The 110,910-nt window shown below is 44.0% G+C and overlaps 2 protein-coding genes across 9 annotated transcripts in view; both read left to right on the forward strand.

The window, feature by feature from the left end:
* Positions 1-20,492: 20,492 nt before the first annotated feature.
* Positions 20,493-93,163, forward strand: VAV1 (vav guanine nucleotide exchange factor 1). Its single transcript, XM_044443703.1, has 27 exons — positions 20,493-20,803; positions 37,057-37,173; positions 47,507-47,565; positions 49,884-49,949; positions 50,461-50,569; positions 52,376-52,468; positions 53,348-53,416; positions 60,697-60,800; positions 61,877-61,976; positions 63,475-63,570; positions 64,070-64,138; positions 67,068-67,154; positions 70,912-70,997; positions 72,232-72,364; positions 72,599-72,708; positions 73,475-73,576; positions 74,199-74,296; positions 75,490-75,512; positions 77,279-77,324; positions 78,071-78,207; positions 79,604-79,669; positions 80,601-80,632; positions 81,231-81,347; positions 82,606-82,693; positions 84,991-85,105; positions 90,569-90,720; positions 92,915-93,163. The coding sequence occupies exons 1-27, from the start codon at positions 20,600-20,602 to the stop codon at positions 92,966-92,968; spliced, it is 2,532 nt and encodes an 843-aa protein (XP_044299638.1). The 5' UTR covers positions 20,493-20,599; the 3' UTR covers positions 92,969-93,163.
* A 16,962-nt stretch (positions 93,164-110,125) lies between these two features.
* The window catches only part of SMARCA4 (SWI/SNF related, matrix associated, actin dependent regulator of chromatin, subfamily a, member 4), a 115,374-nt gene continuing 114,589 nt past the window's right edge, over positions 110,126-110,910 (forward strand). For all 8 annotated transcript variants that reach the window (XM_044443644.1, XM_044443643.1, XM_044443646.1 and 5 more), the window contains exon 1: positions 110,126-110,181. The gene's annotated coding sequence lies outside the window, so the exon portion shown is untranslated. The remainder of the gene's footprint in view (positions 110,182-110,910) is intronic.

The following is a 110,910-nucleotide window of genomic DNA, read 5'->3' on the forward strand; positions in this document are numbered from 1 at the left end:
TTTGGATCTGGACAGACTATGGAAGTGGGCAGGAGACAACAGGATGGCGTTCAATGTGGATAAGTGCAAGGTCTTGCACTTGGGGCATAGGAATAGCTGTCATAAGTACAGGTTAGGTGACAAGTGGCTTGAGAGCAGCACTTATGAAAGGGACCTCGGGGTGCTGGTTGACTGCAGGCTAAACATGAGTCAGCAGTGTGATGCGGTGGTCAAGAGGGTGAATGCCACCCTTGGTTGCATAGCCAGAAGCGTGGCTTCTAGATCAAGAGAGATATTACTACCACTCTATACTACTCTGGTGCACCCGCAACTGGAGTATTGGGCTCAGTTTTGGGCCCCTCATTACAGAAAGGATATAGCCAGGTTAGAGTCAGTGCAGCGTAGGGTCACGAGGTTGGTGGCCGGTTTGCAGGGGATGCCGTATGAGGCGAGACTGAGGGAACTGGGTCTCTTCAGCCTGGAGAAGAGGAGACTCAGAGGGGATATGTTGGCGACATACAGGTATGTGAGGGGGTGTCACACGGAGGTGGGTAGAGACCTGTTCTCCCCTGCAGAGGAGGGCAGGATGCGCTCCAATGGAGCAAAGCTCAGGGAACCAAGGTTCCATTTGGATGCCAGGAAGCACTTCCTGACAGTCAGGACCCCGACGGTGTGGAATGGGCTTCCATGAGAGGTTATTGAGGCCCCATCTGTGAGGGTGTTCAAAGATAGGCTGGACAGGCACATGGTAGGCATGTCATGAGCGGAGCCGGCTGGTGCCGGAGGTCAGACTAGATGGCCCAGGAGGCCACTTCTGACTTGCTCTGTTTCTATGTTTCTATGGTTGATGGTATCGAAAGCCGCTGAGAGGTCCAGGAGAACCAACAGGGATGCACTCCCCCTGTCCCTCTCCCTGCACAGGTCATTATATAGGGGGACTAAGGCAGATTCAGTACCATAACCAGGTCTGAAGCCAGACTGAAATAGTTCTTCTGACCTGATGCAATATCTTCATTCTATCCTAGATGGAGTTGCATTCAGCTTGTGAAGGAGCAAGCTTGTCGCTTGGGGTTCTCCTGGGACCACCACTAGCACTTGAAGCTCAGGCCCAGTGTGCCTTCTGTGAACTTCATCTGATAGCCCAGAAACCCCTATCTGCTCAGAGATAACCTGAATTCAGTAGTCTATAATCTGGTAACCTCCAAGTGGGATTATTGCAATGTGTTCTACATGGGGTTACAGCCTGTGCAGAATGCAACAGTCAAACTAATAACAAGGACCAGAAGGTCAGAGCATATAATACCAATTCTGACCTACCTGCATGGGCTGTCTGAATGTATCCAAGCCCAGGTGGAAGTGTTTTCAGCCTAACCTACCTCTTAAGGCTGTTGTGAGGACAATAAGGGGAAGAGGAGGATCACATCAGCTGGTTTAGGTTCCCTGGAGGAAAAGAAGTGGGATTATAAATATAACGAATACATAATCTGAAGGCAAAGCTACAGAACATGTATATTTTGTAATTCTGGTTTCTAGAGAATTCATCCATTTAGGAGGGAGTAGAACCACATTCCAGCTCCTAACATATCCTTCAACTCTTTAGGTACTTTAGATTAAGTTAGACTTAGCATTAACTCTGCTTTCATTCTTTGTAGAAATAAGGAAAAGGCAAAACATCAAGTTTTTGTGGCTGCAAGCAGTTGCATTTAGATTCTTCAAGCAAAAGAATTTGAAATTTGGCCAAAGTAACAAACATCCTGAGATCCTGTGGAGACAACTCCAGCTGGGAGTCTCTGGCTGACAAAACTGCAATTTTTGAAGAAGCATGACCTCTTGTGGATGCATTTGGTAAGAAAAATGGCAGAGAGGAAGTTTGGGTAAAAAGAAAGACCCCAGTTCTGAGGTTATACACTGATTTTAACAGAAAGTTAAGCTCTTTCAAATTTCACTTGTACTACAAGGTCACATTTCAGTCTCTGGCAAAGTATCTCAGAAGGCCACTCTTTTTCTGCTCGTGATAATCCAAGACACACGAGATGAATGTCACGGGTAAAACATCCACTGGAACGCCTTTCATTTTCAAAGCACCACAGCAAGTATTTCCACATGCAATTGTTGCTTTGTAATCACATCTGAATGAAACAGTACAGTATCCTCTGTATTTATAACATGACCCATGACACCTACCAGCGTTGGGATTGCAAGAGAATAGGAAGCACATTTGTGTTTAGAACACTGGCACAAGCCACATAGTGCTGCAGTTGCAGAGGTGGGCAGGTGTGCTGCCGTTTCATGTTGCTCTGCAAAAGAGAAAAAGAGTGCAGTGAATGCATGTACCCTGTGTAAGGATACAGTTGGGAAAATAAAAAGATAATATGCTTATTCACAGCTACACCCGCCCCACTCCATCATTAACAAGGTCTAGAAAAAAATCTGGAATATTGAGGGGAAAATAGTATCAACTGAGATCAGTTTGTAATGCTCCATGACAAGACTGAGGACACAAGTTCCACTGTATAATGCTTATAGTGTGCATATATACAGGCACATGTAGCATACTAAACAAATCAAGAATACATTAACTCATTATAGCAATGGAAAAAGCAGCCACCTTTTCAGTCACAATATGAATGTCAGCTGAAAAATAAGATACATAAAACAAATTGTGTTTACCAGTCAATTGAGATGACATAGGTGTAATCAGTTCTCTCCTAATATCCTGCTGTATGATGATATGATATGATATGATATGATATGATATGATATGATATGATATGGAAGGCAGAAATGTGTTGGCGAGTGCATTGTGTGCTGTGTGGAGTGAGCAAGGCATTGCAATACCTAGATAAAGCACTAGTACAGTTCCCCCCAGAACAGAGTATATGTCCTATTTGGGATAGGATATATGTGGGTCTCCAGCACAGTGCCCACAGGCTCGGCTTCTGGCATCTTTTGGGCTCCTGCTCACACTGAGTTTTATTTTGTTTTAAGAGTGTTTAAATTATCATTGTCTAATTAGCAGACTGGCATGTGGTAAAACAAGGGGCTGCCTACCAGCACCATCTTTATTCGGGTTCAAAATGGCACTTTTGTGTATTCTTCCATAGTCCCCAACAATATATCTGAAATCTTGAGGCTATGGGTATGGGTATATATAAAGATAAGCCAAAAATGGAAATGCAGCTTGGGATCTACAGTTGCTGTAGACCTACAGCCATTTATTTTTTACAGTTATCACAAGATTAGCTGGGAAAGCTCCTGATGGAATCCTGCAACCTGCCAACGCCAAATGGTCAGTTGGTTCAGATTAATCTTTGAATAGTTTCCTTCCCCTCAATTTCCTCTTTCCTGACTCAGTTCCCTATTGCCACCCTTTTCTCCGGTGATTACATCTTCAGTTCCCCTACCTTCCAGATGGAGAGATCCTAGCAGTAGCACCCACAAGACACTGCATAGCTATTCCAGCCTTTTTTTTTCCTTAGCAGGTTTGCTGCAGTACAGGAGAAAAAAAGAAGTGGTGGTGGGAAAACATGAGAGGGTTAAAAGTGGAAGGTGACAGTTTTGGATCCATACTCCTTCACTAAAATTCTGCAAATAGAGCAGGATGATGCAGATAAGAGCCTCATTGGAAGCACCCAGTAGATTTTGATCTACTGTTAGGCCTCTGGGTGATATGCAATATATCAGCACATGTTTCTGGCACCAAAGGTTTAACAAGAATGACGGTGCAACAGCTTTTTGCTGTCTAAACTAGGCTGCTGAGGCAAAGGAAAAAGAAGGTGAAAGGAATCTGAACTGCACCCCTTCACTGAAGAACCTAGCTCTTGACAGACATTCAGATATGAATAACCAGCAAAATGGAATTCTTGTGAATGAAGCAGATGAAGCAGAAGCCTGAAATCTGCTCACCTATGGCCTTCTCCAGGAGGGGGGCCCATCAAGGGTGTCCTATGTTGGGGAAATCCAAATAAATCTTTATAGAGAAAGATTGCTTAGATGTACCTTTGTGATATAAAATCAAACCTGCAGTGTTCCTGCTCCTCTTGCCCAGAAAGAAACAGAATTCCAAGCCAGACTCCTGTTTGAACCCTGAAGTGTTATTAATCATCTGTCCCTTTAAGAGACTGAGGCTCTCTGCTCACCTTAGGTGGCTGCTACATTTAGTTGCAAAGTTAATCCTCTGCCTAATGTGGCTCCTGAGGAAAGCTACTTGATGTTCATTCTTCTGCTAGCAGCTGCAGAACTGCTTTGACTGGTTTTGATTGTCATGTTATAATCAGAGTTGATGACATGTTCAAGCTCACACCCAAAACCTGTAAGGATTCATGTGCATTTCTGGTTATCATGCCAATATTCTGTAATCACTGATATTTGCACTATTGTGTTATATCCCCTCTGCAAATTTCTCACATTGTTTTTACTATGAATACATTATGTACCTATTATTTGTTCATCATCTACCCTGCTCCTGTGTATGTGACTCAAAATCTATAAAACACTCTGTATATGTTCTGAAATTTTTTAGTTGGTGGGCCTACCTCTACTCAACCACTTTGTTTGTGAAGGCTTGTCTCTGCAGAAGGGTTTCCTGGGTTCTCTCACCAATAAAACTGCTGAGGTTAATAACATAGATGTTTCCCTGTGGATCTGAGTGTACATTCTTGCAGGCTGCTAAACTAGGATTCCTTGACACCTGCTGAAGGGGCCACAAAACTCAAGCAGGCACCAGCCTACTCTACATGTTTGGTTCAACTATTTTGCTCTTGGACTTCCTGCCTTATAACTTTTTATATTTCATGACACTTCTGCCTCATCCTCAAGCTACCCCCCCCCACCCACAAGGTCCTCTGTGAAATTTTAATCACAGCCAGGATGATGTTTTCCCTTACTTTACACAAAGAGGAAGGCAAACATTCCAAAAGTTTCATTCCCTGAGCTGTTGGAATACTCAAATTGCAAGCCAATCATATCATCAGAGGTTCTACACAATAAACATGTTTTCCCACTAGGTGGCAAAGTGCAGCAGGGCTATGTTTGATTCTATGTGGTTTACAAGTACTTCTACTGCTGCTTTGCACCAAGGGGTTACTGTTCCAGACACGGTTGTGTAGCACCCATGGTGACTTTCCACCTGGACCTCAGAGCCACAATCCAGGGCCATGCAGCTGCCACCCTTCACACACTTACACAATCCCCAAGAGAATGAATAGCTGGTGATGAAAGCAATGGCAGACAGGTCCAGCATCACCACCTGGACATACCAGGGCCTACATTTTTAAACATTTTATAAATGAACATTTAAAATGTACATTTGGTTAGCGATACTTATTATTTTTCTTTAGGAGCCAATAATGCTATCAGCCCCCACTCCACCGCTCATTGTAGGACTCCAAGTTAAAGCATCCCTCAGGGAGGGCTGTCCAGGTGTATCTTGAATGCCTCCAGTGTAGCAACCTCCCTAGGTCACTGCTTCCATTGCTGTACTGCTCTAACAGTGAGGAAACTTTTCCCAAGCTAGAATCTGGCAGTGTTGGGGACTTGAGCGACTCACTCCCAAACTTGACTCAGACTAAACTTGAGAGCAATAACCAAGTGATTTGACTCAAGATTTCTATTGTCTTTACAACCAAGTCATTTTTGGCACTAGGAGGGTGGTGAGAGGGAGGGACAAGGGGGCATGGTGGGGGGTTGCAATACAGGTAGTCCCTGGGATGTGCACTTAGAAACGTATGGACTTATATGGATAACTCTAAACCTTATATGAATACATGGTATCTGTAACGAAAAGCTTTCTTTATCTGTAACAATTATGCTTTCTAGGGAACCATGTGACATGTTTGACCATATGTCATCAGTGGGTCTGTAGGTTCGTAGATATAGTAATGACTTTTGTAAAGACAGAGATTGCTTAATGATACTTGTTAGAAAAGGCTTGCTGCTCAGAATGATTTCTGCATGCTGTAACTGCAGAAGGCATCTGTTCACAGACTGTTTTCTGTGACCCCACAACCCTGGCAATGTTCAGGCTCTGGAAGCAAAGGGTTCTGGGGACCATCAGCAACAAGTAATCTTTAGATGTAGGACAAGGCACGCACTCCTGAGCTATAGACTGATACATCTGAAAAGGGGGCTTTTTCATAAACTCTCCTTAACGTCATCCAGAAAGGGGATAGGTGCAGTTAGAGTTAATGTTTGAATCAATTTTTAGCTTGGAAATACTCTGACATGTGCAGTTGTTAACCTATAGACTAGAATCTTAGAATTGTAGAATAGAAGAGTTGGAAGGGGCCATGAAGGCCATCGAGTCCAACCCCCTGCTGTGGCAGGACACCAATTTACACCATTCCACTCAAATAGCTGTCCAGTTTCTCCTTGAATGTCTCTAGTGTGGGAGAGCCCACTACCTCTCTAGGCAGCTGGTTCCACTGTCCTATTGCTCTGACAGTGGGGAAGCTTTTCCTGATATCTGACCTGAATCTGGGTTGTCAGAGCTTGACTTGATTTTTCCATGTCCTACACTCTGGTATCAGCAAGAAGAGATCTTGACCTTCCTCTTTGTGACAGCCTTTGAGGGGCTTATAGAGTGATACCGTGTCCCCCATTCAGACTAGGCGGTGGAAAGACCCTGACACGCACAGTGAAAGCTAATTGTTAACCTGCAGACTATAAGAGACCATACCCAACCCTTTGCTTTCTGTTAGCTCCGCTTTTGGGCATGAGCCTACGCTGCTGACCTATCTTGCATGCAGAGTAAAAGATTCAGATCTCATTTGTGATAGGTATGAAAGGATGATTTGAAACAAGGGAGTAAAAGCTTTAAAAGGGTAGCAAAGAAAATTGCTTAGTCCAAAGGTGGGGAGGGGCCAAAATCAGATACCACAAGGTGTGGGGAAGCAGGCACGTAGGCAGGGGAGGGCCAAATACTTCCTGATTGTTTAATTGACAAGCTGGGCAGAACAAAATGAGCCTATTGTAGCCCACTGGGGGCAGGGCTGGATTGGGAAGAAGGGCTGGTGTTGGGGCAGTGCGGAGTAGGTGGGCGGAAAGAGTGTACCCTCTCAGTACCCAGCCAATTAGGGGAAAGGAGGAGGGCCTGAGCGGCCGGGCGCAGGGGTTCAAAAAGCCTGTGTGAGCATGTGCTCAGGTGAACAGAACAATGGAAAGGAAACCATTCCCTTCTGTTCCCTTTGTTGCAATAAAGTTTTAAAAAGAAGTCTCTGCCTGCCTGGGATATTTTTCTCTTCCAAAGGATAGGAAAGAGCGTTATCTAACATTTGGGCGTTGCTTCCCTTTTTCTCTGACCATTGAGACCCTCCAGGAAAAAGACCAAAGCCATTTGTGCAACATATTCATGGCACGTGTACCGAAGCCAGTGTGTTTCGGGTTTTGTGTAGGGTGTCAGGAATGAAGAAGAAGCACAGCAAAACAGTTTCTGAAAAAGGCAGAAGCAGAAGTGTCTAGAGACTTCTCCCTGCTCTGTGATTCTTTTTGTTTTAAAGCTTGAAATCCTGTTCTCATTCATAACTTCCTAACCCACGAGGTAGCAGTAAGCCTAACATTAAGGAATGGTGATAGAGATGCACCTGGTGCTGGCGAGTGGGGTTTGATCGTGCTGCTGGGCAGGGTGGCGGTGGGGGTTACCACCAAAGTAGCTCTCTTGAAGGAGGCCTCAGGGGTTGTTTGTACAGCCATTTCTTTTTCTTATGACAAATGGCCTTGTAGCAGCTGAGGGCGGCCGGGTTACAAGGGCAAATGCTAAACTGGAACTAGATCAGTATTAGCATGCACATACCGCAGATGGAGAAATCATGCTGAATTGACAGTGCGCGCACACAAGCACTCAGAGAGAGAGAGAGAGAGAGAGAGAGAGAGAGAGAGAGAGAGAGAGAGAGAACCAGAACTCGTCTGAGTAGAATTGGCAGGCCTGATCCCCTCCAACATGGCCAGGAGGCCTGCAAATATTGTCCAATTAAAAGAAAGAAAGAAAGAAAGAAAGAAAGAAAGAAAGAAAGAAAGAAAGTTCGGAACATTTTCTCTGTTGTGTTTTAGATTTGGTTTTGCTTGGAACAGTGGCATTATTCCTATGGTTTATGTAGCAAAGCAGCTCAAATATATCCCCGAAAATGAACAAACAAAAAGAACAAACAACATAAAGTACTTTAAAGTGCTCAAAATGCTTCATATTCCTAATCTTGTTATAATGTATGCAAGAATGATAGTAAGCTGTCTTAACTCTGTAAGACAGAAAAAGAATGATTAAAACTGTTTTAAGAATTATTTCTTTTATTTTTTACAATACTGCATACCTACACACAGTTTTTTTCTCTCTTCAGTACCTGTAATTACTTAATTATGACTGTATTATTATCATTATTACAATGTTGTATTGCAGTTAACTCCTTCATGGATCACTGCCTTGTTGTGGCGAAGGGGCTTGCGTAGCTCAATGAAGCTATGAGCTATGCCATGCAGGGCCACCCAAGACGGACAAGTCATAGCAGAGAGCTCTGACAAAAAGTGATCCACTGGAGAAGGAAATGGCAACCCACTCCAGTCTCCCTGCCATGAAAACCCCATGGACAGTACCAAAAGGTAAAAAGATATGACGCCGGAAGACGAGCCCCTCAGGTCGGAAGGTGTCCAATATGCTACTGGGAAGAGCAGAGAGCTAGTACTAGTAGTGCGAGAAAGAATGAAGCGACTGGGTCAAAGCCGAAAGGACACTCAGTTGCTGATGTATCTGGTGGTGAAAGGAAAGTCCGATGCTGTAAAGATCTATACTCCATAGGAACCTGCAATGTAAGATCCATGAATCAAGGCAAGCTGGATGTGGTCAAACAAAAGATGACAAGACTGAACATCGACATCTTATTTGTTTTTCGGCGCCAGGCAAAGACCTTTTTATTTAAGCAACATTTTAAATGTTAATACTACTGAATTTTATCTGGCCAGGGCGGCTTATTTTATATTGTGTGTTTTAAATTATTATGATTATTTTATATGTATATTTTAACTTATTGGTTTTATTTTGTAAGCCGCCCCGAGGCTTCGGCGAATGGGGCGGCATAAAAATGTTTTAATAAATAAATAAATAAAATAATAAATCTTAGGAATCAGTGAACTAAAATGGACAGGAATGGGTGAATTTAATTCAGATGACCATCAGGTATACTACTCCGGGCAAGAATCCTTCAGAAGAAATGGAGTAGCCTTCATAGTCAAGAAAAGAGTAGGAAAAGCAGTACTGGGATATAATCTCCAAAATGACAGAATGATCTCAATTCGAATCCAAGGCAAACCATTCAACATCACAATACTCCAAGTCTATGCCCCAACCACTGGTGCTGAAGAGGCTGAAGTTGACCAATTCTATGAAGGCCTACAACACCTTCTAGAATTAACACCAAAAAATGATGTCCTTATCATCATGGGGGATTGGAATGCTAAAGTAGGAAGCCAAAAGATATCCGGAATAACAGGCAAGTTTGGCCTTGGAGTACAAAATGAAGCAGGGCACAGGCTGGGAGAATTTTGTCGAGAGAATATGATGGTCATAGCAAACACGCTTTTCCAACAACCCAAGAAACGACTCTACACATGGACATCACCAGACGGTCAACACAAAAATCAGATTGACTACGTGCTCTGCAGCCAAAGATGGAGAAGCTCTATACAGTCAGTAAAAACTAGACCAGGAACTGACTGTGGCTCAGATCATGAGCTTCTTGTTGCAAAATTTAGGCTTAAATTGAAGAAAGTAGGGAAAAGCAATAGGCCACTCAGGTATGACCTAAATCAATCCCTGATGAATATACAGTAGAGGTGACAAATAGGTTCAGGGAATTAGATCTGATGGACAGAGAGGCTGAAGAACTATGGATGGAGGTTCGCAACATTGTACAAGAGGTAGCAACTAAAACCATCCCAAAGAAAAAGAAATGCAAGAAAGCAAAATGGCTGTCTGAGGAAGCTTTACAAATAGCTGAGGAAAGAAGGGAAGCGAAAGGCAAGGGAGAAAGAGAAACATACACCCAATTGAATGCAGAATTCCAGAGAATAGCTAGAAGAGATAAGAATGCCTTCTTAAATGAACAGTGCAAAGAAATAGAAGAAAACAATAGAATAGAGAGGACCAGAGATCTCTTCAAGAAAATTGGAGATATGAAGGGAACGTTTCATGCAAAGATGAGCATGATAAAGGACCAAAATGGCAGGGACCTAACACAGGCAGAAGAGATTAAGAAGAGGTGGCAAGATTACACAGAAGAACTATACAAGAAAAAGCTTAATGCCTCTGATAACCACGATGGGGTGGTCACTGACCTCGAGCCGGACATCCTGGAATGTGAAGTCAACTGGGCCTTAGGAAGTCTGAGCAACAACAAAGCTAGTGGAGGTGACAGTATTCCAGCTGGGCTATTCAAAATCCTACAAGACAATGGAGTTAAAGTGCTACACTCAATATGCCAGCAAATTTGGAAAACTCAACAGTGGCCACAGGATTGGAAAAGTCAGTTTACATTCCGATCCCAAAGAAGGGCAATGCCAAAGAATGTTCAAACTACCACACCATTGCACTCATTTCACATGCTAGCAAAGTGATGCTCAAAATCCTACAAGCTAGGCTCCAGCAGTATGTGGACCGAGAACTACCAGAAGTACAGGCAGGATTTCGAAGAGGCAGAGGATCTAGAGATCAAGTTGCCAACATACGCTGGATTATGGAGAAAGCTAGGGAGTTCCAGAAAAACATCTACTTCTGCTTCATTGACTATGCTAACGCCTTTGATTGTGTGGATCACAACAAATTGTGGCAAGTTCTTAAAGAGATGGGAGTACCAGACCATCTTATTTGTCTCTTGAGAAACCTTTATGTGGGTCATGAAGCAACAGTGAGAACTGGACTAGGAACCACTGATTGGTTCCTGGTTCATCCTTGTTGCTCTCTTCTGAAGCCTTTCCAGTTTGTCTGCATCTTTCTTAAACTGTGGTGTCCAGAATTGAACACAATACTCAGGACAAGGTCTAATCAGTGCTGAGTAAAGAGGAACTAGTACTTTACATGATTTGGAAGTGATACTTCTATTGATGGAGCCAAAAATAGCATTTGTCTTTTTTGCTGCTACATCACATTCTTCACTCATTTTCAGCTTGTGATCTACAACAAGACCCTTCTCACCTGCGGTACAATTGAGCCAAGTATTCTCCAAGCTGTAACGATGCACTTGGCTTCTTTTTCCTAAGTGCAGAACTAGGCATTTATCCCTGTGAAATGTTATTCTGGTATTTTTGGCCTGTGCATTGACATAGAAAGATTGCATTGATTTTTTTTAAATCTTCCAAGTTATTCTCAATTTTGTATCATGGTGTTTGCAGGCTGACTGCTTTATGATCTGCTCCAGAAATTTCCCAGGGATTGTTGCTGGACAGGTTGATCTGTAGTTCCCACATTTCTCCTTTTTTCCCCTTCTTGAAGATAGGGACAACTCTACCCTTCTTCTAGTCATTTGGCATTCAGCTATCTGCCATGATTCACAAAGGTAATAGACAGTGGCTCTAAGAGTTCTTCTGCCAGTTCCTTTATGATTCTGGGATGCAGTTCATTGGACCCTGGAAAGCAGAATTCTTTTGAAGTAATTAGGTGTTCCTTGAACATTTACCTGTCAAGCTCAAGCTGCAAACCTGCCCCTTTAGCTTATACTTCACTTGCTGGAAAGGTAACAGATCCTCTATTGGAAGAAGACTGAGCCAAAGTAGGAATTGAGCGTGTCTGCCTTTTCTTTGCTATTTTTTATTTTGCCACCCTCATTGAGAAGCTGAACAGCCATTTCTTTCCTTTGTCTTTTATTGTGCAAATATGTTGTAAGCCGCCCCGAGGCTTCGGCGAATGGGGCGGCATAAAAATGTTTTAATAAATAAATAAATAAATAAATAAATAAATAAATAAATATCTGAAAGCGTTTTGTTGTTGCTTTTCACTTTCCCCACTAATTTCAGCTTATTCTAAGCTTTAGCCTTCCTGATGTCATCCCTGCAATTCCATGCTGCCTGCCTGAGCACTTCTTTTGTAGCCTAGGTTTCCTCCCACCTCCAATACATGTCTTTTTTTCAGGTCATCTCTAAACTGTTTGTCAAGCCACATTGTTTTTTCTTCTGCCTTTTTTTCTTGTTGGAATTGTTTCTAATTGTGCTTTTAGAATTTCTCTTTTTTAAAAAATGACACTCATCTTGGACTCCTTTTCTCATTAATTTGCCATAAGATTTATCATTGCCTTGCTTTTATTAAAATCAGCTTTCCTAAAATTCAGAGTATGTGTTTGGTAACATATGGCTTTTGCTTCCTATAGAATCAGGAATTTAAGTATGGTCACTTTCTCGCAGAATTCTTGTAATTGCTACTTTATCCAGTAGAACCAGTTGATCTTTCTGTAGGAAGAAGATATCAGAAACACAAATTGGGAATTCCTTGTGGGGAGCCATGTTTGGCAGAATTTTTCTCTTAACAGATATTGGGGAAACTAAAGTCCCCCATTACTATTGTATTATGCCTCCTTGCAATATTGCCAATTTGCTTTTCAAAAGTTTCATCCTTGTTTTCTTGACTGAGTGGTTAGTATTACATGCACCATGTTCCTTTTATTTTTGCTCCATTTATTTTCATCCAGTTGCTCTCAAGCACTTCCTCCTCTATTTCTGTGCAGAGATAGGTACCTTTAATATATAATGTGCCTCTGACTCCCTTTTTGCTCTTTCTGTTCTTCTTGAACAAGTTATATTCTTCAATTGCTGAATTCCAAGCATGGCAATCATCCCACCAAATTTCAGTTATACCTATCAGGTCGTATTTATCAAGTATTAACAGTTCATGCTGTTTGTTTCCCATACTCTGAGCATTAGTCTGTAAGCATCAAAGATCACGTGCTCACTTTCATCCTACATTTTTTGGAAGAGCTGCCTTAAAAACAATTATTTTTAGGCTGTTGGCATATTGTAAACACAGTTTTTGTAGGGAGCTGGTGGTTGCCATGGTGTGTGCCTGGGGACAACAACCCCCTTCCTTCATGCTACCAAGGTTTCTCCACACAAGGCATTTATTGTGCATCTATGATTATTAACAGTAGTTTGCAGGTGCTTTACACAATGCCATCATCCTATGCAGCCTCTCCCCTGCTTTCCAACCATTTATGTTGCTTTTTTAAAGCAAGGAATGTGTATCATTAGCAGCAAATGGCAGAATGTAGCAGAACAAGAAGCTTGCTTATTTTCACTATTCCTTCATACCATAGCATCATCTGTAGTTGTGGTTGTACACAACCTGTGAGCAAGGAGTGTCTTACAGTGGTACCTTGGCTCACAAACTTAATCCGTTCCAGGACTCTGGCCGTGACCCAAATTGGTTGTGACCCAAGTTAAATTTCCCAATAAGGTTCAATGTAAATATGGTTAATCCGTTCTGTAACCATTTTTTAAATCAGAAAAATATGAAGCAAATTGACAACAACAAAGATCGCGGCCATCCGCCCCCCCCCCACAACCCAAGCATAAACGCGGCCATCTCCCCGCCCCCTGCCCCCAGCACGACCGAGATCATGCCTGTCAACACTGTATGTGCCTGGCATTCCTGCAGGCGCCCGTCATCCCGGCGCACTGGCAGGTGGGGGGGGAGAGATGGGCGTGATTGCGAGCGCACTGGGGGAGGGAGAGATGGGCACAAACGGTGCACTGGGGGTGGGGAGATGGCCGTGATCGCAGTTCGGAATCCCAGGTGGAATCCCAGCCATCTCCCCTGTGGCTCTGCTTTGCTGCTCCCGTCTTTCCTGCAGCAGCGCGCCTCTGATCAGGCACCCCTTCCCTGCACGAAAGCAACTGGGATCGTGGCCATCTCCCCACTTGGGGGGGTGGGAATGGCTGCGATCTTGGTCACCACCCAAAGTGGTGTTTGTGACCCAAGTCAAAATTTTTCTGAGATGTTTGTTCGTGACCCAATTTGTTCGTGAACCAAGGCGTTCGTGAGCCGAGGTACCATTGTATTTCTGATCTGTATAAGCAACCTCAGAAGTCTTTTTGGCTAAAGGGCAGGATAAAATTCCACAAATACCTCTTCAGAACCAATTATGCATTCTGGGAATCCTGATTCTGCAGCTTTCTTATCCAAGACTTGATTTCTTTCTAAATCTAGAATTCCTTCTTCCCAATCCTGATGTCCTCCATACTACAAACTGTTTTGCCTCCTTTCCTTGAAATATGAGTTCAAGATCTATCTCTACCAAGTAAGGTTAGGCCACTCCGCCTATGTGGTTCATTGCCAATATAAATTGTGCAGTGATGAATAAAAAATCAACAGTGTGAACTTATCCTGCTTTCTTTTATTGTGTTTAATGAGGTTTGTCTCATTAAACAAGCTTCATTAAACACAATGATGTTTCTGTTTAAGCTTAGTGCCCAGGAGCCATTTCTAAGTTCAAATCTGGCTTCACCCATTGTTTTAGGTTTATCTTAAAAACGCCAGGGCCAGTGTGAGGTGCCCTCAGGCTGCGTGGCTGAGTCACTGCCCACTCAAGTGAGGTTTGGCAGGCAAGTGGGGAGACCCTGCTTGCTGTTACTGGCTGATGTCTTAGGAATTCCAACCAGGGGGCCACATGCTGGACTGCCTTGTTGGAAATGTGGCCCCTGACTGGGCATACATATGGAATCTATACACAATGATATGTAGATTCTATCCATAAATCCGTATACCACACCATTGATGAGATTGTTTCTGAGCAGCAGCAGGAATGTCTTCCCCAGTAACACTCCTCTGGGTACAAGCACTGCTGATAACATCCAGCTTAACCAGCCCTGTAAATATACCCACAAAAGTTACTCATCTAGGAAACTTTTACTAGCTCGCTGGAGGCTGGCAAAGGAGCCACACTTCTCTGCTGGGCACAGAGGCGTGGGTTTGCCTCTTCTAACAGCCCACTTAGTTTCTATGCTGCACACAGAAGAAAGATGGAGCAGTTCATCCCTCCTCTGCCAGCCAGCATGGAATTTCGTGCTGTGTTGCTGCATAAATACTACAAGGCCGGTCCAAATTTAAATAGATGGGTGGTGTGTACAGAAGAGGAACTAACTTTCTTGTGAATTATGTTAGTAACTACTGCAGTTTGAATGATATGCCTGACTAGAGTTAAATGCTCAAGCTATTTAGTGCTAGATAAGCAAATATTAATGTTATCATTATGCCCTTCAGCACTATGGAAAGAGGCAAGAAAAATTCATAGTCCTTTTCATCCTCATTGTAATCCTTCATCCATCCACAGCATGCCTTTTTCCTCTCCCCATATGCTTACTCTCTAAATTATTCTTGATAACTTTTCCCTCTACCTACTCATCATTCCCTATTAGACGTTTTGTTTATTCTCCTCTGAGGTCTTTCCTCTCTAGAAGCACACTCTCAGACTCACATGTGCATCCTTCATAGATGCTCAGTCCATGAAATCCCACAGAGAAGCCATTTTAATTTGCTTTGCACCCCCCCCCCATTTTAAACAACTGCATAGACCATCACCATTAATATTTGTTTATGCTCTTCATATGTTTTAGATATGGGCAGTACTTTTTTTGTAAAAAAAAAAAAAAGGTGCTGGAACTCACATCCTGGGGTCACACTTTTACACAATGGTCGCCGTGCATGACCACACCACCGATCCCAAGCTGAGCAGTGCCCTCACAATCAGCACCGACACACAAGCAGCCCGCAGGCACTATGTTAATGATTTTTGCTGCAGACCTGCTATGCCCAACAGGACGATTCACAATCACTTGGAAAAATCCGGCAAAAAAAGGTGCCGGAACGCTGTTCTGGTGCGTTCTATGACAAAAAAAGCCCTGGATATGGGGGGGGGGGAATTCTGTCCCCAAAATCCAAACTATATCCCATTAATCTTGAGAGGAAGATGTGTCCTCAGGGCCCAAAATGCTGAATAAGAACAAGGGATACAAAAAGAGGAAGTGCCATGAAAGGAATTGCCACAGAAGGCAGTACTGCAGACATGCTGTCTGTCAGAGCTTCCACCTTCTCAGAGTTGCTTCCTGCTTCATGTGGAAACTGGGTTGACCAGGTATTCTGCTGACATTTATTGCAGAAACTATATAAAACACACAGGCTTTGGGCAGGTGCAGGTGTGTCCTGATCCTCCAGTTTCTCAGACAGCTTTACTGGGAGGCTCAGAATGGGCAAAACAGGGTATTTCCTTGTGTATTTCAGCTACTCTGCCAAAGTTTATATACCAGGAAAAGCAGCAAAGGAACAGCTCCTTTGGTAGAGCTAAGGATAATTTGTACATGATGCTTTTAACCTGTCACATTACTGAGGCTTCTACTTTGAAATTCTTCGATTCTTAGGCACCATTTCTTTTCCTGGGTTTTCTCTGCCTTTCTGTGTGTCCCACGATCTAAGCAGTAGGCAGCACTGTGATGTAGCAGAATTGTGCAAACACAATACATGAGGGTTTCACTCCACCAGAATAATACCAGACTTTGCTCAGTCTTTAAAAAAAAGTCAAAGGAGTGACTTCAAAGAATAGGCGAGGCCCAGGAGGAGGAGGAGATCGTGCAAAATGCCTGCAAACCATCAGGAGGAATTGTGAAAGTATGGTAAAGACCTGGTGAAAATGGGCTCTGATCTCACTGCTGCAACAAAACTGAAAGTATGTGCAGCTATTAACAACCTGCTGTAGAGAAACGCTGTGACAGGCGGATTGCAGGCTAGGCAGGCCTGGCTATGACTGGGAGGGTTGAGCCTGAGCTGGCATAGCCCATATGTCGCATCGGCATTCATACCCTGTGTGTGAATTCATGGGCGGGAGAAGGGATGGACAGGGGCTGGGCTGGCTTCCCATTTCCCCTCTGGCCAGTTCCGCCCTGGAAGCGACCTGTGTAATATGCTACCAAGACTCTCCCGGGTTGCTTTGGGCAAATGAGACTGTTACAACTGATGAAGACTTAAGGCAGTATATGCCATCCAAATCCTTAAAGCTTACAATTATAGCTGAATTGCAACTTCAAAATATAATATGCTTATGTTGCTGATATATATTAAGGGGAAGGAAGAATGTGGCCCAGCAGCTCAAAATCCAGGCCAGACTGCAATGAAAAATTAACACTATATTTACAGAGTTCTGGTCAAACTGTAATGGCTGGTAACTTATTCCATTCATGTGCTGCTGGCCAGGGAATTTATTAAGAAACATGGAAAGCAAACCAGCCTGAAATTCCCCGGTTCCTTGCCTGCAAACCAACACATGTCAACAACAACTACGTAGAAATGCAGACTTCAAAGCACAGAAGAATTTGCTCAGCTAATGGAAATCCAGCCGAAGGAACCATTTGTTTTCTGAGTTTTCAGTTATACTAGCCACATATTTACAGATTTTTCTTCATAATATACTGACACACTGACTGTGGTCACACAATATGATAAGCAATTTGATGAGGTTATCATGGGTCACAGTTTTCCCCCCCATGTTCTACCTAATCAATGATCAAGCGGTGTCTGTTATCATGGTTTCCATCTTTCCTACTCAGTCCTCCTGCTGTTGGCACATATCCCTTCAGCCACCATGCCTGAAATTCAATCACAAGCTGCATCAATCCCTGCCTACATTCTGCCTCTTTCTAATTATGTCTATTATTAGGCACAGATGGGTAGTAGAGACTGGATGATTCATAGAGTGGTTGTTCTTTCCAGGAGACTGTGCTGGTTGCATACCAAAGCTGCAGAAACCTGGGTTCAGACAACATAACAAGCTATGGTGGTATGAAGAAACCATAGAATAAATTGTTGGGTGGATTCACATGATATAAGGAACCATAGTGAAATCTTTTCCTTGTGGGTGGGTTTGTTGCATTATCCAGACCCAGTTCTAGAATTCCAGAATGGTAGGATTTCTTTTCTGAAACCATGCGGAAAATCAACCAGGTTGACTCTAAGGCTTCACTGTGGCCTCTCCAGTCATCCAGACCTGGGATCACCATTTTTTCATTGTTGGTATGGAAACACTATAGAGTTTCCTGGCAAGAACAGCTGCAGAAATGGATGCTTCTAATCTTCAATCTCTTCTGCCCTCAGCTTCCTAGCAACAGGCACATCATTTCTTGTTTAATTCCAGGTGCGCAGGTTAGCTCTGAAGGGGGAAGGCAGAACCCACCTCAGGGCTGCAGTGGACAGATTGGGGGGGGGGGGGAGCACTGCAGCCCACAGGCAAGAATACGGAAAGGGGAGGGATTTACTCATGGGGGCTGCAGGGATGTGTGGTGAGCACAGAAACTCCACTGCCTGCAGTTGGGCAATAATCTACATGCCATGGCAACAGCACAGGATTATCTTCCATGTTATGGGAACCCAGCTGTTGTTTCCTATCATGGTTTCTAAAGACCAGACTTACCATAGTGACATACCATGACTGACCAACAATGGTAAAAAACCTACCACTGCTTGTCATGTTGTCTGAACCCAACTACTGAGTCCGTAAAGTTGCACATTTTAAATTTTGGATTTTTCCCCTAGTTCTGGACTCATAGTCACAAACACAGATTTGAATACTCACAACACATATTGTATATTTATTCCATTAATTTATATAGTAGCTTATATGGTATGATACAAAGTACTAATAAAATGTAATATAATTAAAACATAATCACATTAATTACAACACATTAGTTCAAAAATATATTGGAAACAAATTAGCTAGACAGCTAATTATAAATAAACATAAAATTATAAATAATTATAAATAAAAAAGAAATAAACAGACCCTATCAATTAAAACCTAGTTTTGCAATAAACAGTTTAACAGCCAAGAGCCTGCATGAATAAATATGTCTTGGATGCTGGAGGACAATAAAGAGAGCTTTGCCCTCCTTGGCACAGAGTTCCCAAGCCTGAACCCCATCCCTGGGGTTTCCCACAAAACGTGCCTCCAACAAGAGAAAATCTTCTCCTAAGAATCTTGAAATCCAGGCAGTTTCATAAAGGACATGGGAGCTTTCAAATGGCCTAGACCAAAGTCATCAAGGGCTTTAGAGGTTATTAACACAGGTTGAATTGTGCAGGGAAACAGACTGGTGGCCAGTAGCTGTGGTAACAAGGGAATCACATGATCTCTCTAACTGGTCTCAGTCAGCTGGATGGCTGCAGCATTCTGGACCTGCTGAAATTTCTGGTTGCTTTTCAAAGGCCTATGCCATGTCCACTATGCCATTTAGCCAACCCTAAAGCATACAAAGAAATGTGTCTTCTTATTAAAAATCTGAACATGTAAGGCTTACATGCCAGAATATTTAGCCAGGCTAAATTAGTAAACTTGTATGATGAAACTGCCAGCTCCTTAAATGTGCATTTGGTTGGGCTGGGACTTTTCTGTGGCTGCATCCAGACTATGGACTTCCTTGCCTATTTACTTTATCTTTCTTGACCGCTCTAGACCTTCAATAATTACTGAAGACATCTTTGCTCCAGTGTGCTTCTGGCTTGCTGAGCTACGAGTAAATTGTTGTAATGCAGTTCAATGGTCTGATCTAATGTTTTACAGTTTTATGATTTTGCTGACATTGATTTTGTCTGTAAAGTGACTGATTGATTGATATACCACCAATCTTCCAAGAAATGGCACCCAAGCTTGATGTTGTAAGCATTAATGTTCTATTACAATTTCACTGGAAGGGTGGGGCATCCCTTAAGCATAATATTCTTATGTTTCTAATGTCTTAGAATTGTGTTAAAGTAGGAAGAAGACAAGTTTACTTACTATTTCACTAAGTAGGCCTCATCACCATGTTTGAGTAGCTATGAAATGGTTTCAGCATCTTAGTCCATGACTTCATCTGGAGCACATAAGGATCATGGGACTTGTAAGCCAAAATATTCAGAAGACCACAAGTTGCCTACCCCAGTGAATAATGGAACTCCATCCTACAAGAGCTCTGCCTGGCATACCTTCTGTCTGGAGAGCAATGGGGATACAGCTATTTGTAGGCTTTTCAGAAATGTATTGATTTGGAATTCAGCTACTTCATTTCATTTTTAAGCCTCTTTAAAGGCAGGACAAAGGTATTTAAGTAAACATGTTAAGTAACGGTAACATGCCCCTGAGCAGCTCAAAACGTCAGCCTAGCAAAAGCTGCCCCAGTCTCCAGAATGTTTATAGAAATCTGTGCCCTGCAAACAGAAACAGACTGAGGTATTTTGGCTCCTCATACTGTACTCAGCCTGTTGAATAGCAGGGCTGGCCATGCTTGCAAACAGCTCTGCCTCCTGCTACTGCTAGGCACTTAACGTTAGAAACAGGTGCTATTTCCACCTTGCTTCTTGGCAAAGAACTTAGCAACTGCTTCTCAAAGAGTGTGAGCTGTTTCCTGCCTTTTTGTTTTAATCTGGCACCTCCTCTTCAGGGGTGGGGTGAAGAAGTTCCCCAGCCCCCACACCAGCCCTTTTCTTTGTGGTCTGATGTCAGTTGCAAAAGAGGAAGCTGTCGCCCGGCGCTGTATTTCCCAGCCATGAGGAAGGGTGCTGCTTGGGGTAGCAGAAAGTGACTCTTCCAACAGCCAGAACAGTGACTTGGGCTGGAACGTGGTGGAAATGGAGCTGTGGAAGCAGTGTGCCCACTGGCTTATTCAGTGCCGAGTGCTACCCACAAACCATAGAGTGACCTTGGAGGGTGCCCAGGTCTGCGACTTGGCCCAGGCCTTGCGTGATGGTGTCCTCCTCTGTCAGCTTCTGAACAACCTCATTCCTCATGCTGTCAACTTACGGGAGATCAATTTGCGCCCTCAGATGTCCCAGGTGAGTGAAGAGGCCGCTAGGTGGGAGAGTATGTGTCTAAACAGCTGCTCGTAAGTGGTTAATGGCCTTCATTGTGGCGGGGCGGGGGAGTACAGTTTTACCAGAAACTCTTTTATGGAGATGAGGAAACCATGTAAATCACTCAGGGGATTCATAGCTCCTGTAGAATAAAAGGGTGGTGGTGGGGAGAACTTGGGATTCTGCTAACATGGCCACAAGGATAGTAGAGTGGGGAGAGTCAGGTGTCAAGAAGAACCCAGGTAGCAAAAATAAGTGAATAACGGACTGACAGCAAGGGAATCCAAGTGGAAGATAAGACGCACTATGGTGATTGTGCGGTTGATATGTGTGAACTATGATAGCGGGGAAAGAGCACGAGGTTTTGTAGCACTCCAGGCAGATTGCATGCGGGAACATGCAATCTGCTCCATCTGTACGTGTGGGGTTGCGTTTGGGAGCAAAGGGGTTAACATGTTTCTGAGGAAGTAATTGCAGTGTGATCATATGTGTGGGTGGGGAGTATTGGTCTCCTGCCTGTAGCTGGTGTGTGGGGCAGGGGCAAGGAGAGGTTTATTAAGGTGCACAGATGTGTAGCTTTCAGTTTGACTGTAGCTCAGGGAGTGGAGTTGACATTTGCTCCTAAAAATGGAGAGGAAGTACATTAAGGAATTCTGCAAGAGGAATGGAAGCCATGCATAGAGAACAGAAGGGCCAGGTTGTGGCTAGGGAGGCCACCTGCCCACATGTGCTGGGAGAGGCTCTGGGACCACTCAAAACATGCAGATCAGAAGAATGTAGGCAGGGCTCTGTCCAGATTTGAGAGACCTAAATCTAGACCAACTGCTTTGAAACCAGGGCTAGAAATGGACAAATTTGTCAGTTTCATGTTCTCCTGCATTGTAATTTTAAGTTTCAACTTCTTTCTACTTGTTTATGAAGACATAAGTGAAATTTTATAAGTTCCTCCCAAAATACGAATAGAAAAAATTTCTCACCTATTGACACCAGCCCCATTCAATAGTTACAGATATTCCCAGCATGGGAAGGGAATGTGGATGCTCTTGCGCAGCTCCCATTAATTTTCAGTGTGCGAGATAATATCTGCCCATTTCCTCTGCACCCCTTAAAGGCAGACAGAAGCCACAGTCTGAGGCCTTCACCTTGCCTTGCTTTGTGACAAGCTCTCCTTGATTGCTGCAAGGGATTTGGCCTTGCTGCAGGGCACAACATCTCTACCTCCTCCATGCTTTCTCAGGGCTTCAGTGCATGAAGCATATAACCATGTACTTCTTTGGTTTTCTTTGTAGGAAAATTAATGTGTTCTACACATAAGGGTTTTTTCCCCAGGGCTTTTCCTTTCTGTGTTTCTGTGATGTCCCCATGTGTTATATTATACAACACAAAATGATGGGATGGGACAGAGAGGACTTGCAAAAATACACCAGGTTCATGAACCAAATAATGGAGGCAACCAGGAAAATACCAGCCTTTCTTTTCTTTAAAAGAAGTAACAAAAATGACTGGAAAACTCTCCTGATGATTTATGGTTACCAACCCTGTTCAGGCTCAGTGACACACTGTTAAGGATTCCAGGAATGGTGGGCAAGATCCTGGTGCTGGGGGCTGCATTCCCCCAGGATGCTTTCAACCCACTCCACCACTGAAATTGTTACTGAACAATTTTTGCAACAGTGCCAAAAAACTGCACTTTTCCAAGGAAACTAGGTGCATGAGAAATGGACACCTAATTTGCAAACAGAATCTTGCTCACGAGAGATATTTCTCTGCAAGTGGTATTGGCTTGCAACAGCACTAGTTTTGTGGCCACTACAGCAGTAGGAGCAGGGGTCCTATAAAAATGTAGGAACCAAGTGCTGTTGCTCAACCGTGCCTTACAGCATTAATATGTATAGTGACTTCACTTTTGCATGCTGAAACCTATAGTCCTAAACATCTAAATGAATAATCAGTGCTTAGATGAACTTCCAGAGTAAATTTATATAGATGGGTATTTGCGGAGAGGGGGTATTACTGTGCTAGTAAAGTTATGAAGATCACTTCATACTTTTCAACTGCTTCATACTTTCCCCCTCTGAATATGTATGCACATTTCTTGCTTCCTTCCAATATGGGTGGTTCTAAGAAATATCCAACCTTGTTTCAGGGACTGAATGTGTGAACATTCAGGTCATATGTTTCATATACCTACCTTCCACCACTCAGCCAATTGCCCATTTGCTGGCTCAAGCTAGCTTTCTGGTTATGTAGCACCCTGTGCTTTAATGGTGCTCAGTGACCAGCATGGCAACTTTCCCAGCCAACAATGCAAATGAAGCACAAACTTATCTGTGCTGGGAAAGATCCCTGCCTGGAACTCTGGAGAGTTTCTTGAACCAAGTCAGTACTGACAGTGCTGAGCTAGATGAAGCAATGGTTTGAGCCACTTCCTGTGCATCTACTGTGCCTGTGTTTACTGCCCCCTCCCTCAGAGCATTATGGCCACCAGTAAGGGCCCATTCCTACAACACTGAGGTAACTGGAAGGCTGTTTTTTATCCCCTGAATCTGGGTCATTGTGCAATACATTGCCAGGTGCTCGGGCTTAGCTGCTAGCAAAATCCAGCTTGGGGCACCAAGAAGGCACTGCATTTGGAGGCCTCAGGAGACAAGGCTGGTAGCGTCCCTCTGCAACAGATGGCTCAAAATCCTCAGACTACTGCAAGGCAGTAGTCCAAGACTGGGACTGGGTTCAGAAAATGAGGTAACGCTAAGGTGTGAGTGGTTGCCAAACTGTGGTTGTTGTTGACATATGGGTGATTATGTTGTCTGGATCCAGCTGTGCTAACAAGCCATGAAAACCACCCAGTAGCTCGCTTTGCACAACGCACTAAGCCATGAGGGAGAAGGCTTAGCATGCTGTCCAATGCCCTGCTTCCACCTGAAAAAGCCATAGCAGCACAGCAAGCCTTGGCCAAGCAAGTCTCTTCTTCTCCTCAGCTTGGAGAAGAGAAGACTCTGAGGGGAGCTTTTAGCAAGTTGTGAGGGGATGTCATGTAGAGGAGGCCCGTGAGCTGTTCTTCCCTGCAGTAGAGGGCAGGACACATTCCAATGGGGCAGAGCTCAACCAGGCTTCCAGTTGGATGTCAGGAAGTACCTTTTGACAATTAGGACCCCTAGGATATGGGATGGTGGTTGAGGCCTCATCAGTGAGGGTGCTCAAGGAAAGTTTGGACAACCACATGTTGGGGATTACATGAGTGGAGCCAGCTGGAGCCGGGGATCAGACTAGATGGCCTGGAAGGCCCCTTCTGACTCACTTGGTTTCTGTTTTCAAGCGGAAAATAAAAGCCTATTGGCAAGAGTGGCAAAAAAAGGTTGCCATTTTGGTCAAGGAGTTCTGGCTGGCGGCTGTCCTCAGCTTCCCCTCCCCCACCCAGTGTGTCTGCTGATGCCTGGAGAGCAGCACTGCTTGAGAGCAAGCAGTGGGCCTCAGCAGGATCCACTGCCTGCCATTTGCTCAAACCCCATTTGGGGCATGGCAAGGAAAGGGAGCAAGGTTCCCAGGAGGTGAGGGTGAGGCATTCTGTTGGGTCTCCTCCGTGAGAGAACCAGTCAAATGCACACACTTCCCACACCTGCAGCCCTGATCTTGAGTTGATTGTAGCTCAACTGGAGAGCAGTGTCTGCAGCTCAGCCTCTTCCCGGGGTTCCCCAGGAGAAGGCCAAGAGTGCCTGTGGGCATCACAACAAACAAGGACAGGGGAACAAGGCAGACGGCATGCTTCTCCATGTCACTGCCATGTGTGTTGGTGACACAAAACACAATCCACCATTGCCAGGTGAGGAATGCCCCTCTCTGTCCCACTCTGCTGCTCAGTGAGTGGCGGAAAGTACCAGGGAGGGACTGGCTGCCTCATGCTGGGATTAGAAACCCAGCACAAGCTGGCTTGTGTCCTCCCATTCCGGCCTCTTCACACTGTGCTCCTGCCAATGCTGGGAGGGCAGGACTGCCCAACAGGAAGCGCTCATAAGGGCAGGGAAGTGGATGATGGCTGTCAGAAGTGCTGACTGGACACTTTCTGCCATTGGTGTTCCTGGTCCCCCGTGCTCCCACAATGTCCCCCAGGATACTGGCAGGAGGACTGGGGGCTGAAGAGGGGAAGGGCCCCTGCAATGCCTGCACATTAGTTGAGCACAGTCCGGAGCCCTGGCATCCCAGGAGTGTGGTTCTCATGTTGCCTGGACCCAGCCAGCGCCCATGGGGGCATCTGACTCCTTGGGCCAGCAGCTTTGTGGTGGTAATCCTCCATTCCAGTGGTTCATTGGCCCTCCTTCGCACAGCGTGCAAAGTTGGTGCCTGACTTGTAGGACTTCTAGCGCAAATGCACTCCAGACTCAGAGTTTCCTGGCAGTCACAAGGCACAAAACATGGATTGATGAGCTCTGAAGTGCCTGTGCTCACGAGGGAATAAACATTATATGATTAGTTTGCCTTTATGTGAGCCTGGCATCCAGGCTTAGTCCAGATAAAAACAAATCATGCCACATGCATCAAAAGGCACGTCTCCAGTTCCTGGCCTGTTGTTTCCTTTTAGTTCTCTAGATCAGACACAGATATTTGCAGAGATTCTTCTATCCACAAAGCCCATCTCTGGACTGATCTGAATGAGTATGTTTATCTTCAGGAGCCATGCTGAGTATCTAGTCATGGAAAGGTTGAAATGGAAAGGTTCCACTAATCATGTGGGGAACGAATAATGTTGATACAGACCCAACTGCCTAATGTGTGGACCAGCTAAATTTGTGAGAGCTGTTATTACATCTTCAGTCTTTTATATTTAAAATGACACTTGAAGAAGCTGCCCATTTCCTAAAAGCCCCTGGAAAAGAGATCATGTGAGGTGGCTATTGAACGCCAGAGTTGGGGAAGGAAATGCCTTGTCTGGGAAAAAAAATGGCTGGCTGGAATCCTGAACCTTCCTTTCAGGAGGGAGGTTACATTGTAACTTTTTTGGGGGGGGGGGGCTAAAAGGCATTGTCACATGGGCAAGCCCTGACCCCAGCGTCCACATGCACTCGCCTGCCCTCTCTGTTCCTAGTCTTGCCTTCATAAACAGAGAGGTCTAGAAGGGGGTTCTGTTTGCATTACCTTGAAAGCAAGCAGAAGCCTTCTTACAATGGAGAGCCTCCTTCACCAGCTGAAGCTCTTCAATGCTGATAGTGACTGTCCTGGTGTTGGGGCCGGAGGTTTCATCCCATGATGCAATTAAAGCCCTCCTATGATTGGGTCTCCAGATCTGTGCGCCTCCTTCCTAACCTTATAAGGCACAGCAGGCAGAGCAGAGAGAGGAAAGGATGCAGTGTACACCTTTTTTTCTCTGCCTCCACCACCCCACCCCTACCACCGACAGGGTCCTTTTGTAGGCTGGCTAGAACCCTAAGAAGCTGGCACTCCCTTTAAGGGATGTGGACAACTGCAACATGCTGTTAGAGATCATGTATCCCCTTAAAGAAGAGCAAGTCTGGCTGAGAGAAATTCAGTATGACTTCTGCAGAGAGGAGTCCTGCCCTACAAATGTTTCTGAAGTCACGGTGAGCATTCAACGGACATGTAGGCAGATGCAGTCCAGTAGCTGACTTCCAAAAGATTTGGACAAAGTCTCTCACCAGGACTTCTCAGGAATTGTAGCAGTCATGGAATAAGGGGCAGGTCTTCATGTAGATTAGTAATAGGTCAAAAGACAGGACATGAGGCTTAGGAATAAATGGGCAGCTTTTACAGTGGAGGAAGTAAGCAGGGGAGTCCAGGGATGTTATGCGCAGGGATCTGCTACATATGAGTGATCTGGAGTCACGAGTGGCCAAGGAGGCAGCCGTGCCAGCAGATCACAGTTGGCGATTCAGGATGGTAAAAACCCAAGCAAACTGCCAAGACCTCTCCAAATAAGTTGTCATATTCCAGCTCCCCAAATCCTGGCAGCCTGATATGCGCACTACACAAATTCTTCCTAATGAAGCAAATCTAAGCAGTGGGTTGGAAAAATTAAGCAACCCCGCCCCCACCTTGGGGACTTTTCCACAAAAGCCATTTATCACCCGTTTGTCATTCCTTACAGCTGTGTATGCCTTCTTTAGGCAAAGTTGTGGCTCTCCAGTTTTGTGGCTCTTTACAATTGGAAGAAAGGCAGGTTATAAACATAATGTAATAATAATAATACCGGATGCTTTTGGTGAGTACTTTTAGAGCAGGGAAAATATGGCATGTATTTATAAAAAAGAAAGAAACTGCTTTTTACATGTGAGTGTTTGCTATACTACAGGCTAGAGCAGGGATAGCGAAACCTAGGCTCAGGAGCTGCATGCAGCTCTTTGAATTTATTTTGCAGCTCGCTGCTTGCCTTCACAGGCACCCACTTGCTGCTACTGCCTGCACGTACCCATTAGGAGCTCTCAAGCACCTGACATTTACCATATGTGGCTCTTCCCTTGAGCGAGCTTGGCCACCTCTGGGCTAGAGGTTATGCACTGGGAAAGCAGGAAAGGAAACACTCCTGGTACAGTGCTCCAATCTCAGTCCTATGACAAAACCAGAGATAGGGACAATGGATTAATAGCCAATTAACAGCCTCATGCAGAAAAGGGTTCCCACTCCAAATCACTCCTGCCTCATACTGCTTTGTATCAAAAAAACAGGATGTTCAGCTTTTTGTATACACTATGTGAAAGTAGTGAAGGCTGACTCACTAAAAGAAAAAGAGATGGTTAAATATCTACACTTTCCTTGTGTTCTCCTTCTGAATTGGATCATGCACACATCCCCCCCCCCCGCATCCAACATGGCAGCTCGCAACACTCAGAGGATCATGGACATCCAACCATTGGGGGGGAATGTGGGGAGCAGGGATCACCTCTGTGCTGTCCTTGCCTAGCGGAAGACATAAACACGTGATTTCAGCCATCTTCATCTTTTGCCTCTGCTTGTCAGGGGGAGCGGAGGCAATTCCAGGACAGATTGTGTCCCAGCAAGGCCTCATTCCTGTGTTCCTTGTCCTTGGAAAGCCCCTCCCCTTACACCAGTTCCAAAATCAAATGTAGCTGGCCTGGAAAGACACTTGCTGAATTTTGGGGGTGGGCAGGATCCAGACAGCATCTGCTAGTGACCCATTTATTTATTTATCGATTTATATCCTGCCTTTTTCCTACAAAGGGCTCAAGGCAGCTTACATCATTGTCCTCCTCCATCTTATTCCCACAACAACAACCCTGTGAGGTAGGTTGGGCTGAGAGTCTGTGACTGGCCCAAAGTCACCCAGTTGGCTCCATGTCTGAGCAAGGACTAGAACCCAGATCGTCTGAGTCCCAGTCCCGTGCTCTTAACCACTACACCACACTGGCTTTTATGTTTCTCTGCTGCTTCTTTTGTCTTGCTGAAAAGAGAGAATCCATACAGGGGTGTGGGGACAGAACAGCTGTGCAAACTTCTGCTTGGTTGTGCTGGGAACCTTCTGTCTGGAAGCACCCTTACCTACCCTGGCATCTAGTTTTGAAGGAGAAAAGGTTTTTTGGCAGCTTTTGACAACAGTCAAGCGCAGGGTCAGGACAATGTTATGACAGGGCAGTGGGTGTTTTGTGACAGGGACTTGTGGCTATACCTGTTGTCAGGGTTGTCCAGCTGTAGAGAATGGTCTGGGTCTTTACTCCATGGCAACCAGCATGGCTTGTCATCCATGTTGGCTAGTCATGTGAGGCTAACCCAGTCAATGTAAATGGGAAACTTTAATCTCCACTGATCATTGAGACCCCAAAATAAACTTAAGGAGTCAGCAAGTTACTGAACTATGCGGGGAGAGAGAGCAAAAGGACTCTTTTTTGGCTGAGGAAGGACTTGTGACTAAGTTGAGGTGGATAATAGTGTGAAAGGAGGAGAAGGGCCCCTCAGTAATTTCTGTGTCCTCATATTGCTGAATTCCTCCTGTGGAGCATCTCTTAGAGCAGGGGTCCTCAAACTACAGCCCACGGACCGGATACGGCCCACCAAGGTCATTTACCCAGCCCACCTCAGAGCTTTCGGACTCGTTTGGAGAAAACAATCTCCAAACAAATCTGAAAGCTCTGAGCCGGTGCAGGCGTTCTCTGAAACTCTTCAATTTTGGAGACTAGCAGAGAGCCAGCACATGCGCCAAATTGTAACAGCTTTCTTCAACTGCGCGTGCATTGGCTCTTCCCCCTATTGCACGCATGTGTCAGCTCTGAATACAGAGCGGGAATATGGAGTGGGAATACAGAAGAGAGGAGCGTGGTGGGAAGAGAGAGAGACAAAGACACTAAAAAAAGATAGAAGGTGAGAAAAATATAATCACATTTCCCCTTAACGTTAAATGTAATAAGGTTAATTTGTTGGGGTTTTTTTTTAACCACAAAAATATGAGCCACATCCCCGGGCTGAGGCAGAGTGGGAGCAGAGCCATGGCTCCCGCGCCTCTGCTGCAGCCTTCTCATGGTAAGCTGCCCCCGCCATCAAGAGGCCGCCATGCTTCCCCCCGTGGTGGGGAGAGATGGGAGGTGCCCCGCTTGGCTGGCTGTGGCCCCATCCCTTGCCTCCCCTTGCCTCAGCCCGCAGAAGGCAGTCATTACCTCCCTTCCTGCGGCCCTCTCCCAGCCAGGGGAACCGTCCCATGCTCGCCTCTCCGGCCTTCCGCTCCCACTTCCCCTCCCAGAGCTGGGTGAGCGCCTGCAAGGAAACCTTCCTCCTGCTCGGAAGTGGGGCAGTGGCAAGGAGCCAAGAAGGCCTCAACCAAGGCAAGTGCGCCCTCATGGCTTCCCCTCATGTTGTGCTCTCCCTTTTGGTGGGCAGCATGGTGTCCTCTTGGGCTTCTGCTGCAGCCCAAGCGAGCGGAGCAAGCAATTTTTAATTTTTAATTATTTTTTTAAAATTTTAAAATGTTAATTATTTTAATTATTTTAAACTTTTGTTAATTTTTAATGTGCAGTGTGCATAGGAATTCATTCATGTTTTTTCAAACTATAGTCCGGCCCCTCAACAGTCTGAGGGACAGTGAACTGACCTGCTGTTTAAAATGTTTGAGGACCCCTATCTTAGAGGGAGTGTGGCCATCCATGATTCTTGAAGAGGTATTTAGAGCAGCTACACTGAGGGAGTCCTTTAGTGTGTGTCTGGAGTAGGTATTGCTTTAAGGCCCCTGTACAATACACACTCACCTGTTTCACTGGGACTGTTCAGTGGAGCACAGTCAATGGGACTGTGTGGTGGATAATAGTGTTTTAATCATAGTTCATCAGAAAGGCTCTTCTTAAAAATATTAGAGGTTTATAAGATAGTTGCCGTGGCTGCTTTTAGGGAGAAGAAACAAGTAGTGTGTCTGATAAACAGAGTGGATCATAAGTTCATACCTGGAGAGGAAGCCCTGGGACAAACGATAATTAATGAAGCACTGAGGAAGGACAGATTATGATCATTATGAGAAGAAGCTCAGAGTAGGCTTTTCTTGAAAATGCCATCTCTGGGAGTGCATTGTAGGGTGAGGCACAGCTGAATGAAATGGCACATGTTCACTTGTGGAAGGTCACAAGTTTAGTCCTTGGCACTGCATTAAAAGAGGTCTCAGGGCTAAACTAGATATTATGTAGGATGACCTTCCCCAGCCTGTCACCTGACAGAGTTTTGAACCAACCCCTGGACCATCAGCCAGGATCACTGAAAATTGTAATATAAACTATCTGGAAGGCACTGGATTGGGGAAGATTATCAGATGTCCCCAAGTTTTTCTCGTTGGTTAAAAGCAGCTATGGACAGGTGGAGGGAATGGAGTGTGCTGTCTGCTTCCCTAACAGAAATTGCTCTCCCTTCAACCCTAATAATCACTGAGTGGAGAAAGCCAGGTATACTACAAGTACCTGTCTCTTTTCACTGCTGTGTGTTTTAGACACGTCAGACAATGGGATTTGCATTTGGTGTGTGGATGTGATTAAATCCTATTGCTGCAGCCTTGCAGAGCACCTGCCCTGTTCCAAGTCTCTTACACACAGAAAAAGGGATATTGGGGGATTCTGTCAGAAAGAGTTCATGTCAGTTTGGTTCTCAGCTGCCATTTAGAGAAGACAATGCTGGGCTAGGTGGCTGAGGACTCTGGCCCAGTGCAAGTTCCTTCCAGATCAAGGGGTCTTGGTACTGCAACATAACAGATTTCCAGAAGCAGCAGTGTAGAAACACAGGAGGGTTAAAAATGGAAGATGATGACATCTGGGCTCCAGTAAAATGCTATGATAGAGACAGGGTGGTGGCACAGTAAAAGTCACATCTGGAAGCACCTTAAACTGTTTCTTTTCTGATACTTTGTAGGTGGCCAACCTCCAATCTCCTGCTTTGGGGAAAATTATTGCATCTCTTAAGCAGTAAACTTCAGATATTCCTGGATGATAATATTCCCTGCCCCTTTTCACTCCTGCCTTCCATCTAGATTTGGGTCAGTTACTTAGAGGTTCTTTGTCAAGAGATAAACAGGAGGAATTGATTTTGATTTTGTTGGACTTCTCAGAAAGCTTCAGCACAGTGAACCATTTAAATTTAACTGAACTGCCAACAAAATCTGGCAGGTAGTTTAGGGAAAACCCAAGAATGAATTAGATCTTTCATATCACATTCAGATATACCATGGAAACAGCCAGCAGTTGTGGAGTCTGGTCCATGGTGGAGTCTGGTCCATGGTGGAGTCTCATCTGTGGTTGTTCTATCACCACTGTTTAATTTTTATAGGTAGTTGTTGGGAGAGGCTGGAAGTGAGGTGTCGGTCTCTATTTTTTTCTCCATCTTTCTGGGAACAGTATTTTTAGTTATAAGCCAACATCTCACTACTATGGCCAAGTGGATGTGGTTAAAGAGAATGAAACTACACAGCACACAGCTGATGTGCAAACCAAAAGTAGCATCTTAGCATCCTCTGAGCATTGCAAAGGATTCTGGGATTTAACCACCCAACTCTTGAGGTGCAGGAGTTCCCTGCCTGTAACACAAATCCTACCCATCCTCTGCCTCAAAACATTTATAGAGTGTACCCATCCACAGCCTTTTGCAGTGCAAATCAAAACAACTCCCACCAAGTTCAATAGGGCTTACTTCAACCTAGCAGACTACAGTCTTCATCTAAACAGACCTAGATCACGCCACTTCCTTTCATCAGTTCTCCATTTGGGGAATTGATGCATCTGCTCCAGTCTGAATGCCTTTCCATTGTATATATGTGACCAAAATAAGAAAGTTTTACAAATGTGTCCCTTGGCTAAGCCTTATACTTCTTTTTGAAGATGTCCTATTCTCTGCTGAAAAGGCCACTCCTATTATTTTGTCTCCAAGCTGCCTTTGCTTACCTTGTACCTATTTCAGTATAATTGTTTCACTGTAATCATATACGTAGCTGGTGAAGATCTCAGGCCTCCAAAGGACTTCTTTAACAAGAAAGTTTTAACCTGCAGCTTTACCAAGGCTGCTTCTGCTGCTTTCTTGCTGGATTTTTTTCCCTGGGTTTCTTCTTTTTCTGCTCTTCTTAAATTCCACTGCACAACAGCAAGATAGTACTGTGATATAGCAGAACTGCAAAAATGCCTTCTTATCATGAGATTAGGAAACTGTATCTGACTTTCCTTGCTCTAAAAAAGATGAGAAAGTAACTGTAAAGCAGGGAGAGGCCCTGTATGTTGACAACATCATCCCACAAACTATTGTGAGTGAGAGTTCATGAGCACACACTAAATGTCTGGTGTGGAGAAGCTCAAAGTTTACACTAAGATGTTTTCTAGCTAGAGGAGCCCAGTGACCAGATGGGCAGCATCTTGGTCCGACCCTGCCAGCATTTGCACAAGCTCTTCCACTGCCTGAGGCAGGAGAGCACAGTGGGTCAGAGTGCTACCCATCCGCTGCATCCATCTCACTTTGCTTGGTCACCTTGCACCTGGGTTGTACCTGGTACACCTCAATACCCTGCCCACTTCAGCGCTCCACTTTGTGTTGCATCTCCCACCTTACTGCTGTTCTCTGAAGAGCTGTGTCAGTCAGAAGTGAGAACTGCCCAGGCCCCTCTTTGGAGAGCTGGCCTGGCCCACATCTCTGACTCTGAAGGGTTGTTCCTCAGAATCGGGCACTGTGGGATGAATGTTGCTGGAGATCACCTGCACTGTGGGCAGTCTCTAAGGACCCCTCATGAGCTCATGAGAAGCATTTTCATGTTATTGTGTAGAGCAGAGGCCCTTCCAAAATAGCAAAGGGGAAAAAATCTTAGTTCCCTACCTTAAAACTCAGTGTGGTTACCTAGGATGAAGGCATACCTTTTTTAGTACTGTCTCAAAGTCAAAGATTTTCTAGGATGTCTTTTCTGTCCCATCATCACAGGCTTACAGTTCCTAAGGTTCTACAAGAAATGCATTATAGATTAATTCCTGAAGGGCAGCCATTTCACTAGGCTTCCAGAGAAGGCCATTATCATGTCATCACTCTCATTTACAGAATTTTACAGGGCATCCAGATGTCACAATCTTCTACCTGTAACCCTTCTGTCAAGAGGGGAGCTGCCTCTTGTACATTACTGTCTGCTCAGATAGATTAGTCTGATTCAGAGGTGAGTGGGGGATGGGAGTGGAGGCCTTGCCTGTCTCGAGGTTACCTAGTGAAGATTATCAGGCAGAGCATGAGAACCACCCTACCTTGGAAAAGGGGGGCGGGGTGCTTTCCAGAACTAGAATAGGAGGAGATGCAGGAGAAACTCCTTGTCCTGGTCAGGCCATGAGAGGCAAAGCAAGCAGACTTATTAAGAAGTGTCTGGCATTTCTGCTGTCCAGCCCACAAGCACCAGGAGTAGCCCTAAGGGTGGATCAGAAGCTTTGCTTGAGGAAGAGAAAAAAGGGATGTTTCAGCTTGGATTCACTGCTTTACATCCTCAGAGGCTTCTCTCACATCTCAGGAAAAATGCTACTCTGATTTATACTATTCTGTCACCTGTGAATTTTGGTAAAAAAAAAAAAAAACCTATGTAAAGATAAAAGGTTTTCAGTTTCAGAGCCTGTGGAAAGAGAAGAAAAGATATATTTCGTATATTTTTCCACTATTTCTTCTATCCTTTTCCTTGGTGCAGAAAAACAAATTAAGGAAAAAGATTCAGAATTGCTGCACATTCTGATAGGCAACCGGGAATCACCTTTTGTTCACTGTAGCTGAAGTAATAATGTGTCTCACTGCAAGGCCACAAGCAGAGGGTGGGAGGCCATGATGCTCAAACTCTGCACTGTCTGCATGGAGCAGGAGGCTGTGTTAGATGGGAAGCAAGGCCCTTGCACCTCATTCTGTGCTTCTCACAACACCTTCCCCACATGTCAGGCTATCCTGTCATAACAGAAGGCATAATACAAATAATCTGAGACCTGGAGGCATGTTGTATTGAGTCTTTCAACCAATGGGACTGACCAATTGCACAAGAGGAAGTTAGAAATGGCAAAAGCCACCTAAAATGCAAGGAGATGCTTGTTACTGCAATGGACCATGTCAGCAGGTGTCGCAGATGTTCAAATCCAAAACCAAGTGTTTCCATTCATTTCTGGGGTGACTTTTAGAACTGCTAATTCTCCATTGCATGAGTGCAACACAATTGGCAGAAGTATAACAATCCTGTTGAATTCTCCCCTTTTTCTGGATCTGCCTGAACAAACTGTTTTTGGTTTTAGATGTGGGATGCTGGTGAAATTTTGGCTGGCCCAACAGCACAAGCACACTATATGGTTCTTTATGGATCTCTTCTGCATATAGGCAAAAAAAAGTGCAATTCTTGGAAAATGTGGGATTCTGTGTATTAATAGCAAATTCATTCAAAAGTATGGATCTATATTGGCACCATCCATACTCAAGAAGGAATTATCAGCAGTCTCAGGAGAACCAGGTCTTTAGAGACAGGGAATCCCTTAAAGGGAGGATGCTCCAAACAGATGAAGGATAACTGAATATGCTCCGTGGTGCAGATTATAAAATGTTTTGGGGAAGAATAGGGAACTGGGGAGAGGGAGACTGGAATGGAGTATCCTGGAAAAAGGCATGACTCATTGGCTGGAATCCTGAAAAGGAGCACTCCACATGACAATATTTTGATGCCGATATTCCTGGTTACCTGGGATGGCAAAATGTTGCAGGTACAGTATCCTAATCTAAGTTGTACCCATTCAGCTCCAAGTAGACATGATTGGAACATGCCAAACCCAAGACTACCTCAACCCTATATAATGGGGAGCATGGTGTCTTATTGTAAGAGCAAAGTATAGCACATGGAGGAATGGAGCCCTTCCCACAGCCTGCCTCCCCATAGTCCATTGCCTGGACACTTCCTCAGCTGGGCTGCTTCCTAGTACTGAAAGAAAGGGTGGATGGAACAAAGAAGTTCAGGCATCAGATGACAGGAGGTAAGTTATGGAAGGGGGAGATTAAGTACCCCTCAAACAGGTGCCCATTTTGCTTTTAAAATTGGATCCTATGCCTAAGAGTCTATGCCTTGTAGATGATTCGGACAGACCTAAGTTTAAAGAAATTGGCCTGCTTTCATCACGTCTAGAATTATTCTTCAGCTGCAGCTAAATGTCTCCTAGACTGGGGCTGTGGGGGGAGTTATCACAAAGAAGACATACAAATTGAGCAGCTTGAACAAGTTGCACCCCCACAACATTAGTGCTCAAACAGGCAGCTCTTGCTTAAATAGCCATGATCACACAGACCCTGAGTGATATATGGACCACCAGTAATGTGTTCGCACAGGATGTTGAATGAAAGTGAATGCATGCATGGAGTTTCTACTCGGGTGCACCAAAGGCCCTCAGCGAGGAAGCCCCTTTTATAGTAGTGCACTTTTGAGATGTCTGCTTTGACACATGTCTTTTGAGGGAGCAAGGTGTCCTTCCTACCTCAAAGGCAGGGCAACAGGTGGTGTGGCCAGGCTTGCTCTGCTCTGCAAGTGCTAATAGTCTCTGTGGTGAGACGGGAGGCAGAGGATGGGCAGAGGAGAACGCCCTAGTTCCTTGGCCTCCCTAAGGCTCTTGCCGCTCTAGGGAAGCAGAGGGAGGGGCCGGGGTATGGCCAGACCCACTTCTCTTTTTGGATTGGAGAGGTGTGTGGCATGTGCCATTCTGGGGATGGTGAGCGGGGCTGAGGAAAGAATTGGAATTGACTACCTGCCCTTCCTGTCAAGCGTTATGGATCATGTGGTGACATTGCAATGTCGCACTGCCATTGAGAAGCATGGTGATGAAAAGATGCCAAGTGCCTGCCAACATCAGCCATGCCACTCAGCACTTTTTGCAAGAAGTGAACGTGCTGGGGAAACAGCTGTACATCCCCATACATACTAGATGGAGAAGTCAGTTGCATACCTGATAGGTTTGCTTTTTTGCCATTTTCTTCCTGAGTTCACAGATGAACAACTTTTTTAGTCATACCTTTCTTCCAGTTTTATAGCTGATTGGTGCAAAAGTTCAGAAAGTGCAAGGGCAATCCATTTATAAGTACCTTTTAGTTTCTGGCTTTTCTCAGCTTCTGCTTTTTGTGCCAAAAACTGTAACACAGTGGAACAGAACCCACACAAGAAGTTTGTTTGTTTATTATTTCATTATATTTCAATGCCGCCCCATACCCTAAGGGTTCTTTGGACAGCTTACAAGATGCTCAACCAGCATATAAAAATGCAATCAATAAAATAGATAAAAACAATAAAATAACTACAATGTTATACAAGGTAATACAGAATAAAAGGTATTAAAAGATTATGTAGCACTGTGTTACAGTTCCCTGCAGTATCTTGCAGTATGGCTCTGGCACATTCATCTAGAAATTCACAAATATTAGCGAACACTTTCATGTGATCTGCTTTAAACTTTGCTGTAGCTCAGTTTGTGCTGTGAAGTTCTGGTTTCAAATACGCAGCAGATTGAGTAGAAGAAAACTTAAGGTACATTATTAAAGCAATACAATGGGGGGAGGAGGGTTGTTGGGCAAAGGTGAGTCTGTTGTTGATCAGTGCTACTTCTGGACAGTTGGATTCAAACTTAAGGAAAACCTGGTGCAATCCAACAGGAAGTGCTCAAGAGAAAGAACAAGCCACTGGTGTGATGGAATTAAATGCATACTCGCTAGACTGAGCTATGTGGAGGGGCTGCTTCTAAGTCTTACGTGATACTCACCACCTTATGCCCCTTCCTTGCTTTCTCTTCTAGTTCCTGTGTCTCAAGAACATCCGAACCTTTCTTGCCACCTGCTGTGAGAAGTTTGGTCTGCGCAAGAGTGATCTCTTCGAAGTCTTTGACCTGTTCGATGTGAAGGACTTTGCAAAGGTCTGTTTAGTTCATGCTACTTCATCCATCTTTTTGACAAAAGCATGGCTGTCATAGACTCAGTATGTCTAGTAATAATCTGGCCTCTGACTTTGTGCACCGGTGCTGTCTAGTTCTTAAGGACTCTCAGTTTGCCTTGGCTTTTACACAGGAACAGACAGAGCAAGGTAGTTTTGAGTGACCCAAATACTATTTTCTTGCTGCAACTGTCATTCTGCTTCCAAGAGCTCTGTTTCAAATAATGATTTAAAAATTGTATATTTGCAAAGATGTGGCATACAGAGAGAAGCTAGAGAAGAGCAGTGAGGAAGAAAGACCAAGCAGTTGTAGAAGTACTGAAGCACCACAATCGACCATTGGTGAACTGTGCTTAATTCACTGTTCCCCTAACCAGGCAGTGCCTACAAATGTTAAATTCTTTATCTGCAATCACAAGGGCTAGAAACATCCCTTTTGAAAAAAGAAAAGATTTTTTTTAATATCCTAAGAATCTGCTAAGAATGTAAGTGTGTCTGGTAGATGTCTTTAGACACCTGTACAGAAAACACTCAGGTATGCGGAACATTTAAATCTCATGTCCTTGCTGTTTTATGTGCTTCCATGACCATGCAAAAAAATGTTCTAACCTAAGTCGCACATGGTGGGCATGTCGGGAGCAGAGCCGGCTGGAGCCGGAGATCAGACTAGATGGCCCGGGAGGCCTCTTCTGTCTCGCTCGGTTTCTATGTTACTAAGTCCTGAGAAAGTAGATGCACACCTTCCAAAACTAAATATCCTCTCTGGCTCTGGCAAAATACGGTATTGCTCAGTGAATGCAACTGGCAGGAAATATTTGAAATGAGCTATATATAGAAGCAAACAATAATTTACCATCCACTGACTTTGACAACAAACAAACATACTGTGTAGCATGTAGCAAACCATTTGTCTGTGAAAATGATGGCAGGTTCAGAGGTCATGAACAACTCGTGGATGGGCAGGCAGGAACATGCTATGGCCTGAGGTACCCTTCCCCCACTCCCCTGTGTGCTGACTGCCTCCTGCACTTCCTGATTTGTGTCCGTGGTCTGTGGTATTTCCCTGGTTTCCATGACATCTGACTTGGGCAAAGTAGGATTGCCATATCCCCTGGTTTGAGATGGAAGTGCCTGAAAGGTCAGAGAGGGTGACACCTGACTTGGCAGGGAGCAGATGCCAACCGTGTCATGTCCAGGGAGCCTGAAATAAGAGAGGGAACAGTACCATCACTTCCTAGCTGTTGGGGAAGGGGTCCATCTTGAACGATGCTTTTTGTCTTCCCTAGGAATGTGCATCACCAGATGTTCAGGGCAAGTGGGTGCTGTTCATGACTGTGTCTCAGCCTTCCCCAGGTGCCCGTGGGAGTATGGGAGTAGTAGTCCAACACATCCAAAGGCTGCCAGGGTAGGGAAGGGCCTCTTCCTGGTGCCCACATTTTATCAGACCTGGAATCACACTGCCCAAGAGCTGCCTCTGAAAGTACCTTCTAATGTCCTAGGGCTCGTCTCTCAGTTCATTAGAGTGCAGTCACTGGAGGAAACAAAATGTTTGGAGTGCCAAGCCTAGTGTAAAATTTGCCTGAATGCAGCACTGCCTGCCTTGTAAGAAGGGAGGCACCCTGAAACCCCAAAGCTCAGGGGCTGTCCAGGAGCATGCAAACTGCTCCTCCTGAGCTCCTGCTCTCACCTCAGTAGGCCAGAAAGCAAGCAACCTTTTGCCCACAACAGGATGTGAAATACAGCAACAGAACCACACACCCTGCTGCAGTGGGCGTATCCTAGGGGAGGAAGCCTGTAACACGTGCAGCACTGCTGCAGAAATTTTCCTTGAAGCCAGACACTGCGTCCAGCTTTCCGTAGCAGCAGCAGCAGCAGCAACCTGGCATCCCCCATTCCGCTTTGAATCAGGCTGATGTGAACTTCTGTCCCAGTTTGGCTGGTTGCAGAGAAAAGCCTGAGGAGAAGAAAATGAGGATGGCATAGTTGTCCAATTGATATTTCAGTTTAACTCCTTGCTTGAAAATGGGCTGTGTTATGCCAGCCTTCCTCAACCTGCTGCCCCTCAGGTATTTTGGGCTGTAACTCCCATCATCCTGTAGCTAGTCTAACACATGTGGAGGGCATTAGGGTGAGGAAGGCCCTCTGAGACCTAAGGGCCAACAGTTAGGGGTGCTCCATTAATGATTTACCTCATGCATGTACAAAAGCAGGTAGGTAAGTAGATGGATAAGTAAATGACAGACTAATTTTAACACTTTCATGTAAATGGAAGGACCTGAACCATTCCCTATAACTTACAAGGCTTCCCTACCTGTGGCCTTTAACCTGCAACTTTACCATTGCTTCCATTTCAACATTTTTTGTGGATTGAGATTGGCTCGTGTGCATGCAATTTTTTCCCATAAGGTTGTTCTTTCCTTGCCCTCCCATATGTTGGTGGAACTGTGGTAGAGCACAATTGAGGAAATACTTGCGTTTGTTTTAGGGTGATAGGCAAATTACCTTCTCTACGTGAGGCCATTATTGTGCACCCATGATTCCTCACTCACAGAAGGTTGTGGGTGCTTCATATAACATTTTGTAATCCTGTAGGGCTTCTCCTGTGCTTTCCAAGCACTTCTGCTGCTTTTTAGAGCAATGAAAGTGCAGTATTATCTAAAATAGTAGAATGAACCAGAATGAAAATCTTGTGTACTTTTGGAATTCCACAATATTATTACTAGTAATGCCATAATGCATTACATTACATTACCACCCTGCCTTTTTTCCTTTTACAAGGAACCCAAGGCAGCTTACTCAGGCACTAACCACCACACCACATTAGCTGCCATTATTACTATTAATATATGATTTGTCATCATCACCACCATCATCCAAGGACTCAAGGTACAGAATTCTCTCCTTTGTCCCATATATCCCAGAATATACCTCTGCTGTTCTGGGGCTAAATTATGATGGTCTTATCATGTCCACTTGGACTCTGAAACAATTTCTGTTTGATCTTTTCCTGATTTTCTTCTAAGGAGAGTAAAGGTAATAGTAGCCAGTGTGGTATGGCGTGCTGGGTCTGTGAGTGGGCAACTGAGCTTAAAATACCAGCCCAGACCACACCTCTTTGTGGCCTCCTGCTTAGGCAACAATTTTAGTCATCTCTAGAGTCCCTTTGGTCATGTTCTTGATCCACATTGACTCCAGACTTTACAACCTGACTGGAATTCAACCTTATGCTAATGTCGCTACAACTTGGAAGTACATAGATCACTTTTAGTGATAGATCTGAATTCTGAAACTGTGGGGATCTATTATGGGTATGTCAAGTGCCAAAATACTGGGCTGATATAGAAATAATGATAATATGCAGGCAAACCTAAGTTGTTTTAAACACAGCTATTTTCAAAGGGAGATATTTAAGTGTGTGCTTAATTTTCTAATTTGGATGAGCAAAGTTTAATAGTGCTGAATTTTGGTTGGATTTTGCCCTGTTCCTTTGTGCTTGTCTTAAAGGCTTGAATATGCATTGTCTCAGTAACAGTGCAATTGGAACAGTAAGCTGAGAAACAATGACTTACCAAGTGCACCCATGGCTGAATTTGAAGCAGGGAATTCCCATTTCACATATTGAATCACCATGCAAGACCAGCTTTTAATGTGAATCATGCAACAACCAAGAGTTTTCTGTCATCATAAAGACTATTACATTTATTCTGGCATCTGTAGTCCATCACAGTGCCTGCCAAAGAAAATTTGCTGCCTGTACCAGAACCCACATGGTGGCTGGTACACCCCCCCCCCAACATGTGTGCAAATGTGCACACAGACCTGAATTGGAACCCATGTAGTCCCCAGCCCTGCTAGAGATGGCACTTTAGAAAGTCATGACATCTTGCAACACCATTTTATTTCAGACATCATTTTCTGTGTTCCAACTGGGCAGGCTTCATAAAGCAGGTCAGCTTTCTCTGTAGCATGGAAGGACTGGATCAGGGATCCCAGAAAAGTTTACAGCATAACCTGTGTGATAGACTGATGGTTGCTTTGCTGCAACAAATTGAGGTTGTTAAAATCCTGGAAATTATATAATATAATGTAAATTATTGTTAAAATTGAATCTGGAAGCTAACAAAAGTATAATTACTCTGCATCTTGATGGTCTCTTGACAGCATTTGCACACCTGACATTTAAAGTAGCCTTTTGTGAATGCAAAATCTTGTGTAATGGAAAATCTTGTGGATATGTAGCACCCTGTGGTTTTACTGGTGCAGTGACCAACATGGTAGTTATCACCAGTTATCTCTTGCAAATGATGTAATTACCTGAGTATTACAGTAATATACATGAAAGTGGGAAATCCTTTACTGATCATTACATATTGCAGGGAACCCTGGTTATTTGAATGTGAATGTTTCACTGTTGCTGCGGTATCTCACCTGCAGAGCACATGTGTAGCCTGCAGAAGTTCCCGGGTTCAATTCCTCCAAGCAGGGCTGGGAAAGACCCCTTTGCTTCTGCCAAGTCCATGTTGACAATACAGAGCTCAAGGAACCAATGATCTGATCTGATGTAGGTCATGTTCCCATGTTCCAAACTATGCAGACCAGAATGCTTGCTCATGTTCCAGCTTTAAGACCTTCCTGTACTTCTTTTCCACATGAACAATCATCAACTGTAAACATGGGCAGACAGTTTAAGCTGCACAGGCAAAAATGCCCCCTCACAAACACACATTAGCAAGCACAAGGAAGGTAGTCAGTGGATGATAAATAATGCAGACTATTCATTTCCCATCAGGCAGTGGATTGAAACTACCTATTTTCCCCTCCACGACTCCAAATATAGCATTTTACAAGTAGCTTTATCAGAGTGTTTTTGTGAACAAGGAACTAGTATAGTTTGAGCAATTACTGGTACAGAGTAACAATAAGACCTTTATATACATGTAAACATTCAGGAACCTTTCGTAGGATAATTGCACAGGAACTGTTGCAAAGGATGTGGCATAATGTACTTTAAAAGATTACTATGTGTAAGCCTGAAAGGGAAAAAATGCACAATAAGCTCTAGTTGGCACATTTGTACATTTTGAAAGAAATCTAGTGAGCAAAGTCAAATACCGGAAATGTTGATCAACCACTTTTACTCAGATAAGCTTACATTGCACCAAGATGCAAATCTATGGGCAAGCAATCAGAGCAGGGATCCACCCTTTATACTTAATGAAATTCCATCTAAACAGGTGGTATAAATAATACTTATGATAATTATGATGGTGTTGATCTTATGAGCAGATAGACTGAGTGTCACAAATAATTGGAGAACAGTTAATTCCTAGAAAGAATGACAAATTTATAAAATGACAACACAGACCTATTTTTTCAGGGTTAGATGTCAGCAAAATAATGAGCTGACGTAGTAATACATATGGCTTACTTGGAATGTTTGATCATAGCCTGCCTTCTACATTATTTCTCTATTGTGAATTAAGGAGAAGGAAGGAAGGAAGAACAAATGAATGAAAATGAACTAAAACAAGGTAGGGCAGGAGGCAGATTGGAATCTACAGGTAGTTCTCATTGCAGTTTTGATAGGGCTGTGGGAGCAGGCCTTCATGGTAGTGGGTGTCCCAGGCTCTGGAACACACTGCTCAGGGATGCTAAGTTCCCCTCCTTGCTGTTGTCCTTCTTCCAGCAGGCAAAGAGGCTTATTCAGGCAGAGGTTTGGCCTGAAACCTGGTCTGTTGCTGAGCAGGTTTTTACTTAAACAAGTAATATCTTTTGCTTTTATTTTCTATTTTGAAGTATGCTTTAATGGATCTGCTTCTATGTGATGCTTGAGTTGAGATTCTGGTTTTAATCTATATTTTATTGTGAGCTGCCTTGAACACCAGTTTTAGCAGAAAAGTGGGGTATTAAATAGTTCCAATTGTGAAATGATAGCAGCAGTTAAAAATCCTTTCCTCCCTGAATTAGGGTGCTGGGAAAAAAAAACCTTAGTGAAAAACCATGTGTGGATCTTTGTGTGAAAGGACATGTGAGCTTAGTTCTGATACTGTTCACAAATTATGGGGCTGAGCTTATGCTCAAAGATACCTTGTTCCTTAGTGCTTAGTGCATCAGGGTGCATTCACATGTCACACTAAGCCACCATGCAAGTAAGCCTTGAGTGTTGGTTGTTCCTGGGCACCTGACCACGGGTTGTTATCCCTCAGTCCTCCAGCTGACTCTGGCATGTATCTCAACATAGAAACATAGAAACAGAGTGAGTCAGAAGGGGTCTCCCAGGCCATCTAGTCTGACCCCCAGCTCCAGCCAGCTCCTGTCATGACATGCCCACCATGTGGACATCCAGCCTATCCTTGAACACCTGCACCGATGGGGCCTCAACGACCTCTCGTGGAAGCCCATTCCATACCCTCGGGGTCCTAACTGTCAGGAAGTACTTTCTGGCATCCAAACTGAACCTTGGTTCCCTGAGCTTTGCTCCATTGGAGTGCGTCCTGCCTTCCTCTGCAGGGGAGAACAGGTCTCTACCCATCTCCATGTGACACCCCCTCACATACCTGTATGTCGCCAACAGATTCCCTCTGAGTCTCCTCTTCTCCAGGCTGAAGAGACCCAGTTCCCTCAGTCTCGCCTCATACGGCATCCCCTGCAAACCAACCACCAACCTTGTGGCCCTACGCTGCACTGACTCCAACCTGGCTACATCCTTCCAGTAATGAGGGGCCCAAAACTGAGCACAATACTCCAGTTGTGGGTGCACCAGAGTCATATAGAGGGGTAGTAATACCTTTCTTGATCTAGAAGCCACACTTCTGGCTATGCAACCAAGGGTGGCATTTGCCCTCTTGACCACCGCATCACACTGCTGATGCATGTTTAGCCTGCAGTCAACCAGTACCCTGAGGTCCCTTTCACAAGTGCTGCTCTCCAGTCACTTGTCCCCTCACCTGAACCTGTGACACCTATTCCTGTCTCCCAAGTGCAAGAGGTTGCACTTATCCGCATTGAACACCATCCTGTTGTCTCCTGCCCACTTCCACAGTCTGTCCAGATCCTTTTGGATCTAGAGTGCCTGCTCCTCATCCCTTTGTGGTAGAATCCATCTTGTCTCCCATTCCCCATCCTGATTGTTAGTTGTTTTCATTAGCTGCTCTCCCTGTTGCCCCCTCTCAGAAAAGAACAATTGGGGTTGTATTTGTTTTTCTGGCCCCTGAAATTTGCATAGCTATGTACATCATCATCATCATCATCATCATCATCATCATCATCATCATCTGTCAGTCTTCAACAGGTGCTTTCTTATAGCTGTCCCATATACATAGTCTTGCCTGGTCAATTTCCTTGAGCAATGAAAGCAGCAAAGGGAGCGAAGGAGCAGCAAAGTACAATAGGTAACAGAATGACAAGGAGAGAGTGCCTATAAGCTAAAGTTGAAAAGGACCAATTGCCACGTTGTCAATTGAAAAGCACCAGAAAAGGGAGCAAGCATCAATAGAAGGTGTAGCAAAAGGAGGGTGGACAATATCACCCTGTTCGCAATGTAGTGTATGCAGATTCGAACACTGAGCTCAAAGCAACAGAATGCGATTCAATAAGGACAAGTGCCAAGTTCTCCACCTAGGAAAAAGAAACAAGATGGGGAATACACGGCTCAACAGAACTGAAAAAAAATGGTCTCAGAGTAATTATGGATAATAAACTAAATATGAGCCAACAATGCAATGCAGCCACCAAAAAGGCAAATTCTGTTTTGGGATACATTAACAGAACTATTACTTCCAAATAACGAGTAGTAGTAGTTCCTCTATACTCCTCATTAGTCAGACGTCTTCTGGAATACTGTATCCAGTTTTGGGCACCAATATTTAAGAATGATGCAGAAAAATTAGAGGAGGGCAACAAAAATGATCCAGGGTTTGGAAACACTGCCCTATTAGGAGAGACTGAGAGAAATGTGTATGTTCAGCCTTGAGAAGAGAAGACTGAGGGGAGGGGGACATGATGTCCCTCTATAAGACCCTCAAAGGCTGTCACAAAGAGGAAGGTCAAGATCTCTTCTTGCTGATTCCAGAGTGTAGGACACAGAATAATCAATTCAAGTTGCGACAACCCAGATTCAGGATGGACATCAGGAAAAACTTCCCCACTGTCAGAGCAATACAACAGTGGGACCAGCTGCCTAGAGAGGTGGTGGGCTCTCCCACACTAGAGACAGTCAAGGTGAAACTGGTCAGCCATCTGAGTGGGATGGTGTAACGTGGTGTCCTGCTACAGAAGGGGTTGGACCCGATGGCCTTCATGGCCCCTTCCAACTCTACTATTCTATGATTCTGTGTTTCTATGAAATTTAATGGCTGGGAAAGACATGAAGGGAAAACTTGTGGACTTGTGCTAATAGAGTAGTTATTGCAGATGTGCACATTTCCCCTCCATTTACTTCCCAGCCATTACGTTTATGTACATTTCAGCAGAGTGTGCATGTTTGCTTTTCAGGACATCCCAGTAACTACAGCAGTATGTGTTCCAAACTGGTTCTGTAAAAAGGGATGGGGAGTTTAATACCTATGCTTTCTGAGCAGCTGGAGAGTCAGGGATATGTTGGAGGACCAAGAGGTGCGATTCAGCACCTAGAAGCAAAAGATATCTCCTCTTCCTGGATACACTTAATCATTTGGCTCCCCTCCCATTTTTGGTGCTCCTGACTTGCACTACTAGACCACTTCTCCCTCTTACTGTTATTCTCCTCCCTCTCCACATCCTTCACAAATCTGCCGAAATTAGCTGACAGACCACCTTGTCAACACTCAAATTGGATAGCTATAAGTGTGCATTTGCACAAGAATGACAACCAAAAACTAATGAACCCAATTGTGCACTTTTGATCCACCAAAAATACACATAAAATAGTCAGGAAACTGGTTGTTTTAACTCTAGGGGCCTGGTGCAGCCAAGGTGCATCGTTTTACAGTCAAGAATGCTTAAGAAGAAGCAGAACTGACAATAAAGGCAGTTTATTGAATACATATAGCGCAAAAGCATGAATGCAAATAAACAAGCAAAAGGAAGGCTTGCAGGCATCTCTTTAGTCACAGGCAACACTTGATAAGACAAGTGTTGCCTTCAGAGCGCTAATTATTTGGACACCTCTAGTTCTGAGTGGAAAGCCAAAGAAGAAAGCCCTATGCCAAGGATTTTATGCACTTCCTCCTCTCTCTGTTTCAAAGTGAGTCAGTATACAGAGGCTGACTCCTCTTCCTGGAAGACACAGGAAAGGAGGGGAGAGAAGGCCCAGCCATCCCAATTAACTTCAGCAAAAGAGTGTATAAACATCCTTATCTCAAGGATGAGAAGAGGAACTCACAGTGCCTGGTAGCTGGTGATCCCATACCTTCACAGGGGCCCTACAAGTTTCTCACAGCAGTTAAGCCTAACAAGTGTCTGTGGCCTGTGCTGCACACTGAGAACAGTTCACACTCAGCTCCTCGCAATGTCTTCTAGTTACTGATCTCAGTGTTTAAGTGGCAATCCTTCCCAATACTGTTTCAGCATCAGTGGAAGGGCTGTCATTGGCAAGACTGTGAAAAGCCAGTGGTGAGGGCTCAGCAGCTACTGAGTAACCATTCTTGACACCGCATAATAAAATCATTCTGTCTGAACTGGTTTGAACTGCACAACAACCCAGTGTGAGAAGTATAACCAAAAAACAAGCTATGGGTTCTCGGGGTGGCTTGTTTATGAAAAATAAGGCAACATCCTACCATTGCTGGTTACCATTATGGGCTTTCATGTGATGTGAACCAGGCCATTATTTTGAATTTGACTGCAGTTGTTGGATCTCAGGACTATAGAAAATAAAATAAGATGTAGATCCTGCAGACCTGAAGCCTGCCCATTCCTGAACTAGGCGATCAGCAAGATTACATTTATCAACACTCAGCAGGGCTAGGTTGATGAATAAGGCACTCTAAACCCTGTTTCTGTGGCAGAACTTGGTTAGTCTGGTCTTCATAACCTTAGAAGAAAGAAATCAGAGACTGGCAATACCTAACTAGAAGGAGTATGTCCTTTGAACCCTGCTATATCTAAGATGGAACATTTTTTCACTCCTACCTCCTTTCTAAGGGTTGTATGTTGCTTTGGTAATCAGACGTTATGTTTTTATTGTATTAAACGTGGCTGACTTTGCATGGAATTAACAGTTAAATTAACAGAAGCTACAAAGATTCTGCAAAGAATTGTGGCATGTGAATACTTTAAGTAACTGTTTAAGTTCCATGCCACTGACTGCCTTTAACTATCCCTCTCTTTCCATGCAGGTGATAGAAACCTTATCAATACTGTCATGGACACAGGTTGCCCAGAACAAAGGATTCATGTAAGTGCAGGTGGCGTGCATTTGTATCAGGCAATGATGGGATAGTTGTATTTATGCAACTTTTATAAAAAGACATTTAATTTGGCACATATCTTTCTCCCTCTCCTTCTGTTTCTATTTTTCTCTCTGTGTGTATTTGTTTTCTGTGTTTCACTTTCCCTAGCCTGATGCCCCCTGGTACCCCCAATCCAGATGTTTTGGACTTTACTGCCCATCTACCATAACCAATATAGCCACTGCCCAAAATTGTTGGACATTCCCACCAGACTGTGAAAGGCTGCAGCCTTCCAGATGAGTGGTACTTCTCAAGCACCTTGAAAAGAGGCTGTATCTAAACTGGAAAAAAATTAAGTCCCTCCTTGTCCTTGGGTGCACTCAGTTCTCCACACTAGTCCTTACATTCAAATACTATTGAAAGGCCAGCATTTCCCCTTGTTCTTGCCCAGCAAATGGGGATCCACCTCCCATGGCATCTAAGGTGCCATGGGAGGTGCCCAGGCTTCTATATGATCAGTTCAGCTGATGGGCTGGCTGGGTTCTTCATGCTGGAGATGGCTGGAGGTAGCCTGTAGAGTTCAAGGTATTACTGCTGGGGTTGCTACTGGTGGAGGGAACTTCACCCTCAGCTTAGTCACATGTTCTGGTTCTTTGGAGTGTGAGCTTGGCTTCATCCAAGAGACCATTATAGAAAGCACAAACTTCTTGATTGTGCTTTCCATAACTCAGTTTTATTATTGATAGGACCTTTGTTGATTTCATTTCAGCAAACCAACCACCTCTAGAATGAGTGCCAGAGACTTTCCCCATTCATCATGCTGTGAAACAGTGGGGACTTTATTTTTAAAGGGTGTTTTGTATTCCTGGGTTTCTTTTTGGGAGAATCTCAGTTTTTACCCATCACAAATCCTTATTTCTTGCCTTTTCTTCCAGTGACTCAGATTAAGCATGAGAGTTACCACTATGTTGTTCACTATTGTAGTTACATGGAAAGCATCTTTTCCAACCTGGTGTGCTATAGATGTGCTATATGGGAGATAGACTGCAAGTCCTGGTCAGCTGGTTGGGAATTATAGGACTTGCAGTCCAACACATCTGGAGCATACTAGGTTGATCCATGGAGACTGGCTATGGCACCATTTGAAAAAAAAAAGTTCATTAGACATAACCCTGGACTTTGACTAGGGTTGCTATTTTTTCAAACAGCTTCTGTAACTTGCTAACTAAAGCTGGATGTGCAGACATAAGTAGATGAAAAATTTTGCAGCATGGAGATAATAACAATTATTGCCTGCTCATGGCTGCATAGCAAACTTGACTTTCCAAGGTTGGATCACAGGGGCCAGTTGAACAATAGGTCACCCAAATATTGACCTCTGAGGCCAGCATGGGGAATATGTCCCCCACCCCATTCTTGGACTGCAACTCTCAGCAGCTCTGGCCAGCATAACTAATTGTGAGGGATGGTGGAAATTGCACTCCAACAATATCTGGAAAGCCGTACATTCCCCTGTTCTCTATTAGTCTTTGTCTTCTTTGTGATGATATAGCAGCCTTTTTGTTGTTGTTGTTAGTTGCGAAGTCACGTCCGACCCATCGCGACCCCATGGACAACATTTCTCCAGGCCTTCCTGTCCTCCACCATCTCCCGGAGTCCACTTAAGCTCACACCAACTGCTTCAGTGACTCCATCTAGCCACCTCATTCTCTGCCATCCCCTTCTTCTTTTGCCATCTATTGTTCCCAGCATTAGGCTCTTCTCCAGTGAGTTCTTCTTTCTCATTAGGTGGCCAAAGTATTTGAGTTTCATCTTCAGCATGTGGCCTTCTAAACAGCAGTCAGGGTTGATCTTCTCTAAGACTGACTGGTTTATGTGACTGCTAAACCCATCCAACAGATTCTGGCAGCTCTTGATGAGCATTGCCTAAAATTGAGTGGCCAAGCAAGAGTGCTCTACATCTGAGAGAAGCAATTCCCTGTGGCTTGGACCCAGACTTAGTCACATTTAAGTTACTGTTGAAATCCATGCGACTTGATTTAGTCATGATCAACTTTAGTATTTCTGACGCAAGACTATGTCTTGAGTCAACCCAGTGGATTTTTCCCCACACCCTGTCCTATTATTACAGTGACTGGGTTCAGATAACATGAGTTATTGAGTGTGGATTATTGTGCCTTGGATTGTTGTTGAAACATGGGTTATTGTGCTGTCTGAACTCAGCTAACAAACAATGACATGGTTATCATGTTGCCTGACCTAGTTACTTGATTCATTTGTAAACATTACAGTCTCTTCTTAAACAATCTTTCTTACTTTACAGGCCATTCCCTACAGAGGACAGCATTGCTGACGATGATATATACAGTGGCTTATCAGATCAGATTGAGTAAGGAGCACATTCATTCTGGGAAGGGAGGGTAAATTGTTCATGCCCAGGTTTGCCAGGGTTTTTGTTTTTTGTTTCCCGCAAGAGCTCTTGGGCCTTGAGCAAATGTGTGACATCAGAATTGTATTGCAAAGCACCCAGAGAGCTACAAGCAGATCCTAGACTACATCCCAGCTGTCTTTGCCTTTGGACATAAAGGTCCATTTTAAAGTCACCATTATGTGTAGGAGGAACATGTTTGCTGCACATCAGTTTCACTTTCAAGGGACAAGAATGCAGTCTTCCAAAGTAATATTGAGGTTTAAAAAGCCATCTCCATGTTTGCATAAGTAGTCCAAGCCATTGCTTGTGTAGCCATGGTTTTCATGGCCTAGTGCAGCTGCCTCTGTAGCTGGCTTTGCTACAGATCCCTGTGCTGTTTTCCCATCCTAGTAGGCTTTTCACCCAATCTCCAAGTAAGGCTGTGTCTATCTTTTCTTGTCATGCACTTCTCTCTTTCATTTTTCACCAGTGACACCATGGAGGAAGATGATGACCTGTATGACTGTGTGGAGAATGAGGAGGCAGAAGGAGACGAAATCTACCAGGACCTGATGAGGTCAGAGCCAGGTGTCATGCCGGTAAGTGACGAGGAGTGATCCTTGGCTACTGAGTGCTTCCCATGGGCTGGATGTGCTGCTGTGCTTCAGCCACTGGTGCCAGCAGTAGATCCAGAGAAAGTCCATCCTTAATTTAACCATACAGAACTTTTGATCTAGGATTTTTACTATTTTGCTGTCTTTAACTTGTACCTCTCCACAGCTCTGTACACTGTGAAGCAGAGTTTAATGCATTTTAGGAAATCATAAATAAAATAAAAACTAGGCACATCAGGGCTATTCCCACTGAGCAAATGGAATGCTTCTTTGTTAAAATGGTGACATTATTATTATTATTATTATTATTATTATTATTATTATTATTATTATTATTACATTTCTATGCCGCCCCTTGCCGAAACCTCGGGGCGGCTTACAACACAATAAAATACATTGAAATACAATAGAACATAATAAATTACCATTAAATACAAAAATACAAAAAATACACTGAGTTACAAATATAAAATTAAAATTATCAGTATAAAATAAGTAAATAAAAATATAGGAGGAGAAAAGAGAAGGAAGAAGAAGTTGCCCTGGCCAGATCATATGTTTTAACAATTAAAATGATGTTTAAATAAAAAGGTCTTTACCTGGCGCCGAAAAACCAGGAACGACGGTGCCAGGCGGACCTCTTTGGGGAGTGAATTCCATAGGTTGGGCACCACCGCAGAGAAAGCCCTCCTCCGAGTACTTACTCTCCTAATTTCTTTCATGGAGGGTTCCCGGAGAAGGGACTCTCCTGCAGATCTCAAGGGGCGGTTGGGCATATACGGACGTAAGCGCTCGTTCAGGTAGCCAGGACCCAAGCCGTTTAGGGCTTTATAGGTCATAATCAACACCTTGAATTGGGCCCGGGCTTCAATGGGAAGCCAGTGAAGTTGACGGAGGACTGGAGTCATGTGAGCATAACGCCCCGTCCCCGTCAGCAACCTGGCAGCTCTATTTTGCACCAATTGAAGTGTTCGGACCGTCTTCAGGGGAAGCCCCATGTAAAGTGCGTTACAGAAGTCTAGGCGGGAAGTCACCAGCGCGTGTGTCACCGTCGCCAGGCAGTCGTACTCCAGGTAGGGGCGCAGCTGATTAATCAGCCGAAGCTGAAGGAAGGCGTTCCTCGCCACCGCTGTCACCTGAGATTCCAAAGAAAGCTCCGGGTCGAGGAGTACTCCTAAGCTGCGGACCTTATCCCTAAGAGGGAGTGTTGCACCATTCAGGACCAGGTCAAATCCACCCTCTCCGAAACCCGATCCGCCAACCAACAGGACCTCCGTCTTGTCTGGGTTGAGTTTCAGTTTATTGGCCCTCATCCATTCCCTTACCTCGGCCAAGCACCGGTTCAGCACAGCCACTGCCTCACCTGGATTAGTGGAAAACGAGAGGTAGAGCTGGGTATCATCAGCGTATTGATGATTCTGCAGCCCACACCTCCTGGTGACCTCTCCCAGCGGTTTCATATAGATGTTAAATAGCAGAGGGGATAGAATGGAGCCCTGTGGTACTCCATGGCATAGCTGCCATGACGTAGAGACATGGTCCCCCAGCACTACCTTCTGGAATCGACCGTCGAGATAGGAGCGGAACCACTGCAAAGCAGTGCCTCCAACCCCCAATCCCTCAAGCCTATCCAGAAGGATACCATGGTCAATGGTATCGAAAGCTGCCGAGAGGTCCAGAAGAACCACTGAATAGATGTTTCTGAATGCATGTGAACCTGGCTTTCTTGACTGGACCAAATCCCTTGTTTTGATAACATGGTTCTATACTATGTTGTATGTTTGGTAACAGCGAATGACTGAACTGGACAAGAGAAAATGCTGCATTCAAGAGATTCAGCAGACAGAAGAGAAATACACGAGCACACTAGAATCTATCCACCAGGTATTCATTTATGTCTGATGGCCTCCTTTTCCTCCACCTACTCCTCATGCCAGCTCAGGATGCTTAACCAAATTCCTTTGTGCCATGCATTTGGAAATTGTAGCCTTACTAGTCCAAAAATAGTTACTAGGGCAGGCACAAACACTAGCCTCAACCCTCAGGGATGTCAAAACTCAGGCCTGGGGGTCAAACCTAGGTGATCTTGAGTCCCAGTTCAGCCCTCTGGGAGCCTTCAGAAGGCCTCTGCCTTCCCCCTTCCTCCAATCATTTGCTGATGTCCATGCATCTGCATCCCCTCCTTTAAACATTTGTAATGCACCTCCCAAGGCTTAATTACTGGCATTAAAAGTATTAAGCTAAAATATGCAAGTATTTCACCCCCTCCCATTTTTCTTTTGACCCCACCCCTTTCCTTTAGGTCCCACCCATCACTGGGATACCACTCAAAGAGCTTCTCCAAAACTGAATTTAGCTCTTGGACTGAAAAATGTTCAGTATCCCAGGGTTCATGGTGCTCTTCCCCTTTGGGCAACTCAGCTTGTGATGTCTGACTGCCATGCTGTGAGTTTTCTCCCCTCTGGCAGTGGCAGGCAGTGATGTGGAGCAGGGTCCAGCAAGCCCACCAGGTGATAACATCAGATCACAAAAAGAGTTCTTACATTAGACATAACTGAAAATAGGGAAGGATGTAGGGAGAAATAAAATATGGCTCGCCTAGCAAGCTGAGGTCTAGATCCTCTTTTTCCTTCATCTCAGCACAACAGTTTGATGCTGCGCTGCACAATACAGTGAATAAATCATGTGTACGGAGTTTATGCATCTTGCCCTTTTTGTTGTTCTGATTACTGAATCATTTCAACCTTCGTGTGATCTTTCCAGCATTTTTTTAAACCACTGCAGCAGTTCATACGGCCTCAGGACCTGGAAAATATTTTTATCAACATTGAGGTAAGACATTTCTATCCTTTTGGCTGCATTGTTTTTTAGCAGTCTGCTAAAAGTTCTAAATCTGAAGTTCTAAATCTACTCATTCCTTTGGCCATTGTCAAAAGAGGTAAATTGAGCTAGTCTAGTGTAGTTGATACTGTAAACAATTGAGTTGATTTAGGGCATAACAAAACATTGGCTTTCAGTAGTGACATTACCAAAGTTTAGAATCCTCGGTCTCCGAATATTAACCTCAAAGACTTGGAATATTTGCCTCTAGTTTGAGATGGTGATATTTGAGAATTCTGCAATGGATTCAAATGAGTTTAGGTTTCTATCCCTCATTGGACCAGCTTTTCCCAAGGCATGTGGACCACATGCCACATATGGTTTTGTAACCATAGTGTGGGGGAATTTACATAGTGCAAGTGTGCTTTAGCACAAGTGGAACAAAATCCTATTATTCCCAGAAGTATTCGGTTCCATTGAGCAGAAGATGGAATGAATGGCACCTGCCAATTCATGAAACAAAGATGGAACAGATATAACATAATCCATGTATCTCTAGTGTAGAGTGAGCAACAGCACTGCAGGGCTCAGGAGTAGATGGGGATGAGGGAAGCCTTGATGCTAGACCTCCTCAAGTTTCCTCACACCTCACATCAGAGCTCAGTTCAACCTGCTTTCATGCTTGATTGCAAATGTTTCATGGTTGACATTCTTCAAGCAAGAAAAGTATGCTTTTGTGTGTGCATTTTTAAAGTGAAAGAATGTGAGATTTAGGAAGAATATACAGGTAAAGAATTGCCAAAATGTATAAAATATTAATAGAATTAGGGGAACAGACAAAAAGTTTGAAATCAATCTGGGAAATGGATGTTGGTGAAATAAAAGATGAGGTCTGGAAGAATATTTGGAATGGTAGAGTATATAAGAATATGTCGGTTAGAATTAAAGAACATGGATTAAAGTGATATGGAGATGGTATTTAACGCCAGTTAAGTTAAACCAAATTAATGATAAATATTCTAATATTTGTTGGAGATGTGGAAAAGAGATTGGAAGTTATAAACATATGTGGTGGGATTGTGATAATATACAAAGGACATGGATTATGGTGTTTAATCTAGAGAAATTCTAGATATAAATCTAGAAATGTCACCAAGAATTGTGTTATTGCTGCTGATTGAAAAACAAGATATAAATGAAGTTAAGAAAGAATTGATCCTAAATCTGATAATGACAGCTAGGTAAGTAATGGAAAATTGTAATGAAATATAAGTAATATTTGAACCAGAACTGGGTTATACAAAGGAATGAATGATATAATGAAATATGTAATATGATTGTTAATGATAAATTGACAACAGAAAAATTAAAAAGGGGGTAATAAAAGTAAATAAATATAATGAAATATGGGAAGATTTTGTAAAAGCAGTACTGATGGAAGGGAAAGGCTGTAAGCCTAATCAAGAATATATGAATTTTTGGAGGGAATATGGGTATAATTAAAGTATAGTATATATTGTTAATTGTATATTATATGAAGTAAAATGGAGATATAATCTGGTCTCCTGGGGAGTGGGTGCACAATGGGGTTTGTTGTTGTTGTATTGTGTTCTTTTTAGTTAACAGTTGGGTTGTAGAGGTTAATATTATTGATATATTTTGATATATACTGTATCTCAACTGTTTGTATTTATGTTAGGTTCTGTTCTGTTTAAAAATCAAAAGGGGGAAAATAGATTGAGGTATGGGAACAATATAATTAAATTTCATGAATGGCAAAACCACTGAAAGCTGGATAAGCAATAAAGTGAGAAGATAAAAATTAGCCAACCCAGATACTAAAGGGATTCACATTTTGTGTGTGTGTGTATTCTGATATACATTCATATTTAGCTTTAGTGGTAGCAATAGCAAGAGCTTTCCCTCAAGCATAATGGAAATGTTGAGTGTGCAAAAGTGTACATTTTGCACACACTGTCATTAATGCAGATTGGTCATAAATTGGGCAGCTTAAACAGATAGTAAGAAAGAACTTGCATCTCTTCCCCTCTCCAAATATATACATTATTGTCTGTCTCCTCATATACAGTGGTACCTTGGCTCACAAACTTAATCCGTTCCAGGACTCTGGTTGTGACCCAAATTGGTCGTGAGCCAAGTTAAATTTCCCCATAAGGTTTAATGTAAATAAGGTTAATCTGTTCTGTAACTATTTTTCATCAGAAAAATGTGAAGCAAAGTGACAAAGAACAACAAGGATTGCGGCCATCTCCCCTCACACCCTGAGCACACACACGATCATCTCCCCACGCCCCCAGCACGACCATGATTGCGCCCATCATCCCTGCACGTGGCCGTCATCCCAGCGTGCTGTGGGGGTGGAGAGACGGGCATGATAGGGAGCATGTTTGAGGTGGAGAGATGGGCATGAACACGGGCACACTCGGGGGGAGGGGGAGATGGGCATGATAGTGCTACCGGGGAGGGGGGGAGATGGCTGAGATCGCGGTTGTGCTCCTGCAGGAAAGATGGGTGCAATCACAGGCGCGCTCGGGCAAGAAAGATGGGCGCGATCTCGGCCATCTCCCACTCCCGGCATGATCACAGCCATCTTTCCACTCGGGGGGTGGGGAGATGGCCGTTATCGCAGTCGCCACCCAATGCAGAGTTCGCGACCTGAGTCAAAATTTTTATGAAATTTTTGTTCATGACCTGATTTGGTCATGAACTGAGGTGTTTGTGAGCCAAGGTACCACTGTATCTTCTTCCCAGGAATATTTCTCTCACCAGTGACATACAATGGGCAGTGAAAATTTTCATACAGCTGGCTTCCCAGAGCTCTCTCTCCAACAGGCTTTATACCAACTTATTCACACAGGCTTGAGGGAAATCTGAAGGCATAAAACTAGCAATGCAATAAAGTAAAACATCAATTCCAGCAGCATAATTAAAACTGCAGCATGAAAATGGTAGACAAAATAAAACAGAATAAAACCAATCTTTTCAAAAGTCTGGGAAAATCAAGAAGTCTTTGCCCAGCACAGACGGGACATGAAAATCACGCATTGATGAAGCTCCCTGGGAAGAGCAGACCATGGAGAGGAGACCACCACTCAGATGGCCCTTTCAGCAGTCACCCCTCACCAGATTGCACAGGGCAGGGGCATCCATGAAAGGCCCTCTGAGGAGGGCTGCTGGACACCTGCAAGACCAAATGGTTCAAACACCCAGGTCCTGTACTTTCAAGGGAAACGGAAATGGAAAGCCTTGGGACAAGGACCGCAGTTTACTGTGTTTCACAGAGAATGTAAAAGATTACGATAAAAAAACAACTGTAGTTTTTTTTTTAAACCTGCCCAGCTCCATGTTCTGCTTCACTGGTGGTCTAGACTTCCTTCCTCTTGTGTCCTCTGCAACCTTTCACACATAAGTACGAGCATGTTTGTGTCATTGCCTTCCGCTCTGATTTGCACTGTCAGAATTACTCAGCTGCAAGGTCGAACCTTCTGCTCTGGTGTGAATTTTGCTGCTTCTCAGTCTTCAGAGTGTCAGGACCCAGAGGACAGCTGCTGGGTAACCCAGTCAAAGTAGCCTGTGGATTCATTATCCTTCCCAGCTCATGGAGTTTTCTCTTCCTTTGCTGAATGAGGTGGAAAACTAGCTATCCTTCAGCTTGGTTCTAGTTTATTTTGTAGGAAGACACAGGCTTGGCTTCAGGCTTAGGGTGGCACAGGGACCTAGAGGCACGCCATTTTCCCACTTCGGTCTATTGTGTGCACATTCTGTTCCTCTCTCCCAAACGTTTAAACCTAATTGATGTATGAGGGCCGTTCAATGTATTCTCAGTATCGGGTTGATTTGCTATTGATGTGGGTAATTTAATTATTTCATTAGCTAATGACACTATCTGAGGGTATACATGCAAAATTTCAAATAAGTGTGATCATTAGTTCCCTAGTAATCCTCAGTGAAAGATGACCATGATGACTGATGCGACAATGTTGAAGAAAATCAAGCACTGCGCTGTGATTAAGTTCCTTACAAGACAAGGAAAATGTTAAAAAATCATTCATGAAGAGATGATGGCCATTTACCAGGACTCTACACCTTCATTATCTACTGTTCAAAAGTGGTCAAGTGAATTTAAAAGGTGCAGAGAAAGCACTGAAGATGACCCTCACTCAGGCGGGCCAGTTACTGCCGCTATGAAAGAAAATGTGAAAAATCAATTGTATTGGAAGATGAAACTTGTATTGGAAGATGCCCGAATAAAAATCAGAATGTTAGCAGAGATGACAAACCTATCCGTTGGTGCAATATTTACTATTTTTCATGACCATCTTAACCTTTCAAAGGTCTGTGCAAGATGGGTGCCGCGAATGCTCATGGCACGTAAGAAACAAGTGCAAGTTGAGTGCTATAGGGAGTTTTTAGAGCTCTGTGGTGAAGATCCATCGAGTATTTTCGACCGGATTGTTACTGAAGATGAAACTTGGGTTCATCACTATGACCCTGAAAGTAAGCAGGAGTCCATGCAGTGGCATAAAAATGGTGCTGACCCTCTGAAGAAATTCAAAGTCACTCCATCAGCTGGAAAAATCATGGTCACAGTGTTTTGAAACTCAAAGGGAATTTTATTGATCGAGTACACAAAAAAAGGTGAAACCATAAACGCATCATCTTACGCAACCACTCTGAGTAATTTAAGAGAAGCAATTAAAGAAAAAAGGTGATGAAAACTGACTGCAGGTGTGTTGCTTCTTCACGACAACGCACCCATTCACATGGCACATGTTTCAAAGGCTGCTGTGCGAGACTGTGATTTCGAAGAAATAAACCACTCACCCTATAGCCCGGACCTGGCCCCCAGTGACTACTACCTATTCCCAAATTTAAAAAAAGATCTTCGTGGAAAGCGATTTTCCAACGATGAAGAGCTCAAGGTGGCAATTAACGCACATTTTTTAGACAAGGAAGAAGGGTATTTTTTACAGGGAATTGAAAAGTTAATTTCTAGATGTAATAAGTGTATTGAAGTTATGGGGGATTACATTGAAAAATAAAAATTATTTCAATTTATTATTCCTTTTCCTTCATGCTGATACCGAGAATACATTGAAGCCCCTCGTATGTACAGAAAGGCACAGGAAGCTTTCCCCTTGGTTCTTTGAACCCTGTCCCGTCCTGAAGATGCCAGAGATTGAACCTGGGGTCTCCTACATGCAAAGCACCATTGGCTTAAGCCACAAGAAAGTCTTTAAACTTTCCTATAGCAGGAACATCCGAGGCCAAGGAGTGGGCATTTTCCATTATATCTCCCCAGGCCCTTCATCAGTTACCACTACCTTGAAAAAATGTTAATTAAGTATTGTTTATGAAAATTAATACCAACATTAGCTTGCTTTCTTGTATGGGAAAACAAATATGGGGGCCCTTTACATCCCTTTTTCCTTTTGTAGTATGTTTACTAGACTATAATCTGTAGGCAGGGACTGTGGTGTATTTTGCTCTTTCTATGGCACTCAGCACTGGCTGCTGTGAAGGTGTGCAGTGGGGCTGTTTCAGCTTGCAGGCGTGTTTCAGAATTAACACTGAATTAGGACAGAATTAACATATCCTCCAGAATGCCAAAATGTGGCTGGCAAATGTCTCTCAGCATCACCAAAGACGTGCGCCTGACCCTGGAGCTCACCTCCCTGTCTACCCTCTGCACCCTACCCTATCTGGTAGCTGAAGGGGAGACATGGGGCAGAGACACCATAATGGATTTCAATGGTTGGGCACTTCTGTAGAGGCTCTCCAGTGCATGGCACAGTTTTCAAACACAGCTTGGCTCCACCTCTTAGTTTTTCTCAAGCCATTTCAAAGGGTTTCCAAAATGGTGTTGGCCAAATGTTGCTTGTGCTGCTAGCAACTTCTGGTAAACAAGCGCTTGGCCTGTAGGTAGCAGGGAAGAACCCCTAGGCTAGCCATGTGCCCTATTTTACAGACTGCAGTCTTCTGTGTAAAGGGTTGTCCAATTTGAAGATAAAAAACTCCATGAATGGAGAGCTGGATCTTGAAGTTGTTGTTGTCCATCAACAGTTCACTCCTGGAAAGCCGAAGGAGGTTACCTGGTCACAGTTTTCACCATTGCAGGGAGCTGTAGGGAAGTCCATTTATAGTTGCTCTTTCTAGACTTGCAATAATATCTCTAACTTAGCTCATGCAAACAAGTTGCAAATCTGTGCCCTCTTTCCTTTTTTTTTTTGGTGGTTCTGTGCTGCATGCAGAAGTGCCCAGTGTAGAACCAACTAACTAGCCAGAAAATGACTTAGTGTGTTTAGAAGAACCTCCTGTGTCTTAGACACAGAATCCTAGTGGAATGTAGAGGACAGAGGGCTGCTCCTCTGGGTTGGAAAGCATACCCAGTAAAGTTTAACGGCCTTTGCTAAGGCAAGAATAGGAGCCACTTGTAGGAGAATACAAAATGAAGGCTTTTAAACCTTGTGTCAATGAAAGGGAGACAGCAGTGAATCCACATTGAAAGTCAACATACATCCTATCAAGCTGCTTTAGAATAAGCTTAGAAACATGGAACTGATCTAGATAACTTTTGGCCTAAGAAACATGGAGCTGGTGTGGGTGAGTTGATCAAATATTAGAAATTCAGCCAACATAGTTAATCTATATTACAGGGACCTCAATCCCAACTTAGATGGGTGGGTCCTGCCCAGCATTTGTATGTGTGAAGACAGAGAAGAGATGGCTTCTTCTTCATGTTCCTCTGTGCGCATCTTTCTGAGGACCTAATTATTGTCTCTCCACTATGAAGCCTATATGAAGAGGCACTGCAGAAGGGCATGAGTGACAGGAGAGTGTGCTGGCCACGGATGCACTGCTGTGTGTCCTTGTGCATGCCCAAGAAAACCAAGCCTAGGAAGGGGAGGGCTCATCAGCCTCCCACCGCGGTGGCAGTAGGATCCCTGGTGCCATGTAAGCTCTACCACATGTCATGGTGCAGCAGGTAATTTATCTTTCACATGGACCAATAGATGAAGATTACTTCCACAAGGAACATCTAATTTCTGCAGTCTTATGGAAGGTAGAACTTTCCCAACGGAGTCTTTAGCTTCCTAGGGAAGCTGAGTAGTTCTAATATTTGCCCAAATGGAAGTCCCAAATCATTCCTCTTTCATTTAGGTCTCCTACAACTTGACCTTCCAGAATCTCTGTGAAAGTTACACAGCTTGGATATGGAAGTGGTTCTTGCTTCATTCTTGTGCTGATTCTTTATTTTTCTACTCTATCAGGAACTGTTGAAGGTTCATCGGTGCTTTCTGGCAGATCTGAAAAATTCATTGTCATTTAACATCTCCCAGAATCTCCACCAGGTGTTCATCAGATACAAAGAGAGGTGAGTCTCTCTCCTAAACGTCCAATGTACACCCCAAAATAAGGTGGTTCTGGGAAGAATGGCTTCCAGATGCTTTCGTATTTGGCATGCTGCAGATTCTCTGGGATTAAAGTTCAGAGCTGTCATTTCATCCCCACAAACCTAGCCCTTTAACAGCCATTGCAGGCCAAGGTCCCTGAGTGCAGCTTTTTCCAGGTGCCTTTCTGCTGCTTAACATTTGCTCTCATCTGAATCTCATTATTATAGTGTTCCAGTTCCCTTGCATTGTTGTGGTTTAGAAAAATCACTACTCTATTCCCAGTCCCTACCTTACAAGATTGTTATAAGCATTGCTAAGATGATGTATACAAAGCCCACTGGATACTCTAACAGCATTATCTAAACACAAAAGCGGTGGGAGAGGATGCCATTTCCTACAGTACCATTTTCTACGCAATGCTGTGCTTCTGTTACAGTGTACACACTTTCCACATCTGTTTTGTGGCATACAAATGATTTAAATAAATAAAATAATGCTCACTGTAATGTATGAAATGCAGTAAAACTGTTTAACCAACTGTGGTGGCTGATACTCCGTGAAGGATACGTGTGGCACCGCAACACCATGTGCTGACCATCAGTACTTAAGCCCTGGAGCATGTCCCTGGCAGGATTCCAGATTCCCTGTGTCTTAGTTCAAGCAGGGGTTTAGTACAGCAGGGATGGCACAATCTCTGCCCACTCTAGAGGCCATTGCTCCAATCCCAATACGTGGGTGCTACTTAGAATTGTCCAATGTTAAGGAAAATGCACTCTGCCCATTCTCATCATACTCTAATTACTTCACATATTCCAGGGAAAGGCCTGGTATGGAAATTATTTATAAAATTTGATTTAAAATTATTTCCTGGATTCTCTAACCAAGATAGATAGTACACCTTTCCCACAACAGTGCATGTCATATGCAGTCTAGTTCCATCTTTGGTCCTAATTCCATTGGTCATCACAGTTCAAACCCAGGAGTTTATCTGCTTGGTCATTTCTATAACTTGTTGAGTTTCCATTCACCTTCAGGTTTTTTTACTCTTCACTTGCAGATTCTTGCTGTATGGTCGATACTGCAGCCAGGTAGAAGCAGCTACTAAATACCTAGATCAGGTAGCCAATACAAGTGTGGATGTGCGCATGAAACTGGAGGTGAGAGCCGCTGTTTTTTGTCATTCATGTGCTGGGCTCCACCATACATTGGCTAGCTGCTAAACTTTTGTATCATGAAGGTGGAGACAGCTCTTATTATCAGCCAGTTTCAGTATTGTCACGCTATAAGCTACATGTCCTTAACCAGAGCTTTTTTTCAGAATAAGTCACATACAATCATTATGTGGTTCTATTAAGATGCAGCATCATAAATCATCCCAACTTAAAACGGAAGCTATAATAAAATATCACTGTGCTGCTATCCAGATGCACCTATACCTATATACCTATATCTATTTCAGGGGGGCTAACTCTCCTAAGGATTAGCCTGAAAACAAAAATATTTTACAATTACAGGATCACATTTAAATTTACAGTGATAGTAAAATACAAAGATTATAATACAGTATTCAGATACTGTACCAGAATTCATGCAGGGCAATTCACAGTCCAGGTGACTGAAAAGTTCTCCTGATGTCTGTTGGGCATCTCTAAAGTTAATGGCCTTTTATGGATGCTGTCTGGCAATCCTTTGTCAAGCTGATCAATTACTATGATCAGAAATGGTAGACAGACCAGGATGGTGGGGCAAACTCTCTCCTTGCTGTAGGAAGGTAGACAGATGAAGGGCATTAGGGATTGACACTTTGAGTATGCGAACCAACACTGAGAACATTTTCTTGCTGGAAGCAGTGTGACCAGGGATGTAGTTTTTAGGGGTGCACATGTCACCTTCTGGGCACCAAATGCAGCTTTAATGGATATGTTGCCTATTTGAGGAATCTGCTGGCCTCCAGTTTCCCCTTTATACACACACAACTCTCCTTCAGTGTGATGCCCTCCATTGTGGCTGGGAATGAGGAGAGTCATGGTCCAAAACATCTGGAAGCGGTGGTACATTTTGAAATGTAGACACCCATCATGCATTCTTGGTGGCCATACCCCCAAGGAGAATGCAAAAATGCAGGTAGCTGTGTTGATCTGTATCAGCAAGCCAGTTTTAGCTTTCTCCCTCTCTACCAGGAGCAGATCTTTTAAAAAGCTATCTTAAGTGCTCATTCAATACCAAATCACCCCCCCAAAACTTTGCATTCTGACAGCAATAACTCATAGCAATGTATCATTGCAAGGAATAGCCATCCTCTGACCCCACAACTGTTATAAAGATTGCAGCTCAGCCCAGGGAACAGGGAAGCCTGAGGTGGTGAGGGAAATGATGCATCACTGCTAATCAAAAGCCCCCAGGCTGAAAGATTCAGGAAACTGGATCTGCTGAAAAATGTATGGTTTGGCCTTCAGTTACTTAGGGTTCAATTCTATGCACACTAAGTAACTTAAGGCCTAGCATTGCTGGGAGTTTTAGGGTACTTTCCCATCTAAATAGATGAGTAATTGCCACCTTGGTCTTTTATTTTGCTGGAGAGGAATTAGTCGCCACACTGAAGCCTTGCTGGCAACCACATTAATTTTTACTTCCCCAATTCTACTCCAATTACAGGAATGTTCCCAACGAGCCAATAATGGACGCTTCAGCCTGCGTGACCTCCTCATGGTACCCATGCAGCGGGTGCTGAAATACCATCTGCTCCTGCAGGTAACAACCATTTATCCAATAACGTTGTGCCAGAAGGGGGAAGGAAAGGAACAGGAGAACGTTGCTCTGAAAACATGTGGCAAAATCCTCTTTTGTGCAGTGCCCATTCATTTAACCAAGTCTGTGCTGGAGAAATTCCTAGGATACCGAGCCTATTTCTCTTCCCAGATCAGGAGACTATGTAAGCAACAGTGAGTGAAAGCAGGCATAGAAGAAGCTGGGAGCCAAGAACCCTAGGTTTTGCTTAGCCAAGCCTTCCCCATCTCTGGGGCTTCTTCCTCCTAGGCTTCCGAAATGCCTCCACCTCTTTGTGCTGGTGTCACTGAAATTCTGTACAGAACTCAGCAAATATTCAAGCAAAAACCCCAAATGAGAGTATTGAGCTGTTAGGGCAAATGCTGACTCATGAATTTCATCACACAGCAAAGAATGCCCTAGCTGTTTTATTCTCGGAATGCAGAAGTTTGCTAAGTTCTTTCTGCTCTCTCCCTCCCTCCAGGAGCTGATCAAATATACAGTGGAGCCAACTGAAAAGGAGAACCTGAGGCAAGCCCTGGATGCCATGCGGGTGAGAAACTGCACTTGGGTCAGCAGCCTGACCTAACGCTCTTAAAAGAACATTTGCAGCCTTAGAACTTCTGGGGCCTGTACAAAGGGGAAGATATAGATAGGCTGGGGTGGTGAACCTCTTTAAGCCCAAGGGTCACATTTCATTCTGGAAAAGCTTTGGTGGCAGGGCTCCATGTTCCAGTAGTGTGTGGGGCTGGATGCAAAAGTGGGCACACCAAAAGCAAAAGGAGCAAGACCAAAATACTAAAAAGTACCAGCACTGGCAGGGGGTTGGTCCTGATGGCCTTCTACATTCCTTCTCACCCTACTACTATATGAATCTATGAATCTTAAAGCTCCTCCAGCCAGTAACTAAGCTTTAGTAAAGGAATTTTACTCTTTTAGGATAGGAAAAGTAACTGCAGAAAAGCTGGGAAACATTGGGCAATTGATAGAGGGCAGGGAATGGTGGATTTGCCCATGCCTGAAATCTGCCTTCCTGAGCTGGAGCAGCCTTGGATGTCTGTGAACAGCTGCTTGCATGATTGTCAGTGGGGAGAGGCAGGCTCAGGTTAGAGGTTCTGCTGGCCACAATCTGAATAAAGAGATGGTGCCCAGGAGAGAAACTTTTCAGCCTTGGTGCCTGAGATGTTCCTCAAATACCAGGGATTAAACCTGGAACTTTTTACATGCAAAGTAAGAGTTCCCAAGCCTGGGTTCCCACTGCAGCTCCCATCATCCTTAGCCAGTATGGCCAGTGGTCAAGGGAAGTGGGAGTTCTGTAGTTCAACAACAGCTGCATTCAAGCTTGGGAACCATTAATTTAATGGTTAATGGTTTAATTCAGTCATCAAAAATCTAATTTAATTCAGTCATAAAAAATCCTACCATTTTAAAAGAAAAGAGTTAAGGCCAACTTCTGTTGGTCCAAAGTCCTCAAAGCCAGGCAATCAGAAACTAAGGTTGATGTGGCCCATGCTTGGTGATGCTGTTGTGCAATGTCACGAATTGTGCTTACTTGTTACAACTTGCGCTCCATGCACACACACTTCTTCTGGGTCTTTCAGTCCCAATTGCAGATTGGGAGGATGGAGTGCAAGTTAAATAAAGTTAGAATTCCCAAGTTGCTGTTTTTTTCAGGTAGCAATCATTCTCAGAGCAAGCTTTTCTTTTCTTAGCAGTACCTCATGTTTAACTTACCATAAATTAACCACTGTTATCCCACATGATCAGGTATTTTTAGATGTACTGCCTCTGAACACAGGGGTTCGATTTAGCTCTCACAGCTACACCAGACATTTCTGTTCTTCCCCTCTTCTTGAAAGAGGATTGGCTCCTGTAGCACTTGATGGGTTGTCTTTGTTGCACACACCTAGCTTTGTGGCTGAATTGTCAAACCCTATCCATATTAGTATAGAAGTCTTACAGGTGCCCTGTGGGAAAGATACTTGAGTTTGTACTTTTTGCAGTTTTTAGGTTTTATTAAATCACCCCCGAACATGAATGCGGTAAACCTAGTTGTTATACTAACTAACATGGTTGTTTTCAAACTAACTGACCACTAATACACTTATGAAATGTAATGCTGAAATGTGTACATTTTATTAAATTGAAAAACCTGCTCAGAAAATATACTGTTTTCCATATGAAGACAAGTACATCCTTAGTCTCCTTTTCATAAGCTATCCAAACTCTTTTTTTTTTTAACTTTTTTAACAGGTGAATTGCTACAGTTCTTTAATCATATTGGCCTTTCAACACTTTTGTCAAATGTAAATAGCCTTTTTAAGGTGCAGAGACCAGAACTATACACAGTATTCTAAGGAAGTTGATGCCATAGATTTGTACACATTTATGAAAAGGATAGTATGATGTTAATAGTTTATTTTGATTCCTTTCCTAATTATGCCTTTTTCATTACATCCACACACTGGATTGGCATTTCATCAAGCTATCACATTCCAAGATCTCTTTCTTAAATCCTTAAGTATCCTTAAATATGGAACACTCCCATTTTTCCATCTTGTTTCATTTTTAAACAAGCTGTCCAGGGCTAATGTTCCTTGGAAGATTTCAGAGAAAAATTGAGTATTTACATTTAGTAAGGGTACTTTATGACTTGCACAGGATATTCTCTTTCAGTTTGACAAGGGAGGAAAAACTGGGCAAGGCCACACTGCTGGTTTTCTTTCAGCTCTGTGCATCTCCCCATACGGAAAAGAAGTGCTGCTGTTCATACTGCAGCCTTGGAATGGGTCTAGAAGAACACTTGCTCTCCACAGGACTGCATCACCCACAGGAGAGCAAGAGAGCAGCTAACACAATGCATTCTCTACAGCAGGCGTCCTCAGACTTTTTCAATAGGGGGCCAGTTGAAAGGCAGTGGCAACCGGCGTGAGCTGGTGAGGTGGGGGTGCGGGCCAGTGAGGTGGCAGTGGGCGCGCGGGGCGGTGGCTCACTTGCTCGGAGATCTCCCAGCGAGTCCAAAACCAGCTCCGAGCAAGCGAGCGACTGCCTCCCTGCCCACCCATGTGGCGAGGTGGCGGCGAGCGCGCATGCGCACATGGGAGGTGGGCGGCGGGCTCAGGGGAGTCCAAACCTCTGCGGCAGGCCGGATAAATGGGCATGGCGGGCCACATCTGGCCTGTGGGCCATGGTTTGAGGACCCATGCTCTACAGGCTCTTCTGAGCAGAAGTTTGGAAACATCTGGTTTCCTTAGCCATTTGTCAGCAAGTGCAAAGAAAAATGTAGTGTTAGCACTTTGTTCAGGTTGTTGATGGAGTTCCTTAGCCAGCCAACCTTTGAGGACCTATATTTGAGCCTCAGTGGTGTTGTTTTTAAATTCTCAAGATGTTTAAGCTTATCTCTTTGCTTTTTGGTTACTACTGCAACAGTTTCTGGGTCTTGTCTTAGTGAATATAGCTCATATTAAGTGTTTCTGGTTTAGGATCTGGCTCAGTGTGTGAATGAGGTCAAGAGGGACAATGAAACACTGAAACAAATCACAAATTTCCAACTCTGCATAGAGAATCTGGTGAGTGTTACTGCAAAGGATTTTGATTGGATTTGGTGGACTGAACATTTCTAATATAATTAGAGAGCTGTCCTATCTACCAATTATAGAAACAGAGCGAGTCAGAAGGGGCCTCCCAGGCCATCTAGTCAGACCCCCAGCTCCAGCCAGCTCCGCTCACGACATGCCCACCATGTGCATGTCCAGCCTATCCTTGAACACCCTCACTGATGGGGCCTCAACCACCTCCCATGGAAGCCCATTCCATACCCTCAGGGTCCTAACTGTCAGGAAGTACTCCCTGGCATCCAAATTGAACCTTGGTTCCCTGAGCTTTGCTCCGTTGAAGCGCGTTCTGCCTTCCTCTGCAGGGGAGAACAGGTCTCTACCCATCTCCATGTGACATCCCCTCACATACCTGTATGTCGCCAACAGATCCCCTCTGAGTCTCCTCTTCTCCAGGCTGAAGAGACCCAGTTCCCTCAATCTTGCCTCATACAGCTTTCTCTGAAAACCGGCCACCAACCTTGTGGCCCTATGCTGCACTGACTCCAACCTGGCTATACCCATTCTGTAATGAGGACCCCAAAACTGAGCACAATACTCCAGTTGCAGGCGCACCAGAGTCGTGTAGAGTGGTAGTAATACCTCTCTTGACCTAGAAGCCACGCTTCTGGCTATGCAACCAAGGGTGGCATTCGCCCTCTTGCCACCGCATCACACTGCTGATTCATGTTTAGCCTGCAGTCAACCAGCACCCTGAGGTCCCTTTCACAAGTGCTGCTCTCCAGCCACTTGTCCCCTAACCTGTACTTATGACACCCATTCCTATGCCCCAAGTGCAGGACCTTGCACTTACCCACATTGAACGGCATCCTGTTGTCTCCTGCCCACTTCCATCGTCTGTCCAGATCCTTCTGGATCTGGAGTACAGGCTCCCCAGTTGTGGCCACTGCCCCAGTTTTAGTATCTGCGAATTTGATCAGCAGACTGTTCACCCCTTCTTCCATGTCATTGATGAAAAGATTAAACAAGATTGGCCCCAGGACAGAACCCTGGGGTACCCCGCCTGTCACTGGCCACCATCCCAATGATTCCCCACTAATGCTTTTGGTCAGTCAACTATGCCCTAATCCATTGGACATTGCATTGGTTTATCCTGTGGTCGGCAACCCGTGGCTCTGGAGCCGCACGTGGCTCTTGAATCCCCCTGCTGCAGCTCCATCGCTCAAAACATGTGCCGGCACAGCCGCTGAAATAGATGATGGTGAGGCATCCAGTCAGGAAGGCTCTGCTAGCTGGTTAAGTAAATTGTTACATTCCTCTGCTATTGTGCAGGGAAAGAGTGGAGCAAGCTTCCTGCAGGCTCTCACGTTACACAAAACAGCTGCTGAAAAGATTCTTTTTTTCCAAATGTAATCTCCTTCCTCTGAATGATAAAAGCTGTGCTTGGGACCTGTCACAATTCACATCACTTGACTGTTTATCTGCTAATCAGTCACTGAACACACCTATATCTGCGACTTCCCCCAGTAGGCCAACCATGAATAAATCAAAGAAAAGAAAAGTTTCTGAAGAAAACCAAAGTTTAATGGTATGTGGGTAGATTCATTTGCTTTTACTGCTGATGAACTTATGGGGTTTGCTGTTTAATGCATGCAGTCCTTTAGCACTGACTTTGACTCTTCAGGAAGCTGTTCTCCTATTCAAAATATATGAAAGGAGTCCTACTAGTTTATAATGTAAGATTAAAAATAACAGTTTTTAGTGACTGAACAAGAGCTGCAGCTAAATCCAAAATGAAGATATACATAGCATTAAGGTAAAAAATGATATATGCAGTGTTATCTTCATTTTAGATGTCAAAAGGGTTTTGCGGCTCCTGGTGTTTTCTTTTGTGTGGGAAACAGGTCCAAATGGCTCTTTGAGTGTTAAAGGTTGCTCACCCCTGATCTATCCCAAAACTCCTCAATTTCTCAACCAGGGTATCATGGGGCACTTTGTCAAAGGCCTTGCTGAAATCCAGGTAAACCACATCCACTGCATCCCCTCCCTCTAGCCATCTCGAAACCTTGTCATAGCATTCCACAAGGTTTGTCTGGCAGGACCTGTTATTGCGGAAGCCGTGTTGTGTGGCCGTCAGCCTACCTTCCCTATCTAGCATCACTAGATCTCTCGCTATTATTATACTTTCCATTGTTTCTCCTACCATGGACGTAAGACTAACTGGTCTGTAATTCCCCATGTCCCTTCTACTACCCTTTTTGAAAATTGGGACCACTGACGCCACCCTCCACCGGTTCTCCACGAGGCCTCAAAAATGCTGGAAGGTAGGGCAGAGAGACACCACAGCTACCCTGGCAGAACACTGCCCACCACATCCTACATGTGCACATCCCTTGGAAATCCTAAAATGATACTGAAATGGGAGAAAAGCCAGCAGCATCCCTGGAAATGTTTCCAAAACCCATCAGCTGGTTCCCTCCTCCGCTTCTCCAACCACCAATTCTGTTGATGCCTTGCCAGCTTCCAAACAAGGTCATGTTGGCAGCAGCTTTTCTTTTCACATTCTGCCAGCTCTAGCACCTTTCTTTTACTCATGTTCCACTGCTTCTCTGCCTTTGGGACTCTACTCCCCTTTGCATCCCTCTACTACTTTTCTGTATCAGCCCAGGGTCTCTCTTAAACTTTGTTTCAGACCTTGATAGCTCACTAATTTCATCTGCTCTGATAAATTGAGAGCCAGTGTAGTGTGGTGGTTAGAGTGTTAGACTAGGACAGGGTCAGCAACCTTTAACACTCAAAGAACCATTTGGACCCGTTTCCCACACAAAAGAAAACACCGGGAGTCGCAAAACCCTTTTGACATCTAAAATGAAGATAACACTGCAGCTCTTGTTCAGTCATTAAAAACTGTTATTTTTAATCTTACATTATAAACTAGTAGGACTCCTTTCATATATTTTGAACAGGAGAACAGCTTCCTGAAGAGTCAAAGTCAGTGCTAAAGGACTGCATGCATTAAACAGCAAACCCCATAAGTTCGTCAGCAGTAAAAGCAAATGAATCTACCCACATACCATTAAACATTTGGTTTTCTTCAGAAACTTTTCTTTTCGATGTATCCATGGTTGGCTGGGGGTGGGGGGGAAGGGGTGGAGCTCAGTAAATCAGATTGAGAGGCTGTGCCGGAGATATAGGTGTGTTTAGTGACTGATCAGCAGATAAACAGTCAAGTGTAACTTGAGAGCCTGCAGGAAGCTTGTTTAGCAGGGGAATGTAGCAATTTACTTAACTAGACTAGCTGATTTACTTAACTAGCTAGGCTGTGTTCCTGAGTGGAGCTTGGAGCAGATCAGTGGCTATGCCAGCGTGTGTTTTGAGTGACGGAGCCACAGCAGAGGGGTTCAAGAGCCATGTGCGGCTCTGGAGCCGCGGGTTGCCGACCCCTGGACTAGGGACATAGAGGATCTGAGTTCTAGTCCTTCCTTAGCCATGAAACTCACTCATTCTCAGCCTAACCTACCTGACAGGGGTGTTGTAAGGATCAAAATGGAGTGGTGGAGAACCTTAGAAGCTGCCTGGTGCCCCTCACAAGAGGAAAAAAGGCAGGATATAAATGCAATGGAATGACAATAACTTCCTGTTTTTGCTTCTTATTGATGCTGATCATCCTTTTGACCCAGTTGCTCCTTGTGCCAAGTTCCTACTCCTGTCTCCAAAGAAGCTCTCTGCCTCCCTTTCTACCTTATAAGAGCATGGTTTTCTTTTTCCCTAGACGCAATCCTTAGCCCACTTTGGAAGACCGAAAATTGATGGGGAACTCAAGATCATCACTGGGGAGAGGCGTTCCAAAATGGACAGGTGAAGCCATGAAAATTTGTAGCAATAGAAATTAGTATTGGAAAAGCCAGAGTGAACCAGCTAAACCAAAAGCAGTCTTGCCAATTATAACTGCTAGGCTAATTCAATCCTTTCCCCTCCAGCCATTTTTTTCCAATGTGGTGCCAGTATTTTCCACTTGGGTAAAAAGGCAGACAGGAAAGAAATTTCTGAGTGAAAAATGCCGTAGAGTTATGCAGTTCTGCCTCCCCACTTCCTCTTGAGGCTGCTTTCAGTAAAAAAAAAAATTCAGGGACAAGAAATGCACAATTACTGCATGTCTGATGTGGGACTGAGAAGGTATATATGTGTTTATTAACATTGTACAGAACACATTCTTTATTCAGTTATATTCTTTAATACAGATTCAGTGCTCTTCCAAAATGTTATGTTCCATTTTACATTAAAAGTCATTCAAAGCAGCTAATGAACAAAGTAAGTTTAAAATGTATTCTTGCTTGTTTGCTCTTTCAGTCTTGCTGAGATTGAGATATATAGTAGTAGTTTGACATCAATTAATGCAAGCTTTGTCAGTGAAACTTCAACTTGATAGCAGTCCATGAATATATCTTTGAGTCTGTCCATAAAATTAGCTGCAGGCTGCTGTTTTCCTGGCCTGCCCATGAACTTCCTAATTCTATGTAGTTTCTCTCTCTACAGCTGTTCTCACTGTGCACATGTGGGCTACCTGTGCCCTGAGATGTACATCTGCTTTGATCCATAACTGCAGCAGTCTGACTCATTTAGCCTTTTCAGTGCCGTGTTGCATGCTAGTGTGGTGGGCTCAGTCAGACATGCAGCAGGACCAGAGGCTGCCCTCATGTGCATAACAGAAACTGCAGCTATGGGTGTTATAAACAGAGGTGTGAGGACTTGGGAAAAAATAGAAAACTGGGGAGGGGGGGAAATCAGGAAAAATGAAGGGAAAAGTCCCCCCCCCCCCGCTTTTTCTTTATTTTCCAGGGAATGTTGGAAGATTTGATCAAGAAGACATTTTCAGGCTTTCAGATCTTTAGTATGCGTGTGTCTCTCAAAGCATCCAAGAACCTTATCAAGTGCCTTAGGCAAATCTTGATAGTTGGTGACTTTTGGTATCATGATATCTCATTCTGTAGAGCTTGTGATTCTAGTCTGTTTCACTGCTAAGCACTTCTGTGAACTGTATGCTTTCTATATCTCAGCTTTCCTGGATGTTCTCAAGTTGAATCTCTTGCAGGTATGCTTTCCTCTTGGATAAAGCCCTCCTCATATGCAAACGAAAAGGCGATTCATATGACATGAAGACTTTTGTTGATCTGTCAAACTACCAGGTCCGGGATGACTCTTCTGTGGAGAAGGACAACAAGAAGGTAATGGCAGGGTATGTGCTTTGTAGGGAAAAGCTGAAAAGTGGATGAGAATGCATTTCCTCTGCCCAAGAGTTAGATTAGGTTTTGTTTTAATTCAAGCAGCTGTCCTATACTCTTTTCTTCCAATTCATTTGTCTCCCAAAGGAAGCTGTGCGGGGAAGAGGAGTTTCTCAGCCAAAATGCCCAATATGGTTTTATTCTAATCATCTGTTCCTCATTTTTTTCTCTTGGTAGTGGACTCACATGTTTGTTCTCATCGAGCTTAGTGGTCTCTCTGGCTATGAACTGTACTTCAAGACACGGGAGCTGAAAAAGAAGTGGATGGAACAATTTGAAATGGCTCTGTAGGTCTTTTCTATGCTTGTTCTGCTTGTAGTTGTTCCAAGCCTCCTCTGTGTTGGGAGGCAGTCTATGTATGTCAGATCCATGGCTTCAAGGGACTAGGATGAACCCCTCACCCAAAGATTGGGGTGGGGTTTGAATATTGTGGAAATATCAGTCTCCCTGAAATATGTGGAGTGGGGTGTCTCTTGTTTCTTCTCCTCTCTCTTTGAATTAGCTTCCCACAAGGTAGTGCCCTCCAGACTGGTGTCCAGATCAACAAAATTCAAACAATTGTAACAGGAGTAAAGAATATTCTGAATCCATCATTTCAGTTACTACCTCAGGTTCTTTTGAGCAAACAAACAAAAGCAAAAACCTTAAAAGTTAAATAGTTCAGGAACTAAGAGAGAGGACTGACTTCTCTAATGTTATGACAAGGAAAGTCCTATCAAGAATCTTCTTCCATGTTTCCTTAGTTTCCCATAAGCAAGCATACCTTGTATTTGGTTGCTCAAAAAAGAATGTGGAAAAAATTAATAGGAGTCTCGGTTATACTGTGAATTGAAAACAAATTTGGAGGTGTGGGGGGAAAGCTTCTATTGGAAGAAGCCAAATAACAAAATCAGCAACAGTAAATTTAAGAGAAGGGATCCAAACAATTAATTCATGGCCATGGCTTCAGTAATGTCTTTTACACAACAAATTCCTAGGCAAGCACAAGTGCCCTTCTTTCAATGCACTATTCTTTTAGCTTGATGACTGCTGTTTTTTCCCTCCATCCCATAGCTCTAATATCTACCCTGAAAATGCCACAGCAAATGGACATGAGTTCCACATGTACTCCTTTGAGGAGACCACCTCTTGCAAAGCCTGTCAGATGCTGCTGAGGTATGTATACCAAGCGCCTCAGTCCAAGGCATGGGGAAAGATAACATCCAGTTGCCAGTGTCCCTATGATCTCACCTGTAGGCATGGTTATGCCTCAGAAAAGATGGTAACGTAGAGAATGTTTTCTCACTATGGAACATACATAGAGTTTCAGATGGTGGTAAGTATGATTAGATTGCAATTCTATCAACTGTGCTTTAGAGCTTCTCTGCATTGTGTGTTTGTGATTCTTCATTCAAGGTAGTTTCTGGGTGCTTTACTTGATGTCATCAACCTCCAGGGCCTCCCATGCTTGCCATGCATTTCTGTGCTTTCTTTTAGGCTGGGGACCCATAAGTATTATCTCACTGCACTTCTGTTTCCACAATCCCATTTTACTATAGTACTATCTTAAATGGCTGTAAAATGGAATATAACCCAAACTCTAACCCTGAGAAAAGCTGATATAAAGGAACTGATCTTAAGCCCACAAAGAATCTGCATGAGTAAAGTGGTGGATTGAAAGGCTCATATAAAGCAGCTCACAAAAGCAGCAGAAAGCTCTTAGGAAACCCTTGAAATTATTCTGTGGAGCCAAAGATATGATCTTCTTCCTCTCTTTCTTTCTGCTGTGGGCCCACAGAGGGACCTTCTACCAGGGCTACCGCTGCAGCAGATGCCGATCACCTGCTCACAAGGAATGCCTGGGCCGAGTGTTACCATGCGGAAGGTCCAGCTCAGGTAAGTTTCTAGTGTTTGGGGCATACTGCTATGTTCAGCCTTCTTTAGCCAGATCCTCCTCAGAACAAGCTAAGGCTACAGCTGAATGTTCTGGCATTCCAGGAAGTATTTGGAGGGATATATGAGGTTGGACCAGCAGGCAGGGCATTCAAAATCCAGTTTGGTCTCTCTGCAGCTTTTGGCAAGCTGCTGACTTTCAGTCTTACTTTCTCCTGGCTGTAATATGGGAATCATAGAGGCCAGTCTCTTTTGCCTAAGATAAAGAAAAGTTTACTTACGGTGGCTTTAAGATATCACACTACAAGTCTTCTAGAGTGTAAATACATAATGGAATCAGTGGCTTTATCTCGCTCTCCCAGTGTCACTGAATGATATTCAGCAAGCCCAGCTCTGCCCTGCTATGACAAGCATTTTGCTTATCGTATTACTGAAAGTTTTCCGTCATGCCTAAGAAAACTCCTCCAGTAACTGGCAAAGGTTTAAGCGTCCACTTCACCAAACAGAGCTTTGTCTAACAGGTGGTACTTACATTAAAAAGGATAAGTGTTGATAAGGTTGTACTTCCTTTAATATCTGTGTAAGAGGATCAGACTTTAAAGTAGGGGTGGGTACTTGTAGCCCTCAGCTGTTTTGTCCTATGAGTTGCATCAGTACTAGCTTAGCCAATGATGAATGCTGACAGGAATATATGAGGACAAAACACCTGGAGTACCACAAATTGGCTATCCCTGCTTTAAAGTATTTTGCATATCTCAACCAATTTCCCAGCATGGTATGAATGGTAAGAGAAACACTGGAGGTCTCTAGTTTCTCTTACATCTGTATAAAGCAAGAATCCTTCCAGAAGTCCCTTCTTTACAAAGGCAAGAATGCGGGTGGAACTCAGAGATATGAATTGAAAATTTAGTTCCATGCTAGGGTTCAGAAAGTGGCTGAAGTGCTCCCCTTCCTGCAGCCCAATTTGCCGAGGTGACTCAGGCCTGCACTGCTTCCTTTCTGGTGTGCAGGATTAATGAGGTCTCATGCAGGTTACTGGGTTGCCTTTTTCTCAGGAATAATAATAATTATTATTATTATTATTATTAGAACATTTCTATAATAAGGGACTGCCAGTGGCAATTTAACTAAATTCACTTCATTTTAACCACTACATCCTCTTTTTATCTGTGCCTTTTATTTTCTGTTTAATGCAGAGTTTGGATCCACTGTGAAAAAGGTAAAAAAAGAAGAAAGTGTAAATTTATGTTGTGAGCATAAAGGGTGGGTTTGAACTAAGCAGTGCACAAAAAAGACACCTTGGGCTTCTTTATGCAGACCATCTATTATGTGCTTGTGATCCCTTACTTAAAGAAGTTTGCAGGTACTTTTCATGAAGATATCATCCTCCAAACTTTCTGTCACATTTTCCAGAAATTTTTACAGCTTTTTTTTAGAGGACAGAAGTCAGCAATTACATTTCAAATACAGGGAAAACAACCAGTATTCTTTTGGGTCTGCTGTATTGCATCTATACCATAGAGCCACCTTGTGATTGAATAATGGAATATAATGATAGGTGGAGAAAGACAAATTTGGGGGGCGGTGAAGCACCCATGTCATAGATGCATTGGTAAAGAAAATGGAAGAAGAAGCCTCAGTAAAATGGCAGGTTAAATGTCTCGTGTAGAGAAGTCTATTCTCAGCAAACTCATGGTTCCTAAATGTGGATTTTGGGTTAACAGTAATTGAGTTTAACACTTTTCCCTTCCTCTCTTCTCTTCTGTCCAAGCTTCCTCACACTGCCCTGCAACACCCACTTACACACAGAGAGACAATCATGCATCTTTTCAGTTTCAGGAAGAAGTGAGGCAAAATGTGTGTGTGGTGAGCAGGTCGGGGGGGAGGGGTGGACAGAGGGACAATTTTGTAGGGGAGAACTTGTACCTGCTCTTTCCTGCACTTTAGCATTAAGAAATGAGCATGAAGTTAGGGATCATGTGCTTGCCTTGTAACATGTGCTTTTGCCCAAAGTGCAGTTCAAGTATATACAAAAGGAAGAATTCAGTTTTTTAATAAGATGTCTACACTGTATGGGTGAAAGATACTAAATTAAATTAAGTGCAATTGTGCCAAGCAAATAATAACTTGAAACCAATGCAAAGAACTTGGTTTTAGAGTAAAATTTGGGATACCTATGGATGTGGGGGCAGGTTTGTGGATATGTACTATAAAATGTAGTGGCTTTTCTGTTCCTGTCCATTCATTCCTCAGCTAGAAACATCTGCTAATGATTTGGTCCAATTGTTCAATTCAGTTCAGCTTGTATATTTCAAGCACACACATGCCCATGCATATGCTGGTCTCCTTGATCTTTTGACTAACTTGCCCACAGGCTACCTAAAATGTCTCCTCCACTCTCCCTGTCCCCTTTCTATTCCTTTAGCTCCCTGCCATTTTTACTTGCTTTCACTGCAAATCTCTTTGATGCTCCAGCTATTTGTTGCTCACATGCCCACTTGCTATTCAATAGCCTTGGTCCTACTCTATCCCTGCCTCTTCAGTGTTCTGCTTCCCATTAAGCTTCTCAACAGTGTGTAGCTCCTCCTGTCCATCGATCGTCTATAAATCTCTCTCTCTCATTCTCTCTCTCTCTCTCTCTCTCTCTCTCTCTCTCTCTCTCTCTCACTGCGTGTGTAAAAATTGTTCTTTCACTTCAGCTTCTGAGAGGGAAGTTTGTCAACATACCATGGGCTGAATCATTCCCCTTAGAATCCTTGTGGATGTCTGTGACTCCACAGCAACACAGTTGAAACAGGTGGGACTGGGGAGGGAAAGGTCTCATACACTGTTGCAGCTGCTGAATTTTATCTTAAGATGCCTACAATACATGGAATTAATAAGACACACAGAAGCATGTTTGGAATTATGACTCATTTTCTATAGCCTGTTGCCTCTCACCCCATTCCTTTTGCCTGAATCAAATGTTGTATGTTTTTTGTGCAGAATAAATCCAATCAGCATACGTCGGAGGGGGGGAAAACTGATCTGGGTGAGTCATAGGTTATGTTTCTAGCATGACACTGATGACGATAGGTGGCATCCCAGTACCATGGGTAGGGGATGCAGAGTGGCTGGAAATGCTTAGTGGAAAATGCGTAAACGTAGAGCAAGGAAAGACTATGAGTTCTTCCTAGACCTGCCAGCTAGAGTACAGGATTCTGCAGTGACTTGCTCCAGCAGAACCTCCCTCACCTCACCGCTGTGGCTTGGCCTTTGTCATGGCCACCACTGTGAGGGCAGAAACATAGAAACTGAGCAAGTCAGAAGGGGTCTCCTGTGCCACCTAATCTGACTGCCAGCTCCAATCATGACAAGTCTTTCCACTCATGAAAGACTTTGGCTGTGGCATCTCCCCTGCAGTTCACCCTGGTGGTGGTCTCTCCGCTTGCTTTGCTGTCTCAGTCCTTGTCACTGCTGAATGCTGAAGCACTGGCTCAAGCCAAGCTTCTTGTCCCTGCCTTCAGTCACAACACCAGTCCCCAGAAAGAATAACTGCAATTGCCGAAGGCTCACAAAAGCTTCCTCGAGCCAGCAGCAGGGCATCTGAAGAACTTGGTGCTTCTGTCTTTATGCATGGCAAGCCACTGCCACAACACAACCAAGGCCCCGTAAGGGTATCTTTTTCACTGTCAACTTGTTCTTCCTAATTATTTGGAAAGGCTTCATTATGTGGTAAGTGTAGGAACAGCTAGGAACTAGTTCTCTCAAACACTGCAACTCTTCTTGACTTTTCAGGGCTGCCTAAGTTGGAAGTCCACCAGGAGTACTATGGTGTGCCTCCCCCACCTGTGGCATTTGGACCATCACTGAAGCTCAATGTGGGGGATATTGTGGAAGTCAACAAAGCTGAGGCAGAACAACTGTGGTGGCAGGTAGGTGGTATCCCACCCTCTAGACGAATGCAGCCCTTCAGCCCGGTAGTGGTCCCAGGCCAGGGTGATGGATGAATCAGGAAGGTGAATCATGGGCCATGTGCACGTGTTCCCCATGAATTTTCAGTTGGAGCAATGTGTGTAAATTAAGGCCTCGCAGAGTGTAGTACTGAGACATACTTACTCCTGCCCCCTCCATTAAAACAGGAGCCCTGCTTTTAATCTTATACCCAAACAGACTTACCATTAGGATATTTAAGGCCAAATCAACACATCAAGATGGCAGAACTACATCTTTGAATGAAAGTCTTTGGCAGCTGGGTGGGCCAAAGGGGTATTTAGGTAGGGGGAGGATGCTGAACTTTCCCCCTTCTGTCACGCTGTGCTCCCTGTGGCACTTTCTCTCTGCCCAGATAGGAGAGCAGTGACTGGGAGTTCAGTGCCCCCTGCTTGCACACTGGGGGGAGAGGGGGCTGATGCAGGCCTGTCCCAGGAGACAGCAGCAGAGAGGGAAGTACCCATGGCCGTCAGCACGCCAGCCTCTGAGATGCCCCACAGTCCCCAAGAGAAACATCTCTGGCACATCCGGCATGCCCTCAAGATTAGGGTCCTTTGACTATTTAGCATTCCTGGTAAACTTCTCTTTTCATGAGCTAGAAGTCAGCTAGTTCAAAGTTGGGCTGCCTCTTAAATGTGCTAAATTTGAATTTTTATGCTGCGAAGGTTCAAGGACGGGATCTTGCATCCACTCATGGCACACTTTTATCCAAAGACTATTTCTTTGGCAGCAGTGATTTGTGAGCTGTGCTGTAGAGTGCATGAAACTTAGCAGAATTTCCAAAGGCACCTCCAAAGCACTTGTTCCAAAGCACTTGTTCCAGCATAGTTATCTACTGACATTTCTCCTGCATCACCTAAAGTTTTTTTGTCTCTTTAAAAAAAAGAAAGATTCTAATGGAAATCAATCTGACTTTTGTGTATTGTACATGCAGAGGTCCTGGTAAATAAGTTTTGGAGCATCAAAACAGATTAATATTGAAATATATTAGTCATGGAATTACTAATCATATGAATGCTTCTTTTTGTTTTTTTCTTTTTAAGGAGAAGCATATAGCAGCCCTTAAAACAACTGGGAGAGAACATAGAAGATTGGCAGGGGTGCGGGCCTTAATCCTTTGACTCTGCCATAGCTGTAGTCCAGATTGTTCTCTCCCTTGCAGCTGCTACTTGATCAGGAGGGAATCTCCTAATGGCATCAACAATATGTGATACATGGATATAGAAGCACAGCTAAGCACTTCTTGAAGCATAGAGTCGTATCTCCCTTCCAGAAGTGAGCTGCTAAGTTACATTGAATGGAATCTGATGTGGCTTTACTTTCTCCCTCGGGTTGCAGGGAAGGAACATGTCCAGCAATGAGGTTGGCTGGTTTCCTTGCAAGAAAGTGAAGCCGTACATCTCTGTGAGTAACAATTCTCTGCTGCAGTGGCAAGAGTACTGGGTGGGGGGTTGATTTCTTTTGAATAGACAAAGTGCCCCTAAAATCAGCTGGGTATGCTTTATGGAGAGAACAGAAGGCTTGGTGTGTTGTTTGGGAATGTGGGTCAGAGGGTCCTGCTTGTGTGATCCTGTGGGCAGCTGACTAGAGGGACTCCTGGTCTGATCCACCAGAGCTTTTCTTGGGTCAGATGAGAACTGGTTAACTCCTAGCCCAGTGGAGGGCAGTATGTGGCCTGCAAGCCGCATACTTCTCCCTGGGCTGTTTTGATGTCCCCCAAAGAGCTGAAAGTCACACACCTTTTTTATGGGCCTTCCAATGACATGCATGCTCACCATGTGCCTTGTTTTAAAGCAGAAATGTGGAGGGAAGGGGTTTGCCGCTGCTGTGCCACCAACAATTTAGTCATGATTTTGACCATGAGGGTAGTGGAAGTTGTCCTCATTGGCTTCCACAGGGCAGAAATTGGTTCCAAGACACCTGTCCTAGGCATTGCCTTGACAGGCACTGTGCCTGGTAGTAGTTTTCAAGGATGAAGAAGAAGTAAAGCTTTCTCACTTGGATCTCAAAGAAAGAACCTTGCAGCTGAGTGCTATGTTTTACATTTGCTGAATTAGAAGAAAGCCCAGCTAGTTTATGCCACAGAGGAGGAGGCTTGGAAAAATATGATGTGTTCAAATTTAAGCAGTATACTTCTGTACAGTATAGCTGACATCATCCTTTGGATGGATTCCTTTCTTAACTTGTCAGTTTTTGCTGCCAAAGTAAATGATGCAAGGCCTTACCCCCTACAGTTTTCTTTCTTTCTTTCTTTTTGCTTAACACACATGCACACTCTTCCCTGAAGGGAAAACAATTCAAAAGAAAAAAATTATTCTGCCTTTTCCTCCCCCAGACTCCTCCCCCAGATCTATCAGTTTACCACTGGTAAGTAATGAAAATGCTTTTTATTCTGTTCTGTCTTGTATGAAGCCTCTGCCTCTGACTTTCCAAAGCTATATATCATGCAACACAGATTTATCCCAAGTGCACTCAAACCTTGCTGTCCACCTATTCCTCCATACTACTGGCAGATCAAATGGGTGACCGCATAACCTGCGTAGAATGCCTGTTGCACAACTTTCTTATGCTCCAACATAACTGTTATTTAAATGCATTCTTTCCACATGACCATTGAGTGATAGATTGAAAACTTTTCTATACCATCCCATCACAGGCATCTCAGGACAGTTTACAACACATGTAGTCCTACAGCACCAAACTGAAAGCATGGCAATGGGGAGAGGATGCTGCATAGTCCTGGTCTTCCTTGCTCCCCCCCCCCATTTTCATGTTTTGATAGAGCAGGCATTAATTCAGGGGCTTCATGAGAACAGCAGTAGTTACACTGAAAGCCCAGTGCCCTCACTGAGCTTGCTTATAAATTTTGGTCTCTTTTCTTGTGGTAGTAGTTAACTCAGTGGAGTACAGAGACCCCCAGTGACTGAATCATGTACTGCATTTAACAGCAGCCCTCTTTGCACAGGTATGCGGGATCTATAGAAAGGACAGAAGCAGAACAAATCCTTGCCAGTCGTTCAGATGGGACTTACCTGGTGCGGCAGAGAATCAAGGATGCAAGCGAGTTTGCCATCAGCATTAAGTAACCCTAATTCATGTCAAAATTCTTTTCTATGCAGAAAATGTGTGTGATATAATGTAGGTGTGTGCAACCTGGAGTATGTTGGACTATAATGTTCATTATCCCTAACCATTGCCCTTTCTGACATAGGGTCCTGGGAGTTGTAATCCAAAACATCTGGTGGGTTGCCTACCACTGGTATACTGAATTTGAAATGCCAGAAAGAAGCCTTTGAAGCTGGCATAGTTGATATGGATAGAAAGGAATGACTTTTACACAATCTGCACTCTGTTAGAATAATTTGGCTCAGGTTTCTTTGGAAGTACATGCATACCTCTTCTTTGCAGAGCTCTGTAGTTTGGTAGAGTGCATGTTTTGCATGTAAAAGCCCCCCACCCCATTCTCCAGTGCTGCCACCATCCCTGTTTCAGTTCCTGCTACCTAGAGTTTGAAGGGATTTTTCTCACTGAGATCCAGGCAGTCATGCTGAGCTGAACTAGATGGACCAAGAGGCAATAGGAGCAAAGGAGATGGCTTGCTGAGGACAAGTTTCAGGGTTGCTGATGAAGGATGGCCCCACCAGCAACATGTTAGTCCACTCAGGAGAAGAGGGCAGTTCATGCAAGCACTTCCCCAGATCAGGGCCTAGATGTGATGGAGCCAGCAATGCCTGTAGAAACTCTCAGTATGGATTCCTGCTGAAGCAACTCCTAGCACCAAATTGGAGCTTTTCCTGAACTGAGGAGTTGGCAGTACCAGTCTCTCATTAAAGAAGGGTGTTGCAGGCAGCCATGCAATAGTAAGCATATATTTCCCTATTTCAAACATCAGTGTGCCTTTGCTATGCTCTCACAATTCCTTAGATGTTGATGAGATCCTTCATTTCTGCTTCTGTTTTTTTCAGAGCATTTCGCTCCTTTTTTAAGTGAGTTATTCATTGCAACAGGAAAGTGACCCTCCATCTCCTTCTGTATTGTGCTATAGCACAGCTCCACCTGGAGGCTGTGTTTCAGGAAAGCAGGAAGGAAGATCTTAGTATTGCAATGAAACCAAGAGCAGATACAGCGAGTAACAGCTCAGTGAATGCCTTGTGTAGAAAAGCCCATTTTTTTCTACTCCTTTCCATTTTGAATGAGATGCATGTCATACCTGTCCTAATGCTTCTTAATTAGATCTGCAAGTGTTTCAAATGAGGTGGTAGGTTAATGCCAACCATTAACTTTCCTGTACAAAAATGAGGAACAGGACACCAAATGCTGTGTGGATTTCTGACCCCTAGGTTCAATACTGAGGTCAAGCACATCAAAATTCAGACCAAGGATGGGCTGTATCGCATCACAGAGAAGACAGCCTTCAAAGGACCTGTAGTAAGAATCAGTTTGCCGTCCTATAATCAGTTTGCCGTCCTATCTTCACCACAGTGGTTGTTACGCCTCAGGAGAGAAGTGGGGGTTGGGGGAAGAAACTGAGAAGAGAAAAACATGAAAAAGTTGGAGGGAGAAGATGAGTTACAATACCTTTCTTTTCATTCCAAGTTAGAAAGAAGTAAGAACTTTGGCAAGTTTAGTTACAAATCAGAAATGCATGAACAATCTCAAGTTTGGGCTAGTTTGCTTTTCACATTGAAAGCTACCACCAAATGTGTGATAAGAAGCAGAAGAGATGCTTTTTCCTTTGTCCACCTGATGCAGTTCAAATGACATAGCAACCCATTATGGGTTGTGTGTGGTCCTGACCTGAACCAATTTACCCAGAGTTGCTTGTTTGTGGGCAATGAGCCACCACACCAACCCATGAGCTGTTGTAGGATTTCTTGTACCCATGATGGGTTGAATCTGAGTAACAAACCCCATCATTGCTGCAGGGAATCAGCTACGGAAAAACTTGGCAACAGCAAGAGTGGCAATTTTTTTTTACCACTCTTGCCAAGTGGATTTGGCTGACTTCTGGTGCCAGCTCCCTGAAGTGCCTAAGTGACACTTGGGGGCCACTGTTACTCTTTTCTGGCTCCCCATGACTTTCCCTCTTTTTGCCCCAGATATCATTAAATTGTGAAATGTCATGATCCCCATTTTAACAGCCATGGGCAGTCACTTCAGAGTGCCCAGCAGTACTTTGGAGAGCCTGCCCATGATTGCCAAACATTTTCAAATTTATTTTTCTTCCACATAATTTTTGCAAATATAGAGGCTGTATACCAATATACTTGCCTGCAGAGATATTTTAACCCTTTGTAAATCTCACTTTAAAACTAGAACTTTAACTTGACAGCTAAATTGTGACATAGTTGTTTGTAGTTGCACAAGTGCAAGTTAAAAATTAAGAACAATTATTTTCACAAATATTTATGAAGATTACATGGCTCTGTATGTGTGAGTGGGGCGGGCACATGCCAGCAGCACCTCCAACTTGCTGCTGGAGCACTTTGAAGTGACTGCCCATAGCTGTCAAAATAGGACTTGAGAAGTTGGCTTTACAGTTGGCTTTTTGATCTCCAAGAAATAAATAATAAAGTGAAAAATGCTACAGCAAGACTAAAATGCAGGGAGTAAATGATGTGTTCTTCATGCGGTGTCCTCTGGGATACCTGTGTGAGAACTGAAGGGAGGAGGCCAACATTTCCAGAGTGAACCTGATTGTCAGACACACCACAGGCCGCTCACATGACAACCAACCCACTGCAGCTTATTGCCAGGGTGGGCTAGTGTGATGTGAGAACATGCCCACTATCACCTTCACATGAATCTGTTTTCCAGCCAAGGGGAAGGGAAGACACAAGAGACTCCTGTTTATTCCTAATCAGGTGAAAACTGGTTCTGGGAGGGCAAATTTGAACAGACAAATGACTAGAAGGAAATTAATTAAGCATCCTTTCCTCTTCTTCCACTCAGACTGATACCTGCTTTCCTTTAACAACAAAACAAAACTATTTGGGTCAAAACAAACTGTTTGGGTCTAAAACTAAATTGACTTCCCTTCATTACATAGGTGAATACAGCAGCCAGAGACCAGTTTCTCTGAGTACATAGTCTTTATTCTAGAATGGTATAATCTCTAGAAAGGCTAGTCATTCAGTTTGGAGCTATAATGAAAATTAAGAATTCTTCAATGAGGGTCTTTCTAGGGACAACAGTTCTAAAATATGCAGAGAACTCATACTCAGTAATATACAACAGACTCTGTTTGTTGTGTACTGGGGGATATTTTTGTTATAATATCACTGTTAAAATCCTTGGTTAAACAAATTATTGAGAGATAATTCATGCAGCTCCTATGTAAGATATAGCTTAGGCCTATGTAACATATACTTTAGTTCATGTCCTGTCCGTTTTGTTACAGACAGGCCAGGATAGAAGTCCTAGAAAGAGACCTAGAGTTTGAGGTTACTGCAGGAGTTAAGAGGGATTGCTCTTAAGAGGGATTGGGCCATGGTGTAGTGGCCCAATGGCTGGCTGGCAATACTTTCTCTCTTCAGTGAATGGGTTGGGGGCATCTTACTGATCACACTGAAGGCTGTCCCTCCTCTCCAGTGGACCTTTTGTGCAAGCTTGCTGCAATTATTATAAGCCACCTAGGAAGGCCTTGGCAGTTATAGGCAGCCTATAAATATGTGTACAAAAAGTAAATAATTAAATAATTAAAGTCTTCTAACTTTTCTCTCTAGGAGCTGGTGGAGTTTTACCAAGAGAATTCCCTGAAGGACTGCTTCAAGAGCCTTGATACTGCCTTGCAGTTTTCTTTCAAAGAACCTGAGAGTAAAACAGCATCCAAGCCAACTGGTATAGTATCACAGAATCATACAATACTAGAGTTGGAAGGGGCCATGAAGGCCATTGGGTCCAACCCCCTGCTGTTGCAGGATGCCACATTACACCATCCCATTCAGATGGCCATCCAGGTTCTTTTTGAATATCTCCAGTGTGGGTTTCACCTTGACTGTCTCTAGTGTGGGAAAGCCCACTGCCTCTCTAGGCAGCTGGTTCCACTGTTGTATTGCTCTGACAGTGGGGAAGTTTTTCCTGATGTCTAGCCTAAATCTGGGTTGTTGCAACTTGAACTGATTATGCCATGTCCTACGCTCTGGCATCAGCAAGAGATCTTGACCTTCCTCTTTGTGACAGCCTTTGAGGTACTTTCAGAGGGATATCATATCCCCCCTCAGTCTTCTCTTCTCAAGGCTGAACATGCCCAGTTCTCTCAGTCTCTCCTCATAGTGCAGTGTTTCCAAACCCTGGATCATTTTTGTCACCCTCCACTGGACCCCTTCTAATTTACCTGCATCTTTCTTAAATCTTGGTGCCCAGAACTGGACACAGTATTCCAGGTGAGGTCTGACTAGTGAGGAGTATAGAGGAATTATGACTTCTTGTGATTTGGAAGTAATACTTCTGTTAATGCATCCCAAAATAGCATTTGCCCTTTTAGCAGCTGCATCGCCAGTTATGTTGAGCCACATATTCCCCGTCTTGTATCAAAGCATTTGGTCTCTTTTTCCTAGGTGGCACTTGTCCTTATTGAATCTCATTCCGTTGCTTTCAGCCCAGTGTTCAAGTTTATCAAGATCGCCCTGGATCTTCATTCCGTCTTCTAGGGTGTTTGCTATTCCATCCAGTTTGGTATCATCTGCGAATTTGATTATCTTTCCTTGCACTTCCTCATCTAAATCATTAACAAAGATGTTGAAGAGCACTGGGCCCAGGACTTGAACCCTGTGGCACCCCATTAGTTACCTCCATCCAATTTGAGAAGGTGCCATTGATGAGCACTCTTTGTGACTGATTTAGCAGCCAGTTTTGGATCCGCCTAATAATTTTTCCATCTAGTCCAGTTTTTACTAATTTGCTTATCAGAATGTTGTGTGGCACTATGTCAAAAGCTTTGCTAAAGTCTAGGTAGATTATGTCCACAGTGTTCCCTTTGTCCATTTGGGAGGTTACCCAGTCAAAAAGAGAGAGAGAAAGAGAGAGATTAAATTATTCTGACAGGATTTATTTTTGATAAATTCATGCTGGCTTCTATTAATCACTGCATTTTCTTCAAGATGCTTGCAGATGGATTTTTTAATCATCTGTCATCACTCTGCCATCCACTTTAAGTAGCTGGACAACCTTCTCTTTCTCATGTCTTTTGTTCTGGATGTATCTGAAGAAGGCTTTCTTGTTGTGCTTAGCAACAATTGCTATTCTCAGTTCATTTCCTGCTTTAGCCTTCCTGATGCAATTCCTTGCTATTCGTTTATATTCTTCTTTTGTGGCCTGACCCTGTTTCCACTTCCTGTACACGTTCTTTTTTTTCTTTCAGGCTGTCATTTAACCTTTTGTGGAGCCATGTGGGCTTCCTCTGCTGTCTTCTACACTTTTTACTTGATGGAATTGTTTGTAGTTGTAATTGGAGAATCTTCTTTTTCAAGATTCCCCATCCCTCTTGGACACCTTTTCCCTTAAGAGGTGTTGCCATGGCACTTCGCTTATCATTTTTCTGAGTTTGCTGAAGTGCAGGATGCTTGTTTAGCACCAGTTACCCTTTGTCTCCTTTGTAATTGAGAATTCAAGTATCATACGGTCACTTTCCCCCAGAGTTCCCCTGGCTATTAATTTGTCCACCAGGCCATCCCTATTAGTTAGTATTGAAGATAGCTGATCTTCTTGTACCTTCCCCTACTTTCTGCTGGAGAAAGTTGTTTGCAACACATGTCAGGAATCTCTTGGAGGGGCCATGCTTGGCAGAATTTGTCTCCCAGCATATATCAGGGAAATTGAAGTCCCCCATAATGAGTACATCATTCTTCTTGGAAATGCTGGCAAGTTGCTTTTCGAAGGTTGCATCCTTGTCCCTTTTTGACTTGGCGGATGGTAATATATTATGGTAATATAGTCCAAAAACTATGTTTTTCTTGTTTTTTTTCTCCCTTTAAATTTAGCCAGATGCTTTCAATGGGGCTACTAAGTTCCTCTTCTTGTATTTCCCTGCCAATATATGTGTGTCTTACATATAGTGCAACTTTACCTCCCTTTTTGTCCTTTCTATTTTTTTTTTTTTGACCCCTTCATGGATCACTGCCTTGTCATGGTGAAGGGGCTTGTGTAGCTCAATGAAGGTATGAGCTATGCGGTGCAGGAGTACCCAAAACGGACAGGTCATAACTGAGAGCTCTGACAAAATGTGATCCACTGGAGAAGGAAATGGCAACCCACTCCAGTACCCTTGCCATGAAAACCTCATGGAGAGTACCAAAAGGCAAAAAGATATGATGCCGGAAGATGAGCCCCTCAGGTCAGAAGGTATCCAATGTCCTACTAGGGAAGAGCAGAGGGCTAGCACTAGTAGCACAGGGTTGATCTCCTCTAGGACTGACTGGTTTGATCGCCTTGCAGTCCAAGGAACTCGCAGGAGTCTCCGCCAGCACCACAATTCAAAGGCCTCAATCCTTTGGCGCTAAGCCTTCCTTATGGTCCAGCTTTCACAGCCGTACATTGCAACTGGGAAAACCATAGCCTTGACTGTACGCACTTTTGTTGGCAGGGAGATGTCTCTGCTTTTTAGTATGCTGTCCAGATTTGCCATAGCTTTCCTCCCAGGAGCAAGCGTCTTTTAATTTCTTGGCTGCAGTTCCTGTCTGCGGTGATCTGGGAGCCCAGGAAAATAAAATATGTCACTACCTCCATTTCTTCCCCATCTATTTGCCAGGAAGTGGGAGGACCGGATGCCATCATCTTAGTTTTCTTAATGTTGAGTTTCAAGCCAACTTTTGCACTCTCTTCCTTCACCCGCATCAAGAGACTTTAGTTCCTCTACATTTTCTGCCAATAGAGTAGTATCATCTGCATACCTGAGGTTGCTGATATTTCTCCCACCAATCTTAATTCCAACTGGTGACTCATCTAGGCCCGCCTTCTTTCTCATGATGTGCTCTGCATATAAGTTGAATAGGCAGGGTGACAGTATGCAGCCTTGCTGAACTCCTTTCTCAATTTTGAACCAATCAGTGGTTCTGTGTCCAGTTCTCACTGTTGCTTCTTGACAGGCATATAGGTTTCTCAAGAGACAAATAAGATGGTCTGGTACTCCCATCTCTTGAAGAACTTGCCACAATTAGTTGTGATCCACACAATCAAAGGCTTTAGCATAGTCAATGAAGCAGATGTTTTTCTGGAACTCCCTAGCTTTCTCCATGATCTAGTGTATGTTGGCAATTTGAGCTCTAGTTCCTCTGCCTCTTCGAAACCCTGCCTGTACTTCTGGTAGTTCTCAGTCCACATACTGCTGGAGCCTAGTTTGTAGGTTTTTGAGCATAACTTTGCTAGCATGTGAAATGAGTGCAATGGTGAGGTAGTTTGAACATTCTTTGGCATTGCCCTTCTTTGGAATTGGAATGTAAACTGAACTTTTCCAATCCTGTGGCCACTGTTGAGTTTTCCAAATTTGCTGGAATATTGAGTGTAGCACTTTTACTGCATTGTCTTTTAAGATTTTGAATAGCTCAGCTGGAATACTGTCACCTCCACTAGCTTTGCTGTTGCTCAAGACTTCCTAAGGCCCATTTGACTTCACATTCTAGCATGTCTGGCTCGAGGTCAGTGACCACCCCATCATGGTTATCAGGGACATTAAGCTCTTTCTTGTGCAGTTCTTCTGTGTAATCTTGCCACCTCTTCTTAATCTCTTCTGCCTGTGTTAGGTCCCTGCCATTCATGCCCATCTTTGCATGAAATGTTCCCTTCATATCTCCAATTTTCTTGAAGAGATCTCTGGCCCTCCCTATTCTATTCTTTTCTTCTATTTATTTGCTTTGTTCATTTAAGAAGGCATTCTTATCTCTTCTAGCTATTCTCTGGAATTTTGCATTCAATTGGGTGTATCTTTTTCTCTCTCCCTTGCCTTTCACTTCCCTTCTTTCCTCAGCTATTTGTAAAGCTTCCTGAGACAGCCATTTTGCTTTCTTGCATTTTTTTTCTTTGGGATGGTTTTAATTGCTATGTTTTGTACAATGCTGCGGACCTCCATCCATAGTTCTTCAGGCACTCTGTCTATCAGATCTAATTCTTTAAATCTATTTGTCACCCCTATTGTATATTCATCAGGAATATGATTTAGGTCATACCTGAGTGCAACAAGAAGCTCATGATTTGAGCCACAGTCAGCTCCTGGTCTAGTTTTTACTGACTGTATAGAGCTTCCCCATCTTTGGCGGCAGAGCTCATAGTCAATCTGATTTCTGTGTTGACCATCTGGTGATGTCCATGTGTAGAGTCATCTCTCGGGCTGTTGGAAAAGAGTGTTTGCTATGACCATTGTATTCTCTTGGCAAAATTCTACCAGCCTGTGCCCTGCTTCATTTTGTACTTCAAGGGCAAACTTGCCTGTTATTCTGGTTATCTTTTGGCTTCCTACTTTAGCATTCCAATCCCCCATGATGATAAGGACATCATTTTTTGGTGTTAATTCTAGAAGGTGTTGTAGGCCTTCACAGAACCGGTCAACTTCAGCCTCTTCAGCACCAGTGGTTGGGGCATAGACTTGGAGTATTGTGATGTTGAATGGTTTGCCTTGGATTTGAACTGAGATCATTCTGTCATTTTGGAGATTGTATCCCAGTACTGCTTTTCCTAGTCTTTTATTGACTATGAAGGCTACTCCATTTCTTCTGAGGGATTCTTGCCTGCAGTAGTATACCTGATGGTCATCTGAATTAAATTCACTGATTCCTGTCCATTTTAGTTCACTGATTCCTAAGATGTCGATGTTCAGTCTTGTCATCTTTTGTTTGACCACATCCAGCTTGCCTTGATTCATGGATCTTACATTCCAGGTTCCTATGGAGTATAGATCTTTGTAGCATCGGACTTTCTTTTCACCACCAGATACATCTGCAACTGAGTGTCCTTTTGGCTTTGACCCAGTTGCTTCATTCTTTTTGGCGCTACTAGTACTAGCCCTCCACTCTTCCCCAGCAGCATATTGGACACCTTCCAACCTGAGGGGCTCATCTTCCGGCGTCATATCTTTTTGCCTTTTGGTACTGTCCATGGGGTTTTCATGGCAGGGAGACTGGAGTGGGTTGCCATTTCCTTCTCCAGTGGATCACTTTTTGTCAGCGCTCTCTGCTATGACCTGTCCATCTTGGGTGGCCCTGCACAGCAAAGTTCATAGCTTCATTGAGCTACGCAAGCCCCTTCGCCACGACAAGGCAGTGATCCATGAAGGAGTCCAAGGCTAACACATCCATATTGTTTTCTTGGCAGGGAAAAACTTGAAGTACTTTCGTTCAGCAAAGGCACGCTACAGTTTCTGTGCACGAGACCGGACTGAGTTATCCCTCACAGAAGGAGACATCATAAAGATTCAGACCAAGAAGGGACCACCAGGATGGTGGAAGGGAGAGATCTATGGCCGGGTGAATACTTTTGTATCCTTAAAAATCTGGTTAAAAGTGGTTACATTTTAGATAGAAATTAGAGTGATATGCACCCAAAGATGCATATCCGTCCTAGAAGTTAAAAACTTATGGCTAGATGGGGAAGACCCAGGTTCAGAGCTCCAATAAACCATGAAGCTCATGGTTCTTGAATCAGTTTTTCTTTCTGCCCCATGAAGGTGTTGTAAATATAAGACAGAGAATGGGCAAGATGCTAACAGGCAGTTTTCAAATAAATACAATAAATACACAAAAATAATTAAAGAAGCCATGCATCCTGAGTTTGACAAAAGAAAATACAGAAATGTAATAAATGGAGTTAGTATCTGGTAGTGGTGCTCTGCCTGAAGCTTGCCACAAACACTTATTTCAGATTTGCAGAAAAGTACAACAATTAAAAATAAAAAACAGTTCTCTGAAGTTAGATGCTCAGGTTTTACAAATATAGGTTGGTTCACAGCCTTGATGTCCTGAAGATGAAAAGCTGTTCTGCAGTGGCATATGGATCAGTGAACTCAGCATAATTAAACAATAGAGTTTTTCATCAATTCCACCATTTCAGGTTGTAAATTAATGTAAATGCTTCTCTCCCATAAGAAGAAAAGCTCCCTGCATATAGAAGAACATGACGCCCAGGAGGCAATCTGACCTTTTTCGTTTTTTTCCCAGCAATGTCACATATTTCTGTTGATGGTAAAATGTATTCTGCTAATCTGCAGGATCAGAAGTAGTTTAGGTATTATTTTGTTTCAATTGTGTTTATTTCATTTGTGTGTTGCCCATAGCCAAAGCTCCCTGGGCAATTCACAAATCAAGAGTTTAAATCAGAGGTCCCCAAAGCCCGGGCCATGAACCAGTATCAGTCTGTGGCCTGTTAGGAACCAGGCTGCAGAGCAGGAGGTGAGCGGTGGGCAAGCGCGTGAAGCTTCATCTGAATTTGCAGCCGCTTCCCAGCGTCACCGCTGGGGAGTGGCTGCAAATACAGATTATCATTAAGACCCTTTTGGTTTGGGGCGTTGAAAGGGGGGGGGGGGGCCTGCGGCGGCAGCAGAGCCAGGCAGCAAGTGGCATGGAGAAGCTGGGGAGGGCGTGTGTGAGTAGCCACGGAACTGGGCAGCAGGTACGGGCTGGTCTGCATGTCGGGGAGGCGGGCGAGCGAGGCACAAGGAGGCCGAGTTAGCCCGGCGCACGTGTGACAAAGCGCAAGGGGGCGGGGAGAGCTGCCGCCAGGCTGCGAGGCCTAACTGAGGCCCCGCACCACCGCTGCAAGGCCCCTTCGGGTCTTGAGCCTTGAGAGGAGGAGCGAGTGGCAAGTGGCGTGGGAACTGCAGGTTGAGGGGCGGCTCCCACCGATTCTGCATTACGGTGAGATGTATAATTATTTCGTTATATATTACAATGCAATAATAATAGAAATAAAGTGCATAATAAATATAATGCACTTGACTCATTCTGAACTCCCCTCCCCCCCACCCCCAAGTCTGTGGAAAAATTGTGTTCCACAAAACCGGTTCTTGATGCGACAAATGTTGGGGACCACTGCTTAAAACTATAAAAAGACTTGTGCAGTGTGGCTGCCTGTAACCCTCCCAACCATTATAAGCAAGACAGTGCAATCTTTTTCACTACATCTTGGTGAAAATTGCCCAAATTATGCAAAGAATCATTCACAAAAATGACTTGCCATGTACAAACATTTCTCTGCAGTTTTGATTCAGGTTGTACCCAGACTGCTGGTTAATGATGAGACACAGGCAGCTAAGGACATGGAAGTTGAGTCAGAGTAGGGCTGGGACCTGAGCTGGATGCAACTGTAGGGCAACAGTTACAAAATAATCAAACAGTTGCAAGCCAGGGTCTAGAATAAGATAAGCACTGCAGAACCAGAACCAACTTGAGCCTGAAACTAGATGAGTAATCTGAACACAGCAACCACTATAAGGGAGAGCCAGAACTAGAGTCAAGCAGAATCAATGACAGATCCCAGACAGTTCTAACCGAGGAGATAAAACAAAGTATTAGAGGGCAGCAGGAAGCACAGCCTAAGAAGCATAGACCAGAGATCTCAGCTAGAAATCTTTGCTCAAGCAAAGATTCAAGTCTGACTCTCAGAGCATTTTCACTGTTTATTATGGTTCTAGTAATTCCTTGGCTTGATGTGCTTTTTCTGCAGGTTGGCTGGTTCCCTGCAAATTACGTGGAGGAGGATTATTCAGAGTACTGCTGAGGGTATAGCCCAAACAGACAAAGTGAAAGATCATTTGGAAGCCCATCACGGAATAACCAACTGAATCAGTCAGTTTAGAGCTGATGGAAAAATTACTATTATTTATGAACTCTTTTCACTCCCCTACCTCTATTTCCCATCAATTCCTGTCCTTCATTATGTGTTAGTTCTAATAAACAGAGTGGCTAATAAGAATTTGGCAGTGAATGTATCTTTGTCTATTCCAAAGAGCAAACCTCATCACCCACGGAGATCAAAATAAAACTCTCACAAGAAAAGCTGCTTTTTAGCTTCACAGTTGCTCATAGCAACAAACATACTGTCACCTAAGATCCCTTCCTAAGTATGTTGTAGCATTATACTACAGCATGCCATCTCCTTCTTTCCTGAATTGTTCCAGTGTCCAACTGTGGAAGCACCCCAGTCTGAAACAAGAGGGTTCTATAGTTGTCAATGCACAAAATGTAGCCTCCCCGGAACCTCCACTATTATCCCAAAGTGGTATTGAATCACAGAGGAAATTTACATGTGGCAAAGAGGTCTCTGGGACCTTCCAGTGCAGTCAAACATGCTGTAATAGCCTTAAAGAGGGTAAAGCCTTGCCTGACCAATTGCCAATTTGGCTTGCCTTTGTGCTTCAGCCAGCAGAAGCAGAAGTCATTAAGCAGAAGTCATGTTTTGCACACATCATGACCTAGATTTAGAGGGACAGTTTCTTGCATCTCCAGTTTTACTATATAAACCAGGGGTCCTCAAACTTTTTCAACAGGGGACCAGTTCACTGTCCCTCAGACTGTGGGGGGCCAGACTAGTTTGGGGAAAAAAATGAACGAATTCCTATGCACACTGCACATTAAAAATAATAAAAATAAATTACAAATAATTAGCATTTAAAATTAAAAATTAAAAAATGTTTGCTCGCTTGCTTGGAGAAGGCCGCAGCGGAGGCATGGGAGCCCCATGGCTTTCTCTGAGTAAGCATTCTCCGCCGAGGCTTTTTCCAAATAAGCCACTCCACCTCAGCCTGTCCACTCCGGACTCGGCAAGGCAGCGGCAGTGGCTTGCTCCCTTGGAGAAGACTGCGGCCTGGCCGCCCCGGGCTTGGGGAGGTGGTGGCGGCAGGCCCAGAAGGCTGCACAGCCTGGCCGCCCCCAGGCTTGGTGAGGCGGCAGCGGACCCAGGCTCAGCTAGGTTGCTGCAGCTTGCTCCCTCGGAGAAGGCCGCAGAAAGTGCAGCCTGGCTGCCCCCAGGCTCGCATAATTAAAAATAGATTTAAAAAAGGTATTTTTCTTAGCTTCAATTCTTTTTTAGTTTCTTTCTCTCTCTCTCTCTCTCTCTCTCTCTCTCTCTTCCGCCTGCCTCTCTTCTGTTTCCCACTCTGTATTCCCGCTCTGTATATGAATGCAATAGGCAAGGGGTGGGGGGGAGCCAGCGAATGCACAGTTGAGCTGTTGCAATTCGGCACCTGTGCCAGCTCTCTGCTCAGTTTTAAAGAACACCTGCGCTGGCTCAGAGCTTTTGGACTATTCAGAGATCGTTTTCTCCAAGCGAGTCCAAAACCTCTTAGACGGGCTGGATAAATGGACATGGTGGGCTGTAGTTTGAGGATCCATGATATAAACAGTTGGAAAGTCCTTTTTTGTAAGTCTCATCTGGGGAGCCACTGCAAGTGAGACTTCCAAATTTATAAATGAGGGGCCTGATCTTGGAACTAAGCAGGGTCAGGGACGGTTGAAATCTGGATGGGTGACTTAAAATGTGAACCACCCAGAGAGCTTCAGCTATGGGCAGATAGAAATGTAATGTAATAATGATAATGCCAGTTACAACGTATTTCCTAGAAAGCAAACCAGTGAGACATAAAAACAGTCTTTTAAACCAATGTCACCTTGCACTGGAGGACAGGACTTTACTTTCACAGCATGCTAGCCTGCCATAAAAAACTATCTTGGGTAATCAAATAAACACTGAAAGAGACGGGGACCTGAGAGGTATCAGCAAACATAGTGGTGCCTATAGGCACCGTGCCAAAGACCCCAGGACTGCATGGTACTAAGTTACAGATACCAAGGGTACGATTCAGAATTATATGTTCTTCTGAGTCTTCGCATTCTCTTATCTTGGATCCCCTAGCCTGAGGGGTGTAATCAAAGACAGACCTCCTTATTAACATTAAAGACCTTAAGGAAGTAGAAAGAGATGCCACTCAAAACAGCAACTTCCCTCACTTTCCCTGACATTAAAAGGCATCTCTTGCATTGCTGAACAGGTGCTTCTGCCATTCAGCTATCCACTATTCATTCTACCCTGGTGTCAGGTCTGGTATGCTGCTCTCCTGGTATAAAATTACACAATTGCTGAGGAACATAAATGATGCAGTAAATTTGTTTTCTATTTCTTCAGATGAGGACCAGAGCCAATGCATTCAAATAACAGGAAAAGGGATTTTGACTAAACATTACAAAAAAACTTCCTGCTTGTATGAGCTGTTTGATAGCAGATCAGCCTGTCTGAAAGTTGATAAACTATCTTTTCTTAACATTTTAAGTAGAGACTGGTTTGCCAACTATCATGGATAGATACTGGACAGTAGATTTCCTGCCTCATCAGAGGTTTGGGTTAGATGACCTCTGAGGTCCCTTTGAATTCTCTAGTGCTATAAATTTAGCACTAGGCTCTCATTCTGATTCCTGAATAACTGGACCAGCTGCATATCTGAGATGGCAAAAAACTGCTGCCAGCCCAGACATTTTGAACACTATTAAGGCGTCCTTCCACGCTGAATGCCCTGTAACTTCCAGCATTCCCCATGTGAATTGCAGAACTTTTTCTTTCCCTGGTTCAATATGCCAGTGATCTCTGCAAAAGTCCCATGTGCTTTCCCTTTCTACTATGCTATAGTTCCTGGTCTGACTTCCTTCAGAGAACGCAACAGAAATTATTAAACTGGTAAAGAGGAAGGACATTAACTATGCCATTCATATCAGGTATACATCCCCAAGTCCATCATTTCATCCACTCAGTCTGAAATTAACATCTAATTTGGTAAGCGCTCTTGCTATTCAAATTAAAGAACTTTATAAAGTAAGAACCAACATAGTGTAATGATTAAAGTATTAGACTAGGACTAAGGAGACCCAGTTTCAGCTTTCCACACAGCCATGAAGCTCATGGAACTCACAGCAGTTAAAACTCTCAACCTCATGGAGCTGTTAAAAATGTAAGACAGAGAAAAGAACCATACATCCTAAGGTTCTTTGACAACAAACTGTACAGAAATACAATAAATGAAATTAACACCTAGTAATGGTACTGTATGCAGAGCTTCCCATATGCACATATTTCAGATTTCCCTCTGAAGTTATGTTAAAAATGCTAATTCGGGTATTACAAATTTAGGGTGGTTCGTAACCTTGATGTCCTAAAGACAAAAGGTCATTCTGTAGTAGGATAAAGATCAGTCATTAAATCATAGAATAGTATAGCTGGATGGGACCAAGAAGGGCATTAGTTCCAGCCCCGAGCTCAATGCAGGTCTCCAGGTTAAAGCATCCCTAGCAGGCTATCCAGCTGCATCTTGAATGCCTCTAACATGGGAAAGCTGTAGTCTGGTTTTCCTTCCACCTCCTATACTTGTCCTTTTTTTTCTTTTCAGGTAATCTCTAAGCTTTTTGTGAAGTCACATTGGCTTTCTCACTTGTCTTTTTCTTGTTGGAGTTGTTTGTAATTGCACCCTTATAATTTCCTTTTTTAAAAATTCCCACTTATCGTAGACTCCTTTTCTCATTAGAGTTGTTTGTGGGACCTTACTTATCATTGTTGCAGCTTTATTAAAATTAACTTTCATAAAATGTAGGGTACACCTTTGGCTACACTTGGCTTTTGCTTCCTTTAGAATCAAGGATTTAAATATGGCATGGTCACTTAATCCAAGAGTTCCTGTAACTGCCACTTTATCCACTAGGTCATTCCTGCTAGAATCTTACATACTTAGCAGAATTAAGCAGAACAATTTTTCATCAATTGCACCATTTCAGGTTGTAAATTAATTTGAACGATTTTCTCATAAGAAGAAAAACTCCCTGCACGTAGAAGAATATGATGCCAGGAAGAAATCTAGGCCATGTGCAGGCAGTCTGTCTTTTCCTTTTCTTTTTCCAGCAGAGAAGCAATCAAACATGCAAACTTACTTATCTGCAGCCTGACATGTTACAGTCACTATTTCTGCTAATGGTAAAAAGTTATTTTGCCAATCCACAGGATAAGAGCCAGGCTTAGACATTATTTTATGTTTAAATGTTATAATATTCAATTCTATATCACACAAAGCCAAAGCCTCCTGTGTAATGCACAAAACAAAACTTAAAACATAAAGTATAGTACCAGTGCAATGCAATTTGGCTGCTGGAACTTGGAGGATTATGGGCCTCCTATTGTGGATGAGAAGACTATGGAAGCAAAGGTCACTTCCATGCTTCTCCCAGTCTGCTAAAGACTTACCCAATTTTAACCCACTAAGGGTTCAGTCCAATGCGCTCCCCCTTGATGCATGTACACCTCCAAGCTTAGAGGCTTAATGTGTATCCAAGGCATGTATTGAGATGCATGGCAACAATCTTCACCATGGCTGCACCTCATTCCATGAGTTCAGACCTCTAGAATTAGCACCACAGTTGGGGAAGGAAAGAGGCCGGGCATTGCTCAAAACCAATGCAATGGCCTCAGCTTCCTCTCTTTTTTGTCCTCTTGTCATGTCCCTTTTTGTCCTGAGGGCCCAGCAGTTCTTAGAGATGCCAGTACAGTTCTTTCTGTGGGACTGCAAAGAGGATGGGGAAGGGGCTCAGCCTTTGGAGACCTGGCTCCAAAAAAATCCTGTGCCTCCCCAGGCAATATTAGGAGGCCATAGGATTGCATCCTAAATCTTCTGTCCCTGATCACAAGGAGGAGAGGCTGAAGCACCATTGTACCTCAGGAGAGCATCACTTCTCTCTAGCCTTCACCATGGAAAGCAGCCCTACTGTTGGTCAGTCTTCTGACCTCAGAACTGCAGCTGGAGTGGAAAGATCTGTGTCAGATGCAATGAGAGGGAAGACATTCCTAGGTTGGCATCCTAGTTGGCATCCTATGTTGGAGCATTTGTCTGAGATCAAAGCTGGAACTCTGAGCTCTACTAGGGCCTCTAGAATGATACTGTATTTTCACCCACAAGCAACAAACAAGATTATATTTTGGGGCTAACTTTGCGTACATTACACAGCAGTACCTGCATTCTAGCTGTACAGTATATGCTCCACCGCATACCTTTGTTTAAGTGCCATTTCACAAATTACACTGCAGCAAATATGGGTGTATTTGTTATTTCTCCCTGTGTAAACATGTGAGAGCTATACTTACTTCTGGTTGTCTAGCCTAGTTCTCCCTGTTTTGGTAAACCTGAGCCGGGTCTGCATTTCTTCATAGTGCAGGTAGGGGCTTACATGTTCATTTATATACAAAGCAATTGGCTTTCACAGAATGTTAACATACTGTTAATTAGTCCAGAATTCTTTCCCTTGACATACACACACTGTGGGGACTGTTATCCTTGCTTCCCACTTGTGTTAATATTTTTAAAGCTTATGCATCTACACATAGTCCATGCAATATCTCTGTTTATGTGATCAGAGACCCTTGCTATGTCAAAACTTCCCAAATGCATGGACAGATTGCACATTTGGATGGAATGTACATAAATGCCTTCAGAAATTATGCCAAGGTCTCACAGAAGGCAAGAGTAGCAGCCATGATCCCACTTCTCCTGGTATAGATAAATAAAATGAGTGCTCAGAAGAATATTTGCTGAGCATTCCAGGTTCTTATGAGTGGCAACTTATTTATTTATTTATTTATTTATTTATCTGCTTTCTATTCCTTTTTCTTTCTTTCTTTTCTCCTCCTCCTCCTTTTGTAAGAACTCAAGGAGGCTTACATCATTCTCCTGCTCTCCATTTTATCCCCACAACAATGACCCTGTGAGGTAGGTTGGGCTAAGAGTCTGCAACTAGCCCAAAGTCACCCAGTTCGTTCCATGAGCTGGGACTAGAACCCAGATGGCCTGACTCTCAGAGCTGTACTCTTAGCCACTGTATCACATTGGCTGTTCTGAGGAGCATTTAGCTTTGTTCGTTCCTACCTGCAGTCATAAATGGCCTACAGATAAGTTTATAACTTCTAGGGCAAACTAGATGATATATCCCCCAAATTGTTAAACCTAATGGAGCTCTGGTTTTTATTAGCAAATTGATAGTGAGGAAAGGACTTAGAAGGGTCCTTTCTGCTAAAAGGGTCCTTTCTCATTTGTCTGCTAAAAATTGTCCTTTTTAAGCTAGATCGGAGAAAAATCAGCAGGAAACGGTAAGGGGGGGGGGTGAAATTCCATGAATTTTAAGCACCCCTTCCCTATCCAGTGCTGCTTTGATCAAATTTGGAGTGCCCTGCAGCAAACCTAAGGGAGCAAAATAAAAACTTGGAGCCACACCACATCTCCCATAATTGCCAGTCAGAAAGAATGTCAAATATGAATGAATCTATAATCCCCACAGCCTGTGCCAACACCAGGTTTTTGGAGCCCCTTCAGTGGTGACATTAGGTTCACCTCCTCCTCATTTCTGTCCCAGTTATTCACTTACTCACTTCAGGAGCCTTTTGGTGCAACCCAGCTTCCTCCAGAAACATCTTGCATGTTCAAGAGAAGGCAGCTGCAGGTGCAGGGAGATTTTGCCATTGGTAGATGGCCTTTGCAAACATATGGGCCTTGTCAGGTTGCATGTAGGCCCAATGCCTACTCCTGATGCTAGCACCATGCATGTTTCTGAATACATGTGTCTCACTCACATTTTATTTTTGCAGAGCTAGATCGTTTGAAAATTATTATATGTGGATCAGAAAACCTTCATCACATGAGAGGCAGCTTTAATGTGCAATGGCACACATGTATGTGCCACCTCTTGTAACGCACACGTCCTTTGACAGGTTCATATGACCTTGCCGATCAAAGGGGTACTCAGAAAGTGGAAGGCAGAAACACGGAAAAGCGGCTTCCTCTCGTGACCTCCCCTCCCCCACTCAGCGCCCCATTATTCATCGCCTGCTTTGCAAAGTCCCCTCCCCCAATAATCCCCTCAGCCGCAGTGGTACTAACATTGCGCGTGCGCACCGGCAGCCACTGCCAGCTTCTATGCACGCTGGAGAGAGGAGGAGGGATGGCGAGGAGCACCCAGAGCACGACTCATTGTGGCAAAGCGCGTCCCCTCGCCTTGTCAACCCTCCCCCCCTCCAAAAAAAGCACAAACCCTCTTTCTGCTTCATTGGCTGAAGCTAAGGAAAGAGGCGGGGCTTTGTCGCGAAAATAAGGTCCGCCTTCCAAAAGTATTTAGATTGAAGTGAAGCTTCTTAATAAGAGCTTTGGGACAAGGTTTTTAACAAATCAGATCGTGTCATTTAGAGAGAGCGCAAAACGCATTGGCTGTAAATAGCGGAAGGCGGGGAATAGAGATGTGAGGTGGCTCACTATTGGTTGTTAACTGAAAGCGTAAATCCCCAAGTGCTTTCCCACACCCTTTTTTTCTCTGATTGACTTCCTAGGGAAAGAGGATAGCGCTGCTACTCGAGAGAGGCCCTTCTATTGGTGGAAAAGGTAGGCCGGTTTAGGCGTGCCCGTGCGCGAGCGCCCTCTCGCCGCGTCTAGACAGTTGGGAACGCGCGCGCATCGGAGAGAGAAAGAGAAAACCCGTCTAGCTTGTTAGCAGCGCGCACGCGCGCGTTCTGTAACGCTGCCTCCCGCGAACACGCGCAGCGGAGGGGGAGCGAGAGCATCTCTCGCACGCACGGCGGCGGCTCCTCCTCCTTTGTTTCCCCCCTCCCGCTATAGAGCTCACGGGCCGCCCGGCTGGCGGGGACCGGCACGGTAAGAGAACGGGTGCATGTAGGGGGAGGGATGTCGATCGCGCACGCGCGTGGGTAAATGAATGAGTCTGGGTGCGTGGGATCCGTGGACGGGGAGGGTGACCGAAGGAGGAGCAGCGTGTGCGGGTCGGAGTGGTGGGCGCGCCGTTATTTCCCCACGGCCGGAGCCTCACCTGCGGCTCGGCGTTGAGGGTAAGAGAAAGGCGCGCGTCTCTCGCCTCCCCCCCGCCTCAGTATCCTTTTCTCTCTCGCCCCCTCAGGCCCGAATGGCCCCTCCCTCTAGGATTCCTCATTCCGCCGCACCGCTGGCCATCCTTTTGCTGATCGCACAAGCTGGGGGATAACGATGCCTTCCCAGCCTTCCCCTATTTAAGGTTTCATTCATTCATTGTTTATCATACGTTTCCCCACTCTTTGACTTTTCTCAACTTCTTTGTCTGGTCGGAGCTTTGATACGTAACTATTAAGTTCTACAGATATATGGGTGCATGAAGTTAGAACTAGCGAACCACGAATCTTGTAAAATTACATTGATTCCAGGGGGAATGTTTTCATTCATGGCATCAAATGTTTGATGTTCTTAAAACCGTTTCAGAATAATAAGTTGCTTAGGGTTACAGAATTTTCCCTAACGTTGCCCATCCCCTGCCATTCTGTTACTTCCTTTGTCCCCCCAACCCATTGTTGCTTCTTCCCTTCCCATCATCCCCTTCTATGAGCAAGTACCCATCATTGCAATTCAACAGCTTCAGGGACAGTGCATAGCTTTTCCTTTAGTCTCTGTTGGTTTTCTTATTTCATCCATTGATTTCACTGGGGTTGAGAGAAAAGTAACTGTATTCTGCTAATATATCACTAATCAATTTCTACTGGACCACCTAGTTAGTTCCTGCTGGACTAAAACAGTCCTTCATGTGATCCAGCAAGGGCCATCAGCTACTTTAACATAGCTTTATTATCTTTAGGGTAAGGAATCCTGAATATTCCTTACTTGCTCTGTATATGGAAAACACTTCATTGAACTGTGCAAATTGTAGTCTTGCATTGTTTAAAGCAGACTGTACAAGACTGAAGTCAAATCAAAGCAAACCACTATGGCTTTTTTGAGGCACAATTTGCATTATTACCACCAGGTTGTGGCAGCATAGCTTGTTGGAGGGTTAAACAACCCTCAGTTAACCTATGAGCTGTTCTGAAATTATTTGAGGCTTGCTTAATCTTCCAACAAGCCATGCCACCTAGGTTTGGGTAGAACATGGTGAGGTGAAGATTATGCAGATTATGTTTGGCATGCACCATGGCACATCACAAGCCCAAATGGCTTGCTTTGATCATGTGAATCAGTCTTCCTCTTAACTCCTTATAACTTTCCAGCATGTTCTTTCTTCCAGCAACCCCTAATGTTTTTTCTCCATGAATCCCCTAATGTACCTTGTAGAAGAGCAATTCCCTCTTGCTTCCCTCAATCCCTGTTTTAGTAGTTACTTTTACCAGTAACTTTACTTTCTTCACAGCTTGTTGGCTCATGTTCCATCTTCCTGGTATTGCTTGCATCCATCTCTAGTCCATTCTTCCTTCAGTTTTTTCATAGCATTTCTATCTTCCTTTGTTCCCACGGGCCAACTGAGGAATTGTGTAGGGATGTTGGACAATATATATGTATCTAATATGTTTACTACTGCTTTTAAGTGAACTGCCCTGGAAACTGTTGTTTTTTAACAAAAGGTAATACACAAATTTCTTAAAAAGGAAACCTATTTACAGCCCCTTGTAACTGGCAACAGATGGAGGCTCTTTCTTTCGTGTCCTAGATGGCTTTACTCTTCCCTGCACCTCATTCTTCTATTCCTTCCAGTTCTGCATTTCATCTATATCTGTCCCCACTAGTGCTCACCTGGTTTACATGACACCTCTCATATTCTCTTGAAGAAGGAGTCTTGAATACTTTGTTCAAGAAGCCTAGAAAGACCAGAAGTAGCATGGCCTTTCTGTTTCATTTTCATTTCTGGCCTGACATGAAATAGGAATGCTAGCCTTATTTAAGAATGAGATCTTTGGAGCTTCTGAGAATATCAGGAGCAGTAGGACTATCCCTCATTCTGGTATGATATGCTTGGAAGCACTGTGCATTGTGGTAGTGATCCTTCATCACAGAGATAAGAGTTGTAGAGAAATTGGTGTGTCTCTACTCACACAAAACCTCTCTTTATGGTATGCTTCCAGCTTGACACACCGGTGTTACTTCCAGATTCTCTGGGAATCTAGCATGAAGTGAGCATGCCAAGCATCTCCCCTCCAAAAGCTTTGTCATAAAAAGAGGAATAAGGGACATGGCATTTTATGTGGCACCAAGCAGTTGAAGTTGGAGGTTTCTCACGTCCCTTCCAATGGTAGCTCACAATCACAAGTTAAAAGCAATATATTAAAATATTAATAAAATGAAACAGAACAAATGAACAGCATGTGCTTTTCTCATGAAGACATTGTGTCTTATAGGCCTCTTACCAGACATTGCTGCAGCATTTGCCCAATCCTGCTTCCCTCTGGTACAAACCATGTGCTCCTCTAGCCTCCTTTCCAGGGACTGTAATCAGGCCACTTATCTCATTGTTCCCAAGTATTGTTTTCCACATCTTTCTTTCTGTGAGGGTGCATTGCCCCTCTGAGGCCTGAACATTCTTGTCATAGCTCCTGGCTCCCCTCACAAACAAGAACCTTTTCCTTTTCTGTTCCTCCCTTTGATCATTGCTCTTTTTCCCCTTCCCTTGCTTTTGTTGGAGAAATCACATTTTTCTCCAGCTGCATTTCTCTTACCATTTATGCCTTGCTCCAAACTTCACACACTCTCTTTGCTCTATCAGCATCTCTCCTTGCTGGTTTCCCCAAGGAGTTTTGCTTCTGTGACATTGGTCCTCCTCCTTTTCCCAGAATGCTTTTATCTTCCCTTGTCTTCTTTCCAACATCTCATTCATGGACTCTTTAGGGAATTTCAGTTTTGGGGGAAGTGGAAAAATTTGCAATATTTACTTCATGATTAATATCCTCTTGGCTCAGAAATAATATGTAGTAATAAAAGCTGTGTTTGCACATATGAGGACAAGCTGTAGCAAGTCTTGGTTTTTGTACTGCTCACCCCACCTAGCAAGGTCTCAGACAGGAGTTTGGAAGCTTTTACCTCTGTTTTAGACTAATGAACTTTTCCTCTGGTATGCCTTGCTTTATCTATGTTTGCTTTATCCATGGATTGTTTATGAAGCTGGCTTGTTTTCGCTAACTTAGTGTTCAGAGATATCAATAATCTACAATTAAGAATACAAGGGGAAGCTTCTGATCGCAAAGCTATGCCAGGAGAGGTAAGGGGAGCAGTGCATGATTCAGGCTTGCTGCAGTTCTTCCCCAGAATGTTAAAATATGGTTTAACACTAGGGCTATTCACACATAATGCTAAGGAAAACCACAAAGTAACCTTTCTTACCTTGTGTACTGTGTTCACACATTTGCAAGGTAACTCCTCATGAGTAGTTTCAGTGTGACTTAATCTTCCCTCTAAATGGTAGCATGTATCCCAGCACCCCCTGTGGCTGGGAACCAATCTCAACATGGAGCACTCCTGCCTGTGTCACCCACCTCTCCCTCACTGGCTTGCACAATCCCCCAGGCCTGTTCTCATTGATTCACTGCTTTTTTTCTGCTGCTCTGCAAAGCCCGTATCTGCTCATTCAAGGAGGACAATGGCTTCATAGGAGCAGCAGAGCAGCATCCAGGCAGGGGCACCATGCACACCTGCCTTTGTGGTTGCTGCTGCTAGAGGTGCCCCTTGTCCTCCCTCTTGGTGCATGCTCCCTGATGATGGCCACCTCACCACTGTAATTCCCGCTGTTCTGACCCTCAACCCTTCTCTCTCTGCTGCTTTGCCCCCCTCTGCTCTGCCCCACACCTCTTTGCCACTTGCCACCAAGCTTGCCTTGCTATGCCTGCCTTGCTGGATCGCCCGTCTTGCCCATTTCCTGGCCAGGTTGCTGGGATGCATGCCTTGCATGGTAGTGATGCAGTGTGGCCTCGTGTGATGCTCATGCAAGGTCCCATGTCCCCACCTCTCCTGCAAGAAGCAGGGGCATGGGGACAGCATGTGAGAATATGCAGGAGGGGTGGAGACATGGACACAGAGTGTAAGAGTTTGCACAAGAGATAGACCCTCACGAGGCAACATTGTGGGTCTGATGTGTGAAGTGGACAAGCTGGCATAATGAAGGGTTGACAAGTTGGTGGGCAATCTGGCCAGGTGGTGGGTGATCTGGCAGGGAAGTGTGAGATGGGCAAGTTAGTGGGCCTCAGGGAGTACATTCTGGAAGGGAGGAAAAGGCATGTGGAGACAGCTAGTCAGCACCCCTCCTGTCTGCTGGCTACTCAGCTGTTGGTAGGCAAACAGGGCAGCAGAAAATAGTGGTTGGAGCTGCTGTGGCAGAAACGGGGAAACTGGAAAATGTTGTAACTGGCTTCACACATAATGAGAAGCAATGCTGAAATGTGAAAACTTTAGAAGAAACTGCGGATTCTCTGGGGATTCACAGTAAGCACACATGCCATGTTTCACTATGCTTCCTGTATTTATACATAGCAACAAGCCCTTCCTGCTATGGCTTCTTGTTATGTGTGAATACAGCCACTGTGTGCAAACTGATTCGTTGTCTCACATAAGGCTGATGTTGTATGCATTATGAAACAGTTGTAAAGCTTGACTCAGTGGGGCAAGTGATATTTGGGCTTGTGTTAATTTTGTTCAAGATACCATTTTCTGCAGTGTTTAAGGGGGTCAGTATGGAAAATAATAATTTCTCTTCATTTTTATTTTCATAACAAATGTATCCAATAATTTAGGCTAAGAGGCAGAGTAATAAGCGATCTTTCTCCATCCATCATTCCCTGCTCCAGAACATTTTCCAGTTGGCTCTTCCAGTCACAGGGCTTCATTTGTCATGATAAGTGAAGCGTTGGCCTGCTATGTACCCTGAGGTGCACACAGGGCATGCCCCACTTCATGCCAAGTACAATCCAGCCAATAAAGCATTTGTGAGGTACCACTGCAATTAGAATAATTTCAATAAATTATTTCACCTAAAGCAACGTAACAAAAATTTTGATTTTAGTTGGACCAAGTTCCGAACTTTCACTGAAGTGAACGAAGAAATTTCCTCAAAGGGATTTTCCACATGTACATCCAGCAGGCTGCTGAATACTGGATTGAAAATGGCATCCATACATCTGAAAAGTCACAGATAGAATCTCTTCAGCTATGCTTTTGTTTTGCCTATAAAATGCGATGAACCATAGACTTTATATTTTCAGCCGTGTGTTCAACTCAGGTGAAATACCTTGGCTGTCTTAGTAAATGTTGTTAGTTGCATAGTCATGTCCGACCCATCACGACCCCATGGACAACATTCCTCCAGGCCTTCCTGTCCTCCACCATCCCCCAGAGTCCACTTAAGCTCACACCAACTGCTTCAGTGACTCCATCCAGCCACCTCATCCTCTGCCGTTCCCTTCTTCTTTTGCCTTCAATTGTTCCCAGCATTAGGGTCTTCTTCAGTGAGTCCATCCTTCTCATTAGATGGCCAAAGTATTTGAGTTTCATCTTCAGCATGTGGCCTTCTAAGGAGCAGTCAGGGTTGATCTCCTCTAGGACTGACCGGTTCGATCGCCTTGCGGTCCATTGGACTAGCAGGAGTCTTCTCCAGCTCCACAATTCAAAGGCCTCAATTGTTTGGTACTCAGCCTTCCTTATGGTCCAACTTTCACAGCCATGCATTGCAACTGGGAAAACCATAGCCTTGATTATACACACTTTTGTTGGCAGGGTGATGTCTCTGCTTTTTAGTATGCTGTCTAGATTTGCCATAGTTTTCCTCCCAAAGAGCAAGCGTCTTTTAATTTCTTGGCTGCAGTCCCTGTCTGCAGTGATGTTGGATCCCAGGAAAATAAAATCTGTCACTACCTCCATTTCTTCCCATCTATTTGCCAGGAAGTGATAGGACTGGATGCCATGATCTTAGCTTTCTCAATGTTGAGTTTCAAGCCAACTTTTGCACTCTCTACCCACCTCAAGAGGCTCTTTAGTTCCTCTTTCTGCCATTGGAGTGGTAGCATCTGCATATCTGAGGTTGTGGATATTTCTCCCGGCACTCTTAATTCCACCTTGTGATTCATCTAGCCCTGCCTTCCTCATGAAGTGCTCTGCATATAAGTGAAATAGGCAGGGTGACAGTATGCAGCCTTGCCGAACTCCTTTCTCAATTTTGAACAAATCAGTGGTTCCATGTCCAGTTCTCACTGTTGCTTCTTGACCTGCATATAGGTTTCTCAAGAGACAAATTAAGTGGTCTGGTACTCCCATTTCTTTAAGAACTTGCCACAATTTGTTGTGATCTACACAATCAAAGGCTTTAGCATAGTCAATGAAGCAGAAGTAGATGTTTTTCTGGAACTCCCTAGCTTTCTCCATGATCCAGTGTATGGTGGCAATTTAACCTCTAGTTCCTCTGCCTCTTCGAAACCCTGCCTGTACTTCTGGTAGTTCTCAGTCCACAGTAAATATATACTGTATTTTTCGCTCTATAAGATGCGCCTGACCATAAGACGCATCTAGTTTTTAGAGGAGGGATCCATGGAAAACTTCCTGATAATCACAGGCACATTACCCATCACTTCCCCATGGGCTTCATTAAAAGATGGGTTGCCATTTGAAAACACACACCGACCTGTGATTAACAGCTCTCACCTGCGCCGGACGAGGGGGGAGGAGCAGGGCGCGCCGAGTGTGTGCTGGCCAGGTGTGGTGCAGCCGGGCCGGCAGCATGCCGGCGGTGGTCTTCTGGGTAGCGCAGCGGCAGGTCTTCCCGGGCGGTGGGGGTGAGCAGTCCGTCTCTCCGTGCGGCCGGTGGGTTAAAGCCCGCGGCTCCTCCTCCTCCTCACTGCTCCCCCTGAGCGGCACAGCTCTCACCTGCGCCGGGGGGGGGGGGCGGAGCAGTGCGCGCCAAGCGCGTGCCAGCCAGGTGGTGCCACGTGGTGCAGGTGGGCTGGCAGCGTCCCGGGTGTCGGGCACACACACATTCGCTCTATAAGATGCACAGACATTTCCCCTTACTCTTGAGGGGGGGAAAAGTGCGTCTTATAGAGCGAAAAATACGGTAGGTATAAAATTGCTCATTACATAGTTCTATTAAAGACTTCAAATGTTAACAGGATCATGCAGACCCAAAAATCAGAACTGGTTATATCTAAAAAAGGATGAAATGATTGTGTGCTAAATTAGATTACTGTGGTATAGTCTATAAATTAATCACAGGGCAGTTATTAATATAATCTCAAATAAAAGGCTACATGGCTAACTGCAAGGGCTAAGGAAACATAAATTTGCTACCCAAAAATAAATCATAAGAATGATGGGGAACCTTAAATCAGGGACACCAAATAGTGGTGATCTTAGTCCTGTGCTCCTCTCACCCTGCACAGGATGCCCATAATCCTGAAGGACAGAGGGCTGCGAGCATCCTCTTTAGATTGCACCTAGATCTCTTATTTTCTTCTCTCAACTAAGAAAGAGCATGTGTGCTATGCACATGCATATTCAAAGTACATGAAAGAGATCTCCTGCATTTGTGATAATGACCCCAAATTCAATTTAACTTGCATTGTATCCACTGGGTTGGTAGATTAATGTTACAAAACATCAGTACATTTTTAAATTTTAGCATTTTCCATAGAAAAATATAACAGTTGAGCAATTTTCAGGATTTTGTCTCCTTGGTTCTCTGCTCTCCATTCTACCCATCAGAAGTAGCATTTGCTGTTCGAAATGGGCATCATGCTGCTGTTATACACATTTGCGCATTATAATCAGCTTGCACAGTATTTGAATATTAACTGTGGAGAACTTTGTAAAAGTAAAGCCATATAATTTTGGGGCAGAGCATTTTTCTTTAAATGAAAGTAAGTATGCTAAGTCATAGAGAATACATAATTTTAAAAATGGACAAATTGCAGAGCTTGATATGTCAGAGACAATAATGTGGGCTTTCCAGAAAAAAAATAAATTAGATTTTATTTTTCAGCACAAATTTGTTATTTGCACAGCAAAATTTTCAGTTTGCATCAGAGAACATTTTGATGCCCTAACAGCAGGGCTAGCGAACTTGTAGCCTTTCACTTCTTTTGGCATGTGGTTAAAGCTGATAAGAACCACATCTGAGGGCCACAAATTGCCCATAGCTCCCATACAGAGATCTAATCTAATATGTTTACTTTGTTTAGTAAATAAATATATGAAGCTTAATATGATTTAAATGTGATACTATGTAGATTTTTATTGGAGTGCTAGTAAAAATTTAAAGAAAAGAAGTACTTCCCTTATATTGTTTAAATTTCTAAAAATAAGAGTTACTGAAATTTGTTGATCTGTTAAGAGCTCAATCCAGTGAGGTTGTCTGTAATCTTTCAGAGGATTATGGTCATCCTATTCAAGGGAGGAATGTGAAGGCCTAGGTCAGCCCCATTCTCCTGCTCTGCAAAGTAGTTAGATTATTAAATTTTACTTTCTGAGTGTGGCACTTCAGGTAGGGAGGCAAAGAGACTGTGGCCTGCCAAGATATATTATATGTTGGTACTGCTGGTCTCCTCTCTTACTCCTTTTGAATGCCCTGAAGAGACCTCTGAGATCACACTTAGAGCCTTGGAGAAGCAGATGGCATGGTTCTCTCCATGGCAGCTCTGAGCAGGGAGATGGTGCAGAGTCCCAGCTATGATGCTGGAACAATTTTTCTTACTTGTAAGTGGAAAGATAAAAAAATCCTGTGGCCATGTAGATGCTGTCTACTTACACGTAGTTAAATAGAAACAGAGCGATGCCCAGCTCTAGCCAGCTCTGCTCACGACATGCCTACCATGTACATGTCTAGTCTATCCTTGAATACCCTCACCGATGGGGCCTCAACCAGCTCCCGTGGAAGCCCATTCCATACCCTTGGGGTTCTAACTGTCAGGAAGTACTTCTTGGCATCCAAATTGAACCTTGGTTCCCTGAGCTTTGCTCCATTGGAGCGCATCCTGCCCTCCTCTGTAGGGAAGAACAGGTCTCTACCCACCTCTGTGTGACACCCCCTCACATACTTGTTTGTTGCCAACAGATCCCCTCGGAGTCTCCTCTTCTCCAGGCTGAAGAGACCCAGTTCCCTCAGTCTCGCCTCATACGGCTTTCATCCTGGCTATATCATGTAGGTTTCATTTCAAACTAAATTTTTAAAGGAACAATTGTTATAGTTGAAATGAAGAATATTATTGATGATGATGATGATGATGACGACGACGACGATGTTTGTCTGCATGGCCAATATTAGAGAGCCAGTGTGGTGTAGTTGTTAAGAGTGCAGGAAGTTTTAGCCCCCACTTTGCCATGGAGCTCACTGAGTGACCATGGGCCAGTCTCACATTCTTGTCCCAACCTACCTCACAGGGTTGTTGCTATGAGGATAAGATTGAGAGGAGGAAGAGGAGTTATATCAACTGCCCTGAGTTCCTTGAAAGGAAAAACAGTGAGACATGCAAACAAATATGCAGTGGGGAGGGCAGAGAAGGCAACTGAGAAAATAATAGCATGCCTAAACTCACAGGGTATATCCCAACCCAGGAGCTTGCAATCTAAATTTTAACATTGAATGGGATGGGGGTGTTATGCAAAAAACTGTGAAAATACTTCTCAAGTTAAATAACCAAGACTGCCATCAGAGTGAGGCGATTCCTTCATTTATTGCAATAGACGGGGAGAGCCCGCTCTGTCAGAATCTCTCCAAAGTACAAACACACAAAACAGCTCCTTTTACCCATCAACCTGTCCACAGTCCTCCCCTTTTCCCTCATTGGATAATGTACTAGGAGGTTACGGTCTTTCCATCCTGTCTACTTCCTATCTCCTGTCTCATCCCACTACCTACATCACATGTGCA

This window comes from Varanus komodoensis, unplaced genomic scaffold (assembly GCF_004798865.1).
Source record: "Varanus komodoensis strain SLA01 unplaced genomic scaffold, ASM479886v1 scaffold42, whole genome shotgun sequence".
In the NCBI taxonomy this organism is placed as follows: domain Eukaryota; kingdom Metazoa; phylum Chordata; class Lepidosauria; order Squamata; family Varanidae; genus Varanus; species Varanus komodoensis.

What these genes read in the sequence shown, in the direction of transcription:
- VAV1 (XM_044443703.1), top strand. Translation starts at nt 20,600, where the DNA reads ATGGAGCTGTGGAAGCAGTGTGCCCACTGGCTTATTCAGTGCCGAGTG. An exon ending in CACTAGAATCTATCCACCAG is followed by an intron (nt 52,469 to 53,347) that starts GTATTCATTTAT and finishes TGATCTTTCCAG; the next exon opens with CATTTTTTTAAACCACTGCA. An exon ending in TGGAGAAGGACAACAAGAAG is followed by an intron (nt 72,365 to 72,598) that starts GTAATGGCAGGG and finishes TTCTCTTGGTAG; the next exon opens with TGGACTCACATGTTTGTTCT.